This window comes from Battus philenor, unplaced genomic scaffold (genome assembly GCF_028537555.1).
Source record: "Battus philenor isolate CCGP_79_NKW_IND1 unplaced genomic scaffold, ilBatPhil1.0.hap1 SCAF_5, whole genome shotgun sequence".
Lineage (NCBI taxonomy): Eukaryota > Metazoa > Arthropoda > Insecta > Lepidoptera > Papilionidae > Battus > Battus philenor.
In genome coordinates this window covers 16,818,173-16,950,870 of record NW_027181715.1, presented here as the reverse complement: position 1 = coordinate 16,950,870, position 132,698 = coordinate 16,818,173, and the positions used below count along the sequence as shown (strand labels likewise).

The window sequence follows — 132,698 nt, the reverse complement described above, 5'->3', positions numbered from 1 at the left end:
CAATACACTTTAAGGGGAGAAAAAAACCCGTTCTACTGTTGTTTTTAATGTAACAAACCTAGACAGTTTTTATTACATTTATCGTTCAAAAATTTTAATGGTCCTTTCCAGTGTACAAGCACACACTTAGGATATAACACTAAACTGTTATGAAACTAGAGAATCAAACCTTAAGTTTTAATTTAAATTTGTTTCAAAATTTTGATTAATTTATTATTGTGTATTGCAAAGGCGTCGTGAACATTGGCGCAGTTTATGTGTCCGGCAGTGTATTATAACAAATTAAAATTTAATTTGTTATTTGCAAACCTTCGTTTAACTGTACAAACAAAACTTAATGACAACTCTACCTCCACAAAGAATACATTTGTAGTCGTTAAAAACAATCAACAACATCAACATCAGAACGAGCTGGTCACACCAGTGACAAAGAACCGTTTGCATTCATTAATCGGCGAGTGTGCAAAGTTCCCTGATGCTTGTACACAATCACCAGCTAATCACTTGACAAGTTTAAACCTTTGGTGTCGAAACATTTCCACAGATGGCGTTAAGTGAAGTCTGCAACACAACATTGTAACATATATTTTTCGACGCGCGGCGTAACCGTGCATCAAGTAGGGGTCGCAAGCGAGAACCACATTCAACTAAAGTCGAACGATCGAATACGAAGGCGCGCCGGAGTCGTATACGAGCCGAGTTCTGTGTGTCGGGCCGTCTTGTGTACATAATACGCGACTATACTAGACACTCGCTAGCGCTGCAACTCGGTTATACGTTTATTTTGTTCATGTTATCGATTATTAGTAGCAACCTCTTATGAACATCGAGAAGAGAATGCCAGAACAGCTCAATTTGAAATTCGGAACGGATTGTGCTTCCCTATAGCGGCATTCTTCAACTAAAAGCTATGTGGGTTCCGAGCACTTTCTTATCTGAGAAAAGCCCACAATAAACCATGGCGAGGTTTTCTTGAGATCACTTTTACAGTATCCTCAACACAGCGGTAGAGTTTATAGGAAAGCGTTATTATCATTCACACTGCCATACGGTTGCCCCACACACGCGAGCCCGTGCCTCACGCATGCTGATCCGCTGATCATGCGCAAACTCCAGGTCACGCGCAGGGCCAGGGGCTCGCCGCGCGAAATGAAGAGCTGCATGCAGGCTTGGAACTGCCGCGCGTGCGCAGTTGTTACAGAGGGCGTCAGTCCATTATTTTGGCTCCGCGTTAGTTGCGGGCTCAAGCTGCGCCCTGCCCTCTCGCAGCCACGGCATCCGCGAGTGCCGCGTGGGCAGCAGTGTAAGTCAAATTCTTTCTAAAGTCTCTTAATGAGGTTTACGAAAATTATTAAATAAATCTGCTCCGTACTGACTTCGTCGAGTGGATGGCGTGGATGGACGTGAGTTAAAAGAGCGAGACTCCTTTGTGCCTAAAATTACAAAGCCTGACACAAGAAAAGAATTTTAATTTGAATAATTAATTACTTTGTCGAAGTTATTTATTATTCGACAGCACGACTTAATTTCAGTTTCTACCAACTTCCGACACCCGCCTGACGTTCATAAGTGATCACCACACACGGAATACACGAATCAACTACGAAAATTGCAGAAAAATCAATTACGGATAACCACTGCGACTCTGTAGTCCAACTGAGATGTGAGCTTTTAGTTGTAGCTCGGCGCTCAATATGTTTCAATTGAATTGATTGTTATAATGATTGTTTCGATGTTGAGGTGAGAACAGACTTAGTTTTAATTAAGAATAAAGTGTAATCAACAAGAATTGATTGTAAACGAAACTTCCGTGTCCACAAGATCGGAAATTTTTGACGTCAGAACAGTTTTTTTTATTTGTTACCACAATGTAAGGCGTCCGACGGCCTCTGGGCTCCGACCACTTCAAAGGACCGCTGTCCGACTTGCGGCGGTCATTCCGAAGTCGATCATTTGAGAAACGACGCGCAGGACTCGTTGTTAGTTGGACGATCCGACGGATTGGTCGGATGTGGGGGGAGCCCCCCCCCCCACCGCCGGCGACTCTGTTTCCTTCTTACCATTTAAAGTACAAAATATGAAGCTTGGTTTTGAATTGCTGCTCAAAGTCCGAGTTCTATGAACCAACTGACCGATGCAACGTGGGCCCCTGTGGCGGAAACGATATACCGGACATATAAATTATTCGAAGAGGAAGATGTCGAAACCGTGCGTGGCGTCGGAGCACCACTCCCAGGTAAGTAACATAACGGAACATCATACGGCACGACTGCCTCAGGGCGAGGGCCGGCTCCGTCCGTAGGGATTATTGCGCAATTCCATATCCACTTGTCATCATGCGTAGCAGTACGAAGTTTATTAACAACGCGGGGCGCGTTGCGCAACCCGCGCGCCTGCCGGGGCGCGGCGCACGCGGGCCTTGCGTGACGCGGCGCACGGGGCGCGGGGCGCGCGCGGGGGGGAGGGGTGTCACTGAAACAATATGGCGGCTTATCGTCGGCCATCGCGCGTCACGTGGCCGCGCCGCTTTCCGCGGAAAATGTTCAACGAAAAAACAACTGATAAGATCGCGGAGAGGTCGCCCATCAATAACGCGCCGACGTGCCGGTCGCGCCCGCGCTCTCCACGCCGCGCGACTCCGCAGCACAGCACAGTCCCGCACAGTCCCGCAAAGCACAGCACAGCGCACTCCCGCACAGCGCAGCACGGCGGGGCGCCGGCGGCCGGGCCGGCGCGCGCACTGTAATGAGTCGCCGCGGGCGGGCGGCGCGCTGCACTGCGAGTATCTGATAATTAGCAGTATCGGGGATGGTATCGCGATACGGCAGCCGCCGGCGCAGCTCGCCTAGATACTGTATCTAACAGATACGATTATCGAAGCTCTAAGATAACCGGTCTCCCATTAGCGCCTAGTTAAGATAAACGATGACGTCGCGTGGGGTCGCGTGAGGTCGCGTGAGGCCGCGCGGGGTCGCACCGACTCGCGGCCCGCCCGCCGCTGCGCCTCGACTCGGCAGCAGCAACAACTTAATAACTGCTCGTAACAAGAGCGCAGCAGTCGACGCTGTCTTCGCTGACGAACGCATTTTAGCAGGTTCGTCATTTCTACCGGGCATCCGGCGATCCTGCGAACTTAATGAGCGGATCATTGTCAATAGCGGACGCGACACAACCAGGGCTTTGGCACGAGGTTTTACGCGCGCGCCGCATGAAGTGTATTTACCGGATGCCCCGCTGCGCCTGACAGTCCAGGCAACGATGTTCGTGAAGCATCGACCAAGGGAGTACTTGCACATTGAACAGGTGCGTTGGTGTGGTAGGCAAAGCGCGGCGGGGCACGGCGGGTCACGACGGGGCGGGGTGGGGGAGGAGGCATGCGATGCGCGCTGATAAGGTGCGCACACACACGCGGCCGTAATCCCGCGGGCGAGCGCGGCGCTCTGTTTGCGCGGCGTCAGCGGCGCGGGGGGAGGCCCTGGCACTCCGCCGCCGATTTGTCACAGAATGTCAAACGGAAGTACGAGCCGCTCTTACACGCGCGGGAGCAGGCTGGAACGCTTGCACCCGCGTGTGACGCGCGGATTATAGCCTGGTGAATTCGGTCGCCATGCAGGAGAGAGCGGACGGCGCCGAAACACGCGCGTTATATTTTTATCGTTCCATGTCTGCCCACAGCTTCTTATCAGGCCGTTACTCTTGAGAGGCTGTCAGCTGTCAGGCGCTCGCCACGTACGTGATAGTATCGACACACCAGATAGTTTCTAAAACACGAAAGAATCTCTTCTTTCGACTGACAAGCGTCGCGATTAAACCTAAACGCACCACCAGCCGCTAACAGCGGTAGAGGCGCGAGATTGCCCCAGCGCAGCAGGACATAGTTCTTTATTTTAACCAATAGGAAAGGTCAACGGTTAAACAAAATATGTGTGATTAACAATTACGAAGCTACAATTCAATGTATGATCTTTCTAATTAGATGCTCTTATGGTCAGCGCATGCCGCGTCGCAGGCGTGTACTCATGGTGGCGGAAGAACCGTCGTCTTGTATTGTTTATCTGGTACACGACTAGAGAGTGGGCAAGACTGCAAGGCATAAGAAATAGTCTCCGTTCAAATACAGCGAGAACTCTACGACTGGATACTTCGGAGTCGCAGTGTGAACGCAGCGGCCGGTGACAGCAACAGCGCAAGAGCACGTGACCAGGCATTATCCATTCTGAGATATTGCGATGAGGAAAATTCAGTCATGAAATAAAGCGGACAGTTGCAAAGAGGATCAGCGCGCTGATTCATCAGGTGGCGGGCGGAGGGTTGCGGGGCAGCGGGGTGGCGGGGGGCAGCACTGCGCTATCGGTACGTTATCGGGGCGATATCGGCGTCAAGTGGTCGCCGATAACGCGCGGTCCGTGCGGCCTCCGCACCCCGTCCGCGGCGCCCGCCTCACCGCCGAGCAACACATTCGCACTAAGTAACATTATTGCGAGCAGAACCAAAATGGCGGCGTGAGTCAGGCGCGCCGCCGACTCCGCCGACCCCGGGCGCGTCACGCGGCGGACAAATTTGCGCAAGCACTACTGCAAACAGCGGCGTTCTCGCGTTAAACATTAGAATTAATACATATTAGGAAGACCCTTTTCTCTTTCGGTCAAAGCCTGTACAGCCCCGTCAGGCCCCAGGATGTCAGCGATGAATGCGTGTCATCGAATGCCCGCCGAGCTGCCAGCATCTGCTGCTCTTACCATTTCCGTTAATGTTCATGAACACTCTAGCAAGCAGCCTTTGTTTCTTTGTGTCAAAGGTTCGGGGTTCGGGGCTGCGGATAATAAAAACAATTCGTAAACACATCACAAGTACATAAGTTTCTACTTCATTGGCCGCGAGCCGGGGCAGCTTGTCTGCTGCGGCACCGTGCAGGTCTAATCGATTTTAATGTTTCACCTGAAACCTAACTGATCCCGAGCTCCTAAACACATGCTGGTTATTTTTTCTTGGAGCTAGGCTGTACCTTTTTTGAAACATAAGAAATAAGAAATATAAATCGTGGATACGAAAGGCGTTTAAACTTGAGCCCGAAAATGCGGGCCAGAAATCATTGAGCGCTACCACCGCGGTGCAGCGAACTTTTGATGGGCTCGATAACACTGGACCCGATCACAATCGTTGCTATTTCTCTCAAGTATTTGCTACGACAAGTGAATCTCTGTTTACAACAATATTTGCTCGTATTCCTTATCCTAGAGCGACGAATTGGGCGCATGGAGTTGTGTTGGCGTTCGAGAATATCTCGTAGATAAGCTGATAACGAGACACGGCGATAGGGCTGGAGTTCAATAATGTTGTCGGTGAGAACTTTTTCGATCAGGGAATGCACGTTGCCTTGTCACGCCGAAAAGGATTTTCCAAAGGGGCATAAAAGGATGGCTCGACGGATAACAAAGGTGTTGCCTAATGCTTTTAGCAGCGCCACCATGTGTCATCATTTGAACGTGACCAACATTGCGCTGTTTCGCTCATCCATTGCAGCCACCGTCACGTCGCGCCGTCGCCGCGGTACGTGACTGAGCTAATTTGAGACCGAGCAGAGCGGCGTTAGTGTTTATATTATGACATATCTCTCCGTTGTGTTTTATGGCGCCCTTAAGAAACGAAGGAATAATTCTTAACTCTAAAAAATGTTGTCCTGGGTCGTAGGAAATCTAGTAGCGGCGGGTAATACATACGTGGACATGTTTCGAGGCTGCCATGGGAAGCTTGAGATGTACTTCCTTCTTGCTCGCGCATGTCTTCGTCTATGACATTCGCCGCGATTCGGTCTGCTTTCGCGCATTTTGCCGAGCATGACAAGATTAAATGATATACTGTCAATATACTCGTATGTTTTTATACCTCGCACGGATGTCGGACCTTGTTACTTCGCACATAAACTGTAACGTCTTCGTTTACGTTACTTGGATATTAATGACATAATCGCCATTAGAATCGATCCCTCGTGCAAAGGTGCGCAGCGCAGTAGGAGCTGCGAGGGGTTCCACTGCGGGCGCATGGCCTGCAGCGCGGGCGGCGGCGCGTTGTTAGATAACATCTGGGAGCGCGCCGGCGAGTGCGCGCAAGGCTAATTACGCGCCGCCTATCTCCAAATAATCCTCGGAGCAGCTACGGCCGCTATCAGTAACACCGCTATCAGTGTAAACGAATCGCTTTTTGATAACGTTTTGGAATAAAAAAAAAACATTCGAGTGCGGGCTGATCGGCGACGCGTTCAACTTCGCACGAAAATATATTTGGCACCGCACCAGCCAATCTGGCTCGCGTGCGGGGCAAAGAGCGGGAAGTACTCAGCTCAAAGTCCGCTCACGTGTGCTCGGCCGCCGCGTGACACATTATCGGATTCGAGGGCCACCGAGTTCTTAGATCGTCTGGGCGGGCTTCTTATGGAGAGACCTGACTCTCGGGGCCTCGGTTTAGTCGAAACGTACATAGTTAGCTTTGTGGCTTAAGGGTTCCCGGGGGGAGTGAACGAAGCCGATTTAGTCGTTTGTCATCGCCTGGCCAACAACACTACCATTTCGGAAAGCGTTAGCGCTGAGAGAAATAGAGGAAGAAATTTTAGTAACTTTTATATCCAGAATAATCATGGGTTAGCTCCCCCGATGCGATCTACACTCCTCTCCTGCTGCCTGGTATTGATTTGGTGCTAATTTCTTTATAAGCTAACTGCCTTTATATCGTCGCGGCGCCGGGATGGCCGGCAGTGTGTCGGGGCCTCAGAACGGCGAGCCGTTTGAATACCCCTCGAGGGATCGTTCCATAGGTTGCGGTTCCTACAATTAACGATTTGAACCTGCGATGATGATGATGATGGTGATTTGAACCTGCTGCGAACGCCGAGTACATAGTACTTCGCCCTTAAGTTGAAATCATCACCGGGGACATCACCGGGGTATACTTAAGGGCCGAGCAGCACGCCCTGGGTGGAGGGGGTGCCCGGTTGCTGGGTTGTTCTAACGGAGTCGGCAGGCCAGCGCACGGGCTGGTGTCCGCGAGCGGCTATCGCGCTAATTAGAGCGATGATCGATGTCCCGCGTAAGCCGCGCGGATAAGATAGCCGCGCAGCTTATCGCGCCCGCCCGGCGACCGGCAGCCCGTAGGTATGCGCCGCGCACCGGGCACAGTGTACTGCTGGAGGAGCTGGTGCGCCGGGCCCATGCCAGTGCGTGCCCCAGCGCCTCTGCACTCTGTCTTAGCCTTGTCATTGCATCATCTTCTCTCCAGTGACGAAAAATCACGGTTTGCTTGTGGTCGAGGGGGATTCGCGCCCAGCCCATACCTCTTCTTGGTAATGAAGCTGAATACCTTCCTCGGGCGCACGGGCACGGACCTTCATTAATTTTTTATAGGCAACATTGGGAAGCTCTGAACTTTGGTGTCGCTCGTGCGGAGGTCCCTGCTTGGAACGTCTCTAAATACACCTACAGAGCTCCAACTAGACGCCCGGTCGCTGTTCAAATTATTTTTTTCAATTTTATCACCAAATTGCACGGCAGTATTCATGAAATTAGTTGCTTTAAATTAATAACTAGGAGTTTGTTTAAAAGGTTAGATTAGTAAGATGCTGAAAAATAGTTCCAGACAGCTACGATTTCTTCTTCGCGTATAACTTTTGCATGTTTTGCTGAAAGAGGTACCACTACAGCTGTTCCACATTTAATTAGTTCAACAGTTTGAGGCGCTGCTCCGTCGCAGAGAGTCTTATCATCGTCACGGCTATGGCATGGTCAGCTTTAGAAACACAACAGACACTACCAGATTAAACTTTGTCTCGAGTTGTCTTGCGGCCTGATACTCGATGATTGTGATGAAAATAAATCTAGCAGAAAAATATTAGCCACGTGACAGTTGGCAGCGTCGCGCTGGCCGCGTGCGCCGCGTGCGCCGACGCTGCGGCGAGCGCTTCTCGCGGGAATCGTTTCCTTATGAATTATTAAATATTTTCGGGCTTGACTGAACGCAAAGGGAGGATAGCTGAATATGCACACAGAAGGCATTCACAATCGGTCACACATATTGATTTTAAATAATACTGTTCTAGGTAATCGGAATTAGTTAAAATAAATTATTAAATAGTTTTATGGATTTAAAATGAACAAAATGAAGAATTTGTTTGTAGAAAAATATGTAACCTATAATTAATGAATACATTACATTTTACTGGGACGCCGCGTGTAGCGCAGCGGTGTTGTGTAAAATATGTAACGTGACACGTTCGTTGCGGCGACGGCGCGGGCGCGGCACGAAACGCTTGCATTTGTAACGTTTTCTATCAACTCGCTGAATATCTGGACGACCGCGCGGTGGCGGCTTTTGTGCTGGTGTTGTCCTTCAAACATAAAACTTTTGTTTGCAGATTACGTGTCAGTGAGCAAATGGGTGCGGGATCGAATTCGAGTGCCGGTCTGGCGTTAAAATCAGGGAGAAGTCAATAGCCTCCCTGATAGGCGGAAAGGATACTAGGGAAGAATTCCTCTCATACTGCAAGGAAATAATTAAAAAAGTGATACAAAAAAATAAAAATTAAAGAAAATAAGAAAAATTTTAAATAGACAAAAAGAATAAAAAGGGGTTAAATTTAACTCCAAATGTGATATAAAATGTGATAAAAATGTAAACGAAAAGAAATAAAGATAAAATGTAACATGTAATGAGGGAGGACTGAAAGATCACAGCGTAAAAGGGAAAGATAGCAGAAATGTGGCATGAGAGAATAGATTGAAAGAATATGTGAAGAACGAAAGGAGAGAATGGAAATAATAAATAACTATGTAAAAAAATAAATTGTCCGTAAAGTCCCTGTCCCACCAAAGATAGGGGTACGAGAGGCCCCCAGTAGCGGGGCCATAAAAAAAATATGGGTGCGGGAGTTTGAGTGTCAAGTTTCTATTTTATTTTAACATCAACTGCAACAACCACTTCTACCTACAAATATTTTCAACTGAAGCTTCTTGGTGTATTCGATCATTTTTATCAAAAATAATGAATTTGTGGACAACATTAATCTTTTTATTTTCGTTACATATTGTGGTCAATCGTGGTAGAAATTTGTGCAAAACACGTTGTGTTTGTTTGGTAGCGAAGTAGTCCGCGAGGTCAAAGATACATATCGTATGTTTTTGGAATATACTGCTGCCGCAGCAAAAGGGTTGTGTGACATGAAAACATAATCGCACACACAGCATCAGCTTGCCGTGCACCGCAACTCGTAAAAATGACGCGTTGTTCTGTTATTATTAGCGTGTCCTTTCTCTCTAGCACTAACATATGATTTTAAGGTTCCACCCATTAACACCGTAATTTTTCATTGTTTTCAATCAAATTTAAGACTACATGACGGGAAGACGTAATGTACTTGGAAATGAAAAAATAGTGTGATTGTGAAACGGAGCGAATTCACGAAAGCGCGAGCGGCGCAAGCGGTGCGGCGCAGGCGCGCGCGGGGCGGCGGCGGGGCGGCGGGGCGGCGGGACGGCGGGGCGGAGCGCGCTGGTGGGCGGTGCCGGCTCCGCTCCCCTGCGTTTACTAGTTAGTTCCCCCGAGCCGCGAGCGTACGTGCGCGCGCCCGGACCTCCGACACTCTGCGCCGCTCGCGACCGCCGCTCCGACCGCCAGCGGGCTCTGGGGCCGAACTCGGTCCCCTGACCGCGCCGCTCGCCAGCGCGGACTCCGTCGCGGGTCTCTTGGACTTCAGTCGAGAGAGCTGACACTTTCCGAGCACAAAGTTCTTTGCGGATATTTCTTTGAGTTCTAACTAGACAGACAACGTGGTACAAGGTTCCGTGTAGTGGCGTGTAGACCTGACTGTGGTCGTAACAAACTTTAGTCACGAGCGTGGCAGCAGACCCTCGTTGCCAGCGCCGCGGAGACGAGCGCCAAGTGTGTGAGCCAGCACGAGCGCCTGCAATCGGTGAGTGACTCTCCCGGCACGCGGCGCAGCGGCCCAGGGTACGAAAACACAAAATTGCCAATTCGGGACAGATTCAATAATTTCTTTAGCTGCTTGTTTGTGTTTCCATTGTCCATTTTCATTTCAGCTGAGTTCATTCTTGGTCGAGTACAGAACTACACACAGCTACACACAGCTACACACAGGTAACTTTTTCGAACGTTTTGCTTCAGCAGACATTCCTTTAGCTTCAATTGGGGTTCGGGTAAAGAACACGCTCTCCAGCTTCTTTGTCCAATGACTTGTTTTACCCGTTCCTACGGCGGAGCACAAAATGCAAGTTTCTTAATAGCAATAAACGTGTCTTAAACAAAACCGTGGGCCCACGGGGCAGAGTCTCGTTTCGTCGACCACCAGTGGAAGTTGTCCGCGCGTTGGTGCAGGTGTCACCTGCGACTGTGATTATGTTTATTCATGCGGGACAGATTTATTTTGATGTGAATTTCAAAGAGCCTCTGGCGTCGCTGCCCCCTAAACTCTGATCGGCTGTGTCTGAGTCTCTGTAAGTCTCGCCGGAGCCGCCTCCGGGTTTAGGTCTTCCGGTCGCTGAGGTTCCATTCCGTCCTTTATTTCTCGCGGCACTTCATCATTACATTTATAGTTTCTAAGAAAACTGACTCATGTTCATGAGTCCGCTACAGAACAGTTAGATAATTTATTTGTTACTGAAACGAAAACTAAGGGAACCACGGTAAACTTGTTGGCGATGAAGTGTATCCCTGCAGAGCTTCTCTCCGCCTGCGTGGCCGACGTGGTCGGTGGTCTGTAGTGCTTAAGATACGTGTAACTCGGTGATTTCCGTATTTCGTGTGTAGCTGTTGCATTAGACCTGGAATCTAGGACAGTCTCTAGAACAGTCTCGTATTGTTGACTCACAGAGCCAAGTATCTCTAGCGCTATGATACGTCTTACTGCCGGAACATACGACCAGTCCAGTTCATTTGCAGCTCAGACAAATGTTTCGACTTCTCGTGTCGGCTGTTGTGATTGATTAGGATTCGATGCTTGGTCCCTTGCCCGAATTCTTTACAATTGGGAGCTCATGTAGTAGAGTGTTCGCTGCCTAGCCGGACATCGCAACTACGGGGACTGTAGTGGTAAGGGAGTGTACATGAGCACGAACTCGACGGCGAGGCAGATCACTATTTAAGTTGTTCGCCGTCGCAGCGAATGTCGAGCAGTTCCCCGAGCCCGGGGCTCGCGGCGCAAGTGTGCGCGGGTCAGACGCGTCCATGTTCAGCTCTGCGTGTAGCGCGGGCACGCGCCGTCATGTCCAAGCTCTGTGCCGCTGAGTCGCCGCTCGGAATCTCATTCAATATTTAATGTAATCAGGCGTTACCTCACGGAAGTCCATCCTAAGTAAGAAAACGACCAATATTTAGCCGAATGTAATTTGACGGTAGCGGTTGTGTGATTCGCATTGTTTGCCGCATATGCATTTATCAGCGGGCTGGCGGGCGGTGCACTTTATTGCATGACTACCACTGCATGTGCGGAAGTGGCTTAATATTGATCCTTTTCTTATCTCATTAAATTGACTTCTAATTCATGTTCTTGCCCGAGGTCTGTGTTTAGTTTTGTTGAAATATATTCGTGAATCTGGTCCGTTTGTTCTCGCGCGTGCGTCATTTATTTATTAGTTATCCACATTATTTACAATCACTTCTTGTGGGCGACACGAGAGCCAGGAGAGCCCAATTCGACGGGAACTAGAATTAGACTGAACTTCCCTTAGATGGTATCGTTCATCTTAAAGCTACGGTTAGTTCTGAACGCTCCCTAATCAGAAAAGAGTCCGCAACGAATTCAGACGAGTTTTTGTTGTCACTTGTACAAAATCCTTAATACAATAGCGGAGCTATTTATTCCAAACTGTATTATCATTTTAAAAAATCTTACACACTGCAATAGTATCTTTTCACAAGTTTTTTAAAATTAACTTTTAAAATTTGTCATAAAACAATTTGGAAGCATTAGATGAGACTGCACAGTAACAGCGAACACCGTTGCCCACATCGAAGAAATCCATATACAGACTCCAGATACACGGCTACATACTGACCCGAGACAAGTTGCTCCATATCAGCTCAGCATGCTCAAGTCGAACCTAAGTTTCGAACAAAAGTCAACTCTAAAGTTCCGTGCCAAATTTAAAAAATGTATTTTCCGGTACCTAAATAATAATTTCTACCTTCATCGTAAAATTATCAAAAATCATAGATTTTTTACAAAGAAGCTACAAATATTGGGCGACTTTCCTGCGATTTTGCAAATGCAAGCCGCGCGGGGAATTGTAATTACCATAAAACCTTCTATAAATTATCACTAAACTTATACAAAAGATGAATGAAATCGATAAAGTTCACTAGTTATGGCGCGGAAAGGAAACTGATTGTGTTGTATGTATGAAGATAATTAATTTGCGCCAATTGTAAACAATTGCGCGGGAAGGAGATTAAATGCGGCCAAATAAAGTTTAAGTAAAGAATGAATTGACGCGCTTGCGTCTTGCTGCTCGCCGGAGCCGTGCCGAATTGAAAATCATATATAATCACATACAATACTTTATAATTTTACTCAGATGACGCTTCGTCCTTGTATATTTAACTAATTTTTTTCACTGAAACATTTATTTTTTATAAAAATAAAATGCAAATAAACATACGTTTGAGGGTTGTATTCTGCGGTTTCTATATACCAACGGAGCGGCCCAGTCGGACTATTCCGTGCTGGAATGGAAGATGTTTTATTTTTCTATGTGCGTATTATTATCGCTTCCTAATTATTATCATCATTACATGTTAGCCCATAGGCGTCCACTGTAAGGCAAAAGAAAAATCAAGTCCCGCGTCCAACGACAACCTTCGTTATGCTGTCGGTCCGCATTGTGGTCGCAGCCACTACAGCTTTCAAGTTGCACGTAAATATATAAATATTAATTTGTTGAAGTAGCGAAATCGATGCTCGGCCAGTGCTGAGTTGAGTGAAGCTGTGACAGGTCGAAGCATCAACAGCGCAGCACCTTACTGAACATGAATTAATGAATTTTCCTGCGTGGAATAATTAATACAATTACTTATATTACCGTTACATCACTGCAAGGCCTCATCGTCTGCCTCAAACGAGTGTTTTAATAATTCGGACTTATTGCTACGAGGACGAACGACAACCCGTGGTTGATCGACGAAGAGGTGATCACCGGAAAAGTAGAGGAGAAAAGAGTAGTTGAGCGCAGTCGGTTATTATGTGAAACCGCTATCTCATAGCAATGTCTAGTGTTACATAAACTAACAATAGAAAATAATTGCAGTCTAGTAGGTTCGGTTCACTTGGGCGCCTTTAAATACGACAGCTTGGGACCTCTTTCTAGAATCCCGGGGCCCGGGATGCAGTGTCTGCTTCAAACTAGGCAGCCTTGTAATCAGGTGAAAAATCTACGTAACCGCTCAACCGAGACACTCTCGCCTTCTTACTAACGTTCGTGTTTAGGAGGAGCACGCGCGGAGCGCTGCAAGTGCCGCCGACAACGGAAAATCAGTATAGTCCCTGTTAGCCAAAAATTATATTTTTAAGTCACAAATCACACTTAAAATTTTATCTAGAACAAACATCGTCTCACTGAATTTTATTTGTATGGATGTTCACGGTGCCGTGCGCGTGGATGTATTTTAAAGTAAATATTCGTTGAACTCTTATATTTCTAAAACTGTCTGTTTAAACGTCATATCCGTCGGCGATGTTCTGCTACGGTATATTCCAAGCTCGCGAGTTTTTTGGATACATATTGTCGTTTAGTAAGGAGAAAAATATTATTCATAGCAGCCAAACCACGAACGAAGGCAGGTAGAGTGCCCCGCCTACGTGACACTGATAGCTTCAGCGTTTTCAAGTTGGATTGGGAAAAGACCTTAGAAAGAGTGAAAAAACAGTTTTCATTAGTAGATCAGGTCGCCGTGGCCAGGGCAGCGTACGAAACCATTTACTTTAGTTAGTGAATTGCGTAAATAAATGCCCGCGATTACGCAAAAATTTCGACTCAATTCTGCCACCGCTCCGCATTACGAAAAATGTTGCGCAAGTTCAATAATCATCTCAACGTTGCGTCCCCGCGACGACCAAAGGACTGCTCGCAAGTCACACATTTTGTGTACAAAGCGGTCACAGTCGCAGTTCCTGTGGATTTCTGCAATTTAAAATCTTATCAGTGTAAAACATCCCATTTCTCAGTATGCAAGCTTCCCTTGTAAGTATTACCAATGGGTAGGAATGCTCGAGTTCCTCCATAGCTCCACAAAGTGGTCAGTGGAAGGAATAAAAAAGCAGCGCTGCGCTGCAGTAGATACAGAGGAAGGATTGCGATATGCATTAGTTTAGTAACTTGCACAGCTCCGTGTCCCGCGAGCTACTAACAAGGAGCAATACGGCAGCGACACAATATTTGTGCAGCAGAAGTTGGTAGTTCAAGCAGTTTATAAAACTGTTACTAGAGACATTGTTTGGGTTTCTTGAATTTACGTACCAAGGAATATTTACAAATATACACATACATAAGGTTAGCACTAGTAATACAGACGAACATGTGATATTTTTCTCCCCATTACATAAAATTACTAACTTTTGTGGACAGCTGCGTAAAGTTACCGCAAATTCGTCCGACGATAGCGCGGAAAATTATGTACAGAACAACAAGCAAGTTTACACAACACAATTTCGTAAAGCAACCTGACTACAGTTCAAAGGATTTTTTTTAAAATAGTATAGCTTGTGAAAAATTTGCCGAAGTGATTATAAAAACAAACCCGATTGACTTTGTTGCAAGCTTTCTTTCAAATCGCATAACTCTACCTTATTTACATTCTTGTAGTTACATATTTTAAGTTGAAGCGTGTCGTTATTCGACACTTCAGTTTGAGTCTAGTTTCCATCAGACTGCGTACCTTTGGCGCTCTTCTGATGGAGACAAGTGATCGCTATGTACGGTCCTGACTGGATGCTAATACGGATAAGCGAATGTAGACACGTTGCGGGTTTGTGCGCGCTCCGACTGCACGCGAAGGCAGGTGACGTCGCACACCTCTCTTTGATCGGGATGCCGCACAGCGGGTCGAAGGCTGTCCGAACAGCGGTGACCGCCTGCAAGTTCGCGGCGATCGTGTGCCGCATCCGCTTGGACACTCGCCTCGTCGCGGAGCCAGCAAGGCTCGCGGGCGCCCCCCCCCCCCGCGCCCTCCTCGCGCTGCAACGTCGACGATAAATATTTTTAATAATACACACGTTATCGCAAGATGTAGGGCCCGGTGTGGTTATCGCCGGATCAGTGTGCTGAGCAAACACGGCGTCATAAACGAGTGCGCGCGCGCGCCGGCGCGAATTGAGCTCTGTTGCCGCGGCGCATGTCCTCAAACCGCGCGCACGTATCCGGCCAGGCCGCGGAAAGTCGAAAGAAACCGTAACGCAAGCGCGCGAGAGCGCACAATGCGCTGCCTCGCGCCGCCGCGCTGCCTCCGCGAGAACCTCCGCGCCAACAGCCCGACGCGCTGCGGCGCGGCGCGAACCACCAACTCACGGTCGCAGCGACGAAATATAAGGGCCCCGTGAGCTTCGCTCTGTGGTCCCGGCGCAGCCCGGACCCGCAAACAACATCTACGAACTGGTGGTCGGGGCTCGCCGGCTGGATTCTATTAGTAATTAATTTAGATGTGAATAGGTGTTCGACGTGGAGAGACAGGCGACGCGCCGAGTGCCGTGCCGTAGTGCGGGGAGGGCGGAGGACGGGAGGCGCCGGCGCCGGCTGTTGAACCCGTCGCGAGCGCGCCGCTCTTCCGCTCCGGGCGAGCCGCTGTTTGCTCAGCGCAAACACCGCCAACGACCGCGTCCTTCCGACGCTAGTTCTTGAAACCGTGTTATCGTTTCCAAATTTGAAAATTACCTTTGGTCGCAGCGCCGTGATGGAGAACGTGACGTCGCTGACACGCGCGGGAGACGGCGAGCAGGGCGCGGAGGGCGCGGAGGGAGCGGAGGGTGCGCGGCCCGACGAGGCGCTGCAGCTCGTCAAGAGCGAAGAGCGCGCGGGGCCGGAGGGCGCGCCCGCCGGCGAGCCACACTCCGTGATCACGTCGCGCCGCGCGCTGCGCACCATCACCGCGGCGGGGCACATCGCCGACGCCGCCGACCTGCCGCCCGACGACGGCGTCAAGGACGAGCCACCGGAGCCCGCGCTCGATGCCGACCGCCAACTGCACTACGCACCCAAACTCGAGGAGAGCGCAGAGGGCCGCGCAACGCATCACGCCTACGACGAAGAGCGGTTGCGGCTGGCGGAGGCGGAGACCGCGCGCTACCTGGCATTTAAACAGGAACCATACCGCACGCTTGCGTCGCCCGCCCCGCCCGGGGGCGGCGCGCCGCACGACAAGCGCGCGGCACAGCTGGCGCGCGGGGCTGCGCGAAGCGCGTACGGGCGCGGCGCGGCGCTGCGCTACGGCGCGCCGCACCTGTTGCTGGCGACCGACGGCGAGCCGGACGCGCAGCCGCACGACGCCTTCCTGCACAAGGACAAGGGCGAGCAGCTGCAGGTGTACGCGCCCGGCGACGCGGAGGCGCGCCAATACGCCGTGGCGTTGGGCGAGCAGGCGACCACGGCGCTCGAGATGATCCAGAGTACATCGCTCGGCAATCAGCAAGCCGTGGGCGTGGCGTACCAGCCCGTGAAGTACGAGACGCGCGGCGACGCCGATCCGCGCCCTACCACCTACGCAAGCTTGCAGCCCGTCACCTCGGTGCACGGCGGCTACGCGTACGCCGGCCAGAGCCCGCAGTACGCAGCGAGCGGCGCGTACGGCGCGTACGGCGCGCCAGCCAAAGAGCTGCTCACGCTATACGGCGGCGGAGCAGGCGCGGGCACTGGCGGAGGCGGTGCGGGAGGCGCGCGCGGTGACGAGTCGCCCCCGGGGCAGCTGCTGTACCGCAGCGACCCGACGCTGTCGTCATCATCGCTGGGCCCACGCGGCGCGCATGTGCTGTACGGTTCCGTGGTACCGCAGTCGCAGGCCGTATACGAGGCGCCGGCCAGCCCCAACTCGCAGCAGGTGAGGCGCGTTGCCGGCACGCCCGCTGGTGAACGCGACATTTTGGTTCTTAAAAATGAATGATGATGAAACCAACGATTTTGTCTCGACAGGTGACTCTGTACACGCACGGCAACGCGGTGCAGTACAAGGTGGGCGGCGAGCACTACCTGGGGCAGGGCGCGGGTGTGGAGTACGTGCCGGTGTCGGGCTACGAGGGGGGGCTGTTGGTGGAGGGGTACGCGGCTCCCGCGCAGGCCTGGCCGGCGCACAACCTGCTGCCAATCGACGACGGGTTCGATCCTGGTGAGATTTGTGCTCCAGGTTTCACCTGTATTCGCAGCGCGGAGAGCTACCGGGTCAGGTAGTGACATGTGACGTGTGCGCAGGCATGGCGGGCATGGGCGAGGTGAAGGAGTGCGTCAATTGCGCGGCGGCCACCACGCCGCTGTGGCGCCGCGACGGCACCGGCCACTACCTGTGCAACGCGTGCGGCCTCTACACGCGCATCAACGGCGTCAACCGGCCGCCGCTCAAGGGGCAGAAGGCGAAACCTCAGCAGGCGTTGGTAGGGCCGGACACTTACATGCACACACATGCACACACACAGCCGCTGCACCGGCAGACTCTCACGCGGCGCGCTTTGTTGCAGCCCTCGAACGGCAGCCGGCGCGTGGGCGTGAGCTGCGCCAACTGCCGCACGTCCAACACCACGCTGTGGCGCCGCAACAACAACGGCGAGCCCGTGTGCAACGCCTGCGGCCTCTACTACAAGCTGCACAACGTGAGTCGCGAGCGCTGCGGTTATCGGGGAACTCCTCGGCAAACACCGGGCCCGCACAAAAAATCAAAACACGGGGTCTCATCTAATCTCGCGAGATAAACGCGGGCCGCGACCGATAGGAATTATCACCGCGAATATTCATAATGAGATAAATAATCTTTTATCAATTATCTCCTCGCTAGTAGATACGCTTGTTTGAAGGATGATAGGGGGCGCGCACCGAGATTACAAGGGGTTCCCCAATGGTGACGCGAAGTGTCGCGCGTGACGCAGACTGACAAGGCGTGTGCGTGTGTGCAGGTCAATCGGCCGCTCAGCATGAAGAAGGACGGCATCCAGACGCGGAAGCGGAAGCCGAAGAGCATGGGCGGCGGGCACGGCGTTCCGCGCCCCGGCGGAGGACTGGCAGGTGCGTAGCGACGTCTCGTCCTAGCCCCCCTCCTCCCCCACCCGCCCCGCTCCTCCACGCCAGCGCTAACGTGTGTGTGTCCGCAGCGGAGGCACACTCGCACAAGGTGCTGCCGCCGCTGTACGCGGCCGTGGAGGGCGCGGCGGGCCCGCTGCTGCTGCTACCCGCTGCGCGCCACAGCGACGCGTGAGTACCCACGCCCCGGCAGCTCCGCAGCCCCACCGCCCCGCATGCCTCGCACGCCCCGCACGCCCCCTGCATTGCACGCCACCCAAACCACTACTGCTATACTGTTGCCAATTACTCCTCTCGCCTGTATTCTTATCTTAATCGGTTCACTAACCGCTTTTCTTAACACGGGGCTCTTTTTCTCGACTTCTTCTCGCACGGGTATTGGTGTATATACTTTAACCTCTCAAAAACCTTGTCATTATTTTTTTATTCTGCTCCCAAACTCCCTTTGCCATTTGGTATTAACATATTCACCCTATCTGCGGTTGTTGTGCTGAACTTCTTCAGGTACTAATTTTCTCGGCTCCCTCGAGAAGCTTGATACTTGGACTGTTATTTTATTCTACCCAACAAAAGGCCGCTCAGCGCTTAGGTGGCTAAAGCAGGCGCACCATGGAGCGACTGGGCGCCAAGGTTTGGGATTAAACCACATCTTGGGCCGTCACCCTTCATTCCTGTGAAACTGATATGGTTAAAGGATTCGCCGCGCACAGTTTCGTTTCGCCGCTTTGAAGGGCGGTATTGTATCGAGGTAGCGCTTTGACAGTCAGCGCCATCTGCCGGCGGCGCTCCACTCTGCCGAGATAGTTGCAGACGCCGCAGGCTGCATCGGGACCTTTGCTTGCAGGTTATCAGCGCTAGAGCGCCCCGCCCAGCACTACCGCCCGCCTTAAGCGTGACGTCACCGCGCCGCGGAGCCTTGCGAACACATTGCCGAGTCCTCGCATCGGCTGCAGAGAGGCCGAGCTGCGCGCTGGCGGCGCTGTGTGTGTACACTAGTGTTAGCTGATTAAGTAGGAAAGCAAAGAGTCGTCGGCTTCGATTCTTGTCGTGTTGTTTACAAAGTAAAACCAAATAGAACCTATTTATAATGTTAGTTACGACTTGGAGCCAACGGCCCAACCGGGAACAATGCAGCAACCGCGCTGGTGGACTTGTACATAGAAAAGTTATTCATGGCACGGACGCAGGTGCGCGCGGGAGTGCGCGGGGGGAGGGAGCAGCTCCTGCGGACCTCCCCCCGCGCGCCCCCCGCGGCGCCAGCACAACAATAATAATTAAGCTGTGACGAATTTACTATTGTATTTATTTTTTATTTTTTTAATATAATACGGGTGCGTGTGAACGTGTGGATGCTTGTACTGTGTGTGCGCAGTCGGAGCGCACGTGTTTTTGCGACGACATAATCGGATCGGTATCACAAAGTGTATACTTATTTTGTTAATAAAGTTGAATAAAAGTTATTATTACGAATTTTTGTTTATCTTTTGTATTAAAAAACTATTACAACCGGGCTGTTGGTGGGGGGGGGGGGGGGGCAGGCTGCAGCCGCAGGAGCACCCAGTGGGCGGCAGCGAGGCGCGCGCAGGCTTTGAGGGCAGCGACCGCTCCTGGAGCCTACACATTCTTCTCTGCAAGACAGTGAAAAAATCTGACACATACTTGCTAGCAGATAGTATAAACAAATGTATGCCCATCCTGCTAATCAGTTACTTCACCCGCTGGGTGCGATACAGCCAAACAGCGAATTACCACTCTGCTTTACTACAGACTGTTCTGTGCTCCAGTATAAGAGAGAGTACGTGAAGAGTTACCTCATCAACATCTGTAGCATCACGTCAGTGCCTTGACGAATGTGTTCTTAGTCGTCTTGCAACAGTTCACTCGATTGTAGTCACATGTACCAAACCCTACCAGCACTGACCTCTGCTGTTAACACATGAATGTAATAACATATACGCAGAGTGTTTAAGCATTAATGCCATAAATAATGTCCACAAAGGTCGAAGCCCGCAATGCAGTACGTACTGTCCTGTACTTTTATGAAAAGAATTATAACACCCTGATCTCGTGTCCAACAGATTATTTTATTTATTTGTACATCACTTTGAACTTTGCGAACTATCATTACAGCTTAATACGACATTGTTGGTGTTACTGATGAAACAGATTGTTACAGACACGATATTTATGTATGTAACAATATTTTAAAACAATAACAGGATTATTTTTTCTAGACGTATTATGTCTGTTGCCTTAAATATAGTAAATGATACTTTCGATGATATAAAATAGCAAGTGTCAGATAATAATACAAGTAATGTTTGACGAACGACTAAGCCACAATATAAATAAACGTAAATTCGACTCTCTGTGCACACGTTGCGCCATCTTCGAGCTGGTACTAAAACTAATAGTGTAATGAACAGCCGATAGATGGCGGTATTTCAATTAAAGTTTCTTATATTTATAAGTTTAAGATCCAAAGCACTGTGTACGAATCAGCGCCCTCTGTTATAAACTACAATAACTAAGCAATAGAGGGCGCAGAGTTCAATAAATTTATTAGCCGGCATCTAGACGACAGCGACGGAACTTTCTGTTTTTCATGAATAAATATGAGAGGTCGAATATAGAATTGAATTAACAATTCTGCGAGTCTTCTGTATTTTTATAAGTAAATATTACTTGGACTGAGGTTTTAATTTTTGGGAGCAAAGTCCTGTTACCTTCTAATGAATTACAATATATATGTGTTTATGAAAGTAGTGTTTGTTTCTATTTTAGCTCGCGGGTCTTCGACCCGCGAGCCCTGTATCCGACGAAGCTGTGAAAGCCCGCAAGGCTAACAGCAAAAACATCAACAAGGAAAACTGAGTGTTTGTTTCAACGAGAAAACTAAGATGGCGCCATGACGGTTCCTGTGTTATGGTAGTAAAGAAATGAGAAAATTAAAGTTCAACTGCACGCGACGGTAGATGGCGCTGACTCCGCTGATTCTATTTTAGTCGATAAGTGTATCGCGCTAGAACCGGCAACCGGCAGCAACGATTGAGGATAAGCTAAAACGTTAGAAATCTTTTATTGATCGCACAAAATGCTGTACCTGTCGACTATCCTTTCTGGCGACTTGTCTGTTGCTCTACACAGGTGGCAGAACCGGCGAGTTGCCAGTTAATTCAACACTAAAACATTATTTTACATATGTGTATTCTAATCTCTAAGGTTCATGAGAGAGATGACATTAGAGGGTGCAGTTTTCCTGCTGCACAAGAAAAATCACGCATTTGGAGGAATTGATTTTGATCCTTTTATACTGTTAACAACGTCCCAAGGCGTTGGTTGCGATATGGAGGCGAGGACCTAAGTACAGACAAATTTCATTTGTGAATAGCAATATACAGAATACAGAATATAATAGGGCTAGGTCTACATCTCCGGTACGTTTAAAATTTTCTAGCATCCTGACTCAAACGCAATTTTGTCAGGCAACGTGCCCGCGAGTCAGTGTGCGTCCGCGGGTATGCAAGCCTCCTGCAAGTTACGGGGAAGGGCAGCAGTGGACATGTCACGGCTGAAAAGATGATATGATCGTATTTATATCTGGAAACGTCAACGGCACCACATGTTATCGGATATGAGTGAAGGTTTCGCATATATATTCAAAAATTTTCTAGAGCAGTCTTTTGGCAAGTTGCGTTATTGTTGGCAGTTGGCAGCAGAGAGTTCAATTAGTAAAAACAGTCTTTTAGGCGTGTTGAACGCGTTCGCGAATTCTTATTACGCCGCAAACTCTGCGCAATACATCTGCGGCGCGCATGCGGTGGCGCCGTGCTGTTCACCTGGTGAGGTTGGCTACAAGTACTCATTGGTTTGATTGATCTTTATAAGCGAGCAGTCGCAGCATTCTGGGCGCCGGCGGGACACCTGTCAAAAATTAGTCTAATTTAGCAGCCGCCGGCGCGGCTCGGCCCGGCCCGGCCCGCTTTAATAAATCGAGACGCGCGATAAGGCAGGCGCGCCGTCCGCAGCCGCCGGGAGGAGCGCGGCCGGAATGCAGCGCCGCGCCCGCCGGCGCCTCCCGCATTAGCCGCCCGACACCGCGCGAGCATTACCCCGCCCCGCACGCAGCCTTATCGAGGAGACAATTTAGCCGATAGCCGCGCCGGTAATATATCGACGGCCGAGACGCTTTATCGCGCGCGCCCGCCGCCCGCCGCCGCCCGCCCCGGACACAGCGCGACCGCCCTCTGCCAGCGGGACTTACAGTTTAAAAGGGTTAACATTTTATTCATCATCCTCTGAAAACGGTACACAACGAACTATGGACATGCTTTCACAACACAATGACCTCGTTCAGCGAGCGCGATGTCCGGTTCCAGGCGCACCGGCGCGGGCACGCGGGCCCGGCTCGTGAAATGACACGGGGTTATAATCAGACTTTCGGCAACTTAACTCTTCTGTTATTATTCCGCTATCGCAGCAATTCTAATCTACTCAAGCTGTGAACCTGTGAGTCCCAGGCTCTTTGTTTCTTGCTTGTTCCTAACAACCTCGCTTTCGGCCGGTCATGGAACTGATGTGGATCACGAAGTCCTATTTTGTTGATTCAAAGCACTTCGTTTCAGGCTTAACCAGTTCAGTTCAGCTTTGATATTAGGGTTGAGGATTGTGTTACAGGTGACCTCGGTTCGATTCTAGTTTCTATCAGATGTGATCTACCAAACTTGTTTTGTTTATATTATATAAATAAATAAACTTTTGTTGTTCACCAAAAGCGGACCTTGTGCACAAGTACCATAGTTTATGAAGCAATGAGTCGAGAAGTTACTTCTATCCTAATGAGTCGGACTTAATTATTCGCTGTCGTCGCATCGATAGGGAACCCTGTGGTCATGTCCATGAGAATAAAAATAGTCCTGACGGTTTTCCTTTAAACTTCCTTTTTGTTACATTCCCGCATTTAATGTAAAAATTAAATTTCTATCAATTTTTCACTTGCACTAATGTATTGCGTTCTAGTAACCGAGGCAACGCGAGAGAGTAGTCTTCATCAAGCGGACACAACTGTTCATAAAAAATTAAGAATACAGATACTTATTCTCGATGGATGCTGAACTGAACTTAAAAATAAATACATTTAATTAACCTTTTTAGTTAAACGGTTTTTTGATACCCATATTTTGGTGGTTGTGGAAAAATATGTACCTAGTCCGCCATATTGGAACGGCGTCCATCTTGAATTCAAAAATTTTGACATAATCATTGTGTTTTACTAGTGTAGCACTTTCATTTGATACCCATATTGAGGGGGTTAAGGGAAAATATTTAATCCGCCATTTTGTATCGGCGACCATCTTACATTTATAATGTTATTGATTTTATTGTATTGTTTTGTCATCTAAGTTAAATGTGTGTACCAAATTTAAGATCAATCTGACAACGGGAAGGTGCTTAAATTTCAATTTATAATTTTGATCCAAAAAAATTCCGTACGGGTCGAACTAAATAAAACCGTTTAACAAAATAGCTGGTCGGGCGCGTACCAATTGCATGAAGACGTTCGCGCGTAATAAAGCGCTCTGCCCGAATGGAGCTGTGTAGTGTTTGTGGTATTAAATATGGATGATACTTTCAGAATTTGCAGGAATAGTAAATGTGTTTGAAATACTTTAACATTATAAATGCGAAACTAGGACATAATAGGCTTGTTTCTCCATTCCCGCAAAGACTGTCAGCAGTCAAAGGGTGGAGTGTTAGAATAACGTGCAAAAAACGACCCAACATGTGCCAAACCATCAGCAGCAGTTGCCGCGCCCCTCGTGTATTAAAACTCGACCTAAGTAGATAGCGTCCCTGCTAACAACCGTTACCGCGAGCTGCTAGAGAAAATTATTCCAACGAAAAATAAAAACGTTGCTCGAGTATCATCCGTCACTCTACAAATTCTAGTTTTCCTTAGTGGTAGTAGTATTAGCTGAAGAAGTTTTCTTCGTAATCTGATATAAGCAAACGAACGAGTTGAAGTCTGGCCATAGAATTCACCTTCCAATTTAAATGCTAAAATATCACAAGCGACAGCTAAGTCGAGATGTCTCTCGGTGGCCTTTACACTCAGCGCGGACCGTTCGGCAGAGCTGCCCGAAGTCTTTGCGGCTCACCAACATGGCGCCCGCGCCGAGGCCTTTGAAAGCTTAGTTACTGCAAAGCGATCTCGGCCATGCGTCTCCAGCGCTCTGCAATATCGAATATGGTAAAGCTGTATATGACGTGTGGCGAATAGTACTTGTCGATAAAAAAACAAAAACAAAATTAAACGGCACAGTTGTGTGCCAACTGAAGCCGGTCGTCCATACCGCACTCGACGCAAACGATTCTAGACAATCGCAAGACATAAGTGTGTTTAGAAAAATATTCACAACGAATTTAATCAGGAGCGCGATTAGGCAGCCTGTCACGACCGTTTAGTTTTTTGTATACGCATACGCTATTCTTTTATGTTCTGGCATCTAGAATGACCTATGGCATCAAGTTCTCCATAGGCAAGTATTCACTGGATATGTCTTCTTCCGCCGCCAAAGCTGCGCCGCAAGCGGTGTTACCTGTGGAGATATTACCACAGATCGCTATAAAGTCTCCCACATGATTAAAAACTATTTCGTTATCAAATATTTTTAGTAAAATGCTCTCTGCACTTACTAGACGGAGACGGTACGTGGAATCCCATAACGAATGACTGGAAGATGTGTTTTACATAAAAACAAACTCGTAAAAAATCTAACCGCTCTACTGTAGAAAGTCCTTTTGTAATAATAATGCTTGGGCACTTATTGATCAGGAAATGTGCAGGCTACAACCAACCCATCTTATTGGAAATCGTTCGAGAAGGCCCATGCCCAGCAGTGAACGTCCTGTGCTGACCTGATGATGATGTGATGCATTGATCCAACTTCTGTGAAGGATGATCGTAAAACTGATAAAAAAAACTACTCGATTAGGTTTATAGAGGGCTTTTCTCAGATCAGGACTCGTTTGATTTAACCCTCGCAGCTTTAAGCTGAAGGATGTTATAAGGAAGTGCAATTCTATTCTAATATTTGACGAATTAAGCTTTTCTGGCTTTCTTCTGATGACGCGTGAAAATGGCATCTCAGCAATAAATGAACTATGATGAATAAATATATGTAGACGTCTGGCAGCCCGGACCTTCCATAAGTGAGACGGACAGAACCAACGGATGCAGTCGTGGTAACAGCTAACCAGCGCGCCTTACCGCTTGAAGCACGGCGCGGCGACACGGGCTTTACTGGCGCTACTTTGCATTTGCAACTGTGTGACCGTTAATTTTCGGCAAAAAAAATGACAACAGGAGCTCTATTTGGAATAACATAATTGCGTATGTGAGGTGCTGATGTAATGCCAATAAAACCACCAAAAGTCGCAACACACAGACACTTTATTTCATGTGACGCTAGAGGAAGGCGCCTTAGTTGCTGGTTTTGATACCAGCTGATAGATTGAATCAGCGGGCCGGGCGAGCTGTGCCGCTGAGATAGCGCCTGATTAGTTCACAAATAGATCAGCTGTGAGTGCAGCACTGAACAACGACTGCCCGCCGCGCTGCTGTTGCAAGTTGTTAATCGAAGAACATTCCTTTTTCATCAGTTGAACACCTCGTGTTTATACTCCCATGATTTTTTTTATCTACAAATACTAAGCAGCAGTACTCAAACGCGCGAAAATCAAAACGAACTATCAAAAGTTTCAATTGTTCTCAAATTTATATATTCAGACTTTAGGTTAAAGTTTTAGGTTAAATAAGTGTTAATTTTGATACAGTAGATTAAAGTCTAGGTTGGTCGATAATCATCTCCAAGTGCCTTAATTAAAATGAAATTCATCGGTGATGGTCCCCCTGCAATAGTACGTAACAACCGCCTCAATATTGGCTGGGATGTACTGACTGTCTCCAAATCGCCGCTATGTCAACTAAATACGGAGAGTATCAAGTAAACTGCGGCCAGACGCGACAGGAATTACGACAATCGACAAACGATAAGGACAATAGAACATAGGTTTAGTGAACCATGATGAGAGCTTAACAGCTGAGTATCGGAAGAAGACAAAAAATAGAGCACACGTAAGAGCTTATGTTTACGAAACTGTAGCTATTGCGACGTGTGATCTGTTAATGTCTGCTAATCTTCCGCGTGTCTGCGGCATCATTCCACTATCACTATCCACTATCATTAACAGCAATCACTTGAAGTATTGTTGAAGCTATAATCATAGTAAGCGACATCCAAGGCTTAAAGCCACGAGGGATGCAAACGCGACCTAGTCTGCGAAGAGCCCGCGACTATTTTATTTGTGATCTCTTTCACAAACATCCTTGATCCAAATGTTTGAGCATTCATTCCTCTTCTCTATTATCACTAAATATCCTTCTTCACAACAGTATGTTTTTTTAAAGTTTTCTGTAGCGAGACCCGGCACAGCGGCCGAGCTGCAGTACTTTCATCATCATGACCATCATGTTATCGTCAGTCGACACGTGCTCACTGCGGGGTATGCGGCTCTTCAAAAGAACGCGACGGTGACCAGCCTTGCGTTGACTTCTCGCGACCTAGAATTAGTCGACGGTCTACCTAAAGGGAGGCGTACCCGCGCCTGGTCGCCATTCGTAAACCTTCGCACCCCAAACTGCTCTCTGTGTCTGACAAGCAATTCTTCGAGCTACGTTGGTCACCTTTGCTTTTCTACAGATCTCTTTGTCTCTGATTCGATCGCGCAGTGACGACACTTTGACAATAGCACACTTCACTGCTTTAAACCTTTTTATGAAACGCATCCTTAACAACCACGAGACCACTCAAACACATAAGTAAATACCGGCAACACACAGCGGTCAAAGACTTTCGTCTTCGGAAATTGCGATATTTTTCAGCTTGTCGTGTCAAGTTGCATTCAATTACGCCGCCGCCGCAGCTAAAATAATAGAAATCGAAATAATATGAGCTGCGGTTCGCGCCGATACAGCGCTGAGTGTACTGCGTCAATCAGTAGCAATTTATACAATATACATGAAGTGCGCGTCCATTAGAAGGTGAATTCGCGATTTACCAAAAGGAGTCAGTCAGTTCTTTCGCTGTTATTTGCCGCCTCTTACAGCGGACTGATGGGATGGTACTCTCGCAGGGTGCAGAGCGCAAAGAGCCTCTGCGTAGAGCGCAGTGCTTGAGACGTGGGAAACTGCTTTGTTAATTCAATTTTCAACTAATCAGCCGACGACTTGTTCTCCGGAACACAGCGCGGGGAAATCCTGTCGTAAATAGGGACCCGCCCCGGCCGCACTATTAGGAACATAAATTATATTTAACAATGGCGCCTCGCGATGGAGGTTGCTCGGGCCCAGGGTGCGGGTCGCGGGGTGCGTGCGTGCGGGGGTCGCGGGGTCGCGGGGTCGCGTGGCACGCGCTCGTTAGTGCGGCGAGCTGCCCCAATATATCAGCGTGCGCTTGACGTCGGCCTGGTAATGTAATGAGGTTACCGAGTAGAGCGCCCCGAGTAGTTGCAACTCAGTTCGTAGCGTCTCTAGACGCGGCGTAGTGGCGTAGCTTTTGGGCGCTAAACTGACACGCGGACCCGCCATGGGCCCTGGGCTGATCCCTTCCATCTCTCCCTCTTCAAGTACTTACAGAGTAGTGCGGTTCATAACAATGTTGATTCTTGTTTAGGTGGAAAGGCGAGCTACAGGAGGAGTACATCCTAACTCCGACCACATGCCTAAATCAAGTGTGTCAACAACCAAAACGTAACAATTCTCGGTTTCTCAAAATTATTAAGATTAAAAACACTAAATACTTAAGGGGTATATGTAATTGATATCACGGCTCACTTGGTATATCTATTTAACAATCGTGTGAGATTTGGTACATTTCCTGGCCTTCTCAAACAGTAAAATCAAACCCATGTTTATAACAAGTTCAAAGGATGATTTTTTGACCAAGCCAATAATTTGTTCCATAGTCAACCAATCAGACTTATTACAGGTGCTGCTTTGTTACAGTTAATATGTGAAGCATGGCAGGATTCACACAAAGCTCTCGTTAATTTTTGCGATATTTCGAAAGCATTCGGTTGCGTCCATCACTACATGTTGGTACATAAATTACAAAATTAATGTCTTAGCGAGCATCTGTAGCCAGTAAGGGCGTGCTGCAGGTTCAATATTGGGGCCATAATTAATTTTAATATACAAACGCCTCGCCATTCTTGGCCCAAACACTTGCGAGACTGTACTGTTCGCAGACGACACATCCCTTTTTAAACGGTTTTATTTAGTTCGACCCGTACGGAATTTATTTGTTTATTTATTTGGGTCAAAATTAGAAATTGAAATTTAAGCACCTTCCCGTAGTTAGATTAATCTGAAATTTGGTACACACGTTTAATTTAGATGACAATACAATATAATAAAATCAATAATATTATAAATCTAAGATCGCCGCCGATACAAAATGGCGGATTACATATTTTTCCTTAACCCCCTCAATATGGGTATCAAATGAAAGGGCTACACTAGTAAAACACGATGATTATTTCAAAATTTAAAATTCAAGATGGACGCCGTTCCAATATGGCGGACTAGGTACATATTTTTCCACAACCACCACAATATGGGTATCAAATAAAACCGTTTAACCTAAAAGTTTTTTAAATGTATTTATAGTCAATTTAAAAAGGATAACAATTAATTTCGACGTGCACGGTGCTCTTTCGTGAACAGTTGGCGGGAAACTAGATGTATACTATTTTCTTAACTGAATATTAAACGAAACACTACAGAAATATAACTGTTATTGGAGACGTTCTGCACTATGTAGACATCATTTTCCCGGGTGTCGACATCGGTAGTTAAGTTCAATGGAGGCATTACTTTGAGTTTGTTGCGAACAGGCCCAGCGCTGCAGCTTAGCTCGCCGTTGGGAAGATTGAACGTTACTCTGATATTGACACTACTGGGTTATTGTATTTTACTTATTCCCATAGCATTATGCCTTATGAATTAATGCTTGAGGTAGAAGTGCGGGCATTGAGAATATATTTGTTTCGCAAAAGAGAGCCGTTCGATAAACTCAGAGCTTAAGACCGCGGAGAGCTTGAAATAATTTTCAAAGAAATCAATAGTCTTACTGTAACCTCAAAATATTTATTTATTTTATTTATTTATAATTAGTGATTATATATAATAAGTTTACAATAATTATAAAAATTAAAAAAAATTAAAACGTTTATAATTTATTTACAAAGGCACCGTGAACAACTTGCTATACAAAAATTTCCACGGCAAAAAGATCAGGACAGATATTTTTACCATTTGATAAATTCAAAACACGTATTATAAATACATTGACAAAAAGGGTTTACTATCCTATAAGCGAATATTTAAATGAGTAGAATCCGTAGCAGTGACGTCGCCTGATTGGTTTGTTTTCATTTTAGCTGTACCTGCCAGAAAATGTATGTATAAATCAGTATTGGTAAAGTTTTGTCTAAAAGATGTGATGTGAAGTTTTTACTTATTCCTTCTCCACAACTATAACACATTGCGAAGCAGAGTATAGTCAAAAATGTAACAGAGTTAAAAAAAGTAAGCAATTAATAACAGTCGTGTTAAAAATTCCATTGTTACGTATAAATAAATTTTAATTTTATCTTTTACATGGCGTACTATAATTATTTTTGCATTAAAATTAAAAAGAGCAATCAGATTTTGCGCCCAAAAGGCGCTCAGGCTGTGCCGATGCAGAGCGGTCTAGATGACCATCTGCTATGTCTTCAAATCGAAGCTCCACTGTCTACACGTAGCAGCTACCGGCGCCTGAACGCCGCGGGAACAAGGACGAAAAGTTGTACAACAGGGTCCGACATCAGCGGAGTTGCATATGAAGTCATCGACCGCCGCGTGGGACAGATGCGTTGTTATTTGCAGCGAGTGCGGCGCAAACAAAGAAGGGAATTAGAGAGCCTTCGTAGTAAGCGAGCTCTCTGGTCTCGGTGTTGGCGCGCATGCGGCTAACATTGTGCTTCCACAACTTCAGACCGAAAAACGTGAAGAATAAACGGCGCCATCTGATGCATGACGCTTCTTCTCACTCGCGCCCCGACCATCTCGTTGCCCCGTGGCAATCGACACACAGAGATTTAGGGTCGTTCGTTAAAACTAATGGTCTGTTCATCGCAATGTTTCGAATTTCAAATCATTCAGGGCGAAGTCTTGGACAACACGTGTCTTCATAGCGATACATGCTAAAGCTGTAGTCAAGACTAGGCCCTGCACCACAAGAGGTGATCAAAGTCAACTATGAACGACTAAAGGTTTTTATTTATTTAATAAACTGAGTCTATGCGCCGGAACCCACAACAATTACACCGGTATGGTAATGAACAATATGACATTTGTAACAGAAAAAATGTTTTATGAATACGACCTTTTGTCAATAACTTTAGCGGGATACTTGTCATTAAACAATTACCGCGAGCTGCAAGTGCTCTGCGAGTGCTCCGGACGACGGTGCAAAAAAAGCCAGCAGTTTTTTAGATCTTTATCAGTTTATCAACTATTCATTTTAGATTTGTTTATTAAATGATAATCACATGAAACGTTTTTTTATGACGAAAGCCTTGCCGTAAAAGTGACCGACCTTGAGGAGGTGATCACTAATTCTCACCTCTCGTATGAAGTTTTATTACAATTAATGATAACATTCAATATACGGGTCGCATCCTCGGACGCTGTCGCGCACCGTCGCGCCGGGAGGCTTGATAGTTCTGCTGACTACGTCTGCTGCAGCCGCACACAGTGACGTCTGCTGTTATTGCTGCGGCTGAAAACTGAAAATATCTTCGATTATCTTTTCTTTTGATTCTTAAAGGTCTGCTCAAGATGCCTTGCTCTCCTGGGGATGCACAATGTCATGTCGGGTTGAACCCGTTCAAATCCAACTGACACACTGATACTGCACGCACACAATAAGGCACGCGCGACATCTCTGCTGCTCCGCACCACACGAAGTCACTTTATGATGCTGTCGCTACGGATAACAGTTTACATTTATATTGAGTTAAAACTCTAACAGCACATTTAATATGTTTGTGATACGTCCCGCCACATCGCACTTCTGCATTGATACATTTAATTTAACTTATGTATACAAGCATGCCATTGTAGTGCGCCAGGCTATGTACCATATAGCATTTTTACTGACATAGACATCTCTCTTATCATTGACAAATATAACGCTCATCACCTCACCGCGGCATGAGAGAACAGTGCAAAGGCGCTGAGCCTACATCCTTTAGCTTTCAATCTTTGACTACGATGGTTCCCTAGGGAACCTGTTAGTTCAGTGCTATTTACGTTATTTAATTCACACGGGATTTGGATTTGATCTAGCTGATGTGTAGGTGGGCGCTCCATGGAGTGTCGACATGAGAGCTCCGGTAGGATCTAAGACTCACGCTGCCAGTCAATACTTCCTTAGAACTCCGATGTGCTCGTACTCGGGTGTGCTGGGTTTGGCTTTACCGATTGTTACTGCCGGGATATTTGTAGGTGGACGCGTTGTTGAGATGATAATAAATAGATACAATGCCGGCCGCGACACTCGCGACGGTACGTGAGATCAGCTTGCGTTTTTTTGTATTATTAAATAAATTCTTTGTTGTGTTCTTATCGTATATAAATCGATGTTTGTGACAGTGAACTTCAGCAACTGTACTTCAGCAACTCAAAACTCGCATACTTGAGATCTAGAAGAACTAAAGTTCGCGATTATTACGACGCGTTGTACGATCGCTTCCTCCTCTAACCCGTTACATAACATGTTAAACATTTTCCGCGTTTTGTTTTATTTTTTATACTTTTTAATATCTGAACGCAACCTGGGCAGGCCTCGATAAGCGGAATATGATTTGTTTGCCCTTGAAGAAGGCTAACCGAGATCGTGTGGAAGCTTACAAAACGCAGCGCCAAGCAAAATGGTGCAAATTTCGTGATAACACTGCACTATGCTATAACGAGTTTATTCTGCACAATTCCAAAACTAAACCAGGATTTCTATGATCAGTCAAAGCACTGGTAGAACTGATGGTGAATAGGAAAACCGACAGCAAACGTTCGAGAGGTCGTAACCCCAGCAGTTGGTTGGATCAAATCCGCTTGTCATCTGACACCAAACTTCGTGCTTGTGGCTGAGCGATGCTAAAGATAGGAACAGATGGAGAAGATAACTCCTACCTTCAACAATGAGAACATCGAGTGTGGAGGAGGACAATATCTCACCACGATAAACTTACGGTTTGTCGCAAAATATAATATAAATTTAATAATAAAACCAATACGAAGATTATTCATTTCGTTCGTGCTCGTTTCACTTTGGATCATTTGCGACCCATCGATTTTCGAACGAAAAATATAGACAAAGTAAGAAATAAAAGAAAAGACATATTTAATTTAAAAATCAGAGAATTCTGAATGCATATTGATCTAGCAAGAGCCCAATCACATCAGTCAGTCTTTTATAGACGTACAGCGATCTACGCAACTTAAACAGGACTTCAAGACACTGTTTCCCTCCGGGATCCTGAAAATGTTAAGTAAGAAAAGGACCAATATTTAGCCACTGCCGCACATGCAGTGGTAGTCGTGCAACAAAGTGCACCGCCCGCCAGCCCGCTGATAAATGCGTATGCGGCAAACAATGCGAATCACACAACTGCCACCGTCAAATCACTCAACACGTGTTTCACCCCACCACGATGCATCTTCAGGAGTTATGTTAAACCGATTAGTGCCAAACACAAAGTCTCTGTGGGTAAATATTGGTCCTTTTCTTACTTAAGATGGACTTCGGCAAGGTAACGCCTGATTCCATTAAATACCTGAAAATGTTGTCGAAAAAAAAGAGTCATTTATCGCAGCCACTACAATGCTATGAACACTCATTTAGGTCTTCTAGTACTTTAACTTGTTCAAACTCCAGCTGAAGTGAATATAAAACTCTTTTTAAAAATTGGGTTCCCTGGCAGCTGCGAATTTTAAACGTCATTTACTCAGAACTCTAAGAAGATTGCTACTGCAACATGTAGGCAACTTAATGCTTACATATGATTGTATGTAATGTAAAACTCTGCATGTGTATAGGGGACGCTAACAATTTGCAGTAAGTTGTAGCAGTCATCACAAAAGCTAATCGAGGTCCCGAACATCGTAACATCACGTGCAAAGTCTGCAATAAATTTGTGCGAATTAAAGACAGAATAACAATGTACGTGGAAAGAATAACGAATAGTTCTATTTTCGTACTCAAAAATATATCTTTAATTCGTATTATTTTTATCGTAACCAGTTCTAAAAATATTCAGTGTCTCCCACGGAATAAAATCGAGATCATTATTGTTATAATTGCCTCGCCGATGCTTAATTTAAAATATGTATTATACCGTATTTATTATAAGTAGTGTAAAATTCATGTGTATGTTTACGTGTGTATGTTTATGTATGAATGTTTGTATATATGTTTCCATACTATGGTCGTCTGTAATAAATTGTCTCGTGTATAAGACCGCCCATTGTACTGTACTATTACGCAACTATGTATGTATTTTCTAGCGTGTACAATAAAGAATATTAAAACAATGTATACTGTAGATCTTTGCACTGGCCTCCCAAGCCTTTATCGCAAATATCTGAATGGTTACAATTAGTTTGTTTATAAATTGTTTTTTAAGTTTCATAATCTGTAATATATTTCAAAATAAACAATTGTTAGAGTGAGAGTGTGTGCGCATGTGTACGACACTGTGGCGAATAATTGCGCCGAAATCCAGTAACGCGAGCTCGAACTGGCGAGTTTATTACAATAACAAGCTCACATAACACGAGCATCGGAATGTTGTAGGCAGTAGAGTAGGCCGCTAAACGCATTTCGGCTGTTCCCAGTCGAAGTGGCAGTCGGGAGCTTTCCAGCGGGTCGACACGCGGCCCGGGGGTCGCGGGGGGTCGCAGGGGGTCGCGGGTTGTGTAGGGAGAGTTGCAAAACAAATTGGGGGTGGGACGCGAGTAGCCTTTGCGCGGCCATCTTTGAACATTTAAAAAGTTAATACCTACATTTAGAAAACCGAGGTTTGCACAAAAAGTATAAGCAAGCTTGTTATATACATATATAGTATATCGGATATATCTTATACCTTTGTCTAGGCTCCGTACAAACGGCAACTCCTCTGCTAGCAACTGTGTACGCTATTACAATAAATTCCTTTGCCATGTTGCCTTGCAATAAATTTAATAAATTCATTAAACCGGTAGACGAATCCTGCTATAATGATATACTTATGTGATAAAGCACCTCGGAAATGAATTTATAACCTCTGTAATAAGGGTAAGAGTAAAAGTGGTCATAAAAATTCCGACCGGGTTCGTTGTGTCTTTCTTTAATGGAATTGTACTTATTATCTTTTAGTTGAAGGATGCCATACGGTAGTTTAATTTGATTCTAGTTTGTCAACAGGCTTGTTCTAACATACACGCGCCAAGACGTTTGGCCGACGATGCGGTTTATCATCATCGAGCCATGCATTGAAAACGCTGAACAAAAAATTAACGGTGTAGCAGTGGATAGCATGATTAAGAAGTTATACACCAGCTGCAGCTGCTGAAGTTTAATTAATCGATCCAGTGCCACCATTGTCATCACTGTCACTTCAGCTAAAGAGCGTGGTCTGATGGACCTTGATCTCCAGCGGGGACTTCCTGTAAACCAGTTGGATGCATCCTGCATCTAATGTCTTCAGGCGACCTCAACGTGGTGCCGCTGTGCGGTCTGTCCGCGGCGACTTCAACTTCCTGCTCTACTCAGCTCTGCTGATTAACAATACTTCTTACAAACAACTTTGGACACGCTAGTCTCAGAAATTCAATAGTTATTGCTTATATTTTGAGGTAAAAGTTTGAGTTATTAGTGTCGCATTGTTTTATTGGTCGTTGGTTGGTTATTCAGCTGAGGTAAAAAGGAAAGCTTTTCAACACGTCATAGCATTGGGCAGCGACGAAGTAGCCGGCAGTCCGCAGGGGTTCCCAAATGGCCGAAAGCTCGCAGCGATCCCTTTCCATTAAAGTTTTTGTTGCGAACCTTTTTTGGCAACTCCTTATCTCTTGCGCAACCGGCCCGGCGCGTTTCATTAGCGAGCGCTTCCGGCGCGAGTGCCGGACGAGTGAGATCTATCGTCACGTACTGTAACTGCTTAACTTAAATTGCTTAACCGAAATGACGCTGATACCTTTCCGCCGGACCCCTCAGCGAGGAGTTTTTGAGCCTCAAATAATTTATTAAAGCCTGTGAATTGTCGACAAGACTTTTTCTGTTTTTCATTTGTTTTAACAATTGTGGAAAGGCATTTTTTGCAGCTTCTTATTTAAATATTTGTAATGTACTAATATAAGTGGAGACATGTAATTGGTTCTTAGTTTACTAACGTCATTGCTATGCTAAAATGACCCATAGATGTTTGTCTACAACTGCTAGACACGAGCCTTCCTTATACATTATCTTCGCGAGGTTGCTTGCGTTACCAACTTACTTATGATCAAAGTCCTGCGGCGCGTGATCGAGCCTGGCAAGAGAGTTTAGCTAACAAATAAACCAAGTAAGCTTGGTTATTGGTATAAGTCAAGAATTAAAACTAAAAATAATGAAATGTATGAAAAACAACAACAGTTTTCGAAAACAAGGAAACTGTAACACCATTGGTACTCATGCTATTATTTTTCAGTGAATTCCAAAAAATATGAATTGGAACATCCAAGTGGTAGAGTCGTATTTTCTAGTACAAGGCGTCGACGCGCTCAGACCAACGAACAAACAATTATTCGACTATGGCGGTAGAGGAGTCGAATCTATGCGACTTTCATTTAAGTCAAAATTAAGTAAAGTTTTGAGGGGTAGGTGTCAAGATGTTGAAAAAGCTGCGGCTGCGCCTGATAACGCCGTGGAGCAGATCTCACTCACTGCTTGTCACAGTGGGTGCATATGAAACAACCACGCATATTCTGTTATGGAAATTATTTTAATAAATAACTTGGTTTTTTAAAATCTTTATGTCATCTCTCGCATTGTAACTGGTATTTTTTTATTTTATATATCAGTGTTTCATTTGATTTTCTCTCTGTATGAGCGCGAATCAGATAAAATCTCAGCGTAGAACATGTTATTCTTTGCGAAATAATAACGCATAAGAAAAAATGATATATTTGGATCCCTTGTTTAAGTCGTGAACGCGTGGAGTCCTGTCTTGTCTCTGCCGGCTGGCACCCATGCGGCACCCTGATCATTGGGCCGCCCCTGATACTCATGATCAGGAGCGGCCTCTCGCGGGTTTCTGTTTAGACAACATTACGTGACGTCACAGATGAGTAGTCCATAACAGCCTCGATCCTTCATGAAGATTAGATATAATCAAACTGGTACAAAGTGACATACTTTATGCATATATCGTGAAGGTATACCATTCCTTCTCGGTATCTGATTTGGTACGTCAGAAAAACAAATGTTACAAAATTGAACCCAACCGATCTTTACCGGATATCATACTTTTCTGTCAGATATGCTGTTTTAAGCAATCTACAACAAACTTGCATTTTATACGTAAAACGTGAAGATACGTAATAGTTGTGCGTTTTATTGGGCTAAAGGTTTCGCTGTTGACGTATGTGTAGGTAGCTGTGTCTATTTTTCCCAATGCTTTAACCCTTAAATGCACGACTTTTATTTATATACCAGTGTTTAAAAATATACATCTTGCAGATAGGTACACTACAATGCAGAGGAAAATATTTTTATATATGTATAATATTCTCATACTTATTTAATTTTTTTTCCAAACCTTATGTTGCAGCTATACAACTCTATACATTTATTGCTACTTATACCGTCTAAGTGGTATGTTGCAGATTTGCATCATTATGCATTTATTTGTTAAGTATGATCGAGTTTTGGAGACATAACTATAGACATTGTAGTGTGAAATCACAAGTTATCTTTTAGTGGTACAGTCAAGTGTAACGTTTCATTTGGGGTCCATAAAAGAAAACCGTGCCATATTCCTATTAGATGTGACAGTATTCACTGTCGCGGGAAGTCACTGGATTCGAGCAACGAACCGGTCGTCGCAGCGATCTTCGAGCAGACTTCAAATGCCTGCGTGTTGCAGTGAACGTCCATCGCCTGACGTTACGAACAATGTACAAGACAGTTATCAGTTGCAGCCAGCTGATACAATTGTTGTTGAAACGTTTACGTTTCTATAAATTCCGTTATTGCATTACAAAGCCCTAATGGCCATCGCAGCCGCGGGGCGGGCCGCGGACCCCCAATGGAATACATTTTGATTTAATTAAGTGGTCGCCCCGCGCCCGCGCTGCACGCGGCGCCACCAAATCATCCCTAATGATGGCTGCCCGCGATGCCATTTGTCAGGCACCCCTCGCGGAGTGCGTCCCGCTCGCACGCGCGGCCCTCTCGCTCGCACCGGCGCAGGCTCGCTGGCCGCCCAGACCCTCGGCGCTGGAGGAGCCGCGCGCACTGCGCGACATGAGCCCGTGATGCGGGGCGGGCGTTGTATTAGCCTGCCGCAGTCCAATAAAACTCAGTCCAATTGAACAATAATCATTTTGATTTAATTTTTAAACTTCGTTCAATACCTTAATACACAACAAACAAATATTTATTGTTTCGAATAAGCTGCGCGAAGCGCATTCGAATGGTCAAAGCTTTGATGTAACGTACATTCAAATATATTGTAGCGGATAGTATTATATGACATGTCATTACTTTCTCCACAGACTACTGCCGGGTTCTGAATGTTTATTTTATCGAGAAGAACCCGGCAAGACACTCGACAGCTACTCTTTTGAAGCCATTTTTGTGCGACAGACTTTCTACTTGTCGCGTGAAAATCGTCATCGTCCCGCGCAGGCTTGCCACCGATACAATCCTTAAATACAATATTGTATTTACTTATATTTTATTAGCATAAACTTTAATTGTTTTGTTCACAGTAAATGTCTAATTGTTTTAGAGATTTTATTTAATACACAACGACTTATAAAACATTCCTAGTAATAACGAATTACCATTTCTCTTGTATCGCTTTATGTAAACTGTATTTTTGTTTTACATTATAATACGTGTTTCTTGGTATTGACTGATATAAAATGATTGCTCGTTAGGTACTAGATTTATGCTTTACTCTATGTTCATATAAAAAATTGAAGAAATAAGAAAGGAGAGAAAATGATCGTTTTATTTTACCTTTTATCCACATTTTTCTTCTTAAACGGTTTTATTTAGTTCGACCCGTACGGAATTTTTTCGGATCAAAATTATAAATTGAAATTTAAGCACCTTCCCGTTGTCAGATTGATCTGAAATTTGGTACACACGTTTAATTTAGATAACAATACAATATAATAAAATCTATAACATTATAAATCTAAGATAGTCGCCGATACAAAATGGCGGATTACGTATTTTTCCATAACCCCCTCAATATTGGTATTAAATGAAAGGGCTACACTAGTAAAACACGATGATTATGTCAAAATTTAAAATTCAAGATGGACGCCGTTGCAATATGGCGGACTAGGTACATATTTTTTCACAACCACCACAATATGGGTATCAAAAAACCGTTTAACTTAAAAGTTTTTTAAATGTATTTATTTTATCTTACCATAAAATATTCCCACGTGTTATAGCTAATATGTGGCATAAAATTACTTGAAATGGTAAAGACGTTCTCGAAGTCATTATATGATTTCGTTTACTAGGATTAATAAGACGGATTTACGGAGTAACAAGAAAGAAAACGGCGTCCATGTTGAGCCGCCGGCGGACCTGTTCCAACAGTCTTTGTGAGCGTGTTCCCAGATCAGATCAATTTAAGACCATGTTTTGTTATTGCAACGCTTAAGACTTCAGAAATATATAATCTTTATTAAATTAACCAGAATTTTTGTAAACGCTGCATTTCTATATCAACGCTCGTGTTCCGGCGCCGGTGCCCGGTGGCGGGTGCGGCATATAAACAAGGTATACAACGAATATAATATAACATATCCAGCTGATCACTCTGGAAAATATTACATTATAGGCAAATAACTTGAAAACTTTGATTTTCGTATTGATACGTATATTAATTTCAGTTTACTAAGTATTTAATATTAAGTGATACGTTCATCCCTTTAATAATATAATTTTCCAATCTCCCTGTGCTGGCTATATTGTAACGCAAGCGGTCACTCGGAGCCTGCGGTCAATATTATTACTTGAACGCAACACAAGGCTCCCCGGCTAATTACTTTTCGCCCGGTTGACCTTTGTAGCGCACGGGGCGCTGCGGGGCGCTGTGGGGCGCTGCGGGGACATTCCGGCGCTGGGGCGCGAGAGCGCAGGTAGGGCGGACCTCCGAACTAATTACCTTCCCAGAAATGCATCGTTAACGAGCGACCTAAAATGCCCCGCGTGCATTGCCGCTACAATGGACAGGATTAGCAGAGCTATTGTTCTATAAGCGGAACTGGACCACTCGAAATACTTTAACCTTGCCTGAGTAAGAATACAACGACAATTGTAGTCATGGGAATATTTTTAATACAATTCATTTGTAAATACATCGGTATGCTAAGTCGTATACAATTATTCCATTCAATGTGTCAGTTATTGTATCTAAACTCCACATACAAACCCAGGACAATAAAACAAATCATGTCAAATAGACGAAATATGAAGTACGAAAAGCGCTTTCATAAGCAACTGCGGAGCAAGCAGTTATATATAAATATTAAATCCCTTGTGCACGACTTATAAACATAGTTACATATAACAATACATAAGGTACAGATTTAAAATCCAACATACACATGTTACATCCATAATAAACAAAAGTATAGAAGTAAAATATTACAACCGGGTACAGACAGGTCATGAAGCTAGCCTTTAGTAAATGCGTTGAGGTTTATGTCGCAGTTTATTAAGTCGAATGAATTTCATCACTTTCAGAAATATACGTATTTACAATCATTTCTCTTCAGCTCAATAATTGAAATATTACTTATAAATAAAGTGCGGCAACACAAAACTGACATTAAATGTTGTTTCACTCACAACATTTAAAAAATTCACTAAGATTTTTTTTTAAAGTCGATCAAATGAAAATAACAGATTATTAGTTTGTGATAAGAAAAAAATATTCAACGTTTTGTTGTTCTGAAACAATTCTTTTTAAAAATATAGCACTGACCTTTTTCTACCGTCTGTACATCTGAAACTCTATTTAAATGGTTTGTCATAGGTCATCGGTTAATTATTTACAAGAAATGTAACAATTTTTTGAGATTCGGCCAGCTGAAGCCTTCGGCATGGGACTAAATCTTAAAGGCCTCTGTTCCTGTGAAATAAACAATCTTAGAGCTTGAACGGAGGTTCCTGAGGGAGACCACAAACCTAATTACTTAACCCTCGAATAAAATCAAATCCGTAAAAAACTTTCCTATTAATTTATCTACTTTTACGACGAATCGACGAGAGATGTTTCTCTCAACCCCCGGGCTAAGTCATCACGCGGATCATATTTAAACGTAAGCACACGCAAATGACACAGTATCAACACGCTGTAACATTCGTAAGTAAAACTAAATAATTTCTTTATTGAAATAATAGCATTTACCTATAGCAATACGCAAAAGCCTCTGTTGGATTTGAAAAAAGATGTCAAAGAACGATGTTGTGCTAAAGGTACTGCGCGTGAAGGCACAGGGGATGACGAATTTGCCTCCAGGCTATTTGATGTTGACTTAATATGATTTTATGTTATCAGCATCATCGTGGTTTCTGTACAGCCTTGTACTATTCTATAAAGGACTGTGAGAGCGTCCAGCGCCCTTCGACCACCTGAACAAGTTCATCTGTCCACTTTATGATGAACATACTACGCAGCGCTTGCCGATTCGCGGCTACCACTCCAGATCGCCATCTGTTCTGCGCGCTGTGTGGCCTGCTCACTGCCACTACAACCTTCAATAGCTGTAACATTCGTTCGTCTACGAATCCCCTCATTTCTGATTTATCATCAAGATCAAAAGCATATAAAATACATACTAACGCTTTTACTCATCCAAACTTATTGGTGACTCATCTTTACTTCTATAAAAATGTAATACATTCTACGTAGAATAAAGATTTTTTAATTTCAACTTGCATATGTCAGTATATTGTAGTAGTAATATTGTCTAACAAATTGTACCACATTATTTTGAACAATTGTATTTACGAGAACAACGGTAACAAGAGTTTGAAAAGGTCGCTAGGAATTTAGACTTAAACGTGAAAGAATTTTTGCGGAGAAATTCAAAGGCAACATTGCTTTTTATTTATTGGTGTATATTGGTGTATAGTGGTGTAAAACAATAGGTCGCTGATAGGTGCGCCGGCGCGCTCGGTGCACAAAAGGCCGCCGCTATTGTGCGCGCGCGCATTCCGTAGTCGGGCTTAGCTGTAGCTGCTCAAAGGAATAATTACTCCGTTACAACAACAGCGTAATTGTTCTCAAGTATTTCGCAAATTTAATAGAGTAGTTCCACGCGTGGGTGGGCACAGTGGCCTCTGTCGACCGTTTGGCGAGTTTTAGGAAAAAGTCAATAGACTAAAGACAAAAGAATAACAACCTTAATTATTAGCACTCCACTCTACGCCAGGCACTGCCTGTCTTGTGCAGTAAATGATGTACAAATTACATTTATGGCCGGCGTGCAGTGTTAGATAACACTGAATCAACTCGGGTAAAGTGGAGGTATGTACAGAAGAACAAAACCAATTTAAGCAAAATCATACAAGATGTCAAAGAAGTTGATTAAAAATATGATTAAAAAATATGTTTTATAAACAACTACGACACTATTGTCAGTTGATACTTTACATGAAATTCTTGTATAATAATAACAATCTTTGTTTATTTGGTATGTGGTCGTACAGATGTGGCTAAATGCAATAGCTAAAATAATTGTTTCTCAGTAAGCAAACACTGTTGGTTTTTTATTATTTCTATCATTGATAAACGCAGTTTGCGTATTGCAGTTATAAGTTCCTCGGCTTTAAGGTAGATTAGTGCTAAATAATCTTAGCTTCTTAATGATTCTAGATAATTCTATTCTATTCCGCTGTCCGCGAATTTCTTCTGCAGTTCCCTTTTTGAAATTGAATTGTAACATTTGAAGCCCCTTTTGCTCGTTTAAGACTACACGCTATTTTGTAACTGACGAACCCGCTGTACGTTTCAACTTATAGATACCAGATGTGACGCTGAAGAATACGCTGCCAATCGCGTAGACTGCATTCAGCACTTAATTTCGATTTGATTGTGATGGCTCGATTGGTTTCTATGATTAAATTATAATATGCATTACTGGCAGGAAAAGAAGTGGTGTCTGGCGTTTGGCGAAGTCACTTTTAAATTTCGAATCAAAGAATTTAGTGCATACATTAATAATAATAATAAGACGCTTCATAATTAAAATATATCGACTGTCAATAGCTTAATCATAAAAATAAAGAGCATATCAGAAATACATTCAATCAATCAACATTAACATAGCATTGCGAATGCAAAGTAAAATCGACCTTAACATCTTGATATCAAAGATCTTCGATTTTATATGAAGTGCGACGCTACTGAGAGACGACGATGATAATATGAAGGAGTGACTGTAAGCGGTCGCAACTAAAACTCTTGCATTCGCCAAGCGATTTAAAATAATTAGTTCAAACAACATCGAGCTGTCGGCCGCGCGCGCGCCGGCCTCGCGCAGACCGCTCAGAACCATCTCCGCTATCAGCTGTATCTTATCTCGTTATCTTTGATATTATCATAAGCTATATATTACGCTATAAGCGTTTGTATCACAGCAAACAAATACTTGTCGCAATGATTACTTAATATGCCAGTAGACAAGTAAATATTTTATATTACATCACTTATTATGTGTTTAACAAATCTTACTCACGTTCTCTTAGAAATAGATTTGCTTAAAGATCACACAACGAAATAATTCGGAATAAATTCTTAATGTATTCGTATACGGTGGTTGTAGGAGGCAATAGTGAAACCTATGTTTAACCTCGTGAAGAAATTAGATCTGTCAACAGCGAATATCATCTTATAAAACAGTCCTTCCACGCTGCGTTGGTACATTGTACAAGTTTGATCAGGCCAAACACGGTACGAGGGTTGTTAGCCGCGAGCACCATACCCGGGTCCTCTCACCACAGCTCAGTGGACCCGACACCGGCACTGTTGCTATGAAGTATTACCTCTGTATTAGATTAACATATAAAATATTAACAAAAACTACACCAACAATGAACAACAATTCTGTATTCAATGACAAGTTTCTTCCTCTCCCATATGTTATCGAATTCTGATACCAGTGTCAATATAAATAATTATGTTCCATTCATGTACAGATGTTAATAAGGAGTGCGTGAAAAAGGAGGCTCTCTCAGCATCACGACGCAGCTAAGGTGACAACTATTGCAAAGTTTCACAAATCGCCGGCGCATTCCCGTAACGTCTTTCGGAGGGCAGTTCTTAAGAGATCGGCGGCGCGTTATCTGATCGCATAAATATTTATAAACATTTGAGTTGTGCGCGTGCGCAGCGGCGGGCTCGCTCTGACACCTCGGCTTCATAATAACGTTTATTCCTACCGATTGAATTCAAATGAAACTTTTCGGATTATTTGTTATTTACTCATCCGTATTAAAACTTATCGATATATTGTGACACGTTATTGTCCGATCGATTATTTCTTGTAACGGTGCTAATGCTTTCAGAAGTTGTAGTTATGCTATCTACCAAACTGAGCTTCGGTCCTCTCGGCCTTTGAGCTGAAATTTTAAACATATATACGCGACAAGCGGACGAAGGTGAGTTACTGCCCTAGCACATTGGCGAGGAAGGTGATAAACCAAGTGTGTTCACATAAGTACAAAAATTATTTACGATTTACACGATCCTTGCAGAACAGGAGGGACCACATCACCGTTGGCGCCCGAATTCGAGCGCGCAAGAGTGACTTAACATAAAGCAGCGGCCGCGGTGGTCAGTGACACGGTGCGCGGACGCTACACGCGTGACAAGTGACAGCCCAAGCAGAGATCACGAAAGCCTTTGCGCCCTGTACTTCCGTAAAGCGTTCTTTTAATCCACACAAGAGTGAGATTAATAATGATAATGACAGCCTCGGTTTCCAAAAAGCTTTCGAGGTTAATTTAAAGAAGTTTTAGTTTTGTTTGTTTTCTTTTTTGGGAGACTTGTACATCCTGCCTATTAAATGTGTTCGGCGTTCATCCTCCGCACTCGTCTGATGGATCTCAGTAGCTCCACGGGGAGTTTAATAATGGTAAACCTTAAAATGCCCTTCAGCGAATCGCACTGGTATCATCCAGTTTTATATAATACGATGTAATCTTAATAAATCGACAGTCGTGAGAGCGCGTGCCGTTATCTAAACCGCACATTTTAAAGTCATTCCGCACTAAACATGTCCGAATCGGGGCAACTTATGATAATAACAATTTGCGACGGAAATTTGGAGTCAAATCGTTAAGACAGCGTGGCGCGGCGGCTGCAGCACGCGCAGTGCTCCAGCCTGACAAAGGTACCAGGGCACGCAAGCAGCGTGTAATGAGGTATACCCTTACACGCGCTCTTAAGAATAGAAAAATAATGTTCCTAACGAGTTACTGAAGTCCTTCAGAAAGCACAGAGAGTCATATACCAATATAGTATATTTCAATAGACAGGAATCCCACATTACCATATCGTCCTCCTGGAAGCTGAGAAGGAGAAGCGCATTGTTTGAATCTATAAGTAAGTCATTGGTACTATAATGGATTCCGTTCGTATCATCGCATCCGGCGAGCCGTTGTCGGGCAGGATTCCTATAGTTATCATCAACGCAGCGAAATACGTGTGTGCCCTATAGCACTAGGAATAGTTGACAACAATGACAGATGTCAAAACTATTGACATCTGTCAAAAAATTGAACGACTTTGTGCGCCGCATAGTTCACATTGTTTAACTGTGCACGCGCGGCGAGAGGCTCGCGTGATTGGAGCGCGCGCGGCGGGCCGGCCGGCCGGCGGGGCGGCGGGGCAGTGGGACCGGGCAGGGCGGCGGGGCGGAACGACACGCCCACCGCCCCTGGGCGACCCCGCCCGCACTGTGCGCCGGCAGTTCCGTCGCGCGCTCCGCACCGTCCGCACGCAGCCGGTCCCGCGAGCAGTGCAGTGCAGTGTCAGTAGCAGTGTCCCAGTGCGTTCCCGCGGCTGACGGCCGGTGCCGCGATCTCTGTAAGTTTTTGTACACTTATACAGATTCGGGCATAGCTCGCTTCATTTACTATTTCGACGAAAAACGTTATTTCCATCAACCGCTGCACGGTACAGTGAACACCTCGACATCGCACGACCTACGCCCCGCAGTACCGAGAGGTCAGCGTGTAGGTCCCTCAAACTGCCGCCCGTTGTTCACTAACGGCTTGCCGTCGGCTGCGATGACCGTACAATACTGACATACGAAATTAATTTACACACACGAGTTTATAGGTATCTGATGGAACAATAACTTGGAACAGTCCACAGCGCTACCAAACGCTGATAGAGATGTACTCAATAACAGAACATACTCCTCAATCAGTTTCAAAGCCCCGCAAAAGGATGTTCTATCATGTACATATGCTTTACTCTTGGGGTAGTTGCCCGGCGTAGACAGTCCCTTAATATTAATAATGAGGAAGACCTGAAAGAGCTGAAATGTAATAGTGAGTAAGGGTAGGAAGCCGTGAACCGATCTGAACTAAAGACCTCGGTGGGTCATTTCCAGACTACTGGATCATATATTGCCACGCAGAGTGGCTGGCACACGCCGTTGGGTATGTTCTATCATCCCTGGTGATGCTCCAGGGTTGTGGAGCTGCGAGCGCGACGCGGCGCGGCTGCGGTCACATCCGCGTCGCCGGCCGCAGCCCGCGCGACGGGTCGGACGGGCCGGCGGAATTTAATTAAATATATTAGCAATTAATTATTGTAATAAACCTCATTAGTATGTTAGTGAGTCGGCGCGAGGATTAATAATTTCAATAAATCTGCGCATATTTAAAATTTTAGTGCATTCCGGGTCTCTTTTGAGAGGCCCGCTTGACACGCAGCCGCCGCTGACTCATACATCAGCGCTTTGTAATGAAAAATCTGATATTGATTTTGCATTACAAAACGTTGGTATACGCGGCCCGTAGCGCTGAGCAGTTTGGAGTTGCACGAGCGTAAGGCCCGGCTATGGGTGCGAACTCGATGCATGATCACTATTCTAAGACTCAAATAGTTATTTAGTATAATCTATCGCTATAGCACTACTAGGTCTTTAAGGGTAGCCTGGGGTACCTGGGGTCCCTGGACAGTAAAACATTACAGCGCGAGCGACTGTAGCAAGGCTCGTACGGATCAACAGCGGTCGACCAACATCCTAATTAATGCAAATAAATAAAGTTAACAAAGAGAGATATGCACAGACAAGTGTAAATGTTTGTCGAACGACGTCGCTCGGCCAAGTCAATAAGTTCATTAAATGATAAATTCATTTTTCCAATCCCGTTAAATATAATGTAACGATCTCCTGTGGGAGCTGTCGAGCTTACTTCCCGGAGAAAGGTAAACTAAGCGCCTTCAGTGTTTCTACACGATAAACCCGGTAAAGTTAAAAATGACATTAAAAAAGTTCTTAAACAAAAAGTAATAAATAAATAATGGACGTGAATAACTTTAAGTAAAGACATTTGTGAAGGCGATCATAACCGAGTTTACGGTTAAGTTTGTTGCAGCCCTTCGATGCGGGCGAGTTTTGAACCTTCGTAGTGTTTTGTTTAAAGTTGAAGAATTCTAAGTGTTTTGTTTGAAGTTGAAGAATTCTGTTATAGGAAAGCTACTTTAGATATAACTTTAAATAACTGTACTGCAGAAGAAACAAAACGTTAAATAATATAAATAAATTAATAACTCTAGTATTCACCTTTTCAAGTTTTGTTAGGATAAGTCAGTACATTAGCTATCGGATATCCTCGCCAAACTGTCCGGGCCCGTGACAACAATCGTATAGCAACACAGAGGAGCCAGTTCTCATTGTCAATGCGTTACATTCTCTTCGGTTTTTTGTTTTATAACTTTCGCGAATGAGTTTTTTCCGAACCTTTTGCTCCAATATTCTTTTTGTTTTAGATTTTTTTTATCAATAACAATATTTTACACCTTTTTGCGCGCACCTACTTACAATCTAGATGTAAGATATACAACCGAGGCAAGGAACTGTGGGAGTCGTATACACGCTAATTTCCGACTGCCACTTGCGTTTCCCTGTACGACGAATTTGCACGGAGTCATACAACAGAACCCAGATTTTTGTTGGTACCACAATAGATTTGGTGAATGGGCTACTCGATGTACATCATTTAGAAAATTAGCGTGTATAGGACTCCCACAGAACCTTTATTAAATAAGGAAACCATTTAATAGCCTCGCTGTAACGGTTAAGTATTTCTATAATAAAGCATCGAGTGTTGTTTACAAGTTGGTTTGTCAATAAAATAAGTCAATCAAGTTGACGAGCGCATTCGTTACAAGTTATTTAAGGGCGCGACTGTGAGTTTGTTGACGAGGGTGTCGGGGCTGACGCAGGAGGCCGTGCGTCACAGTCGGGCGGCCGTGCTCCCGGCGCGTACCTGTGCCCGGCGCCGCTATTGTCCTCGCTGCGCCTGCGCACAAAGCGGTGACGTCACACATGTCTCCTAGATGAACTCAAACTCGTGATTTTGGCAATGCAGCCCAGACCTCGGTGGACGTGGCACGGCGATCATTACACTCTTTTTTTTGGTTTAGAGGTTCATCCTGCCTAATGGAAACCTCCCCCGCCCTTATTATACTTCTATGCCAACTTTCTCTCTTCAAAACACTTCGCAAATACAAATTCAGGAGCAATTCTGTTGAAGCTTCTATTTGATTCTTCCATCGTTTACTGGACAACCTTTGGTTCTTGGGCTAGTGGAATAAACCACTTTTGAAATCAATATTCTCAACACGGAATTTTTCACATTACGCTATCAAAGCCTTCATTTTTAATTTCTAGAGAACGGAGACATAAGTGCGACGTTGGGTTCATAACATCGTCACCATATTTCTTGCCTTCTTGCCTTCTCTTTTACCGATCACGTTACTTCGTGCAGTAACAGGTGGTATATTAACGACGTTTCAACGCGAGTATTCGTTGTTTTGGAGGGAGTCGACTCGTCTCACAGCTCCACGCCGTCCCTCTCTTTTCGAAACACTTCTGGCGAACAAAACCAGAGGCGATTACATGAGCACAAACTCTTGTTCAGTTCATTCTCTGTCGCTGTTCATTTTTTTTAATTCTCTTTAAGTTATTAGGTATTACGTGGCTTACATTTAGTACACAGTTATATATTATTGTATTTTTATATTATGACAGCACCAACGATTTCATGTCTATATTTTACCGTTAATGAAAATCAGCGCCTTGTGGCCGATTATAGATACATTTGATGTCTTTCACGTGTTAATTTTAAAGTAAGCGAACAGTAAACCATTTTTTATTTTTGTTATTTTAGTTCTATTTATATGCTATGTACATAAACACTTCACATTTTACATCATTTACGCCTTTAGACACACCACGGGTACAACAGTACACTTAGGTTAAAAGTACATTAAAAATTAGCCTGTAAATAATGGTTCTGTTATGTATTCCTTTATAGGTGATACGACATTAAAAATTTACTGTATACTATATTTTAAAAAGAAAGATCAGACCATAATAATAAAGAAATGAAGAGAAAATTGATCGCACATAAGAAGAAACATCTGATTTACTACAAGGCTGTTTGCGTAAAAATACTAAATTATAATTATAATTTTGTTATGGATACAATGAATCATTAAGATGGTTTCGAAACAATATAAGATTTGCTAAAGTTATCGAAAAACTACACATTCTTGAGATACGACAGTGCATCACTACGTTTGTCAAATAACAGGGCGCACGCAGGGAGGCTTTCATGAAGCATCGCAAATGGCGCACGGAACCTGCAGCCCAATAAACTTCGAAAGGTTCCCACAAGAGATTTGGTCATTCAATATTTTATGCATAAATAGCAGATGATGTACTAAGCGACGGCTTTTGAGAAAAGACATTTGAAAGCGATTGAGTGTACAGACTTTTGTGCGAGGTACTCGTGAGTACCAATGCTAGGTTACGCTTCGTATGAACTAAATCCTCGGACACCTGACGCTTTGGCGCGCGTGCCGTCGTGCTACAATACAAAGCTGGGTAAACAGAACCATCGGTACCGAGGTGTAACAAGTTCTACAAGCATCAAAAATAACTTCCTTACGCCCGTGGCCGCGTGAAGCGTCGCAGATCTATGTCCTGCAGGAGTTGAAGAACCATACCGCACATTCAATCCGGTGAGATAGATAGTGCGACGACCCCAACCGAAGTTCTTGAATAAATCCTTGAGCTTAGCTACTATGAATAGTTATAGATGTCGGCTGCTCTGCCATTTCGAAGCTGGTAAAGCTATAAATGTTGAAAAAGTATTTTTCTTGGACAGTAATAAAACTGTATCATATAACTATTATATTTAAAAGTATTGTCGCTCTGTTTGTTTGCAATAGTCTTGTAGGTAGTTATTTAAAACAGCGTATTGCTTAAAACCAAATTGAGCTTTGTGATGACATCGCACAACTTAAAGCCATGTGCGTTCTAAGTGCGCTTTGATTTGAGACGAGCCCACGGCTAAATCAGTCGGTTTTTTATCACTTTTGCAATTCTTTATTCAACAGTTAGAGAGTAGTGAGGAGTGAATCGGTCCGTGGCTTTATTATCACCTAAATTTGATTTTTTAATAAACTTTTTAGATGTATTACACGACGAACATAATGCGCAAGTCAAACTAACCGAATAAACACAAGCACTCCGCGCCATTTTGATTTGTCATCTTTACACAGTCAAACTAAACAACCAAACATAATGTTTCGCTTTTATGTATGTAAAAGTACAAACCGCTGAGGGAAATATCTATCATAGAAATGTAGGTTTCTCGAGGTCGCCAACTACACCGCGATCTTATATGACGGACAAACACACCGTATTGTATTTAATCATACAAGAATAATTTTAAATAACAAAGGAAAACGCGCACGAAATCGAAACGAATGAAATGCAGCGCATTGGGAATGAATTGACGCGTGAGGTTGTTGCTTCATGGCCGCGTCGCTTCGAAGTAAAAAGTTTGTTGTAACGATTTCGTTCTAATTATATTCAGACAAGACTGTACATAACGTGGGTTTTAATATTGTTGTAAATAATAGTATTTTATGACGTGTTTCTTTATTTAGGAAAGAGCATCCAAAAATTACTAATAATTAATTTTATTAATTGTGTTGTGTAAATGTGTATTTGTATAAATTTAAATCTAATATATAAAATTCTCGTGTCACGGTGTTCGAACTTGAACTCCTCTGAAACGGCTTGACTGATTTTTACCAAATTTAATATGCGTATTTAGTAGGTCTGAGAATAGGCTACTATCTATTTTCTATACCCCTAAGTGATAAAGTTTGTTCACACTTAAAATTTTTTTTTTATTTTTTTAACGAAACTTTTTGTTTTTATTTTTTTTATGATACAGCATACAAGAATGCATACAACCATAAATTTTTACCCCTCTACGATCAACCCTTATTTTTTATTTGTAAATTAAAATATAATTTTTTTTTTGCAAAACAACGTTTGCGGGATCAGCTAGTATTCTTTATAAAACTTACGACGGACAACATGTATTGCTGATGTCGAGTTTAGTCTATCACCTGTTCGGTTCATAAAATGCCTCAGACCTGTAAAAAGGGCAAATGGGCAAAATGAACTCTGCATGTCTTTGTGTATATATATTTTAAATTAAATTACACGCATGTATATGTATATGTTTATTAAAACATTCGAATAGCCTGTAAGTACACATTATTCCCGATGTTTCCAATCTTCTGTGAAGTCATTTTTAGTGTAGAGTTACCTTTGACACACAGACCTTTGACCTTATCTTTTAAATCTAAGCATTGTCAGGTTTCCGAACATTATCCGAGATTCAAAGAAATATTTACTAACGCAATAAAATCGAGTCTTTATTTTATCTAGGACTCTTATTGTAGACAATATATGACACTTCCTGGTAATGTTTCGTGGACATAAAAACTATTTTTATGCACGTTGTAATAAACAACAGTAAATAATTTAATTTTTCTAATTGTGTATATCACACCTTGGTTAATAAATCAAAGAAGTCATCTTTTAACTGTAATATATCAAATCTCATTATATGGCAGAGTTGTCTTCTGAACCTTCTTTTGGTATTAAGAAGAGATTAACCAAGTACATCATAAAAACTCCAATTGTTTGATCACAGTACTTTTTATATACGTCTATAAACAATTAAAAACTAAAGAAACAATATATTGATAAGTAAGTACACAGGTTGTAACGTTTCTTCCAAGAAAGTTGCAACAGATATACCACTTAAGTGAACACCGAGAGCCGCCCATAAATGACAAACAAATATTTTTTTACGATCCTTGATCCTTGAAGACGCAACAGGGCGCGGCGCGGGTCGAACTATTGATCCTCGTGTCCGTATATAAAAACTGGCTGACACAGGTACGGGCAGCTCAATTACAATGCAACCACCGCGTCACTTATCCCTATTATTAAGGAAGAATAACATAAAACAAAAACATTTTGTGTTATTCTTATTATCTGGATATAATCTATATCCTCTACGGCTCTTAATATGCAAAGTATTTCTTTCCAAGATAAACCTAAAACCTATTGCTTAGAATATATATTCTTAGAGTATAGTTCTGTACGCAGAATGTCAAAAAAATCCAATACGGTAGAAGCTAGAATCATTTTGAGCTGCCTTCGACGACAGCATTTAACTTAAAACAAAGCTGTGAATTTCGGGTTATGTTTTGTAATCTCTTTCATAACTGTATGTAATCTAGTAGATAGACAATATTTTTATATGGTGAACCAGTCATATTAATTGTATGAAAATGCGAGATATCAGTGATACAAAATGAAGATCTACCGATGTCTTCTTAGCTCCTTCCGTAGTATTAATGTAAACGAAGAAACTCCAACTCGCTTCTGTTTACCACGAACAGGCATGGTCTCTGCGCGTGCCTATTCCGTTTTGATTTTGACCGATTCCAAATCACTTTGTAAGTTGTCTGGCTTCTTATAATTGCATCGTTTGGTTTCTCCAGAGCGTTCCCGGGCCCCAAAGCGCGACCATTGAATGCCCTACTTTGTCAAGTGAGAGTCATATAGCTTCAGAACTAATTCCACTGTTATTGATGTGTACTATATATATATGTTATGTACTATATGATTACCTAGTAATAAATAAACAAAATATAGATCTTTATTTATTCATGCTAAACATTTTCAATGCTCTGTCAGTTTATGACTAGTTAAGCTGTTGTTGTTTACGAGTGAAAACTGCCAAAAAATATCCACGTGATTGCTCGGCCACAGAGATTCGATGGTGAGTAGAGAGCGAGCGCTCGTGTCGACATTTGTCGTCCCAGTGTGACAGAGCGATGACGTCACGCGCGCCCGGCGCCGCCGCCGTGACGTTTCGCACTCGGGCAGCGGCGGCCACCGCGGCCGACATCTCTTGATACTTGCGTCACTCGTCACCAATATTATTACATTTATTCTATGCATAAGAACATGCATACACATAAACATTTCAGAGCGTTGTTTGTGAATATGCAAACAGCTATTCGTGTCCAGTGACCATTGTTAGACTCAATAGTAAAGTTGTTAGTATTATGAGTCCCGGCGTCCTTTAAGCAATAAAAGTAAATATTTGCGAGATAAGCAAGCCGAGCAGTGTGTTAACGTAACAAAGAGTTGGTTTGCAAAAAATTCCGAGGAGCCCCGAGGCGGTGCAAAGTGTTTATTTGTGATGCGGATTAGAGACGTCCATTAGGCAAGTATCGCGGCGGGCCGGGCGCGCTCGGGGGAAAAAAAGTGTGGCGCCTGCGCATTAGGAGCCGGGTTATTTATAGTGGGATTACTGAGTGCGTCTCGCTCGCGCGCGCGGGCCCGCGGCGCCATCTCGCTCGTCCGGCCGCCGTCCGGCCGACGTCCGGACGTCGCTCGCGTGCGTCACGCGGCCGGCGCGTGCCGCTCGCCGGACCCTTTCGCTCCCGAAACCCACCCCGTTGTTTACCCCGCATTGTCTGCCGGGTCCGCCTTTTTATTGCACAAATTTGCCAACTTGATGGATGTCGGGACTCGGCCCGGCGCTATCGATGTCCGTCCACTTAATGCCCGTCACGAAGCTGCTCTATTTTGACAATGGATTGTTTTTTTTTGACGTCGCTTCTAACTTTAACAGTGTTCTGAGCGTGTTCACAGATCGAAGGCACTCCCCTCTGCTATGTCGCTGGATGACTTAGGATTTAATTAATTAATTCTAGAAATGTCCAACAATAATTACATAGATGAATGAACGCAACTAAGTAAAAAAAACCAAACATTTTACTAATATAGTACCTTTGACAGCGATTTTCGCATCAGGCTCGAGGCCTTCAGCGCTGGGATTAAATAGTAAATATAGTAAATATAAGTAAATTGAAATGTTCATTAAGTTTCCATACCGTGTGTTAACACAGGAAAATTTAAATTTTCATTAATGACGTCGTGAATAGAGCTATAGCCGCCAACACTATGGACGCACTTATAATTACGAAGTAATGTACTGTAACTACTTGTAGGTATTTCAAATAATGTAAAATTATTCGGTCATGCCGTGTAAGAGTCCCGCATTTGTCAGTAGGATCGCCAGCGCCCTCACGACATATTGCTGGCTATTCAGACGCACTGCACGGCTAGGACTTACAGGCCTGTCGCGTTGCAAGATAAATAAAAACTTATTTTAACGTATTTCAAAGTGATCTATGGAGACGAAGCACCTGCAACAATTATATACATTTAACCGTAAAATGTACAATGTTAACACGGTCATCGTTTATTTAGCTATACAAGTCTTTTTATGAATTTTCTATTTTTTTTTTATAAAAGACTTATATAAAAGATAAAGGAACTGGTAAACAAATATATTCGCAATTAGTAAAGCCATTCACAAAGTTATGGCACAACCAATGTTAATAGAAATTAATTTTATAAATACATATACACACTCCGAGCGATGACAAAATTATTTCTTCACGCAAATAATAAATCACGCGAACTAGATTGTCTAGAAAAGAAGGCAGACGAAAGCCGCGGCGCATTGCAAGTGTTGGAAAACGATCACTGTTAGGCTCCGATTCCTAAACGTTAACACTAAACTGCGATGCATTACCGTTAAAACTACTCGACTACAATTGTGATTTATACCTGGTAAATACAATACAAAGCATTTCGATACATCTGACAAATATGTACTGTCCAACAGTCTGCAGTCGAACTCCTACCGGCAAATGAATTTGTATTAAAATAATACAATATATTACGGCTAAAAGAATTCATAACCTTAGTGGCTCAAGCATAGGTCATATGAAACATTTTCTCTCTGACGCTGCACCAATCACCTTTATGATTATGGATTTAACTGCACGAACTTGTTACTGTCCGGGATCTTACTTGGAACATTGCACCGGGCTGTGAGTTTTGGACGTAGTCTATGTAATAAATATCTATTTGTATTGGCCAAACATAACTTGAGAATAAACTCTCTGACTTCGTGAAAACTTTCTTTTTTAAAAAAAAACGATATTCAATGCGGCTAATTTCGACAAATAAACTGCAATGTGGTACATTTGCGGCTGAGTTTTTATGGCAACAATCTTGGAAATCCATGTTTTTCAAGCGGCCAATGGTACATTGCTTGCGAGAACTTCTTACTGGCGATTAGTCAACTAGTTTACAGTTAATTAAATAAAAAATGTTTAGATTTGATTGACATAAAAAATACGCACAAAGAAAATTTAACTAACGATGGATGTTATGAATCAAACAGCAGCACAATCAACATTAAGTTTTTTGTTAATTGAATTAATTACTCATTGTCTGTCGAACTAGTATAAATATGTTTGAAATAAATAGTTTTTTTTATTTTTATTTTATGTTTACTATAAAGGTATATGCTGCATATGCAGTACTCGCTGCAGTTGTGACAGCGTACAAAGTGTTTACAAACGAAACCAGCCGCACCTCGGATATCAAGTCAGCAGCGGTCACGTGGAAGAGTCAGCGCGAGTGCGACCAAATGAATTCGTTGACCTTTCGCTAGGAGAGCGACTCGTGCATGACTCACAGCAGGCCGCTTTAATTGCGCCCAAAATTGAATAACAATTAGCAACAGATCGCGGCGGCCGCAGGCGCCTGCAGCCGCGCGGCACCAGCTACACGCCGGCGCGTGCGCGCTGCATCGCACTTGCGAAGCGATAACAGCACACGACCCAGCAGTTCATTCGACCTGCACTCACTCACAGTCATTGAAAGGCAGACCTAAGATCGCCGCGATGTCCGGCCTCGCACTGCCCGCGTTCAACAACTCGCAGCGACCTCGACGCAGCGCGAGTCGTCTAGTCACGTATGACATTTCTAAATTTAAATTTAAAACATCTTCACTCCAGTAGGCATTTCACGCATTTTCGGGTCGTTAATTATTTTAAACAAGGTCAGAGCAGAATAAGCTACGGCTCGGAATGCTGTTCTGGTGAATATAGCTGGAATTCTCCAAAATTAACAAGTCTATTGTAAATATAAATGACAGAAGCGTTACTAGAGATTTTACCGCGACTTATCCCAGCGTTAACACTGTTCCGTAGTATTAGTAATATTAGTCGTAGACATTATTTATATATATTTATTTAGGTACACCAGCAGTGTACATAAATTAAAAGTACTTTAAAATAATATATAGTGTAATAGCAACTAACGCGTCGAGATTCGGTCACGTTTAGGAATATTCAACGTTAATAGGTATTCTTAATTATTATCATTTGAGCCGTAGAACGTCCAGTGCCGTACGTAATCCTCCTTCAAAGGTTGCCAATAAGATCGGTTGGAAGCCTCCCGCAAATCGTTATTCGATGACTTCGACAAGGCCTGTCTACCTCATGGGCGAGCGCCGTGCGAAGCGCTCCCGACAAGTATTTGGTCATTTAATAAGGCGTAATAAGTAATTCAACGACCCGAGCCGTAGTTTCTAATGGCAACTTTAACCTTAGTTATTGTAAAGAGGTCTAATTTAAGTGATTTCCATCTGCAACGCGAAACTCGTTGAAGCTGTAACTGTCAACAGGAAAACTTTAGAAAAACGTCTCTTACTGATTTAGTTTTTGTCCCGCGGCTCTGAGTTAATAATAACGGCCGCGCGTGAACAAGTCAGCGCGTGCAAAGCGACGCGAAGTGCGTAGCGGGCTCGCGCGTTGATGTCTTTTGCACCGCCGACGTCACCGGGGCCCCGCTCGGCCCGCCCGGCACGCTCGTCACACGTTGAGTTATTGCAGCCGGAGAGTAATTGCCGGCGGTATCGCAGGCGGCATGGGGGCGCCCGCATTCCGATCGAGTTCGGCTATGTAGGTGAAAGTGAGATAACCTTCGTCTAATGACGTCATCGCATTTATAATTACAGTCCGTGTAAACTTTAGTTGAAATAGGAAGGTTCAACCGCGCGCAACCGATACCTGGCTGAGACGGATCCGCAGTGTATTTTTACGACACACAACCCGCAGCGGAAATAGTTTGACCGCGAGCAAGCAGCCCCGCGGCGATAGTAGATGCGAGTGAGCGAGATAGAATCCGGAAATGCGATTAATTAGGCCGGACTATCGAGGGGACGATGTGACGTTTCCGTGTACCTGATGACGTCACGCCAAATTAACGCATCGCAGCCTGCAGCGGCAGCGCGGCGGGATCTTTGAAGTGCGCGCGTGGTCTCGTCGAGGTGTTGACGGAGTGCACAGTCCGGCGAGCGCGGCGCTCATTACAATAAAATTACAATTAAGCCGGTCATTAAGTTAAGGCCGCGGAGCGTTCGGCGCTATTATTACAACTTAGCGAGTCGTCACGTATTCGATTAATACCGAAGAAGACAGATTTACTAAAATTATACTTTTTGACTAAATTTTAATTAAGATTCACGAAATTATAATAGCAAAGTGCAAAACGTAGTACCGTTACGCCGCACGGCCGCAGTGGCGGCGGGCGGGCGCGGCCGGCAGCGTGCAGTGGCAACGTTGGCAAGTGTGAACTAACATCGCGCAGGCGCGCGCGCCGCTGCCGCCGCGATCATAATTATTGTTAATTGAGCTATAAATTAGGCAGCGCGGCCGGGGGCAACCGTATGCTACATATTAACAATCACGTCATTACGAGAGGAAAGGCGCTCGCACCTGGCAACAACAGCCTTAGTAAGCGCTCTATATTAAAAGCTCTGCAACGATGAACCTTTGCTCGAAAGAGGAAGCTTTTCATTTATATAAGGTCTACAGAGATCTTATCGATCTACTCGGACGAACTGCGGCGATAGCTCCTGTGTACCGCGACCGCTTGTGAACCAAACACAGAAATTAGTTGAATTAGAAATTAAAATTTAAATACAAAAGTATTAAATTTAAATAACGTTTGACATTAATTACGTAAATTTAAATTAATTATGAATCCGAACTCATAAACGCAGTTGTGTGCGCGGCGCGAGTGCCGGCGGCCACGCATAAGCGTCGCCGAATCTCACACATTCCACGACCCCGATTAAGTTCCATTTTAGGAGCGCGAAACATTCCGGACACCCACTAAAGCCCCCAAATGTGCCCGTTGCCCAATAAAGAAGATAATTAATTAGGCTATCCTTAATATTGCACAAATTTGTGCCGGAATATGCGATTACAATATCGTGGAATGCGTTCTGCTTATCGCAGCGTGTCCTTGTCGGATGCGGCCGCGCGTCCATCCCGACCCCCGCAAACGTCGTCGACGCCCGCTCACCTTCACTTGCGGTAGTTTAATACCAGCAACATCTAAACAGAAAACACTCGATGGATCTGGAAATTGCCGAATTAAACAGGCCACCTCTCCTTTTAGGTTATGCATATATTTTTGTTTTGTTATACGTTTACAGCACCACATACAATCTGGGCAAATGCCATTTGAGAACAGTCGTTACCCCATTATATCAAATTATGCTCCAAGCGTGGAACTATCAGCAAAGCAGTACAGGTTGGTGCCGCGTGGTTGGCGCAGGTGGAGTTATATTGGGAGCACACAGTCCATTAGGGCCGGCCCGGAGCCGGAGCGCGTTGCATTATTCATGCGCGCGGCTAATGTCTCCCCCAGCCCGGCCGCTCTCGGCTCGGTCGCGCGGCTTTATTCTGCATAAATGACGACGACGCGCCGCGCGGCCGTGCGATGCCGTTATGGTTTCTTTTAAATCGATCTCGGTGCGTGTCACCGCGCTGACATAAACCGAGCGGTTTACGGGCGCGCTGCGCACAGTGTGACGCGCCGATAGCGCACCGGCGCATAAACAATTGTGAGTTGTCGCCGCACGAGTGAGGCAGTGCTCGTCGCGGCGAAGGCTGGAGGCTGCGCGTGTGTCGGCCACTCACAGTCACTCAGTTCGTACTTAGACATACAGACAAATTTCTGAACGAGCCGACGTGACGTCCCAGCGGAGGTGTCCGCGCGGCTTATCGCGCGTGGGCGCTGGCGATTTGTTTTCGCCCAGTAATTGATTGTGATCATATCCGCCGCGTTTGTCATCGCGACAGCGACCGCTAATGGCCGCCATTAGTACATTCGATGCTCTCTAATAACGCTTTCCGCCGAAATCCATTGACAAACATTATTACAGCTCTCTCACAACTTTCTTAAAAGCTTCGACGCTAGTACGTCTACTTAGAGGTTTCAACCGCTTTATCTTCTAGCGCTAATGATTGTTAAATTTCCATACCGCATCAAATTGAAATTATACTTTACTAATGTACATCTTAGTTGCTGCAAAAAAGTTTGTCTAATATTCTCACAAGCTCCGAGAGCCATTATGTTCGGTACACTAGAATTGAGCTGAGTTTGTGCCTTCTGGGACACCAGATGGGAATGTTGAGTGACAATCCGAGCCAAGGTCCCATCTCTCTGTGGTCCGATCAAATTGAACAGTTCGGTCTCAATTCAGTGAGTGTTTCCGTGTGCAGCGACGCACCCACTTGTCGTACTAATCAATTAGCGGAGCATCGGTCGCAGCAGAGCGGCCAGACGCGAGCACCCTCCCCCGGCCGCGGCCGCAACAAGTGCCGCCGGCCGCCGGGCGCGTCGCAACCCCGCACTCAAGACACACTTAGACCTTTTCCAATAACTTGCCTCTTGGAATGGGTAACCGTTAGTTTCAAGCGTTCAACTTTAACCCACTCCAATCAATTATTTAAAAACAATTTGTCAGTTTTTTTAAACGAGCAATGCCTTTGTCTTGCAGTGAATGTTTGTTGGCTGACTAGATGATGATAATACAGGGTGATTGTTTATTAAAAAGTTAATATTAGCTTTTACAACTATTTCAAATTACCTGTATGAAGTAATTAATTTAAAATATGTTACAATAATTAATTTTTTCTATTATAATGCGGCAGGTCAATAAAATCTGGGAGAAAAAAACACTCATTAATTTTAATACGTAACATAAACTAAGTTTTAAAAATGCTTTTTTACTGTATGTTATCATTAAATTATTTATTATTTCTGTAAATATTGTTTTTTGGAAATAAATTAACTATGGCACGTGAAAAAAACTTTATGAAACAGCGCTTTTGTTGACGCTGTTATATGCAAAGAATAATATAATACAATGTGTATATATCAACGTTTTCGCTGTGCAACGGTCTCAATCAGACTGAACAGTCTTCGAGTGCAATTGTTTATAATTAGGAGCTCACGTAAGTTAACTTATTTAATATCAACGCGATGCCCTATCTAATGAAGGTACATCTTATGGTTAGATCTCCTCTAATTCAGAAGCGACAGACACAAGAACCATATATGAGTAAATCTCAATAACGGGTCTATTGTTTTGCCAGCGGATATATAACGGATGGCCGCAAGCGGTCGGGCCGCAGGGGCCGGCACAGTCCCCGTCCGTTGCTTATACTCACGCGCTCACCGATCTCCCGTTTATCTTTATTAACGACGCCGGCCATAAATAGTGCTCCGCCGCGCCCGTAAATTATTTGGTGCATTGAGCCGCGCGGGGCGACTTATTTACGAACCTTTTTAATCGCACTAAACGGAGGCATTTACATAATTATCATTTATGGAGAGTGCTTACAAGCGCGCCTTCCGCGCAGCGCCCGCCCGCCGGCGCCCTGCCCGGACCTGTGAGACGGTACGGTACCATCTACACTACCATCGGCAATGGTACTGCACTGCACTCATAGAGTATATACTTTCAATGTATCATGTAAGCTACATTTGTTTGTTTTCTAAGATTATGCATAGCTATTTCCAATATCTTTCATGGACTTATTTTTATATAAAACATATTTTGGAGTCATCTCATTATTTCCTAATATTACTAATAATGAACAACGATTACTTACACAAATACGTTACGTAAACAACTTACTTAGGTTGTAATCTTTTATGGAATACGATATTTTATTTTATTAGATCTTAACACGCCTCTTCTGAATTTTGACTGACGTACAATGTTTGACAGCGCTGGACAAGTGTTTTCATTAAATGTTTGCATGAAAAAAGGCGTTGTTTTTACTACATTCAAAATTATTTAACAATTTTTCTTTTTTAAATCTTTTACCATCGCGTACAATTATATTTAGCTTAGTTCTAACTACGAGTGGAGGCCATCTGAATCTTTTACGTTAAAGTTTTAAACACGACATCTTTGCTGCGGCAGGATGTGCAGCGAGACAGTCGCTGCACCGTAGAACGAACGGGCGAAGTTGAAATCGGTTTCATATTAAGCGCGTTTAACGTTTAATTGTGTCGTCCGCGGCGGCGGTCACAAAGGACGGGTGAACACTAAAGGGGAGGGGGAGGGTGTTGGGATAAGGCGCCGGCGCCTGCGCCTGCGCATCTGCACTCCCGGGCAGTGCGGTGACACACTCGCCGCGAGGGACATGTTGCCCGGTACTTCATAAAGGACGAGAGCTCGGCCTGCGACGCGGCTGTCGTGTCGAGAAAATCGTTATATGACGTTTCTTCGCATTAAAAATCGATTCGTTGGACTCGTTGCGTCTGTTAGGCATTTAGTTTCCTACGACTTTTTGCGTACAGAGTGCAATTAGGCAGGGTAACTGCACTTAACACAGGTTTATTATATAGGTTCACCAGTAGTACACATAAAAGTACATTAAAGTTTCCGTATGAATAATGGTTCTCTTAAGTATTATACAAAAACTCACAATATACTATATTCTAGAAACAAAGATAAACCCTCCAAATCAAAACAAAATCACAAGGTTGTGTATGTAAAAATACTCAATTATAATTCTGTTATGGATACAGTGAACTATTAAAATGATTTGTGAACATTATAAGAGCCGCAAAAGGCGTTTGTTTAAATATTCTGTTATAATAACTATACATTACATTCGTGAGAACTTAATGTATGTCAGATAACGGGGGCCCACGCAGGATATCATGGGGCGTCAATTCAATAATTTTTATGTCAGGTTAACATTTTATTAGATTTTTGCCACAAACACACCATAGATAAATCAAAAAATCTTAAATCCCGCGTGACTAAGTAAAGGCGCTTGAATCGTCGACCAGCTGATGACCTTAAGCATAGCCGTGAAGGTGCAAGGCCATTTGTACTGAACATTGTTCGTCAACAGAAGAACGATAGGAGAGCCCAACTAACAGACGCGTTCTGATCTGCGGACAACTCACAAGAAACTCGAACAATTGCAGATTCACTTCAAAATCACTCGCGCTTCATACGTCCTACTGATTTATATTTAATAAGCTTAGTAAACTTATTGCTGACAGTTTAAAAACACTGCGCGGACCTGTGTAGTAATATCGTTCATAGCTAAGCCTAAATACTGTTCTATAATAAACCTATGTTTTCATCCAATGCCTCGTTTTGAGGCTACTTATCTCATATTTACTATTATTCTTACGCGCAAGGTTTTGTTGTGTATATTCACTGTATGTTTAAGTATTTGCGCGTTCCTAATCTTTTTTGACTTGAATTAATTAAACAATTCAATTGTCTGCCAGTGTTTCAAGCACTATTGCGTAGGAGACATATAGCGACCTGTTTGTACAATGGAATTCCCTCAAGATGATGTTTGATTTATGAGTAGTGAGTTTGCGGAGGTACACGTTGGCGAGTTTTACACAGAAACTAGACAGAGAAGGGCTTCACGGCCAGCGGGCTGCAAATCGGCAGTAAGTCTGTCAACATGTTCATAAATAGATAGGAGACCTCTACTGTTTGAGTAGGGTTTTGTGCCTGTTGAGGTATTAATATTAGTTTATTAAATATTATATACGGCGAATTATCCTTCACCGTGGCGATAGGGTGTCCTGTGGTCTATTGAATTCATTCAAAGTCCAAGTCATATCTCTAAATAAAAAAGATATGTTGTCCGTCCGACGGAGCCAGGAAGAAAAATACATAATGTGCCGTCGCCGAAGATAAAATAGTTTTGATTAAATATCTTATTTACCTTACAAACGGAGTTTGCTAATAAATAATGTGAATTTGAATAATAAAAACCTGTTCACTATGTCGGTTGACGATTCACAAGCGTTTCAATCAATAAAACATATCAATGAGACGTTTTAAAATCAATCAAAATTCGTCGTCCGTCGGTGACACTTTCTCCGACATCCAACAGAATAAAAAAAGCAGTCGCATTAAGGCCATTTATTCGTACTATCGGCTCTAAAAGCGGAGGCGCCAGCGCGGTGTCGCGCGCGGCGGCGGCCCTCAAAGCCCGCCTCGAAAGCCTTTCCGTGTTCCGCGCGGCGCGCCCTTCGCTCCCCGCCCCGCACCGCTGCCGCCACCGCCGCCGCGGCCCCCCTGCGTCCCCCCGCAGCCCTCCGCCGCCCTCACAATTAAATCGATCTGCTGATGAATTCCACTAACGCGCCGCGCCCGCCGCGCCCGCCGCATATCGCACCGCGCCGCCGAGCCGGCCCAGCTCGCAGCCGCGCTGTCATTCCGTAAGCTGAACTGGAAAGTGATGTCAAATGTTAATATAATTACATGTTTGTTGTATTCATTATATTACAAAAACTTACAGCCAAGTTGAACAACAATATGAATACACAAACACGGGAAGTCTATGTTAAGTTTTCACAAATATATATAGGTATACAATATGTTAACTGCTGACTTGAATAGAATAGTTTACAAATGATAAAAGAAAAAATAGATTTGGTTTAGATTTTTTAGAACTATATACAATTCACCAATGAAATATATCTAAGTTTTACATAGAAATATATATATATTTATTCACTTTTTTCTACAGGAGCATCCATAGTGAATCCCATACAAAATACTGGTATATAGGATAACAGATTTTTATTTAACAAACGCACATCAGAGACACGAGCATTTAGACAATTACTATAATTATGAAATACAAGCAATTAAAAATACTGTTGCTTCTATTTATAACATTCGTAATATCATTAAAGGCCGAGAATCATAATTATCATTTGAGCCGTGGGACATCCACGGCTGGACATGGGTCTCACCCATAGATGTACAATAACACCGATCGGAAGGAACTTACGTAAAAAATATATAAATAATACACTCGTTATATACAATAGCAAAAAATTAAATAAAGTAAATTCAAATATCAATCAAACGCGTCAAAACTTCTCGTCCGATTTCGCACAGCGCTGCGCCGAAGATGTCGAAGCAGGCAATCGTTGAGAGCATTCTAACTTGAGGAGAGTTATGCCTTGCGCTGCTGCCGCCAGACTGTGCGTCTATATTTTTTTGAACGGATACAATAAATTACACATTAAATTGTGTTTATTTATTTATTCAAATACACCACATACACACATAGTAGTACATATAAGTTGAAGACACATTGAATGTTACCGTATGTGTTGCTTTATAAGTGACAAAACAGTTAAAATTTACTGAAATACGGAAAGAAAAGCGATCGCACGTAAGATAATCTGGCGTGACTTTAAACACCCTTAGAGTTCTTAACGTGAAAATCTTTCCCCCGGCGCGCAATCTACGTTATTCGCCCAAAGGTTTTTGTGAAAGAACTCATAAGGTTCTAAAGTATAATTAAGCTAGATAAGTGCGTGGCTTTCAACTAATAACTGTAAGTTATTTAAAATCTCTGAGTTTTTATTATCAATATGCTTTAGTTGTGAACAATCGAATAATTATTTTCGCAAATTTAATTACAACCGGTCTACAAATAACTACCAATATTACATATTTAATGGAATCAGGCGTTACCTCGCGGAAGTCCATCTTAAGTAAGAAAAGGACCAATATTTAGCCACTTCCGCACATGCAGTGGTAGTCGTGCAATAAAATGCACCGCCCGCCAGCCCGCTGATAAATGCGTATGCGGCAAACAATGCGAATCACACAACCGCCACCGCCAAATCACTCAACACGTGTTTCACTCCTCCACGGGGCATCTTCAGGAGTTATGTTACACTGATTAGTGCCAAACACAGAGCACTTTGCATAGGCGGAAGTGGCTAAATATTGGTCCTTTTCTTACTTACCAATATTACAATTGTACGGTTTTTTAATGCAATATGGAAAGACATGATTAATACATGAAGAAACAATAATATATTGTTTAAAAATCAATTGATGGCTATCGACCAGGAATCAGGAGTCCGCGAACAAGACGCGGATATACTAATAAATAATGCTGCCACTAACATGCTTTTAATGGCAATATTTTTTTATAAGCAATTTATACACTTTATAGTATCTACGTTGAACCACTTGCCAAATTTAATAGAAACTGTAGTGTAAGTTGGTATAACTATCATTTAATGCAAAATATAACTAAATACCAAATCCACTTTCGTCTAAGAATAGCCCACAACAAACTCAGAGAGGTTTTTTTGTGATCACTTTAAAAAGTATGCCTAATACAGTAGTTGCAAACCTTTCACTGAGTGTATAATGTTTTAAGTAAACTTTTTTTTATGAAATTTGCATTAATAAACTTGTTAAATTATTTGTTTAATAAATAAGAAACATCACAAGGGAGTTCATTGTACAAGTGCGTTACTATTTTTTCGCGTCTTAGTGAAAGATATAACACGTATCTTTATTTGTGTTGTTGACTTTATATACATCGCTATATTGATATATTTATTACTGTTTATGTGAACATAGACAAGGTTCTCATATACATATATAGGTAACAGGCTGAGCATATAAAATTGGTTTCCATTCTTCTCTCGTGCAGGTTCGTACAGGGGTCGCAAAACAAATGGTCGTTATTGATGAGCGGGCGGGCGCGCGGGGCAGCTAATTGCGGGTCGCGGGTCGGGGCGCGGGCCCGGCGCGACACGGCGCGGGAATGCCTTTGTCCCGGCGTCGCCGACCCCTAATGTGTTAATCCACTCCGATCGCCGTGTATCTCGTATCGTCGTAGCGCTCTCCCTCTCGCACACGCGGCGGCGCGCGCACGGCTGAGAGCGACGGCGGCGCCCGCGCTGCGTTATAATAATTGAGTTATGAATGCGCGGGAGGCGCGGCCGGCGCGGCCGCCATTGCGCGGGCGCAGCGATTTAGCGGCATTGCTCTGTTCGTAGCGTTACGTTATTAGCGCTCGCGCGGAGCTCTTCACGGCGTCCGCTATCAAAAGTAATTTCACTGTATGTCAAAACAAGTCCGCGTCGGCCGGGGTAGACAACTATTATGTTTTGTCGGCTGCAAAATTTTAGAATCTCGTCTTTAAGATTGTTGTTTGTTTTGAACGTAAAAATCGTAAAACTTCTCATGTGTGTCCATATAATATTAAATCAACTTTTATGGCGTACACACGCATTTTATAGCAGTGTGTATTAATCAGTTTATGTTGCTACTAGAAAAACTTTTAAGTAAATACTTCGAGTATAAAAAAAATAAGTCAACACACCGGCACAAGCGGGCTGTTCCTCTGGATCTCGCATTTCAAACAACTTAGCGGTTTCTGGTGCATCTGTACACTGTGTAAATAATTTCTAAGAAACTAGCTCGGGAATGAATAAAGGATGCTATGAAAGTGATCATAAAAATCCAATTGAGTTGCTTGTGGACTCTTCTCAGACCAAAATTCGCTTTAAACCCTCGTGTTGAAATAAGTTGTGATTTTCTTGCATTTGTCTCTAGAGGTTCACAAGTGCTTCTAGGCGGATGATAATGTGAATAAATTAACAGACAGAGCTTCGGAGGAAAGGCGGGGTTATAGGAAAGTACTAAATAACTTCAATGTTGGATCTTTAGCGGCAGGAGGGAAAGAGATGCAATATTATATCGTAGTACGTCTCAAGCGTGGCTATAAAACAATCGCTAGAACTGGAAGCGTGCGCTGTCCACAGGCCGTCTACTAAAATACAACGTCAATTGCGATTACAAGTGAAGTCAGGTCAAGTCGAGGTTCTTCAGCGAGACATTGAGTTTTGCTAACTTAAAAAACGTTTTAAACTAAGCGCTTCCTCCTTGCCTCTTCTAACACTTGAAAACGTAACTTGGGCAGCAGTGTAAGCCAGTTCAAAAATAATCTGCACCAAATTTCTTACATAGATTTTCTTTAGGAGCTAAGAGGTAAGGGTTGTCACTAAACCTACTGCAAACACTTTTTTGTAACGTAATGAACTAAAGCGAGCGCATACTTATGTCTTGTTGTCTTATCATATTTGCCTGACCTTTTGATATAACAGAGCACGCTATTTCTGTTAACATATTATTGGGACGTAACAGCGTTTCCGTGCTTTCGCCTCGTGGATGTCGGATCCATTGCACGGTATTAAAAGGAACCCCGTCGTCCCGTGTAGCAAGTTACAAGCGGCCGCCTTGTAACCTATTATTTATATGTTATTAACAACCTAAACAAATTTGAAATGATCCTAGCTGGAAAGCCTTTAATTCTTCCACGGATTATAGAAATATTCCGACGTAATATCGCACACTCCTACCTCCACCGCAAACAGATTTATAACGAATTTATTCCTAGTAATTTTAGTTGAATAGTTTGTATGTGTTCACGTTAGTTATTTGGCCTTTGGGTATATTTGTTTCTCGGGCAACAGCGAGTTCTATCTGCTACACACGTTTCAGCGCTCTTAGAAAAAGGAACAAGTCCGGCTTAGAATATGTCATCATATCCTTTAGTATTTTATACAGTATTTACATGTGTTTATAACAAATTATAAAATAAAACTGACGCGGTTAGTCCATGTGTTAGTTAGAGTTATAGGAAATATGAGAGATTGGCAATGAAAATATTTGGTAAAAGAAACCATAATACTTTTATGTTTTTTTAAGGCATGGAAACCGCGAAGGTTGTCAGCAACGGAAAACACCGAAGTTGAACTAAACGGAACATCTGCAACGATTTATGCATCGCAATTAGGCTACAATAAATGTGTTACCAGTGATCATTTACGAAATTGAAACACGGTCTCTCAATTAAACACTTTCACCCACAGAGCCACGCGGAGGGCTTTGCTCGGGATTTTCCTACGAGTTCGAATCAAGAATGAGGAAATCCGTAGACGGATGAAATCGATACAAACCAGAAAAATAGCGAGTTGAAGCAGCAAGGGGCAGAACAGACAGCTCACACATGACAGATGACTGCTAGGGAATTGAATTTCTGTAGTAGAATATCTTCATACAAGATTAACAGATGAACTTATTAAGATCGACGGAAGATACTGGCTAAGGCTTTTTATCGGTCCCGTTAAAAGTTTACAGGACATGCCTATGCCTATGATTAACCTGCGGCCAGCAGTGAACATCTTACGGTTGAAATAGTGGTGATGATGAGTAAGAACAAGACAAAAATGTCTACACTGTCACTGTCACTGTTGAGCGTTCAACTGGCTCGCGCCCGGTGGAACTGCAAATACCAACGAACGAACGTAACAAGCTGGCAACTTGATTGGCACGCCTGCAACACTTCCGCGTGATGTTGTTTCATATAGACGAGGAGTTATTCCGTATTAATTAACAAAAATATACTTTTAAACGTGTACATTTTTTGGTTTAATTACAATTTTTCTTTTCACAAGATTGTTCGATTTTATTTTAAATGAATATATTAAATAAGTTAATTAAATTTGCCCCTGTAGTGGCACGTATTTAAACAACATACCATTATCATACGAAACAGTTTTATGCACTTTAAGATGACCTTAAAGTAAGGTATATATTTGATGTGAAGTCACAAAAGTTTGATAGGCTATAGGTGGAAAATCTTTAAAGGAATTAACGTATAGCTCTATCCAAACATAAGCTATTGTAAAAATAAAAAGTATTATAGTGGCAACATAGTAACAACAGGTGTTTTTAAAACTCGCATCGCTACATATTAAATTTAATTATTGTTAACTATCTCTCCCTGCAGAGTTGTACTGCCAGAAGTTTTGGCCCGTCGCATTCTACTAGAAGTTTATTTCTTCTAGCTAAATATAATTCAGGGCGATCACTTTATACAAGGCGGTTGATAATTGGGAGCAAAAACTTTAATATTTTGGACTGACAAATGAGCACTTTAAGTTTTTACACCTATTACCAATCATCCTGTATGTCGAATACATCGCCTGCTATGAATGTCTAAAACGTAAATGCAGTGGCAAAGTTATTGTTCGAGATCAGAGCAAAGCTCAGCTTTATGGCAAATGTCTTGATCTGGCGACAGCACAAGGAAGGACTAAATATAAGAGCACGTCATGTAAAATAAAGATGACGCTCTATAGAGACTTCCATGATAGAGTTAACGGTTGATCCAATGTGCGGCTTAAATGAGAGCTCTGACATCGCTTCTGGACATATGCGCGCGGTGTGGTGAGGAAGAGATGGCAGGTGATTATGAAAAAGGCAAATACTCCCACGATTAAAACTCCTCTGGAAAAGATGATGAAGAAAACTCTACTAATTGTAACATGAGCAATGTTATTATTAGTATTATTGCATTATTTCTGCGCACGTGTCGGTATCTCCAACTCATCAGGGTCACGCGCACAATATTTCATACCAGATACATATCAGATTGGTACGCACTTTTTTTTATGTGTACCGTAAGCTCATTACTTGCCTAAGTAAATTCAGTTTCGGGAGACAGGAGCGCTGAAGGTGCTTAGTGTAAACCTCGTTTTAGTGGTAAAAGTGAGTCATCGAGCTTTACATTGAAATAGTTTACATGATCTATTGCACCGAGCCGATGGTGATGATCGGGGAGTGGGCTGGCGCGGTGTCCTGGGCAGAAGACAGTGAGAGGTGCGTGTCCGCTGGCAGCGCGCGGGCGCGAGTGCTTATCAGCGAGCGCTGGGCCGCGCGCCGCCCGGCGCCTCTTAATTGAACGGCTTAACTTTTTATGTAGATGGATTGCCGATATCCATTAACCCGCGGCGCCGGCCGCGCCAGCTCGCCGAGCTTTTTTATGTTATTTTTTCTAAGAGCGCATCGCGTCGGAGTGTCCACCTAATGTGTACACGTTGCTAATAAAAATGCGGCGCTCTTTGAACGCACACGATCCTCCGCCCTCGCGTGCGCACAATGCAGTGCGAGTGTGCCATGAAGTAGTGATCCATTTTTGCCGCCCAGCTTTTTACTTACATAAGAAAGGACCAATATTTAGCCACTTCCGCACATGCAGCGGTAGTCGTGCAACAAAGTGCACCGCCCGCCAGTCGGTTACACCGGTTGAGGGGTGAAACAGGTGTTGAGTAATTTGGCGGTGGCGGTTGTGTGATTCGCATTGTTTTCCGCATACGCATTTATCAGCGGGCTGAATTTTTTCCAAGTCACCGCTTGCCTTGTTATCATTCAAAATTGACGCAGTTGAGCAGAGCGCTGATGCCGTGCCGCCTAAACTTTGTGTTCACTAACCTCGAGGCACCCACTGGAACGTCTGCAGTTACATTGATTTGTTACCGGATCTGGAACCCGCGGGCCTCTTGCCTTTGGGCGGCGTTGTGAACATGCACCTCCTTTGGCCAATGTTGCTATTCTCCTCATTTTTAATCATTAATCCATACAACATAACTAAGATGTATCATTTATGCATTGAAACAATTCGTTTACTCAGTATCGCACTTGTGCAGATTTTCACGGCGCTCAAGTGAACTCTGTAAAGATGGCTTATCACCAGATGGTTACAGCTGTAGTTGATGTTGGCGAGCCGGCAATGCTGAGGCAATACTTTGGGCAAGCCTGAACCAGTGCACGGTAGTTAGGCACAAAGGCTTAAATAAATTCACTATCTCTTGATTATATATTATTAATATAAAAGTAGGAAAGAGTAATCAATGTAACTTTATGAAGATAAATGAGAGAAGAACAAATAAGCAAGCAAAAGACTTATTTTCCTTTCGTCGTCAGAGAAGTTCCCCAATTGGCCTAGCCATCCTGAGTGCGTTGGACTGCGCTCCGTTTCAGTTGTCGTTCTCTGTGCTGTGTGCTATAAAATGATTTATATTATTTATTTAATAACACTTTTTTAAACTATACAAAATAAATAGAGAAAAATAGAAACAATTCATGTAGAGGCACAAGGTGTTATCGCTCCAGGCGATCTCTATCAGGCAACCTTTGAGAGACATGAAGGAGAGGACAGTTTAAGGTGTACGTACATACAAATACATTCATATAAACAAACATACCTATACAAATATTTATATATACATATAAACAGACATATCAAAGTACTTACATTTACATATATACACATATACAGCTATATATGAATATTTACGTAGGAAAGATACTACATAAACACGAGTAATTAAGAGATGCCACACAATATCCTGTTTTAAAGGCAAAGGAAGTACCTTTTTATAATTTCCTCAAACGTTGAAATCGATTTAACGCATCTTATTGGTTTAAATTTAATCCAACATCAAAAATGTAAATTACAATTATTATCATTCAGAATTATTTATCCTCATATCCATTGAGGGTTTACTGTGATGACTTCTATACGGCATGACAAGAACCAACGGCAGCCTGATTTGATGAAAACTACCGCGTGCTGATCTAAGAACAGATCACAACAAACTCAGTAGAGATTTTAATGATCACCTTCATAAATATCATCAACTTGCTTTAATTATCCTTGAAATAATTTAAAAATCTCTTTAGAAAATTGTTTTACTTTTTGTTATATATTGCATGATAATTTAGACGCTTTATACAGGAGTTGATTGTACGAACATACGCAGTTGCCAACAAAGGATTTATTTCATTACCGTAGAAAGGTATAACATGCTTAGATAACATATTAATATGCTTTTATATAAAATATAAATAAGTGTGTGGCGATTGACATATATTAACATATATATACGCCTTGTGTCCCCGGTGTGCGCTTGTTGCATCAGGAATGACATCATAAGTGAAGTCAGTTTTCGGCGTCACTTTATGTCAAATCAAGTTGTTGTTTGTGTCAATGAAGGTCCGCTAAGAATATAAACCATACTTTAACACAATAACTTATGTATGATCACTCGTGTGCGTGATGAAGAATGCTTCAAGATCCAAATCAGACAGGAAGCAGCACCAAACATACGATCGCTACAAACGCCGGTTCGGTCAGGTTTTTCTTTGGAAATAATTTTCACAAACGTTTTTGAATTAAAATGATTTTTTTTACATTAAACAATATGCAAAGTTGTGTTAAAACAGTCGCATCAGCCTGCAATTGCATTGTGCGTAGCATCAAAAGGATATGTATGGCGTACTATACGCCACAAAAGTCGGCGCCCGCGCACGGCGGCAACACAAAGCACGCGCGACATTTGAATTAAATTGGAATCCCGTGTCCCGGCGCTAATGGGCGCTGCCGCTGCGCGCGGCGGTGCGGCGAGCGCTCGCGGCCGTCATCGCGGGGAGGCTGCGCGGCCGCGGCTAATTAACTAAAACGATTAAGTTATCTGCTCCCGAGGACCTTCTCATTGACATCGCGACACGCTGTACAACGTAGACGCGGCCAAAGTGCCGTGTGCAGATCAATTGACGTCCCGCTGGGGCGGCCGGGCCTCGTCCACGTAACGCAGCAAGCGATGCATCGCGCCGTATGTTTTTACGACGCCTAATTAGCGTCTCAGTGTTCTAATTAGAGCGACGCGTGCAGGAGCCGGCCGGCGGCACGGAACGCTTTTAATGCGCCCGTAAACTCAGTCACGTGATAACATCAGCAAGCCGACTGCTTTTCTTAGTTAAGAAGTAGAGGAAGAGAATCTTCTACAGATATCATTAGAGAGACAAATAGTAATGCGGCGCTGTGCCTTCTTCTGTTGTTAAGATCTTCAACGATCCTCTTGCATCGATGTCTCTTAATCCAAAAAATGAGCACATCTAGGGTAGGTAACATCCATTAGGCTGGGCAACTTGCCGAAAGTTGTGCAGATTTGCAGATCTCTCGCTTCATTTAATGTACATCTTAAAATACTTTTTTCTCGCCGAGGATATGATGTGGGAGCTCGTCGTCATCGCTCGACTCTCCACTATGATTTATATAAAAATCTTCTTTGATTTTTTTAATTTGTCATGCCATCGCTCTTTTATCTTGTAAAGTTTATCCATCTCCTGTTGTGAGCAGCCGCACCTATCTCACGTATTTTGCTCTTAACTAGCAATTCATGCTTGATGCATCACGATACATTGGCTTGAAATGTTTTTCCGAATGTTCATCCTATCTGTCCGGAATTTACCGTAGCAGCCCAGGACCGAAAAGAGGTCAACGCGTAGAGAACCCAAACCACTAGCATTTGTTTTGCGATAGCGTAATACCAACATTCTGCCTGAACTAGTCAACAAACACGGTTGAGAAATCACAAATATATTTAAAAAAGAACACTATTCTTAATATTATTGTATCAGTCCACTTTCTGTTATTGGTTCACTGATGATAATAGCTATTGATTTGTTATCTAACTGAGACGTGAAGGGAAAGGTGTAAGATTATGCTGGTCACTGCTTTCTGAAAGAACTAAAATACACCTGAAATAACTGCTTTGGTGGTTTAGTTAGGTTAGGTTTAGTAGAGTAATGAGTAAGAAGTTGTTGTAAATAAACTTGTATATTCACAGAGAAACGTATTACATCCACGTTCCAATGTTTACAAAAAATTTTGTTTATTCTCGAATGGCTTACATACTATGAAATTGTGTACCAGTTGCAACAACTTATGTATGTTTTTGCTTTTGAATGGACAACACGCTTCAATGACATCAAGTAAAAAGCAATTAAAATATTATATATATATATATATATAAATATATAAATATATATATATATATATATATATATATATATATATATATATATATATATATATATTATTTGCCAGTCTTTACAAGTATTACAGTAGAAAAACTATACGATAGAGTCACAATTTGTTAAACGGCCTAGGAGAACAACAACGAATATTAGATCTCCTTTCTATCTGCGGAAGCTGATGGACAAATCGAAACTTGTTTGAATTTGCTAGACTATCTTAATGAATCAGACCAACGAACGTATTTATTCAAATGGACTTACATGCAGTAGTTTAAGTACTTTTTTTATCACACCCCGTATGTATAAAATAATCGCATGAATTTAAGGCACAAAATATTAAAAGTGTGGTAAAAATAGCTTATGCATATGCTTCTCCTGGAAGGGCGGCGTCAACTACCACGCGCATCGTGCACGCCTTGTGTTCATGCTTTTGTGTTCTTCGTAGACGTTCGTAGAGCAGCCGCGATCATAAGAGTCGTCGTACGGCCCTTCCCACAGCCCCGCGACAACTCGCCTTCACCAAGGCTCCTCGCATGCTCAACCATTGACCATCGCTGAACGACCTCTCCACCTCGGGCATTCCACCTTAAAAAAAATTATTCTAAACGTTCATCGTATTCATGGCTACGTCTTTCGCATAACGTGGCTAAAATATTTAAAAATTGTAGGTGTACGATTAACGGGTTGTTTGGCTTATTTTAAAATTCAGTATTGAACTACCTGGAGGTACTTAATCCCCAGCTATTGGAGAATGAAGACGTTATTGCAGGATTTGAACCACGATATCCGCTTAATTGTTCTCCAGCACCGAATTTCGGTTCGCGTTTCAACAACACCAACAATCTTGCGGGGGGAGTGTTCGTCACTTTCGTAACGCAGGGCCGCGCTGCGGCGGGGAGCGCCGCGCCCTAATTAATTACCTTCGACACGGGGAGCTCACAAAAAAACCAACGCAGACCTTGTCGCGCGCTAAGAGCGGCGGCGCCGGGGCTCTCACGGCGGCGGGGCGGGAGCGGGGGCGGGGGCGGCACGCGGGGCGCGGGACGGAGGGCGGCCCAGCGCGCTAATGCAGGCGCCGGCCGATAAGGCGCTGCGCCGGCGCATGGGAAAGTGTCCCCCTAGGGCTGACCGATCGTCGGCCTCCTGAATCGAATCCGAGCGGCGACAGTAATTACATCCCAAATTTATTAATTTACATTTTATTTTTTTATGTATATATATATTAACGTGGAATAGTGGTCGCGGAGATAAGCCGCGCGGGCCCGCAGATGGGCCTGGTCCAGAGCGCCACTTAGGCCGGCCCCGGGGACGGTTCACTGATCTCTAGCGTGTTTGTCGTGTTTTCATCGCGTTCTGGTTGTTCCCAAATGCGATACTGAAATATATTTTTTTAAATAACTATACATAAACACCTAAAAATAATAATTCGCTCTTGCTACTGCGTTAAAAATATTTATAAAAAAAAGTGAGTTTGTTATAAGCTCTTCTGAAATCAAGACGGAATCGTAAAAAAACGTTATGGCTTTGTTTGTAGATTTCATCATAGTAGAGCTCGTATTGATTGTATTTTCTATTAAATTGTACTTTAGAATTCATATGACATACTACGTGTGTATGTCATATGAATTCTAAAGTACAAATCACTATTAATGAACCAAAGTAGATAATAACTTGAATATTTAATGGAATCAGGCGTTACCTCACGGAAGTCCATCCTAAGTAAGAAAAGAACCAATATTTAGCCACATCCGCACATGCAGTGGTAGTCGTGCAATAAAATGCACCGCCCGCTAGCCCGCTGATAAATGCGTATGCGGCAAACAATGCGAATCACACAACCGCCACCGCCAAATTACTTGAACAATAATAACTTGAATTTAAAACATTTAACGCGGCTGATAAAGAATCTCACACAATCTCTGCACTTCGGTGTCGACGGTGTGCACTAACTCGGGAACGCCTTAATAAATAATGTAACGAGGTTCCTAATGGATCCCTCGTGCATAGTTGCTATAAGCCAAACTCCTTCACACTTCCATCCCTACCAGGGTGAAGCTATTACTATGAACGGGCAAAAAGCATTTCTCGAGTTAGAAAAGGACCAATATTTAGCCACTTCCGCACATGCAGTGGTAGTCGTGCAATGAAATGCACCGCCCGCCAGTTATGTTACACCGCAACTCCTGAAGATGCCCCGTGGAGGGGTGAAACACGTGTTGAGTAATTTGGTGGTGGCGGTTGTGTGATTCGGATTGTTTGCCGCATACGCATTTATCAGCGGGCTGGCGGGCGGTGCATTTCATTGCACGACTATCACTGCATGTGCGGAAGTGGCTAAATATTGGTCCTTTTTTTACTTAGGATGGACTTCCGCGAGGTAACGCCTGATTCCATTAAATATTTCTCGAGTTAAAATACATATTGAAGCAGGCAGTTTTAAAATGTCAGCATCGCCGTCGGACGGGATGTCGAAACATCGATATCTGAATAACAAAGTTCTTTCAACGCAGGCTTTTTACAATTTCGTGTAATTGTTTACACGAGAATGTAAAAAGCATAAGCAATTTTTGATGGCTTCGAATGGGCGACCACAACTAAAAAACCTTTGACTAACTGCACTTAATCAAGTGCTTGCGGTGCACGTCAATGTTTGACTTTCGGAACACGAGTCAGTCTTACGTCGTATTGTTGCAGAACTAATGTACGTTGTAATAATAATATATTAAGTAAAGTGTTTTCAAAATTCAAATGACTATGTATTAAAAATAATGTTTGTTTACTGTCTGTTTCTGTAGACTTTGTACCACCAGAAGTTATTAGCGTGCCGCATTTCAATAGAAAAAATAATTTTATGTAAAATATTTTATAACTCACTTTACACAGGTGACTGGAAATAGATGTAAGAGATTTGAAACTTTTAGCTGAACAATTTGTTATTCATTCGTCCCTTTGAATCTTTTACACCTACGAGAAATCATCCTGTGTATATGTATGTTTGTTTATTTATTCCAAAGTATAATCTTTGATATAACGCGGGCCGGGCCGCGGGAGGCGTGGCCGCGCAGCTGCACTGCGCAGGCCATTACGCAGGCCGCTCGTAATGGCTCAGTTGGACTGCCTTATTGAGACCGTCGCGTTATGCTGTTTAAAATGTTCGATGCTCTCCTAAAAGCCTTCGCTAATAGGAAATGTTTACTCGAGGAATGCTGTCCCCGGGCGCGCGCGGTGCCGGCGCGTTATCGCGCGGCGCCTGACAGATACCTGCGCGTCCCGATTATGTATCGCCGGTCTTATTGCCCGGTGTTCTCTTATTAATCTCCGTATCGGAGCCTCCGCATTGTAATGAGGCCTGTCCGGGCGCCGGGCTTTTTGTGGGAACCGCCGGCTCGCCCGAGTCCAGTCTTGTCTCTTATTACATTTTAACCATCTCCTAAAATCTCTCCGGTCTAAACTAATTTGAAATTCTGACGAACTATTCAGTATACCATCTGCGAGTGATACCTCCGTCTAACGTCTCCGAGCATGTTGCAGCGAAGACGACCTCACCTCCGCACCTGAAGCTCTCGCTGCAGTAGGGAGTCTTTTCTGCATAGGCAATAGACTTGTCTCGGCGTGCATTAAAATATTTCGCGAGTTGCATATAAAAATGTACAAATCAACTCGTCCTGATCTAATTTGCTATTAATTTATATATTTTATGGTTATTAACACAAATGTCCCTAATACTGTGGTAGAACAATTCATTCCCAAACTGTATAGCTTATATATTTAAATTACATATATTGCATGATAATTTTAACGCTTTGTTAGAAAGTTTATTTTAATACAGTGAGCAAAAAGTAATATGCATTTGTTTATATAATTTAAATTCTTTATACATTCTTCGAAATTAATTTCATCCGCTTCAAAATAATCCCTTTCCGATAAAACGCACTTTTTTCACTCTTCGAAACAGTCGGAACGGTCTCTTCCGGTATAGCATTCAAAACCATCTTCGATTTAGTTTTTATCTTCTGAATTATACCAAAACGGCGCATCCCACGTTGGGCTTTTGTTTTTGCTGAACAGCCAACTGCGCACGGAGCCAAATAAGGCGAATACAGTGGTTACGGTACGATATGATTCGTATTTTTGGACAAGAAAGTCGGGAAGAACTAATGCAGTATCACATCGACCAATACAGACTTGGCTTGACTTGACAAACGTTGTAGACACTCCTACCAATCTTGGAAAAAATTGACTTGCCTACACAATTTAAAAAGCAGTTGCCCACACAGAATTTTTTAATTTCATGGAGCCTAGAGACAACTATAACAAGCGTGTGCTTATATGTTATCTTACTACCTTTGTATACATCTCTATACATTATTTATTTAATTTGTTATAGAAAACTTCCGGCTCAATTAATAGTTTTTTTTTAAAGAAATAGATAGTTCAATTTCTGTAAAATGATTTATTTCTATTTATGATGCTATAAAAACATATATTTTATGTTCTGTGTATATAAAAGCTGATCCGACAAACATTGTAATGTTTTAGTTATGTACAACACAGACACCTCCAAGAGTTTGTTTGTAATTAGTAATTTTTATGGTTTGTTGTCAATCTCTCGAAGTTTACAGCGAATTTTTAAACGCGTAATTTGAACAGTGATATTCTGTAAAACATTAGTTATTTTGACAAAGGGAACTAGAGATTTATTTCTAATTATTTTGAATATACAAGTGTGTCGTGACTGTCGTCTTTTAAACTGAAGCCGGGCCATGGCACTTAAGCCGTTTCTCCCCGACGCGCGTGAGAAACAGAGCCTGTTACTGCGCCACGCCTCCCGCGTCGGCGACTAACAAGCCTATATCTAACGTGTTCGTAAACCTTTGTATATTCATATGTGTTATATATATGTTGAATGTATTCACGCGATTCAAAATAATGACAAAACAAAACAATGTTCAATTTTGCCTCTTTAAAGAGGAGAAAGTAACTCAATTGTCAGCAAAAAGCTTAAATAACTTTAATTTTCAAAAGATGAAGAAAGATGACAGGCCAATAGTAACAAGTTGTGAGTAGAATGATAGTAAACAAACAAGAATTTTATTTTCAGTTTTATCATCTTATCAATAATTCTGAAGCTTTGGATTTTTGATTAGGGCGTACCTTATATTAATTAACAGCAAAAGTACTAAACGTTTACGACCTTAAAGCGTTTAAATATTTAAACAGAATTAGAATTAATAATGACTTTCTTCTTTCTCACCGCGTAATACCTAGAAAGCCATTAGGGAAATTGTCGAACTTGATACTTTAAAGAAGTTTTAGCAAAGTGCCTTTACGATCAGCCATTTCAAATCCAATGATTATATAAATAATAACCGACTAATGCCATTCATACAAAGACTAATCAAATAAAGTGTCGGAATCAATGTCGGAAGTGGTGGCGCGACGTCGATGTCGGAATGTGTACTTTTAACTGAGGCACAAAATTTACTTTTCCGTCGGTGAAAACAAGCAGCGCTTGATCTTTACACCGAATAAGGGACCACTAGTTATTTTAGTTATACTGGTCTTCATGTCAACGATGTCCACCGCCGGACATAAGCCTTCCTCATAGATTCCCTGCAGCTCCTGCGTCCACCATCTTCAGACAACCTCAACGAGGTCAAATCTGATTATAATGACCTGCAGCGTTGAATGCGTGTTCACTAATATCTCTGATAATATAATTAATGAAGCAATTCATACCCAAGCTTTATTATCACCTGAATATTTGGAGGTCATGTAGCGACCAGGAGCCGCCCCTGTTAGGTAAACGAAGTGGTCGCGTTTTCCGATCACCTTAAACTTAAATAAAGGTGAAAAAGCAAAAGCAAATAAATAAAATAGAACATCACATAGCCAGAGGTTCTTTTCCTGAATGACGTATGGCGTATGTAAATTAAAATATAATGGATGTAATGTCATTTTCGTACGTATGTTTTCGAATTGAATCAGAACTAGCGCGACGGGTGGAGGCGAATGAATTTTAACGCGCGGCCATTTCCTAACTCGTGCACGTTGTATGTAACCCCGTACAAAAAGTTTTAGTGTTTTTGGCTCCAGTTTTAGAGTTGTATATTCTCGGTAATGGAAAGCTTCGCAAAACGCACACAAATAACTGCACGCGATTAGCTCGCGGGTAACTAATTAATTGATCCTCTGTGTTTTGTCAAAATAACTTGAAAAGCCATCTCTTGTTTTTGCATTTATTTAATCCTTTTTATTGTTTGATGAGGATTATCGCTGATGGCTTGCGGGCATTAACAGCTCAGCGGAGATGCCTGCTGCCGCTTAGCCCCGACATTGTTACGGCAACTGAGCTCCTTCTCAGAAGCCTTGGCTCAGGGCGCTGTAGTTATTATTTGACGGAGTAATGAGGTCCGCCTTAATATTAAATGTACACTTTATAGAGAGTGCTAGAACGGACTTCAACTTGTGCTGTCTCAAAGCCACGGCTAGAACGTTTACTATTATACAGGATGATTTTAAATAGGTGTAAAAATTTAAAGCTTTTACATATATTTTCAACCTTTCAACCTTCTTGTATAAAGTGATCACTCTGAATTATGTTATAATGTATTTTTAATATTAGAATACGACAGGCCTATGATTTCTCGAGGTGCAAAGAAATAATAGACAATAATTAATTTTAAAATGTGGCAATCGGAATTTTGAAGACGCTTTTTGTTACTTTATATTTATTATTTTATAGGTAGGGTGTAATAGACATGAATTAACGGCAAATCAACTTTATATTCACCTCTTTAAAACTTCCATCACCGCGTACAAGTGTATTTACCAGCCACGCCGATAAACTTTATACTATCACAAGTTACTGGCCTATCGCATTGTAATTAAAAGAAAAAACTAATGTAACATATTCCAGAGTCGATCATCGTTTGTGATCTTTATATTTGCTGCAAATTTTAGTGCAATTTTCAAAATTCTTGATTCGATTATTTCTCAAGCTACGGCGTGATCAAGAGAAATATGAGTAAGATATGTATAGATTTAATATACTTATTGATTAATAACTACCAACTTGTAGTGATTGTGTGTTTGCACAAATATTAACAACTAAAACACATATTTAAATTCAAATAAATAGGGGACGTCCATAGTGAATTTACAAGGCACCGTGAAAACTGGCCGCACCAAAGATTCGACTGCAAAAAGTCTAATTCATTTGTAATAAACGGAATCAGATTTTTTAAATAAAATTCCACAAAACTTTATAGAAGTAACAAAATACAAAGCGCATATTAAAAGTATATTGACAAAAAAGCCAAACGAATATTTAAATGACAAGAATCCTTGGCAGTGATGTCGCCTGATTATTTTGATTTCATAAGGGCTATATCTGATAAAGTGTATAGGCATAAATCTGTATTTTTAAACTATGAAACAATGTGTTGTTGTTGAGTTTCACCTCAAATATAACACCTTGCGAAGCAGATTAGAGCCAATACTTTAAAAATGAAAAGATAATAAGTTGACCAACTGTAGGGGTGTTTTTAAAGTTCTAATGTTAAATAAATGAATTTTATCTTTAATATCAATCCACGGCGACAAAGTTTTCAACCGAACTCTTGCTTGTGCACTTATTGCACTGCATTGTAGCAAGAGTACCTTCATTCGTTATTACATCGACAATATATCACCCCGTGCAAAAGAAATAGTTATTAATAAAAGATAAATTGCAATCTTCACAAACTTATAACTAAATATGAGCTTATTTATTATACCTTTCCCTAGGTTCTCTGTTTTTGGTTACTTCCTCGAAGGCAAAGGATTACGTACTTAACTTTACTTTAAAAAAATGACATTTCTGTCGAAGTTTCTATCTAAGTAGAAGCTTAACTCAGTGAATTTTCACGTGACGTACACATTATTAATTACTTAAATTGTATAATATAATAACTTGAATAGATGAATAAGCACATAGATTTCTATGTGCAATACTATTTACCTTGTGAAAGTAAACGCTCATGTCTTCTTAAGCCATAAAATAATGTCTAGTATATAATTTTATGGTTTTATAAAAATAATTTCGTGTTGTACCCACACGCAGCGGTGGGAAGGTATTCGGAGACCGGAGCTCGCGGCGGCTTCCTAATGCATTCAATTATTGCTTTGTGCAGCGCGTCGTAAGCCGGCGCAAGCGCTGCCAGTCGACCTCACGCGCACAGATGTCACGCGTAGGAAGAAGAAGGTACAGCGCGCGCCAAATTTCTAGTTCACTTTGTAGTTGTTTCGAGCAGAGATACTGTCAGAGAGACAACGTTTACGTTTTGTTTTTGGTCATAAAATACCACGTGTTTTATTAATATGACAGCTGTAAATTAAATTAAATTAAGTAGGATCATAAAATTGTAACATCTTCATTTACATGTTGATTTTTTACGGCAGACCACTAGTTAAGTTCGTTGAAAGATGTTTAAGAAAAGTCGCTTTCAATCGGCAGAAATAGAAATCTAAAGAGAAGGCCCTACGTCTGAAATGATGAGTGAAGATTTGTGTTTGTGCTTATTGTAATGATTTAACCTTTCAATCAATCAATATTTTGTCAGAGAGTTTTTAGTAATGAACGAATATGTACAATGACTGTACTCTTGGTTGAACACAAGCGTGTACAGTTCGTCGCAGCAGAAAGGCCGTACTTGTCAACATCTGCACGTTTTTCCCGTCAATTTCTAACTCGTGTTAGTGACGACAATCATTTGAAAACCTATTCATTAGTTTCATCTCGCAGCATCATGAGCCCATGCCTTAACGAAGGGAAATATCGGAACCAGAAGACTGCGCTATGATGGTGGCATTTCTTCTGTTATGATGTGACTCGTCTAAGTATTTAGAGTGTACCAGATGTTTGGCCTGCACTGTACACATGTACGAGCAGTGGTGGACCAACGGTAGAGGATTGAGACTTGCAATCGCAGATCGCGGGTTACATTCCCGAAATACATTATAATTCACACTTTTTGCATTAAATATAGAAGTTTGAAACTGCTTACAAAAAGGTTTTTAAGGAACAGACAGCATCGTCCTCTGGGTAATATTACTCTGCGATCGCAAACCCGTCATCCAAGCGTGATTATTATAGTGTAGCCCTAGTAGATATCTTTTGGGGAAGCCAGAGCCTTGCAGAGAACGTCTATCGTCTACGGGTAGAAACAACAGTACACATGTACACGTGTTGTCACATCGCGCGACAGCCTGTCCGCGTGTTTTCTCTCGTCGGACGATTAAGTTAACGAGTGTCGTCGTCGCGCGTCGTTTTTCATTCGGAGCTTTCGTCGGCCTCTCACCGGAGGATTTAATTTGGGGGCGAATGCGCCTACAGCGATGGGCGGGGCGGCGGGAGGTCCGCGCGAGGCTCCGAATAAAAAAAAAGCCCCCGCGGTGTCCGCAGCCAGTGCGCGCGCGCCGGGGCGTGGCGCGGCGCATTTTGCTCCATTTGCGGTGCGATCGGCTCTCACACACCAACTCTACGTATATTATATAATTATCTCGAGCTATAGGTTCAGGCGTACTACCCGAGGGTACGACGGCCTCTTATATTTAGTCGGAAACTCTCTGTTTACAATTTCCGCTGATTGCAAGCAGGGGTCGCTTGTGGTGAGGGCGGGTAACGACTTCATTGTTAATGTCTAACATCCAGGGATCAATTTTGAACTCTACCTTCTTATAGATCACATTAGTCGAGCGGACACTCGCGAGTGATCCGGAAGAATTTCCGGAATCGATGGTGTATTTGATACGTCACTATCGTCTTTGTATTGTATTGGCTGCTATATTCTCTACTGAAATTATTAATGATGATGTCTTTTTTATTACAAACAAAATTTAGGAGTTAGGAGGACAATTCCTCTCCCTACAGTTTATACATATGTACCCGATATTAAAAAGAATATAATTAGTGTAATAAATTTTATAATATATATTACTTTACATTAAAAAGTGTGATTACAATTCTATTAAAGTATAATATTTCAAGTAATAATAAAGCTTGGAAAATTACAGCTTTAGTTACTTATATTTGTAAAAGTAATACAAAAGAGAAAATCCCATCGAATTAAAAAAAAAGATTGGGCTTTACCGGCATTCTTTCCGTATCGCACGCAAGTCATTCATCATTCATTTATTCCTATGTCCCCGAGATGGGGCAGAGGGCATCCACAGTACGTCGCCATCCCGGGGGATTGGTCCGGTTATGTACTGTTTCAGTTTCTTCAATCGTTTAGTTTCGGGTAAGCGAATGATTACCCTCTACACCCCAGCCTGCTGGTGGTGCTGCCACCTGGGAGCCTGTGGGCTATCGCACACAAGTGTTCAGTGTCACTAATCCAATAGATAGTCACTTCTGTTTCATTACAAACACGGGCAGATATTACTACCTCTGCAAAAACTCTAAAATTATTTCTTTGCTTCGGTAACTATTAAAGGTATTATAGAGACCAATATAAAAAACTTAAACTAAAGGCCGAAAAATGAAAGGCCCATGACGTAGATATTAAAATACGAATATAGTCTCTGAAAGGCAGAGAGAAGTATTTCATATTTAATGGAATCAGGCGTTACCTCGCGGAAGTCCATCCTAAGCAAGAAAAGGACCAACATTCAGCCACTTCCGCACATGAAAACACAGAGACTCTGTGTTTGGCATTAATCGGTGTAACGTGACTCCTGAGGATGCCCCGTGGAGGGGTGAAACACGTGTTGAGTAATTAGGCGGTGGCGGTTGTGTGATTCGCATTGTTTGCCGCATACGCATTTCTCAGCGGGCTGGCGGGCGGTGCATTTCATTGCACGCCTACTACTGCATGTGTGGAAGTGGCTGAATATTGGTCCTTTTCTTGCTTAGAAGTATTTCAGCCTGCGCCGGCGCAAGCGAGTCGCACATGAGATGAACTGAACTCCATATTGAACTCTAAAGTGTAGATTAGTACCTCCGTTTTAACCCGTCTATCCGCATTTAGCAATTCGCTAATATAATAATATAATACAGAACAAACAAGGTCTCTGGTCTCGGCGCGGCCACCTGCAGCCGTCACCTCCTCACAAAAGTCCGGACAGCTGCGGACCGCGAGCCGATAAATTAAGTCGTCGCTGCTGCTTCGCCCAATTGTCCGGTTCAAATTTGTTAAAAGCCTCGACTGAACCTATCGACAGCACTTACGGGCATTTGTCACGAAAGTGCAGTTTGGTCGTTCTTTATTTGACAGCTAATGTCAAGAAATAAACAGAATGAAGTAGACTAGTGTTGTAATGGTCCGCTAGCATATTTTAGAAACTAAAAGAAATTATTCAAACCAGCTTGACTACGTGGAACTACCTGAAAGACTGAAACATTGTTGATTACTACTTTCAGGAGAAACCCGGGTTTTGAAAGTGCTTTGCAATGTGTATTTACTACGCACAGTAAATTACTCGATGTTCTAAATTTAAATTTGAAAGTACCTTTATTCGAGTAGGCATTTGTACGAAGTTTTGAATCGTCGGTTATGTTTGACATTGTAAAAATATTATTGTCAGTCTGTGAGTAACATACCATCGGCTCAGAGCTCTGAGAAAAACTCAACGTTACCTTTTCTACATGTTCTCACAGAAAAGTCCTCCAACTAAGTAACAATGGTGTTATAGAGTGCGCGGTAGAAATTATCATCGCCTGAGGTATGCGCGCGGTGAGACGAGAGAGCGGTAGAACTAAGGAGCGGCGACAGCCCAGCGGTAGAGGACTCATACTTACGATCGTAGGTCGCTGGTTCAATATCTGAGATACAATCTTATATAATTCACACTTTGCACATTATTTATGTAGGATTGCTATTGCCCACAAACAAGATTCCAGAGAATGAGCGGCAATGATCTCTGCGCATCATAATACCGCACTACGAATTATGGTAAATCTCCCATAGAAATCTTTGAGGGAGGCCCACGCATTGTTGGCGTCTGTGAACTAAAACTAAAGACAAAAGGGTTGGTTGACTAGAGGCACCTTAGATATTTGTAAACACGCGGTTTGACGTCTGCCTACCTACTCCTCCTGCTCGCGTACTTCAGGAGGTGATCAGCAATTTCGCACAGACTATAGTGTGGAAGTGCCATGTCATGGTATGCCACACTACCCGAATTAAGGCTTTATTCAAAAGAAGGCTTTTCGTGCAATCTATGAATTTTCCTAAACACGGATTCTTAAAAAATAATGTACAGTGATTTTAATAGTACACGTACTTATAAATGTACATAAAAAAATTGGCTATGTGTATACCTATAGTGATATATATTAAATAAAGAATGGCAACATATGAGCTCGATATATTTTTAAGTTTTCTAAAAAGTTAATACCTCTTTTATAAAAACTGTGTATGCTTTTACAATACATTTACTTTCGAATTATCGTGTAGTAAATTTTAAAAGATTATAAGCCTTTTATAGACAAAAAGGGAAGGAATCAATTGCTCTACCAACTCTATTTAAAAATTTGTGCAAGTGTTTATAAAACAACCCATCGGGTCTGTTCCTAGAGTTCTGACTTCTACACAAACAATTTCACTTTGGTTATGTACGAGTATGTTGTATATAAAATATATTTCAATATAAAAATACACCACATACACCAAATACACTAATAAACTCTGTGTTTGGCACTATCAGTGTAACATAACTCCTGAAGATGCCCCGTGGAGGAGTGAAACACGTGTTGAGTGATTTGGCGGTGGCGGTTGTGTGATTCGCATTGTTTGCCGCATACGCATTTATCAGCGGGCTGGCGGGCGGTGCACTTTGTTGCACGACTACCACTGCATGTGCGGAAGTGGCTAAATATTGGTCCTTTTCTTGCTCAGGATGGACTTCCGCGAGGTAACGCCTGATTCCATTAAATATTCACACCAATAAATGTTACGGCAATTCAGAATTTTCAATATAGAATTTTCCCTAGCATATCTTCATCTTGTTTAATTCATCTAATATTATGAATATTGTGTTTCTGCACACGTCTGTTTAGTCTGTTTATGTTTGTTTGTGACTATGCGCAATATAAAATGGATAATTTGTGTCGATGCTTTGTGTTGCGCGGCGGCAACAGAATTAATAAGTTGATTGGTGTCACTTTATCTGCGCGCGGCAGTTATCTATGGGCGCGTAATGAGCGCGCCGGTGGTCTCGATGTGCGCCGATCGCATCGCTCTGTACCCGATACGGAAACGATTGTGAGAAACTAAACCTCGCTAAAGAACGCGTGAAATTAAAAGTCATCAATCATCGCAAACATCATTACGTTATCTCGTAATCGTTTATTGCAATAAACGTTACGCATTGGTTTCCGCGTGTTTTTGCAAATTCCGGACTAATAAGCGTTTTTATTTCCATGTTCTAGTCGTAACAACAAAAAATATACGAGCGCGTTATAGGCGCGCGCGCCCGGCGACTGCGCAGAGGTTAATTTGTAGAGTTCCCATTGTCCGTCCCGCTCGCGGGCGCCGCTCACTATCAACAGTCGCTCGCTAATGGTTCAGCCGATTGCAGATCACTGACGAACGAATTTGGCGCCTAAACGAAGTTTTACGAGCGGCGCCGCCATTTTCTGAGTTATCTAATCGCTCAGCGCCATCTGCCGGCGGGGGGCGCACGCGCTCAGTTTTTTTGCTTTTGCGAGTAATTCGAGGCGTCGCGCGCGCAGATAACGACAGATAACGTCCGTGTTAACTCTGCGCCTTATCTGCGAGCCGGCCGGCGCCCGCGGCGGGGCGTGCGCGGGCGCACCGTGCGCTCTGCTCTGACTGAACACTGACATGCACGCGACTACTCCAATATTTGCACAACGTATGTAACATGACCAAACCGAACGATAGACCAGCAGTGAATGAAATGCAGAACTACAGCTGAAACACACAAACTGCGGCTATAGCATGCATTTGTGGACACACAGCAAGTATATGATAAAAAATAAATGAGCCATTCACTATACCGTGAGTTGGCTCTAGGTGACATTAACAGATCTCTCAGGGACTCGTCCTTAAATCTGTGTGTACATAGTACTCAGGCAAGGAAGAGGCGATGGGAGAGAATGAGAAAGGTTTAACATTGACCCGCGTGACGGCAGCATGCACATGCGACTAGTAAGCCAAATAAATAACTTGCATGGAAATCGGTACACCTCCCACAGAAGCGGAGAGATATACAATAATCCAAAACTTCGTTCGTTCACTTTCGTTCCCGGGTTTCGACAAAAATTTATTTTCGCTGTATTTACCCATAAGAGAAAATTGTGTAAGAAAAATTGTAAAAAATTATAAAACACTGTCGTGCCTCGCAGCTGGGAGAATAAAAAACCGTATCAAACAGCAGCAACCCTCTCCCAACTGTCTGCGTTCAGTAAAAGCGAAAAATAAATATTGTAAAAAAACACTAGCGATACAAATTGGAATTAATAAAAAAAAATCCAAAACTTCACTTTATTATGGGCACAATTACTTGGTGAAATCTTTGTGTTCGAAAAATAACCTTTGCAATAGTTGGATAAATGGTCCCGATAGTATTTGTTTAAAAGAGAGCGACGACTAGAGAGAGAGTAAGAGACAGCTTTATGACAAACTTGTAACACAACACAGTCTCAGAGAATCTTCTTATATTCGTCTAACATCGTAACATCTTAAGATTCAAACGCTCCGGCAGCACAAGCGACATCTCCACCTTTTGGTCGCATTGCATCGCTGTTGCTTCTTTATTTATTCTCTTTCGTCCTCAATAATTTCTGTTTATGAATCGAGTTTCTACAAAATAGTTACGCGATTTTATAGCGCATTTACAACAACGAACGAATATATATAAATATGTTATATCATAGGGTAATTAGTATCGTAATTTCTTTAGCAATAAAATTCTCTTATATGTGTCACAGACAGAGCCTATACACAGAAAGGAGATGTAAGATTTGTAAATTTTAATAGCACAGCATGTAAACACACGCGCGATCCAACCATACATAGATATAGTTTCTAATTATTATCTATTGCAACCAACCACTACACAGAATGATCGTAAGAAGGTGTAAGAGCTGAAAGGGGTGAATGTTTAGCTCATTTTTCAGGAAATGCATTTTATTTTGGCTTTACTTATAACAACTATAGACTAAAGCAATTGTCAATGTTGCTGCTATAGAAAGAGCTGTTAAAATAACAGAACTTAAAACCATTCGTATCTGCTAAAGTTATTTTAACCGCAGCTCTAACTACCGCCCCGTCGGACTTCATACAGTCAAAAGTGTGTATAAAAATATATATACAACAGGTAAATAATAAGTAAAACGTATTTGAGAGCAATTTATTTATTTAAGGTCTAAATTAAGAAAGAACAGCTAATTGCTACAACACTTTTTCTGTTTAATTCACTGCATGTGTTTATAAATAATGCGAACAAATTGTTATTATTTACAGTACATGATATTTAACATCTGATTACATCCTCAAATGCCTTTTTGGTTTTGATTGACAACAATTGTATGACAGCCAGTGATAAGTATTTTTATTTACTCTGTGGTTTGTATCAGAAAAAAAAAATATTTTTAATATTCTCCTTGCAATTTGTATATATTTTTCCGTATAAGCACCTTTCTTGTGCAGTAAAGAAACTATGAATGTAAATATTAGTCAAATTATTTCAACGGATTTCTGAACTTTGCGCTTAGCATCTCTTAAGGGTGTTATTTCTCCCTTTAATGCTGGTATCAGTCACCTGAAACAGTTCAAAACCCCAACATAATCGAATCACATTATGATGTAGCGATAGAGTTCCAATAGAAAGATTATTGCACCGTAATATTGTAATCTTGTAAAACTCGTAAGTCTGTTCCCGGTAACAGCGTCAAATGTTCCAAATTCCTTTGGTTATACAAGACTTATTCTTTATTAATTTCCAGAGCTTATAAAACCATACAAGAATATCTTATTTATTTTTCTCTGCCAAATTATTAGTTATAACTATAAAAGTTTTAAGGGGTGAAAGTATAGTTCATTTGTCAGCAAAAAGCTTTAATCATTTTCCAATCAATTTGTGTAATAAATAAAGTCACAGCCTGTATAAATAAACTGATCAGTCTGAAGTATGTGTCATTGATTTATTTTTGTCGTAATGTGACAAGCGAATAGTGTCTATCAGTACAAAGTTTTCAGGTACAGATATTAAACAATAATTAATTTTAATTCGTACAAATCCGAATTTTACAAACGCCTTTTCTCACTATAACATTAATATCTTATTTATTATTTTTGATAGGGTGTTCGATATATTAATTGACAGCAAATAGGCTATACATTAATTCCTTTGAAACCTTCACGTCTGTAGTTCTCTCTATATGTGTATGAATACGGGTAAACAATAATTAACTTTTATTTTTATTTAATTTCTCTGCGCCCAAATTGTTGTTCGGCTTGTAGGTTGTGCGGGTGCACCCGCATTTCATCGCGACGGATAAACTCGTTCGACCTTAAACTCGTTACAGTAAATTAGCCTTCGGTAGCATCCGCTCGTGTTGGTGCATCAGTTTTTTACAAGATTGAAAAACCTACAAACTTGTCTGAGCAAATGTCTAGGCTTGAGCACTATATAGTCTTGGATTGTCACTCAATCCGCAGTGAGCAAGCCGATTCGAGTGCACAAAATTAGCATAAAGTTGCCGTAATAGAAATAATTGCAATATTGGCAATTGCAATTTGAATATAGCAGAGTGAGTGTGTACTAAGCACTGAACGCTTCTGCATCCCGAACGCTTTGATGCGGTTCCTTGTCGGATACGTGCAGCGCATTAATGTTGGACGATAGAGTTAATTGCAAGTCCAATAGTCAGTCTTTTTTTTTCAAAAGTTTAGTCAGCGTTTCTTGTAGACGGCATAGTAAGGCTTCCACTATGTAGACTAGCAACACATTTAAAGTCGCGGGGAGTTCTTAAAAGGTTATCGAATGTCCTGTAGATTCATCACGATGATGCAAGTGGGTCATACCATCGCATCAGGTTTTCAGGCGCGCGGGTTCACTTTTTTGCTCGTTAAGCGGCTTCGTTTTTACGTAGCGTCGCTGCACTTGTCCGCGGCCGCGGCGCTGAAGGGCCTGCACCTGGGTGCACTTGACGCCACGTGGTGCCAGCCGCCCTGTGGGAACCCACGCGGTCCCGTTATGCGAACCAACCCCCCTCTGACCCCGGCGCTCCGTCCCGCACCGAGAGGTCTCGTCTTCATTGCAAATACCGTTCGAAATTCGAATAATTTTTTACAGCATTCGAGTAGACGCGCTGTTAGTTATTCGAGATTTCGAGCTCATGTAAGGCTCGTCTAGGCCACAGCGGTCAGAAATCATCAGAATCCTATTGGAAATCTATGGTGAGGCCTGTGTCGGACGGTGAACATCCTACGACTGAAATCAAGATGATGATGATGTTGTCTTTGTCTGTTGTGTCTTTTAATCAGTTCTAGAATGTAAGTAGTTGTGTCTGTTTTATATAGATTGTTTCTGTGCTTTGTTACTGTATTCTGCCGGTCGTATGCGCTTGAAACTTCACGCCCCAAATGATTTTCGAGGTAATGTGGAGCAGGAGCAACAAAGTTTTGTGATTATGATTTGTTTCGAAAAATATCATTGTTTTGCGAATTACATTTTAATCAATGACTTTTCGTATCCATAAACATCTTGCAGTAGCTTTGCACGACTGTATGTACAAAAGACGTGACCAGAAATGACATAATCCAGTTTCACGTATAAATATATCGTCGCAACCGCAGACCGGCGCGGCCGCGGCGCAGCACTAGCGGCGCGGCTGCGCGGCGGCGCGGCGCCGGCGCAGACGGTCTCAAGTGGATCTAAAAGCGCCGCGGCGTTGGGCTAGGTCGGGTAACCGATTCCCCCCTTGCCTCACGCCGCCGCCTTCACCCCCTCCGGCGCCCGCGTACTCTGCCCCACTGAACCTCTTAGCATATCTGCTCGAAGGTCACGCCGGCGGCGACCGCTCACCTTGCACCGAACTTCCATTACCATCGCTATCTGTTCTCGACGTTGAGCGATGGCGAAGGGGATCGTGGAAGACGCCCGCGCTCGCTTTCTTCCCACCGCAGGACTGTGTTTCAATTTTAGACTTTACTCTGAGCCAGTAAGTCTTTACTAAAGAATACTATATAATCCTTACCTACGTTCAATACAGAGTGTAAATATACACATATCTACAAAATTACGACAAGGAATTTTGTGGATCTTTTGCCAACTCCACGACATACTTCAGGCGTTTGTGTTTGCGAAATAATATGCATGTCTATGTATAAACGGTGGATTAGCAAGCCAGCACAACGACGTAAGTCCGCGAAACTGCAGTCGGTAGAGTTATGCAATACATTGTCAGCAGAGAAACGTAGTCTTGTGCTTTTGTGGTGAAGACGCGGTGCCGTCGTAAGCGGTATCTGCGGAACATTCCGCGAACATAAGTCGGGGCTTCTTGCAGGCGCTTGTCGCGACAAGGGACACGTATTAAAAAGCGATAACTCCCCCTCCCCCTCCCGGCCCGCGTGCCTCCCGCCCTCGTCCCCGCCCGCCCGCGACCGGGCGGCGCGCATAAGTTTCGGAGCGATCATAAATCGCGCGCCGCTAATGCAGCGCATAAATTTCCGCGGCCCTCGAGTGCGGCCACAGGGCAGCGACGACAGCGCGGCCATTCGCGGACGATAGTACCGCTCTGACCACGCCCTGTGTGTTCCTTACTTATAAATTGCATTTACATTTTCACATTCGTCCGCCAGTCTGCTATATAAATAAATAGTTACAATTGTACTTGCCTTATATTAAGTCTTGCGTCCAATTTAATTGAATTTGTGTCGACGTATTTCGCGATATCTACCTATAACTCCTAACCTTCGTACAGCATTCGCCAAGCAACAACAAATTAACTGAAAAATAGGTTTTACATCGTTAGAATATGAACTAACGGAACTACACAACTAGATATACTGTAATATACAGTAACTAGATGTTACTCTTAGTAAATAAATTAATATGGAGTGTCCTCGTGCATACACACACACACACACAAACACACATTTAAATCTATAAATGTGTTAATTTATGTTTCTGATCCTGAATTGTAAAACACAGGCTTACACTCAGATTTAAAGTCAGGATACTAATATATCTAAAACATTTAAACGATCTAATAAAGACTCCAGACTTGACCAATTTGGTAATGTTTTTTACATATTTTCAAAAGGCACGACAGAAGTCGGCACAAGGATTTTTAGAGAATAAAAATAGAAACATTTCAAACTAAAGAATAAAAAAAACCACACAAAAACATGCCATGTTAGTATGAAAAAAATAATAGTTATTATGTAGCATTATTAAACTTTAAAAGAATAGATATTAATGAGACTCCGTTCTTTATCGCTAAGAAATAAAAGTGTATAAATAACGTATCTCGGATTGCACTTTTTTTTCTTAACTTCTCTAATGGACTACAACAAACCAATACTTTTGATTATACGAAGTAAACAGGCTTATGTATTATATATTAAAATAAAAAATGCAACTGCTATGATTTACTACACTGTGGCGCGGCGTACACGAGTGCCGGCCGCAGCCACAGAGCAGCGACACAGAGCGATTCCGCGCGCCTGCTCACTCCAACTATACCGCAATTACTGCGTGTCCGTTGCGGCATCTCTTAGAATGCTGTGCTGAAGAAGTGGAAGGTTTAACTATCACATGATTTATATTTAATCAGATTATAAGTTTGCATCTCACCCTGTCAAATAAAATGTTGTAGCAGCAAGCCGAGGTTCCGGAAGGAGTCTTCGTAAAACAAGATCTAGAACTTCGTTTGAAGTTAGGCTAAGCGCAATAAGCACCCTGATACTTCCAATCCGCAGATTCTGTAAACGCTAGAAGAATAAACACTGACCTAACGTCAGCCCGGCATGAAGTCCCTTATCACAAAGCGTCAGCCAAAACGCAAGCGCACGGTGATCGCCCAATCCGATCATGAAAATAATAGAAAGAGATCAAGCCTTACTATCAGCCAAGTCAAAGAGTAATTCACATAATAGCCGGGTGCCCTGCGTACAACAGAGCAAGATTTTATTTTAAAAAATTAAATGTAGAAGTAAATAAGACAAAAACACAGGAAGTAATTAACAATAAAGCAAGTATACAAAGATATACAAGATATATTAAGTATATAACAGCATGTGAGCTGAAACATATTAAAGCATTCGGTAATAGAGCCGAGCTGGGTTTCGTCACCTGGTTCTACAACAAATACACTTCTATAATAGTTTATATTTACTATCTGTGGTTATATCTATATGTCCTTGAATATTCACATCAAATGAAGCCTTACTAAGTAAAGTAATAAGGTTTAGGCTAAACGAAAAATTATATAACTCTGGAAGGAAGGCGAAGAAATACGGAAAAGAATGAAAGACGTTGAGAAGAACGAAAGACAAGTGTGGAAATTTTTAAAATTATTTAAAATAATTACAATGTAAATAAACCCTGTGTATGATAGGTTGAACAAAAGGCCCGAATAATAGGGCCATAAAAAAATGAAGTTCAGATTTGAGATGGTAAGCGCTTTCTGCATTCTGCAATCAATAGCAATCCGTGAAAACAAAGTGAAGATGAATGTTTTAATGCTATATCGCAGTAAACGGTACTTAGTGATTGATGTCGGCTTTGATGAAGAAGTGTTCAGTGCGTTGGATTCGAACGCCGCGCCTCACCAAATCGCTAATGACACCGACGCCTTGTCGTCTAAGCTGTCTGATATAGAATAACCAAAATCTCTATCAAAACTTCATTCCACCTATAAAGTTTTATACATACGAGTATGTATGTAGCTGTTAAGTTTAACTTTTTTGCGTGAACAGATTAGTTTCAATTTGATATATTTATATATATATATATATATTACTTCCACGTGAATTACTTAAATATCCTATCAAAAAGACCGTCTGTCGGTATGGACACAATACTAAATTCTTCGATAGTTCAAATGTGCAGAATGTAATCTTAAACAATGTGGTCTTGAAATCTGGAACAGGGGGATGTAAGTTCCGAAAAGGAACTTTGGCACTGTTTCTTGATAAAGTTGATTTACTAATTTATTTACCATACATCATAAATATTACCAATGTTGTACACGCACTGATGGTGTCTGCCGCCAGTGCTGCCACGATCTCGACGACTATTTATGCAAGTCATTCCCAAGCTGTATTATAACTTAAAAAAATCCTTAACAATGTAACAGATCTTTGCAACTTTTTGTTTAATAGCAAATAAAAGATTATTACGTGATAATTAAGTGATATTAGTCGCGAGTGTGTTGCGATACCGTACATAGTTGCCAATCAAACAATTACTTATATTATGAAGCCTAGACAAAGATAACGAGCGTCGTTTTATAACTAGCACTAACCTTATGGCCTGCTATTTGTATTTCTATTTTTTATTTTAATTAATATTTGTATGCACATAAATATATAACAGCTATTAATTATCGCTTCTCGATTTAGACTTCGTAGTCTTTGATCTGTTCAGAGTGCAGTTTTCTATCTTTGATCGTTCAAAGTGCAGTATCTGTTCCTCACAGCGGGACCAGTATATTAAACTGATTTCTGTAAATGTACGGGGCTCGCTCCACTTCTGTCACAAGTCGGCCCGGCGCTGCAGTACCGCCGGAGCGGCCCACGTGAGAGTTTGTTCATAATTTTGTATTTAAAAGTCGTATAATATAAAGAAGGTTATGCTGGGGATTTATTTACCAGATCGAATCAGGTGTGAGGACATCCGTACGGACAAAAGTAACTAACGTCGCCCAGCGGCAGTCGGCAAGCCACTTGGCGCATGGAACAGATGACGGCTGGGAATCAAAGCTTCTGGGAGAACCATGAACGATCTTATTAAGATCGTTAAAAAGCACTGAATGAAAGCGGATTCAAACCTGTCCCAATTATAAATCTATGCGCTGGTAGACTGTTCTGTATTGTATGCCTCACGACTGATCATGATCTGTGATCGAAGTGGGCGAAGAATTTGACCCGTGTCTCGCGTGATGTTAAGCGATGACGAAGTCTAGTACTTGCGTGTCTAGAAGAAACCTATTCACTGTTGCCTTGAAGACTCCTAAGTTGTAATTGTCTGGAAGCAATGACGCCGTCAGGTTGTTTAATTCCTCGTCATTCATTCCTGTTCGCATTGTAAAAGTAGTAGAAAAATGCTTAGTGCGGGTGGAAGGGAATTCAACCGTGTACAGATGTCATGACTATGGTGTTCTGGTGTCCGTGGTAAGCGAGTTAAATTTGAATCTAATTTCTACGAGATCGGGATCTCCTGCTATTATTTTATCCTACGCGTACGTTTCGTTTTTCACGTACAAAAATGATCACTTTAGATGGTCTAAAGACGAAACTATTATGAAGAAATGATTACATTTATCTGCTGCATAAACAGTAGTTTACTTCCAGTTGAGGAGCATGTCATTTGGAGATGAAAATATGAAAAATTAATCTATGATTCCTCTGCCTACCCTGTTTATAGGACCGGCGAGCCGGGGGAGGGGGCGCGCGGGTCGGCGCGGGTCGGTCGGGGTTATAAAGAGTAGGAATTACACGGGTCATAAACAAATAAGTTAACGATCGGACGCGCGTGTAATGCATCGGTTTTTATGTGCGCATGCGCTCGCGGCCGCAGTGCACGACGCCGGTGCGTAAGCTGATTGCTGGTGCATTCATTAGCGTAATAGCAAGTGCGTGGATGGGTTATATTGACGTTCGAAACGGTATACAGACTTCAGAGTGGGCGGCCTTTTATGCAGGCGCAGTCCATGCCCAATAAAGATGCTTCCAAATCATCGCTTAAAGTTTCACCGGAGCGAGCAAAGCGCTTAGTTTATTGTTGTTATTAACGCAGTGTCTCTCAACAACCGATTTTAAACAACCTTTTTTTAGTAACTGTTTACTTCGCGTAGGCATTCACTGTTTCACCGGACACGAGGTGAGGGAGCGCTGAAGCCGTTCAATCTAAAACACATCAAATATCAAACTTGACGATTCGGTATTAGCCGTGGTTGTATTATATGTATATGTTTTAATCTTTCAATGACTAAAAACGTTCAAGACATTTTATTCTGTTGAAGCATTCAGTATTAAAGTTCCCTCAGGAGCTTCAGCTCTGTCCGTTACACTAATCGAATTGGAAGACTATTTGGAAGAACAGACGACGAAAGATTATTCTTTGCCTTTGGAATTTACCGTCTCGGCTCATTTTTATCTGTTCGTTATGTCTTGTAATATTCTTTAATTTCTTCTTGTAATATTGTCCATATTACAAGAAGAAATTGTACAGCTTAACGCGTTGTTCATGCTATATTTATAAGTATAATTATATCTTACGTGGAAATCTATGGGAGAGGCATATGTCCAGCGGTGAACAACCTAAAACCGGTGTGATAATGATAACACTTGGTTTCTTAATCTATTGTTAATTACACAAACCAGATCTCTGTCACGTCTACTTTTATTTCTTTTAATAAGCTTTCCAATTATTGTTACAATAAATTCTAATAGTTAATCATATTTCTTTTCTATATAGTATTGCCTGTGTCTGTGAAGAAAATCTTCTGATTTTCTTCACAGACTTTACTGCATAGAACTAATTCAGGGTAAGCAATTTTAGTTAGATATTTAGGGCAATCTCGAATGATATATACAAATGATACCTTCACAAGCGGCCCACAAGCACACACGGGTGAAGTAGTGTGCAGATATTGTGGAAGCCCGTGTCTCTACGGATTGGAATTATAATGGCCCTGAAGGCACTGAAGGCGCTTAGGGAAGCTCGAAGAAGCTTGATTGCTCTCTAAGGCGCCTCAGATCGTTTGGCTTCAAATATTTTGAACGTGTTCAGTATTTAGGTCTGAATGTTGAAGCCTACGAGGCCGAGTAATATATGTATTTACGTGTCAGTACGCGGCGCGGTCCGGGCGCAACCCGACCCCCCCCCCCCTGCGATATCCCTTAAATCTCCGCCCCATAACTCGCACCCTATTCTGGTTTGGAATAAATCACTATCGTGTGACGTTCACGCCTGCACTAGACAGCCATAGCTAGGTTTCCACGGACTTTTATTAAACGAATATGATGAATATTGTTATTTTTAAATGTGAATAAATAACTAAAAGCATATTTGGTGGATATTGCTTTATCAGTATTAACACTGGTATTAAAATTGCCTCTTAGTTCTGTCGCTCAAAAGAAACTTTTTTTTGAGACTGAAATAAAAAAACCTTTTTTCAAAACTAATTTAGCATTAATGGTATTGAGTAAAATATATTTATTCATATTAATTTACACTTTAGATCACTTACGCGCGTCAAGAGAAAACTGCAACTTTTTGTGACCATGTTCTCAAATACCTTTAATAATTTTCTTTGTTCGTGTCCACGACAGAGCCACTAGCACGCGCTTCTCACCGACCTCAAGCCACATGATAAAGTACCCTCCGTCGCGCCGCTAGCACATAGCTCATTACGGCGCGATTCCTGTCGCCGCGTTATTTATTAGCATGCTATTTATAGCACAGCTATATATTAGCCTGCTATATCTGTCTTCAGCACGTGGCGGAGAAATTTGTTGCTATTAGCGTCGCCGCTAAAACGTTCGATTTATGTGGCTGAAAAAAATGGGACAAGAAATTTGACACCCCCTCCGGTGCCGAGCGGCTTCATTTTTTTACTCCCTAATTCAAATTTTGAACTGTCGCACAGTACGAACCTGTTGAGTAAATTAAAGTAGATGCATCAACACGGAGCGTTGGCTGTGAAGGTCACAAATTTGTGCGTAAAAAATAGCAAGACGTAAATGTGAACTTGACGTTTCTTGGGAACATTTCTCGTACGACTACCAAGCATTAGATGTGTGACAAGTGGGTCGTCTCGTTGGCACTAACTCATGGAGTTGTACCCGTTGAGCTCTTGAAACTTTGGTTTCAAAAGGTTATTTAAACAACAAAAGTGTACCATACTTTATTATCCCTTCTCTTATATCGCAACTCTCATTCCACTCTATTCTAACGTGTATTTATTTCATTTTAAATAAATAAAACGACTTTGTGTTACTATGTGGAATATGACTTGTAATTAAAATATTTTTTTGTACACTCGACAGTGAGAACTCTCACTTATATATATTTCATTATGCCAATAGTTTAACTAACTTCAGAAATACTTTTAGCCAGTACATTTTGATCACAGGTAATATAAGATGCCTTTTTGGATTTACGAAACAATTTGCAAATCTTTTTCTGAAAACCATGACTGTTGCAAATTTAAATTCTTCCGTTTTATTAATATATTTTAAATGTAAAAGTTGTAAACGTGTCGATGGATTATATTCAATTGGATTTTCCATATTCGTCACCAGCGCATTGTTATCAGTGGATAATAGATGTATGTACATAAATAATTACCTTACTGATTACAATATTTTTAATATGACGTTTCAATGTTCTTTAAACAAAAATAATCTTCTTCATATTGTTAATTCTGTTCTATTTCTCTTATTCAAATGGACATTTACACTTTTGAATCGTCGATTATTTTTTTAACAATGTAAAAGCATATGTAGTAGTGTAGTCAGTCCGTGAGTAAGGTATGGCTTAGTATGGTGTTCTGCTGAGAAGTGCCGACCAGAAACTCAATTTAGTTTAATGTATACATCATAACATCAACCTCGCAAATAAGTACACAACTTGCTGATGAGCTGCGGTAGGACAGCGGTAGGGGACTGCGGTCGTAAGATACAGGTTCGATTCCCGAGATACAATCTTGTACTTCACACTGTGCATTAATTACATAGGATTGTCACAGCTCACAGACAAGTTACCAGAGGATGGGCAGCATCGTCCCCTGCGTGCCAAGATACTACTCTGCGATTATGGTTTACCTCCTCCGTATAGATCTTTGTCGTAAACATAAACCTCGCTGTGGGCGTATGCGCTTAAACAACGACGACGAAATAAGTTTACTAATCAAGTGTCATATGATCATAAAAGGCTTTTCGCGTATTTTTAATTTTAAGCGTTCTTTCGCAAAACTATTGGTTCTTCCGTTCGTTATAATTTATTTCAGAGTTCTTAACCAATACAGCTAAATAGTAGAATTAATATTTTCGAGTCATAGGATATCTTCGATATCACTTCAATGGTAAACCTACTATTGACTAACCATCTACTTTCAGCTACATAGTATTTATTACTCAACCATGTATATAAATATATTATAAGTAAATAGTTTTTTTTTATGGCCCCCGCTATTGGGGGCCTCTCGTACCCCTTTTTCTCGTACACCATCTTTGGTGGGACAGGAACTTTACGGGCTATTTATTTTTTCACATAGTTAATTATTATTTCCATTCTCTCCTTTCGTTCTTATATCACTTCACAAATTTTTTCAATCTATTGTTTCATGCCACATTTCTGCTATCTTTCCCTTTTACTCTGTGACCTTTCATTCCTCCCTCATTACATGTTACATTTTATCTTTATTTCTTTTCGTTTACATTTTTATCACTTTTTATATCACATTTTGAGTTACATTTTATCACATTTTTTCTTATTGTCTATTTAAAATTTTTCTTATTTTCTTTAATTTTTATTTTTTTGTATCACTTTTTTAATTATTTCCTTGCAGTATGAGAGGAATTCTTCCCTAGTATCCTTTCCGCCTATCAGGGAGGCTATTGACTCCGAGTAAATAGTTTACATATGTATAAAATTCTTGTCACATGCATGTAGCATATACACAGTGATGAATGTAACAAAAATAGTAGATCTTCGTTTAGCCTTGCCGCTTGCCTTTTATAGGCAAATGCGTACGGTCTAGCTGTTTCCCAAGCTTTTTTATACCGTGCCCTGCTTTAGCCTTTTTAAAATCCTTATGTCCCCTATGTAACATTTCATACTTATTTGGTATACTTTTAACATTGAATTTGACATCAAGTATTGGATTTAAATGGCCCGGAGCGAGAGGGTTAACCTCATGTGCGTGTCTATTTTCGAATTTCCCTCCTTAAAAATCAAATTGCCCCTCCATTGTGGGGCGTGGGCCCACGTTGCGAAGCTGTGAAGGCTTCCCTACTCCCCTATGTACGCTTTAATATTCATAAATATGAACAAGCTTCAACGATTGTTTATTAACTCTATTACAATCAGTTACATCACTTCTCTTTGTTGTGCATATATCGGGTAATCCGTTATCAGAGGCCCGGGCCTTCACCCCCCCCCCCCACGTCTTCCTCCCCGCGTCACGCTCCAACGGGCGTTTCTCAATTCAAAGCAGTCGTGACGACATTACTACTCATCCGCTAAATGAAAATGAACCTTATAACACAAGTGATAGAAGCGGCTGGATGCGCGCGCGCAGGCGTGCCGTATCTGCGCTAATGCGGCGCCTGGTCGCCGTCAGCGCGCCGCGGCCGTGCGTCCTAACCAACGCTTCAGACGCACACGTACGCTGCCAGCGCTGCTCGCGCCGGACGGCCTCAGAGCATCTATTCATTCATTCGTATGATTTCCCACTTTAAATCAGTCATTTGTTATATGTAAACACATGTATACATGTCGATTTATAGACACGTACTACTTCTTTGCACAATATTTTTATATGTTACTAGCTGATCCCGCAAACGTTGTTTTGCAAAAAAAATATTTTTAATTTTCAATTTAAAAATAAGGGTTGATCGTAGAGGGGTGAAAATTTAGGGTTGTATGTATTTTTGTATGTTGTATCATAAAAAAATAAAAACAAAAAATTTCGTCAAAAAAATAAAAAAAAATTTAAGGGTGAACAACTCATTACTTAGGGGTATGAAAAATAGATAGTAGCCGATTCTCAGACCTACTAAATACGCATATAAAAATCGGTCAAGCCGTTTCAGAGGAGTTCAAGTTCGAACACCGTGACACGAGAATTTTATATATTAGATAGAGTTTCTAATATGTTATAGAGTTATCATCATTATTTAGTAATTGGATGTCGTCCACAGCTGGACATAAGTTTTGGATAGTGTGGCCTCTTTGAAACTTTTACATTTATTAGAGGACACCTCACAGACCTCGCGAGGGCTTCCAAGCCAGCGCTGCAGCGCCGCGCGGCCCCGAGCGCGGCTTATCGGCCGCCTAAAACCACGCGTCATTCGTTTATTTTTAACGGAGCCGGCTCGTGTACGGTGTCACGGCGCTCCTCTGATAAGGGAACTAAAAAATGTATTTAGCATAGACGTCGTAAGGTCGTTGACCTATTTTACATGTTCTTCGGCAATAACTACGGAACTATACACGAATCGGCAGAGAGTTTTTGCTTCACATAGCAACGTACAGAACAGGGAACTCTTTGTGAACGAGATCGGTTTCCCGAGGGACCTCGTAAATGATAATTAGTTTTATAAACCGACGTAGTCTGAAACTTGTTCTCGGTTGAAGTTGTTGATGTTAACCCAGAGGCTTCATCGGAACTGAATTCAGAGAGCGGGAGGGTCCGTGAACATAAAGTGGTCTGAAAATCGACTCTCACTAACACAAGTTGTTATTTAAATCTTTAAAGTTACCGCATAACTTGATTCGTAAAAACTTTTGTTTATATCCACAAGCGACAATTTGACTTAAAATATAAAACAAAACAGAGGATTTTTGACATCGTAATCACAAATGGATACATCTGGATCATTTGATTGATCTACAAATCAACATCATATACATTCCAAATATAATTTACAATAATGACTATACAACATGTAGAATTAGGAATTAGAGATATATTATTTTAAATTTAAGTTAATTAAAATGTAAAAATTGGACCCTTGTATACCAATTCTTACATCACCGAGCAGTGGTAGTCTGGCGGTAGAGGACTGAGTTCATCATAAGTCGCGTGTGCGATTCCCGGGATATATTCTTAAATTAAATCAATTCACCGTTGTTCATCATTCAGAACTAACAAACAAACGTACACACATGTGTGAGTGACACGTGCTTACTTTATATATAAATACAGTAAATAAACTTAGATGTATTTACAACAGAATTTTACGAAACCATGAAAATATAATTTGGTCGCAGATCGCTTCTGAAAGTGGACGTCCTGCGACTAACGGTGATGTGTATTCACCATCATCATGTTGATCACCAGGCGTCTGTCGCAGGGCGTCGGCCTTACACAAACATCGTCATGTTATCTGGTTCATGGTCATCCCCGTGACTTTTCACTATGTCATCGGTATACCCACGTCTTCATGATTTGTATTATCTTTGCCGGTTTAATTAGCCATGTGCAAGAGATATGAGTTGGTTCCCGTTGCCGTGGAGTAATTGTGCGCGTGGTTACAGGTAGTGGTGAGGTGACGGGCGATGCGGCGACGCTGAGCGGCGGCGCTGGGCGGCGGCATGTTCGGTGGCGGCGCGGGCGTGGGCGCAGGCGTGGGCGCGGGCGTGGGTACAGGAGCAGGCGTGGGCGCGGGCGGCTACGGCGAGGCGGCCGACGGCTACGGGCTGGGCTACGTGGGCGGCGGCAGGCTGCAGCAGTACGCGCACTTCGCCCCGCACCAGAACGTCTGGCACCACCCCGCCGCACACCACGACACCTACGGTGAGTACTTACAATAACTAGGCCCCTTGAAAATAATTACTGTAACACAAGATAAACCTTACTGCAGTACGTAGCTAGGCACGAATTACCATCATCAGTACTCTTGCTTGTATTTTAACTTTAAATTTTAACTTAATAAACAATAAGGTTCTACTTTCGTTTACATAACCACTCGTTTCTTTTTGTCAGTGGATAGTTTATTGCCTTGGAAAAACAACAAATTATGCAGAGCGTTGAAAAAGCATAGTCTGAACCTCGTTTAGCCCAGCATTCGCCTAGTTGGATTAATACATTGATGTTTATGAGGGATATAAATGCCGCAGAGCTGTTATACCCTTTGGTCAGAAGCTGCATGTATTGACCAAGTACAAAAACACTTTGGATTCAGCTATTAATCAACCATAATATCCCCATCCGAGGGTACTAGAAGTACTTAAAGTATTTTTTTAATTCATAAAACACACTCTTACACTCCCATGTAAATTTTATTGTTTTGTTTTTACTTTTACTCCCTATTATTTTGTCTATGTGTTCACATACCTAATACAACAATGTTCTTACCTGAAAATAGACTTTATTAACAATCAACCGTGTGTTTGTTCATCAATCATTAAAGTAATTATGACAGGAAACTTCGTTACACGACGAACATTCGTCAATGTATGCAAATTTAAATTCAAAATATCTTAACTCAAGTGGTCATTTACATGCGCTTGTGAATCGTCGATTATTTTAACATTATAAGCAGTAAGCTGCCATTGGTTTTTACGCTGATCTGGTATGAGCCGGTCAGAAATTCAACAGTTGCTCTTTCAAATTAAATTTAACTATTTTTGATATGCACATTATAATATTAACCATGTAAATGAGCAAACAAACCAGTTCGGCACATTTCGATCAACTAAAAACTCTTGAATGCTATGAATAAGATTTATTTAATAATATATTTTTAATTTTAGATTTGAAATTAAGAAAAGTAAAATCTAAAATATGTTATGGATCATTATTACATATGATCAATTGAAATTGTGGTTACAAGTTTACTATTATTTCTTGTATTTAACATGTCTTACTAAAATATATTTTTAAGCAAATGTTTATTCCAAATTATTATCATTAGTTTGTTTATTACTTATAAACCCTAGCAAAAGTTTATAGGTACACTAACACATTTACAATATCTTAAGAGTAATTTTAATGTACTTTAGTTTGGATTTTTGGTCTATGAGTATAAGCTTCCAAATTTAAAAGAAGTAATGAAATGAAATTTTCGCCACTCGGACTGCTCCGGGGAATACCCGCCACACATTGTTAACAATAATCGATGTACGATTCGATTGTACGCAAGCCGCAGTACAATGCAAGCATCCACGAGGATAAGGTTGTATACCTATACAAGACAATACATAGGAGGGCCCTGTATCCGTGTATTGCATATATAGTATTTCTATTCTTAACTTTATGAATTGAGAATATACAGGTTGATTGATTGGAGATTTAATAGCTTTAAATAGGCGAGAACGTATCGATTATAAGAAAACAAAAATCTTTAACGTTTTTATGCCTATTTTTTAATTATCCTGTATACAGTGATCACACTAAAATTTGTCGCATTAATTTATTTATTTATTAAAATGCGATAGATCAATAACTTTTGCCAGTAAAAACGCTTTATACTATAATATCATTATATTATTTGTTACTTCTGAAACCATTGATTTATTTCTAATGTCGTAGCATACATTAATTTTAAAAAAGTTGAGTTTCTTCACCCCCTTTAAAACTTCTAAACCTATGTGTATATGGTCCGCCCAACACAATTGTCGATCATTCCACTGAGGCGACTTGCACAGTGTTAGCAAGACAGGACTCCAAGCTGCCGCAATCGAAGTCAAAACAATTGTTATTTCGATCTTGTAATATTGTCCCCCTGCACTAGCTAAGGTCATGTGAAGACCGAGGGTCTGTTGGAGTACTTCTGGCCTCTGTGATATGTAAGGAGGATATATAACTGAAATATAACTGAACATATCACTGGCACTGAAGGGCGTCCCAGATATCTGCGCGTTCGCATTCAAACCGCAGTCGCGTGATGCGTTATCGCTGCGTTATTCCCAGAAAGATATTTCCCTGCAGAAGGATAAACGACTTGTTATTGTCACATCTGTTATGGGGAATTTGGTGCGTGGCCTCTGGCACTAGCGCGCGCCGGCCACGCAGCGACAGCGATATCGTCATTAAAAATATACAAGTTTGACATGTGTGTGGAATTACAGTCGTTTTCTAATTCTGTAACAACAAAGTTACATATCTAACAGAACACTATATACAAAGTGATTGGCTGTGGGTATAAAAACTTTAAAGACATATATATCTTATTCGCTGTCGATTAATATGTGGAATTCCATATCCAAAAACTAATATTTTCAGAAATAATAAATAACTTTATCAAAATTCGAATTAAGACATTAAAATATAGCATTGCTTACTTTACAATGCAAATAGTTTTTTTTTATGACCCTCGCTACGGGGGCCTCTCGTACCCCTATTTATGGTGGGACAAGAACTTTATTGCAATTTAATTTTAACATGATTTTTATTTTCTCTCTCTTCTTTCATATTTTACTTTCTCTTTCGGTCTATTATCTTCTTTCATGCTACATTTCTACTTTCTTACCTTTTTGCTCTGTTCATCTATCATTCTTTCCTCTTTTCTTTTTACTTTTTTTCATTTTACATTTTTATTATACATTTTTACTTATTTTCTATAATACATTATATATCACATTTGAGTTTCATTTTATCACATTCTATCACATTTTTTGTTGTATATTTGGATTTTAATTTTTTCTGTATAACGTTTTTAACTATTTTCTTGCAACAAGCGAGGAATTCTTTCTTAGTTTCTTTTTCGCCTATCAGGGAGGCTATTGTCTCGTCCCTGATTTTTTAATTAAAAAAAAATGCAAATAGTTAAGAGCCTGTGATATTTTTTTTTAAATAATCTATGTCTACATATTTCAACGTAATCATTTTATACACGATTGTTCGAAATTGTTGATTTAAAGGTTTTAGCTAATAAATAAGTTCACATTCACATTTACACCAATTTATAATCATCCCTGTACAATAGTAAACGATCGAGCCGTAGATTTGAGACGGCACAAGCTGAAGTCCTATCTGTCCTAGCTGTGGTTGCGAAAAGTCTCTATGAAGTGGATATTTAAGATTTTGGCAGACTTACTCGATCTAACAATTGATATAGCGCCCTGAACCAAGGATAATCGAGCTTACAATAAGCTTGCAGTAGAAATGTCCAGGCTGTGAGCACTGAGCCCCTCAATCCCGGCTGAGCTGAGAATACCTGCAGCCTTTAATCCTCGATAAACAAAAAAAAAGGATTAAATAAATTCAAACATAGGAGATCATCTCATAGAGTGGATTACGTACAATTAACATTTTCGAGTGAGTTGCCTATTCAGACAAATGCTGAAAGAAGTCGTTAGACGAGTCCAGGTGTTATAAGTAGTGTTATAAGCCTATAACTAATATATGCAATAGATAAATATACATATAGAATAAAGAAAGTGATAAATAAAGAAAAGACTGAAAAAAAAATTATTGAACAATAAAGTCCCTAATCCCAAAAAGTTAGGGGTACGATTAAAAAAAATGATATATATGCAATAGTAAGGTCAAAGCAATAGGACACTTCAGACACTTTAAGTAAGATAAGGACCAATATTTAGCCACTGAGTCTGTGTTTGGCACTAAACTTGGGTGAAACACGTGTTGAGTAATTTGGCGGTGGCGGTTGTGTGATTCGCATTGTTTGCCGCATACGCATTTACCAGCGGGCTGGCGGGCGGTGCATTTTATTGCATGACTACCACTGCATGTGCGGAAGTGGCTAAATATTGGTCCTTTTCTTACTTAGTATGGACTTCCGCGAGGTAACGCCTGATTCCATTAAATACTTCAGACACTTTGTCTTTCATAAAATTTTAGATTTTTTATGAAATTATTTAGGGTTGTATTCCTATATACCTTTTCAATATTTTAAGTAATTAGCTCCCTGAAATAACTGAAACATCCAACGAAAGCTGTTCGTATTAGATGCACTGGTACATCAAATTAAGGATTTCCCGCAAATATTTTGAATTTATGAACAGGAGGAACTTGTCTTTGACATTCTAGAAGTAACTTAATAATGCCAAGAACGAGCAATGCCTCGATAGATAGCTATCCAAAAAGATTGACCTGACTAATGAAAAAATCAAACGTATTTCGGAGTTTTTCCTGTGTTTATCAATGTATCTTATTTTTTTAAAAATTAACTGCGGTTACTTACAATATATTTTAGTGTAGCGCTCAGCGGTTTTTTTTTTTTACTTTTGATTGATAGCAAATGTTTGAAGAGAAAAAATAATTTTTAATTTACCCTTGATTTGCACAGAAAAAGACAATGTGTGTGGCTTTTATAATTTTTCTCGCAATTTTTTTTTATTCACTCTGTAAGAACTTTAACTGTACCTTAATAAAAATAAGTAAAATTTTTTTAGTCGTATTGACTGAGCTGTTATCGAATTTTGCACACAGCAACACATTTAACGAATGGTTTTTCGCTTACTTTTTAATTATTATCATTACTACCTACACGCTATACGCAAAGACCGCCTTGTTATCTTACAGTCCTTTGTAAAAGATCCGGAACGCAGCGCCCAAATGTGCAGAGAAATTTTGGAGCTGCCAATACCGCGGCCCCGTAGTCAACCAACTAGACAGTATGCAGTGATCGATTATAAGTGCACATCGAATCAATCTTTATATATAACATAATAAAGAAAAATCAATAAAAGAACGCAACTAGATATAAATATTGTGGACAAATAAACGAATGGACTAGATCAGCAATGCCGAGGCTTTTGAAGAAGGCACAGGGCGACACATTCTGTTGATACAATTTTGATTACCGCTGAGGCCTTACATCGTGAAACTCGTTACATTTTTTGCATCAATTCTCTAATCTTTCCATATCTCTAAAATACACCAGTGATGAATATAAATAATAAATGCAACGTAATTAGAAATTAAGACTACGGCACTTTCAATGTCGGAATATATTTTAGATCTACTGTAGTGTGATTATATATGTATACATATATATATCTGTTGTGGTTAAATAGGAAATATCAAAACGCATAGTATTCGTAGTAATTATAGTCTACTAAAAACTCCAGATATGTACGTTTTTTTATCTGTTTACTATAATGGGTATATATGGTATATATATATATATATATTATATATATATATATATATACCCACCGACCAATGAAGGTCTGGCACGGTCTTCGTTTTTCACAATATGTGACCATGAGAATGATAGAATCTGGACACCACGCCAAATCTTTGGGAGTCCCGGGGGAAAAGACGGGCGGAGCAGGACTTGTGTTTAAAAAAAACCGCAAAGCACATGACTTGCGGCACACGCAACAGCGGAGGCGCTGAATCAGCCGCGATAAGAGCCGAAGCGCCCGCGACGCGCCGACCTCAGTCCGCGTCGCGACCTCTGACCGGGCGCTCCTCCCGCGACCTCCTGCGACCTCCCGACATCGACATGGACACTGTGCCCCTCCCGGTCTCCTGGCTGCAGAACTTCGCCCTCGCCGCAGGTGACAGCTTCGCGATATCATAAGCTAACATTAGAACAGCTCTGCCTTTGTTCGCTTCCGATAACTAATTACAAGCCCTTATCGGGCCGTCCTCCAGTTTTAGTGACGAGTCGGCTCTGGTGAGCAACGCCGCCGCCGCATCTGTGTCGAGGTCTCCTTGATGTTCCACTTGTCGGTGGTTATATTTATTTGTGATCACTCGCGCACGTCACGCGAAGAGTGCCAGATGGCTCAAAATTGATCAAAATTAGAATCAAACCGAACTCCCCATTCATTCGTTATTTTATCAAATGTTTTCCTCGTATTACCAAATTGAACTTGATAATACATAAGTTAATAACTGTTTTAATAGGCTGTTTTAATAGGCTAGAAGACCAGAATGAGTCACGCCGTTGTTGTGTTATGTGAAGAAGACCGACTGTGTGTTCGACAAGGAACTGCGTGCGCGTGTACCGAACAAGTGTAAATAGTGGAGCGATTACAATAGAGCGATAAAGAAATCGATGTATTTAAAAAGATCGGGCGGATGTTAACGAGTACTCTAGTTAAATTATCGCCCGAATAAAATAAGAAATGGGCGCCGATTGTGACGTCATAGTGACTGGGTCATAGTCTCCTAGATCACCGAGTCATGGAGGAACAAGACACCTTCCAATTTGCCTGCAGCGTCAAAGCAAACAACATGCTTATACGAGTACATCTAAATTCTATTCAACACTCGATGTTTAGATACCTTGTTTATCGTATATTTGAGTAAAAATTTAATTTAACAAAAACCCTACGACATTTTTGAATGATAATACGGTTTGAGAATGAATTGCTTTAGCTTAGTATTAAGGACTCTTGTCATATATCACAAAAAAAAACATTTGAATTTGTTATTGGTTCTCCTAATGCCTGGAATTTAAAGCCATTGTAATTTTATTTTAAAGGAATGTAATCAATTTCTAATTTCTGTAAAATTGGTTGCATTTTCCTCGTGTCCTACTCTTCTTTACGATCGAAGTTTATATTTTACTTCTTTTACAAGAATGACATCACGCGCGCTTGTAAAAAAGTGACAAGGTAGTGCCGGTCCGGAGTCCAACAACACCCTGTCACTCTCTCTAACTCTAATTGTTTCTATATGTACAATGGTGTTCTATTGACTGGTACTACAAAGTATAAATAGTCAAATTTACACCTCAATCGTCCTGGTACCAGACTATACCTGATTCCAGTTTAAAGTTCCTATTACAATGCAGCCGCGTATCAGATGGTAGCTGCGATATATTGGTAACTTTAGATGACAATGTTTCAATCCTGTGTGTTCTGTCGACAGGAAGCGGCAGCGTGGGCGGCGTGAGCGGCGTGGGCGGTGTGGGCGGAGCGCTGTACGGGCAGAACGTGGTGATGGGCTCCTGGTGCGCTCCCTACGACGCACTGCAGCGCCCCCCTGCCTACGGTAAGTTAAGAAGCTTTGCTATTTTCTATTTTTGTTGTTATCAAGTGTGTACACTTTTGGTAAGGTCCTTGCGACTTGCTTGTTTTCTCCGTCTATTATTGAGAAAAAAATATCCCAGGGATTTATATCTGCCTTCAGATCAGTTAGGTTCTGGCCGGCTCTTCTCAGCTGATCATCATTCAGAGCTGTTGGAGGTGTAGTTTGCAGTAACCAGTTTATAATATTAAAAACAATTGACGATTCAAATGTGCGTGAAAATGCGTACTTAAGTAAAGATATTTTGAATTTAGAATTTTTTGTAATGCATTAACTTGCACTAGTTTGTTGAAGACACTTGCATTAGCTTGTTGAAGACTTAACAAAGGCTCAGGCACTACGCGAGTGAGTCACGGGAGTATATGCCGAGTGCGTGACGCAGCGAATTCGGATAACCGCACAAACAAGTGATTCGACCCACAGAGCCGGCTCGCGGCGGCGTCAGCGGCGATGTAATGCAAAGTGCTGCGCATCTTGAAGTATCTTGCGGCATTGTTACTTGAACTAATGCGTCTTCTGTGTCTTGGGCATTAGAGAATGTCGTGCCACATTTTTACCCATTATTTGGTATCTTACTAACTCCGCAGACGTTGCAAATTCAGTCTTATTCAGCCTTGTATTCCCATTTCTCTAGTTCTTGATGATGATAAATTAAACTTAACGTCAATTCAATATAAAAGTTGTTTGTTTCTCGTTGGCATTTATTGGTCTTGGATCAGATCCGGACTTGGCTTACTCCGGGACATTAAGACCGAGGCGTCGAGAAGAAACTTAAGGCGATGCATAGCCGCGTGGTGCGCTGTTCGACAACGCGATGCGTCTTGTAGCCTCGTCGGAAGTTATCGTGTCTTGTTCTTTGCCGTCATCCGAAGACATGTGGCGTTATAAGGCTCCGTGCGTTATGTAGGCGATGGTGCGTCACCGCGGGACATCAATTAATGGATTCGGGTTAACGCTGTCGGCCGGATAGGCGATACGCGTCGCGCGGCGCCACTCGCTCGTCGTTCCTTCCGCGAACTGATAAGCGCCTGTCTACTCAGTAAATGCTGGAGCGACTCGCTACCGACGTTAGCGGCCTATGTAAACTATTACAATTACTATGATCGCATAATTGAATCAGTATATCAATATTAAAACTGTAAGTCCCGCGTTTTTATGAAATATTACCGCACAGCAGGAGTTAGATCAGTTCTGATGTAAGCTTTCTTAGTATTTTTAGATATCTTGAAGAATGTCATCATCATGATCGTTGCCACTGGATATCTGTCATAGATTTCCGACTGTCGAGATAAAAAGTAACCAACTGAAATTTATGTGATGTTCTGATGTAAGTAATAACTAGGCAGTCGCAAGGACCTAAGTTTTTATCCGCCACGAGCCCGGGGCCGCGAGGTCTCATCAAAACACTACCCTCTAGTACCTTCCTGTGTCACGTGTACTTTTATATTTTTCGTTCCCTAGAAAGTTTCTGTGCTTTATTGTGTTGAAGAGCAGATTGTAGATGTTGTACTATCGGAGTTGGTTGCGTCGGAGCGCGCGCGGGGGCGCTGCGGCGAAGCCCCCGCGCGCGCTCTGACCGGCGGCGAGGTGCGCCGGCAGATGGCGTGCTGGAGGCGTACGAGGAGGGCCGCGAGTGCGTCAACTGCGGCGCGAACAACACCCCGCTGTGGCGCCGCGACGCCACCGGCCACTACCTGTGCAACGCGTGCGGCCTCTACCACAAGATCAACGGCGTCAACCGGCCGCTCGTGAAGCCGAGCAAGCGGCTGGTGAGTGTCCGCCCCAGTAACGCTCTGTCTGCGCGCAGGTGCTGACGCGGAGCTGCTCACCCGCTTCTATAAGGACGGCTCCGTGCAGAGATGGATGAGTGTGGAGGGCATGGCCCGGGGCATGAAGAAGGTGAGTCGGTGGCGTGTAGGCTAGTGCATGCTTCCCGCCCGCTTGACCGACGCCCGCACCCCCCACGCACCCCCCCGCAACCCCGCACACTTCCCCACTCCCATACAACGCGACTAACTCTTGTCGGCTCTCGCCGTAGAACTACACGCTACCGCTCCTCACTTTAGCGGCGTCGGGTGCACCGATGGCGACGCGATCGCTCGGTTCACCCGACGCCGTCCTGTTCGATACGAGTCGCGAGACCCGCGCGGGGCGTCCCCGTGCGGGACAGCCACGGGCGCGGGACACACGCCCGCATTATTGTCGTGTGCTTATCGAACAGTTGTGCCGTAGTTAACATGGTGGAGGGCTCTGCATGCGCATTCGCCAACTCCCCGGTGTCTGAAATTATCCTAATGTTCCATAAGGTGGCGACTTGATCGACACAGAAGCGCCAGCCCCGGCGGTCGGACGTACGATAGTGTTAACACATAACAACGATTACCCAAAACTGTGCACCTGCCTTATCGCGGCCGCGGCCGTGGCATCTGATGACGCGGCTAGTTTCGTCACTACCGATAACTTTCTGTTTAAAGCGGTTTTTTCAATTTTCGAAACAGTTTTCGTTGTACATAATTTGATAAATACTTATTTTAACGTACCAAAATCAAGTGAATGAGGTTCGTATGCGAATTCAGCGCGATGGGTTTTATTTTTAATTAATTTTATTTTACGATTTCGCCAATTAAAGTAACCGGTTCCGCCCATTGCGAACACGCCCGCTAAAAAAATAATTTTACAGATGTCCTTATCTCGTGCTCGGAGATTTGAGTGAAGCGAGGGGCGCGGCGGAGGCTGCGCCGGCGCTCTCCGCGCACGCTCACGTAATGAAGAAATAAGCGGGTGCTTTCAATTAGAGTCGAGTGCGTCGATTTATTTCGCATAAAATCGTTGACGGCGCGCCGTATCGCGGTAACGAGCCGATTCTCCGCGGCCTTCATTAGTGCAGCGATCTTATTATATTTTAAAGTTCTCACTATACAACTGTAAAGTCCGGAGCCCGCGCGTGCTTCGACCCGCGCGCTACTCAACTTTAAGAATTTAATCCGCGTCCGCGATAAAGGATTCGCAGCTTTGTCCGGGTTGTAAGACCTAATTAGTGCAATCCACCGGCACGTTCGTCTGTTGCAACGAATGCCTTACCTAATTAGTGTTGTAATTAGTTCTTACTTAACAGCATGTGTGTTCTTATCTTGACGTGCATGTAGAAATCATTCTTGAGTGACAGTTTCAATTTTCTTCACTATTAATAAATTGTGTCTTAAACGATACACAATCTTGTTACACAATATCAGCCGCCCTGTACTTACCTGTCTATACGCTCGACGTTTTTAAAATTTTGTAAAGTTGGAAGGTTTCTTGCGGACAATGATACCGTCATGTGGATACCAATGCGCAGTTTTACCAAAGAGTAGCTTGTAGCCCGACAACAGCAACGGATTAGGTCAAAGTTTAGCCTTTTCATGCACTTTTATATAGGAATACACGCATTTTCACTTAGGCGTCACACCATGGAATGTCTGCCTAAGCAATCAGTCAGCCATCCACTGTGCAATCAATGTGACAAAAACAAGTTAAACTACAGTTCAATTGTATTTAAGTAACATATTTGTGTAAATGGGTACCGTAGTGCTTTAAGTATATTTTCTCGAAGTGTCATCAATATTTCAACCATGGGATGTCCAGTGTTGGACACATATCTCCCATATTAATTTCGAATAAAACCGGTTGGAAGCGGAAGCCTGTGTCCAGTGATCTCCCACGACTTAACAAGGTGATATGTCCAATTTGATTGGACGCTCTAGGCTGTGCTCGCTGGTGCACGATCTTCACTCCAAAATATAAGCTCTGCAGCGGAGCACCTCGTCCACGGGTTATTCAGCCTGTCCACTTTCACTTCGAATTGTCATTTCGTGTTGCTTTCTTTTCTACTACGAATCTCTACATTTAAAGTGTCCTCCCTAAATACAAATTGAATATAATCCAAGCCACGCTGATAAAAACGAATATTTTTGAGAAATTACTTATGTTTTCTCTTGTTGAAGTTTTAAACCTGCTTGTAATCGACTTGGTAAAACTGACTTACCCTTAAACAATCGTACATTGGTATATTAGTTCGTGTCGTAGAATTTCAATCCAAAACTTCAATATTCGGTTTAGTCCACAGACCACTGCAAGGCATAAGCCTCTAGCTAAGATATCTATTGGCAGGCAGGCGGGTTGGCGATCGCAGTGTGGTATTGTGTTACGCAAAAAACCAGAGGACCCGTTCTCTGGTTACTTGTTTGTGCGCAGCGGCAATCCTATGTAATTAATGCACAAAGTGCAAATTATTTACGTAAAACGGTAATCAAACCCAGGACCTGCGAACGCGTCTCAGTCGTCTACCGCTACACTACCGCTGCTCAACTGTAATTTGACAACTCTCTTCAGTATTACGTACAATTAATAAAAAAGTTTTGATCGTCTATTTAACAAAAATGCACTTGCAGCACTACACTAGTTTTGCCCTACACATGTACAAATATAAACACTTGAAATGCTCTCAGATGTAACCTGGATACAAGTGTATTATTAAATGAATCTCACGCACATTCGCTTATGTCGAACACTGATACACGAACACATTCATTAAAAACACTAGAGCTCTAACGCGGCGCGTACATTAGAAGCATTACCACTTTAGTTCTAATTTTAAACACGCTCCACACCGCTCAACGGAACAAAAATGACCACATCTTAAATCTAGCTTGAGTAGTATATGCATGCAGATTTGACCTGAGATGTTGGTAGCGTTCTAATCAGGTGGAATGTCCGAAAGGTCTCGATAAAACAATGGCTGCCTAATTTTTATCAACCTCATTCATATCCCATGATCCAAAGTGGAATATAACTTTAGTACATAGAATTAGTGAGCGATCGTATGTGTAATGAAAATGTCAAAACAGCCCATTTTTATAGAAACTATAATGTTATGAAATTTAGCTTCCCACGTCTGGTCTGAAAAGAGCGCACGATAATCTTTTTATCGGGTTTTTAGGATCATATTAACAGATATATTTAGTGCAGTAGTTTGAGAAATTCATTCATAAGGTCTTTTATCATGAAAAATTCTATACACTGAGATAAGATGTCTTTATAAAATTTTTTTAACATAATGCATGAGTTTTTACGGCAATTTAAGCTAAGCGCACAAATTTGGTGAAACTTCAAATTGCAACAATCATACAGTCCATAACTAAAAAGGCATGTTTTTAGTTGTGTGAGTGTATATGGGGATGTGTGTGTGAGCTGTGGACGCTGTGTGTGCAGTCGGCGGCGCGGCGGCACGGGCAGTGCTGCACCAACTGCGGCTCGCGCAACACCACGCTGTGGCGCCGCAACAACGACGGCGAGCCGGTCTGCAACGCCTGCGGCCTCTACTACAAGCTGCACGGCATCAACAGGCAAGTGCAGCATCACCTCCACCTAGCGCACGTACCATCTCATCACCTTTAAACCTTCGACTTATACGGTATCTGAATATATCGCTTTCAAGTCGTCTTGTATAAATCATATTAAACAACCAATTATGTCGTATAATCATTGACGCTGTACCTACTTCATCGCTCAGAGAACATGTTTATATCCACAGCTCTAGAATAAATAGAATAAAAAGAAGAATTTTTAGAAAAAGAATATCCGTCGAAACAGGCTTAGTTACAAAACCCACCTATCCCAGATTTATCGTCACGTCTGTTTCTGCTATAACGTAAGACATGAAAATTATGTGAACAAAGCCGATCTCCTAGTCTTGTTATATATAAATAAAGATCACTATTTTCCAAAATAAGAAAGGACCAATATCTAGCCACCTCCGCACATGCAGTGGTAGTCGTTTGCCAAACACCGAGTGTTCAGCACTAATCTGTGTAACAACTCCTGAAGATGCCCCGTGGAGGGGTGAAACGCGTGTTGAGTGAATTTACGGTGGCGGTTGTGTAGTTGGCATTGTCTGTCGCATGCGCATTTACGAGCGGGCTGGCGGGCGGTGCACTTTCATGCACGACAACCACTGCATGTGCGGAGGTGGCTAGATATTGGTCCTTTCTTATTTAGGATGGACTTCCGCAATGTAACGCCTGAATCCATTAAACACTATTTTCCAAGCTTTTTTGTCTATTTAAAATTCTTACGCATCCCTATGTAACATATATAATTCTTGTATTAAAGAAAGAGTTATAGTATCGTCAAGTCCTCTTTCAAATCGCCTGCTTTAACATCCAAATTGCCCCCCGTTTGGGGCGTGGGACCAACGTTGGATAACACTGGTATAGATAAAGGGGCGGATAGGAACCCATCTTTGTTACAGCGTGACTAAAAGCTAAGTGTCGAGAAGAGTAATTTCAAGTGCCTCTGCGAAGGATTTGTCTTTTGTCATCTAGCGGCACGTGCCATTGGAACTTATCTTTGTTAAAATTTTGTTTAATAACTATTGTGTTTATATAATATTAAGTTGCGATATTAATGTATCTCAATAGATGTGTACTTATTTTTGGCGACTGAAAAAGAAACCATTTAGCATTAATGTTCTCGTCCAAATGAGGCCTTGATGCGAATAGTGTGTTAAGGAGACGAAATATTATCTCTCAAGGCGGCGACTAACAGCCTAGTTTTTGAAAGGCCTATGTATTTTAAAACCGTTGGTATTACATATATTCAGACGAACATCTCTCTTGTTTCGTTCGTTTGTATATTTTAATAGTATAAGAAATTATTAACAAAAATAGAAAAGAAATGTTTTTGTTTCAATTAGGAAAGCGAGGTTGATTCTGCTACTAATAATAATAAATAATAAGTTAGTAAAAATCCTAAACGTAGGTTAAATTTTTGTAACAAAACGAATTAGAACTTGCAGTGGACATGTTTTCACATGTGGTGGAATTAACAATGTTATAATTTACAGACCTCTGGCGATGAGGAAGGACGGTATTCAGACCAGGAAGAGGAAACCGAAGAAGTCAGGAGGCGGCGCTAAGCCACCGCAGGAGACGGCCAAAAAGGACGATCACAGTTCGCCCGGCGTTGACGGTGAGCAAGCTATACGATTTCCACGATTTTCATGACCTCTTAGACTGGCGTTGAAATCAGAGAGGAGACAATAGCCTCTCTGATAGGCGGCGATGACAAACAGGCGTTCATATCCCTTTGTAAAGAGATCGCCAAAAGGGCGATAGAAAGAAATAAAACAAACAGAGTATAAAAAGATAAATAGATTAAAAACGTAAATAAAAACAAAACTGTGATAGTAATAATTATAGAATAAGTAATAATGTGTAAAAAAAATGTAAAATAAAAATATAAATCAAAAAATGTAAAAAGAAAAAGGGAAGAATGATAGACGAACAGAGCAAAAGGGTAAGAAAGAAGAAATGTGGTATAAAAGAATGGAATGAAAGATCATGTGAAGAATGGAAATTAAAAAAAAAAAAACTAAGTGAAAAAAAAAATTGCCCAAAAAAAGACCCTGTCCCACCACAAGATAGGGGTACAAGAGGCCCCCAATACCGGGGATCATAAAAAAATGACCTCTTAGAAATGAACACGTAGTCTAAGAATTAGAGGACAAAAATTAAAAAAAAAATTACTTCTACACGTTTATTTATTCGGTGTAATGAATGTTCAGGTTACCGCTTACTAATTGCGTGCGATAAGCGCGGAGCGTGTACAAAAGGAGGCAGCTGCGAGCCGCCATGATGGCCTCCTTTACCAATTTAAAGCCGTTTCCAACTTACTTATTTACTTCTCTATTATTTCATTTATTTTTGTCCAAACCAAAATAAGTTTAATCAATGTACCGTACAGTTCGCGGCGAATTTATACTCTACTCTGAAGTTATTTCTAGCAGGGGTAGTGACAATGTTTTATTATCACCATCATGAGAGCCAACAGACACACACTGCCAGATATAAGCCCCTCCCATAAGTCGCCATGATGACCAGACTTCCCGCGACTTTAACTATGTTGTCGATCTACCTAATGGTGGGCATACCGAGTCGTGGGCACCTCTTGAGAACCACTCAAGTGACCATCTATTGCACAAGCTGTATGCCCCATGCACTGCTATTTCAGACGAGCAATTCGAGCTTCATTGATGACTTTGGTTCGTCTACAGCTCAACTCATTTCCGATTAGATCTGACAAGAAAACTCCATGCATAGCCCTAAAATCTTTATTTAATCCCATAACTTATGTTTTATTTCGTTTAGGTATATTTAGCATTGAATGTAATAGTATAAAATAAAAAACGACAGTAACGGTAGTAATCGATAACATCATCATAGATGAACATAGTCTTAACCCATAGATTTTCAATACGACCCGCTCACAGCGGCCTGCATTGGTTTCCGATGACCTTAAAGAGGTAGACGTCGTACGCTGCGTTGGCCGTTTTGTGATCTCCACTCTCCCACGTTTGGGCACCATAATTGTTAACGGGCTTGCTTTCAGCCCACACACTTGCTCATGATAGTGAAAATATATTTGCTTGGAGACCTTGCATAAGGGACTTCATGATTTCAAAACGCTTTTTAATTTCCAACCTTATTTTTAAAACGTAATCTAATTGATTGGTCATCTAAGGTAAAGGCCGTAGTCGGACATCAACTTTGACTACGCCTGACTACACCACTGCATTCAGACATTTACATCCCGCTAATACCTATTAGTTACTATTGCGATTTAACTCGAAGTTCAGAGCTTACTGAAACGATGACGCGTGCTGTACCACGTTTAATCTATTACAGTAGTAAATATTATCGCCTACTCTTTGCAGAGAGCAAGCCCAACGTGCCGGAGGCTTTGCCACTGACGTCCGGAGGCAGCGGCGTGCGACCGCGAAGTGAAGCCAGCGCGACGCCCGGCCCGCACGCACACACGCACGCGCACGCGCACGCGCATGCACATGCTCACGCGCATGCACACGCGCACAGCCAGGCGCAGCAGTACGGGCTGGGCGTGCCGGCGCCCGCCTTCCTCTCCAACCCGTCGCTGTTCAACATCAAGAGCGAGCCCAGCGCGGCGCCGCCATACGACAGCTACGCACACGCCGCGCCGTACCACTCCCAGCAGCACTACCTGCACGCGCTGCAGGTACCTACTCACCACACACATGATCATGTCTAGTGATAGACGCCTAGCGCAAGGCATAAGCCTTGCCCAAAAGATCCCCACCATCGCCGCAAACTGGTCCTGTGCTACCCGCGTCTAGTGACCTCCCGCGACATTATGTCGACGGTTTACCTTGTGGGGGGGGGGGGCTACCCACGCCGCGTCTAACGGCTTGTGGTCTTAACGGCCTTCGGTTGCACGGGTGATGTGCTCCATCGCCATTTCAGACGAGCAATTCTTCGAGCTACGTTGGTGACTTTAGTTCTCCTGCGGATCTTCTCTTTTCTGATTCGATCCCGCAGCTCCGGGTGTAGCTCATATACCCACCCTGGGACTGTCCCAACGAGCTCACATCACGACTCTTTATTGTCTCTCTAATAGTGCACACGAGCGTATAGTGAAATTGTGTACACTGACATTCTTGAACCTTTCCACGAATCGCCATCAGTCATCAGTTGTGGTTTCTTTCATTTTTCCAACAATGAAGTCTACAATTATTTTCTTAACTATTTCAGTACGGACTGGGGAACGGCGACGAGGAGGAAGGCAGCGGCTTCCTGCACCAGCGCAACGTGACGGCGCACGCCAAGCTCATGGCGTCCACGTAGCGGCGTCCTGGACTAAACATCACCACGAGAACCTGAACTTGTCCCATCAAACCACAGACGGTCCAGTAGCGACGGTGAAGAGGCAGACAGAAAGCAATACTTGCTATCACGGCCACCGAGTTTGGATTAAAAACAACTGGACTAAGCAAATCCAGCACCCAATTGGGTTCAAGTCATTATCAGTCGGTGCTTTTAAAGAGAACTGGACACCCAAATGAGTCTAGCGGTCACCTGACAGTGACCGGGTGTACGTAGGGTAGTCGTGACAACGTAGCGACTTGTAATCTTCTAATTATATAAAACCTAGCGGGTAGTTGTAAATATCTAAGTGTATTTTCCGACTGAGTAGGTTGTCACTGTGTACTGTACATGGTATTATTAGTTAGCTGTAATGTTCCTGAACTCCGTGACGACGCTCGTTATCACGGGCCCAATGAGCTTACATACATACATACATTAAAGAGGCCATTGTGTACAAATATATGCATATTTTACCCCGGACCTGAGGTGATTTATATATATTATCTGTACTAATTAGTCGGCTGTATTAAGCAACATTGGGTGATGCATTTTAAAATATAATACTTTTTATAATAAATGTCCATTAAAACTATTAGATTTTAAGTGTGAACAGTATTCAAGAAATTGTTCGTGACATTGTCTATGTAATGCGGGCTCCATGTGTAGACACTCCGGACCCCGCCCCGAGCCGGAGCTGCGCCCACGCGCGGGCTCCAGTCGACAGGCGGCATTTATAATTAGATGTATATAGTAGTACTAATTAAAAAGAACTATATTTCAATAACAATTTATTTGGCGAAGCACGGAAATCACAGCATCTACACTTACATACTTTTATTTAAATAATACTTATTATAGCCTCATATAAAACGGTGCCATCCATCACGCACAAAGCTATTTGTGAGTACAGTGTAGTTATTAATCAACCATTGTAATGAGATATTGGTCCCAATCTATCCATAATGAAATGTGTACAAAATTATGTAGTTATATGAAATATATATATCTAAGCACTTTGAAATTATGTTTTAATGGAGAGTGCGAAGAGGGCATCTCCGGAGAGCCGATAGTAGCACCACTGTTCCCTTTCGGTGAGGTTTTCAGCACCCAATGCACCATAGAAGCTACGAGCCTCATTCCACGCCAGAACATGGAAGTCTAATCTGCAACATCCCATTCTGACTGCCTCCTGAAACATGAAAACAATTATTTTCTTTTAGCATATTCTATCAGGTTTACATTTCCATATTATCCAAATTTACTAGTCAACCTCTCAAAAATACAGGGTGATCAGTTATAGGTAAAAAAAGATTTAGAGGTTAATATAATTCATTTGTCAGTTAAAAGCTTTAACATTTTTACAACTAATTTAACCAATTAACCTGTATATAGTAATCACTGAAATATGCTACAATATTTTTTTACACAAATTTGATAGGACATTAACTGGCAACACAAAATCTGCATGGATAGATAGTAAATTATAATTAATCTTAATGCAGTAATCTGAATTCTGAAAATACTTTTTCTAACAATATATTACATTATTTATTTTGTTTCGAAGCCATGCGATGTTAAGATAGAGTATATCATACATTAATTGACAGAAAATTAGCTATACATTCACCACCTTAAAACTACTATCTACATAGCCAAACACCCTGTATAATGGAGAGTGGGTAGATCAACAAGATAGATGAATCATAATAACAGATCCAACCGAAAATCAGAGGCCTTCACATTAGAATGATTTAAGATTCTCACATACACACACTCTCAAGTTCTGAACATTTGTCCAGAACAGAGTAATGAAAAAAAAAACCTTTTTTGACAGAAACATTTCAAAAAACATGTTTTGGAGCAATGTCATTGTTAAATCAAGAGATGAGTAGAGTTGAGTTCAATAGAAATTAATTAAATTGTGATCCCTTATAACAACATCCTTGAACTTTTAATATAGTTAAAGTTTCAAACACATTCTGATTTAACAAGAGATCAACAACTCATGTTTTATTTCAATTCTATTTCACAAATACAGTTAAAGACTTGCGATAGCAGGTCATGGTTTCAATTCCCAGTATACTATCTTATATAACACACTTTGTGCAATAATTATATGGGATTGTCACTGCTCACAAACGAGTTTCAAAAAGATGGGCAAGTAGTATGCTCTGCATACTACAATACCACATTGGGATCACCAATCCCCCTACCAAGAGTCATGACTATGTTATATCCTACATAGATATCTCTCAGAAAAGGCCCATGTCATGTAGTGAGTATGTCTATGTGCTAAAATGATCACATCACTTAATAAAAAATTACTTTCATTATAGTTGCATTTTTAATAACTTTTTGCTTGATAATTCTAGAGCCTTTCAGGGGGTTTATTCGATACCCATATAGGCCACTGTTAAAAGGAGTTACTAATTTTTTGGGGCCTTTTTAATAGTCTTGGCCATGCTGGAATATTTATCAAAATTTTTGATATTTAGTTTTTAAGAATATCTTGAGACCACATAGGTACCTGACCTATAATGACTCCTATATAAGTATGTTCTTATCTATATGTTAGTCAGATTGGATTTTAAAATTGCAAGTTAAAATCCAAAAAATAAATGAACTGTACAAAACAAAATAAACATAATAAATATCTCACATTTAAATCTAAAATTAAAATATAAAACAATATACAAGATTGATCTAATTCAGTAATTTGATGACACAATCAATTTGACTAATTAACTTAATAACACAAATATGACTTTACCGCTGCAATACTATAGAACAATTTTTTCCCATAGCCGCGCCGTCTGAAATTTTCCCGAACATAAACATCTTCCAACATAAGAGCACGACCTTTCCATGTTGAATATGTTGGGAAATATATTGCATAGCCCACTATAGTGCCTGATGGGGACAACTCAGCTACCTTACATTTGAATGCTGGCGGCTGTCTTTCAAACCCATCACGCTGAAGATCTGCAAATTATTTTTCAAAAAGTGACAATAATTTATATTTACACACATATATGTGATGAAAACCATTTTATATAAGAGGGCTTCTATTCTTTTTATTCTTCTCTTCTGCCATTAGATGCCCAGAGCAATGCTTCTACCAAAGAGTAGATTGCGCAGCAAAACTCCTAGCATAGTTAACACCATTGCTCTGAGCCTTCTTCGGATCCCTATGTCATCACATATATTACATTCAAAGGTATGTAATTATAAAGAGTATGAAATATTTATTGAAACTAACCTTCGACAGTTAACTGAGGACCTTCTACCATGTGTTCATAGTCTGCTAACTCCTACGAACAATATATTTATAAATGTTACGGTAATATGAAATGCAGCTCTGTAAATAATATAATTTAAAAATCTCTAATGTTAGGGGGACCGGAAAGTAATTTCGTTTCTGTCGATACATTTTACAAAAAACAATTTTTTGTTATCGCTCCGACATTGAAAATTTGTATACTAGACAGCAAATGGTTTTTGATAACGACGGTGAATATATTGTTGATTTGTTGATTAGAAATACAAACTTGTTAAGAATGTAGTCGTGTGAATTTAACTTAAGACGATTCGATTAATAGTTTTTATAAAATGCTTAAATACAGTGCAATGTAACATATTTAATTACTGATGTATCCAACTCCCGATCACCTTCTGAAACTTTAGTCGCAAAAGGTAGTTACCTGAATCATATCGGCAACGGTAACCATATCATTAGCGGTCGCATCGCGTATATTTAATTCTTCATCTATTACTTGATTATTCATTTTAATATTTTTGGAAAAAAAAATATTCAATACTTTTAAACTTTATTATACCGGGTGCCTGTTAGCGCGAATGACGACCTTATGTCATTTTCATATCAGTTCCTCCAGCAAGGCAAATGAAATATAATCCGTACGGCCAAAGTAAAAACTATAAATAATTTTCAGTACAAATATTAATCATTACTAATAATCGTTCAAAAACTACTTTTCTCATTTTTAAACTTCAATTATTGCTAATAAAATCTGTAATTACGCTTTCCAGAAATAACAGGAGTTGTGACAATGTCTTATTGAGAACTAACAAATTTTCACAAAAGTGTATAATTATCCATACAAACAAAATTCATTCTCAACTATGGTTATCTGTAATAACTAAAAATTGTAGGACCATACAGAGTATAATCTTCTTAGTATAGCCAACCTTTGGCGAAGGAAAACGTTTTCATGTCATTATTGGTAAACCACTAAGTTATAGTAATTTCTGAAGTAATTGGAAGCAGGTTTAACTGTGTTAAAAATAACATCACAAATAAGGGAAGGAATTAAAGAGAACCAAATGGCTCATAAAATACTTTTATTTGTATTCTATAAAGAATAATCGAACTTGCGTTAGTTAGCATATTTAAACAACATTGTAGTAGTCTCTCAAATCATTTAATTATGTGTTGCTAGCTAGTCTCTTATTTTTATTGCTCTGCACCGAGCTTAAATGCAGAAATTTAGTTACGCGAAGTTGGCCTGCCTTGCGTTCGCTATCAGGGCATCCCCGGTCAGCTGGTAACAAAGGGCGCCGTGAGAATCAGTCATGTTCTGTGCGCCGAGGGCTTCGTAAAATGCCCGCGCCTCGTTCCAGGCCAATACGTGGAAGTCTACTCTTCTGCAGCCAGACGACAGTGCTTCCTGGAAAAAGCGAACTTTTAAATAACATGAAATTATTTTTTGTAATTATCATGAAAATGATTAATTTTTTCTAGCAGTTGTCGTTGTGGAGGTCGTTGTACGATCGTTGTACGATCTTTCTCATAGTCCTCCGGCGTCCTCTCCAAGTGACATGACAGAAAATCAAAGGCGATTCCACGAGAGATTTGATTGGATTGTCATAAACTTGGGCTACCGTTAGACCTTATAATTGATGACTCTAGCCTAAACAACAAAGACTTCTGAAGGCGGTCTATTTTATGTAAAACATAGCTAAAAGTATTTCAAAACTTAAGAGTGTAACGTGTGAGAATATGAAAGTGTAATTCATTCAACTTAAATAATGGAATATTTGCCGCTACCAAAAGGTTATCGAGTGGCGACGAAAAACTGGAAGACGCGGAGTCGGTAGCCATCCAATTAGGTGGTCAACGTCGCGGTAAGTCGCAGGACGCATGCCGCGCATGACCATCATCGTGGTGATCTCTGGGCGAGGCCTCTGCATTGCATTGGGCGTCTCCTGCTTGATATGATGATGATGATATATTTAAACATGATTTCAGGGGAGGTTCATTGTAGTAAAAAGGTGTTATAACTCACTGAAACAATTTTCTGAAACAGCTTCCGTCCTATGCCCCGCCGCCGGTGGGACTTCTTGACATAAAAGTTGTTCACCATCACGGATCTCCCTTCAAACGTGGAGTACGTTGGAAAATACGTTGCGTACCCCACCGGTACTCGCGTCTTAATGTCCTCCGCTATCACGCATCTAAACGCCGGCCACTGAGATTCAAATCCGTCTCGCTGTAGATCTTTAATATACTTTGAAATTAATAAATATTTGTTTATGAATACAGAACCTATGAATTGAGTAGTCCTGTTGCCTAAATGAAATGAAAGACTTAAAGCGTTCGTGCAAGAACGTTTTATATTGCTAGCAACTACAGCCATAATACTTTTTGTTTTACAACAGTCTCGCTGATTTGAATTGAATGAATTCGAATGCTGATTTGAATTCGGACGCCATCTGTAATGTACACCAAGCGCGCTGTTTCTAACGTCTAACACAAAGCAGTTCCCTAACGCGGCTAGCTTTGCTACACGACCTAGGAAGGTCATGGCACATTTTCGGGCAGCTACCACGTCAAGACATTGCCAACGACCAGTTTTCGTTTCTAATGACCTTTGAATTCGAAACCCTAATGAAATAACAGTGGTCACATTATTGACGGCGACCGAATTCAAATCGGCGTTCGAATTTTAAAATGAGCCCGCGGCTTGATTTGAAACAAAAAAATATTGTGGTCATAGTTGCCAGTAATACGAAGCGTCCTTACGTGAACGCTAACGACTGTTTCATTCGGAACGCTATTACGGAATGCTTCTATTAACAAATATTTAATGGAATCAGGCGTTACCTCGCGGAAGTCCATCCTAAGTAAGAAAAGGATCAATATTTAGCCACTTCCGCATATGCAGTGGTAGTCGTGCAATAAAATGCATCGCCCGCCAGCCCGCTGATAAATGCGTATGCGGCAAACAGTGCGAATCACACAACCGCCACCGCCAAATCACTCAACACGTGTTTCACCCCTCCACGGGGCATCTTCAGGAGTCATGTTACATCGATTAGTGCCAAACACAGAGTGAGCTTAGTCCGCTAAAAGCTTATAACAAAGAACTTAATACCATTTATTTGCACGACTACCACTGCATGTGCGGAAGTGGCTAAATATTGGTCCTTTTCTTACTTATCTATTAACAAAGTTACATAGCCATTTATACAGCTGCGGGAATAATTTCTTGTAGTGTTCCCACAGGCGCGCGATTCATGCGTTATAGTTCTGTTGCACTATAGCCGTCACCGAGTACGTCGTCAGTCAAGAAGACACATTCTTTGCTCGAGTGTGACGCCGGTCAGGACTTGCGGGTTATCATTAGAGCAATGAAATATGTAGGGCAGCCACAGGTATAAAAAATACAAGAGATTTGTTCAATTTTTTTATGACAAATGTATATAGAAACAATAAATAAAAAACAGTATGTTTGCTACGATGTTTTTAATGAAGAAACTTACGTTGGTAATGATTAAAAAATAATTAAGTCGGCCAAAATTATTTACCTTTAAATGTCAGCGTGGGACCAGACGACATATTTTGAAAGTCGGCCAGCTCCTGAAATCAATATTATCAAAAAGTGTTCATAAAAATCGAACACATCTTTTCGCGCGTGAAACTTTATAATCAGACAATTTAAAGGCATATTCTTTGCGAAATTTTGAAATGAATGTCGTTATAACGCAGCAAATTTTTATTATACAGTTCACCGCCCTTATTATAAATCAAGTATATTTTATGTTTATTCATTTTATTCCCATAAAGATCATTAACAGAGCTCATTCTTGTACTTCATGAGAAGAAAGCCAGAGCTCAATGCGCGGCATTCACTATGTGATCACTCGAGAAACTTCGAAACAATCGACTGTCAAATAGACGAATATTCTCTCTTCGTTAGTTGCGGCGTCGATCGAGCAGAGAGTGATAAAGTACGAGTATATAGACATTCAAGTGCGGGAGCTACGTGTTGATGGTTAAATATCTAATCTGTGAATTATATGACAAAGAGTGATGAACCAACCTGGACCATGCTGGCCACCGCAGGCATGTCCTCCGCGGTGGCTGCGCGGATGACAAAGTTTTCGCTGCAAGTCTTCATTTTAATTAAAATAAGTCGAGATACAAAGAAATACGGAACACGAACTGCGCGTGTATCGCCGTCGATGCAGATAACGCTAGATTACATATATTCGGCTCGCAATACAAATTCCTTATCAAGAATAAACACTTAGTTAATAATTCAACAGTTATTACTTCCCTGTAGAATTCGTTTTGTCAAAAATGAATAGCTAGTTGCGGTCCAATTGACGAAAAAAAAGCGTATTTAAAATTGTTCACTTAAATTATTTAGTTTACGTAACGTATCATTTAATAATACACTATTTACACTGCAAAACAATAATAATGATGTGAATATATTTTCATTGCTTTTACAATTCCATTCAATGCTTTTATTATCGATAACATTGGTGCTGCCGCTTGAACCTTTAGTTTTTTTGATATTATTCCCGCAGGTGTATACATAGCCTTTGAAAATTACAAGCATTCCATGTGGTACAGATATGCGTTTACTTCACACGTCATTTCAACCCATAACCGTCCACTGCATATGCTAAAAGATATTTATACGGGGATATACCATAATCGCCACGCTTTGTAGGCAGATTGTCGACCGTAGTGTTGTTGTGGTATGCAGAACCCGTGGAATTGCCTTTTGTTCTATTTACGGTAGAAAATCCCTCTCTATTCATAACTTTCTCTACTCCTAGCATATCCTAATGTGCTTTTATTGTTGACAGCTAAATTTTTGACAGCTAAATTTTTGACAGCTAGAGGGAGATAATTAACTCTGGGGTATATAAGTAAATTAACTGTTTTAACTATTTCCCGCGCAATTTTGCATATCTTTCCTAAAAAATCATCGATATGCCATGTAGTAGATGACAAGTTTTTCGCTCAGTAAAACTTTTTGCGTTTAATTTTTATTTATATAGAACAACACATAGTCGAGGGAAATGACAATATTTTTTACATTACAAAATCAAATAAAGTTATCATCGAATATATATTGCAGGAAATGCATTACGTCATCATCAGCGGCGCATCCGACAGGGAAATCCCACGCCGCCAGCGCGTTCTATATTTATGTCGTGCGAAAGAGAGCGCACTACAACACTTCTCGCCTTGTGATTTGCTGACGGTTGATATCGATTGAACATAGTATATAAAGAATTATATTTTTGTGGAATTCCCCTTTTCGATGCGCCGCTGACGATGACGTGTGAAGCTCCCACAGGTATTAGGCGTAATAAGAGTCTATTTTGCCGCGGTTTGACAATTTATAGGCGATAAATATTTAATAAAATTTTGCAAAACCCATCTCTCCTCATTGTAATGAGGTGTTTATGGAATGTGCCAAGAAACAAAGTAGGAGACAATTTCCGTCGAACTTACTAATATTTATTCGGAACCTAAATCGGAACTGCTCTCGGACTTGCCTTCATGATAATAATTTAGTGTTGCAATGGCGAATATTTGCGATGGTCACAATGGGGTTGCCATGTAAAAACTATTATAAATCCTCAACCTAAAATTAAAGATTAAAAAAATTATTACATGATATTCACCAGAAAATTAATTTATTTAATCCATGTTAAACAAATTTATTAAAAGGCGATACACTAATTATTTTATCGTTTATAGTCGAAAAGTTTGACCTCTGTCTCGCCTGATGTTAAACTATTACGAGGTCTACCACAGTACATGCTAGAAGAAACCAATTCACTCTCGTCTTGAAGACTCCTACGTTATAGTTGGCTGGAAACAATAACGTCGATAGGATGTTCCACTCCTTGGCTGTTCGCACTGTAAAAGTATTCGCAAAACGCTTAGTGCGTGCAAAAGGGTTTTCAGATAAGATCTGGCAATACACACTGTCGTGACAGCAGTTGGTATAAATCTAAATATAAAGCTAATAATTTTTGTTTAAAGTTTAATTAATTTGACCCAATGCTGATCTAATCCAAGGTTTCTGATGCCATCCTCGAGTTTAATTACTGTAAATGTTTAAACTAAGCGCTCCCAGCGTTCTTCTAAACTCTTTGAAACTGCATATGACCAAAAAAATCAGTGCTAATGCTTTTATTAAATAGATAATATACGGGATGATTAAACACAAATGTAAAAACTTTGAAGGTGTAGAAGTACAGCTCATGTATCAGCAAAAAGCTTTCAAGCTTCCAATAATCTTTTATAAACACTCGGAATCACCAATTACTTCTGGGGGTACAAAATCTATATATTACAATCCAAATGTTAAACTTTTTAGCCTTTTTAAAACCATTGGTTCATGGGTAGGATGTACAATATGTTTATTGACAGCAAATAAGTTATTACTTTTGAAGCTTTTACATCTGATCATATAGGTCCATTTTTTGTTCCGGGGGGTGAAATCTTCTGGACGAATGCTAGGACAGGGTTACGTGGGATTCCTCGGTACTTTTTTTTTAATGGCCCCTATTAATATAATGGCTATTGGGGGCCTCTCAATTTTTTGGGATTAGGGACTTTATTGTTCAATATTTTTTTTGTCTTTATTTATCACTCTCTTTCACGGTTCACAATATCTTTCATTCTTTACTTTTGTCCTTCATAATATCTTTCGTTTTGCTCTTTTATACCTTCTTTCTTTCCTCGCCTTTCTTCCATCATATTCTTACTCTAAGGTGGTTAGGTACATTTTATTTATTTTTATTCTTTAATTTTATCTTACATTTAGGGATTCCTCGGTACTGAGGAACCACCAGATATCAGACAAAACTAGCAGGTGCCCGTCAGTATTATGCCAAGACACACTCCGGGAGGAAACCCCCCGGCATCCACGGTGTACCGCAGCAACGTGAAGACCACTTCGCTTTGCTGCCTTTCTCGGGTTCGATTTGAATCTTAACTAGAATTAGACTTGAACCCAACTGCCTTTTGGCCGCCACTTATGACAGGTAGGGGATATCTCAGCCTTATTCAAATGAAACCGAAGTATAGATTTATGTCTGACTCTATTTTACGCTGTTAACATGAAATAAAAAGAATATTCTACGACATAATTACTGACTGTCACGCACCTGCATATGGTGGGCGAGATGGACATAAAATAAAACAACAAGTGATTGTCCAATATTGATGTATTAGCTAACAATGTACAAGGAGCACGACATGCGGCTGCCGGCCGCGCGGTACAAAAATATTGTTCTCCGGACACCTTACGCTACGGACTAGCCTACCTATGTACATACGATATTGCAACGGACCCCCGCGACCCGTGGCCCGCACGGCGCGACCCTCGCCGGTGGCAGATCAAACTAAAACTGGTAGCAGAATAATACTAATCTGTTACATCCACCGTAACGCTTTGAAACATATTATTTTAGCCAAAAGATGTCCACAGCTGGACATTGAATCCGCCCATAGATTTAAAACAAGACCTGTTAGAAACGGCCTGCGTCCAGAGTCTTTCGACGAGTTTAACATGGTCGTCAGCTCTAGAACCTTGATACGCGCCATGTGACCAACCCGTTTTACAAAGTTCATGATAAAATATGATTTTTAATAATAAATTCATAAATAAAATACAATTAATAATAGTTGTAACGTCAAACGGGTCCGGCTGTGTTTACACGTGAGAAAAATTTGATTTGATCGTAAAATCGTCGCAGTGTAGGGGTATTCAGCGGACGAATGCCGCGGACATGAGCGCGTCTACCCCGCGGAGCAAGTTGTGTCCTGTGTGAGGTAGTGCGGGGCGGCACGAGGCGGCACGAAGCGGCACGAGGCGGCACGAAGCAGCACGGGCCGTCAGTGGAAGGCGCGCGGTGCGAACTGCGCCCCCCACGCCGACACCGACGCGGACACCGAGCCTGCCGATGCTGCAACGTTCATATATAAACATATTTATTCATATTAATCTCTCACTAAGGATCGCTGGTGGACGCAATGAGAAGAATAAGCCTATAATTGTCTTCAGAAAAGCTAACAAAATCTATCACGGGCCTGAGTGTCGTGGTTACGTTCCAAAAAAACACGACACAAATTGAAACGTAAACATTTAAAAAACAAAAACAATATACCTCCGCCAATAAATAAATTGGAATAATATTTACCTTTTTTGTAACCAGAAACAACACGTTAAAATTTATACAAATTTATTATTCTCTTTTAAAAAAAGCACAACACACTACGTAATTGAAACTGAACTCTTAAAATTAGCAAAGCAAAGTGAAAATAAAACTGTATTAAAATTGCGTTGATTTTTAGTTAGAAAGGGAATCCCCGCGTTTAGATGGCATGGCGCAATTAGAAACAAGTGTTCCCATCTTTCAGAAAAAAAAGAAAATTTCAAAAAATAAATTAAAGACTCGAACCCAAAACAACGCAACCTCGAAAATCTAACGACGCACAGTGAAAATTAGAATTAATTAAGCAGCGACGCAACTTCGAAAAAAACGCAAAACGAAACGACGCAAAGCGAGGTATTGATGTATATATATAATATCAAGTTCCACAAGATATCTTAGACCTAATAATTTTTTGAATTTGAATGAATTATTGAAGGTACGACACTTCCAAACGCTCCATTAGTAGAACCAACAAGTTAAACTGTTTTTTGCGATTATTTTCACAATTTACAATCTATATTCAAACATTACATGGGGGTATAACGTAAAACCGTACAGTTGCTAAGAAGAGTTACACATATACTCGAAGAGGGAGAGATGAGAAAGACTGAATAAAAGAGAGAGAGAAAGACTACATGTA

The 132,698-nt window shown here is 41.8% G+C and overlaps 5 protein-coding genes across 8 annotated transcripts in view; 2 read left to right on the top strand and 3 right to left on the bottom strand.

The window, feature by feature from the left end:
- The first annotated feature begins 9,582 nt into the window (after positions 1–9,582).
- LOC137929480 (transcription factor GATA-4-like) lies at positions 9,583–19,246 on the top strand. Of its 2 annotated transcripts, XM_068772448.1 has the most exons (8): positions 9,583–9,958; positions 15,939–17,085; positions 17,178–17,370; positions 17,454–17,632; positions 17,717–17,848; positions 18,149–18,257; positions 18,344–18,443; positions 19,117–19,246. In XM_068772448.1, exons 2-8 carry the CDS (start codon positions 15,946–15,948, stop codon positions 19,160–19,162), a joined length of 1,899 nt encoding a protein of 632 aa, XP_068628549.1. In that variant the 5' UTR covers positions 9,583–9,958; positions 15,939–15,945; the 3' UTR covers positions 19,163–19,246. The 2 variants fall into 2 exon arrangements, with proteins under 2 accessions (XP_068628549.1, XP_068628550.1); XM_068772449.1 differs by lacking the exon at positions 18,344–18,443 and having other exon boundaries at positions 19,117–19,210.
- A 26,410-nt stretch (positions 19,247–45,656) lies between these two features.
- LOC137929317 (GATA-binding factor A-like) lies at positions 45,657–121,017 on the top strand. 3 transcript variants are annotated; one of them, XM_068772198.1, is made up of 8 exons: positions 45,657–45,740; positions 103,439–103,697; positions 110,694–110,816; positions 112,660–112,751; positions 116,103–116,236; positions 117,736–117,860; positions 119,605–119,921; positions 120,455–121,017. In XM_068772198.1, the coding sequence occupies exons 2-8, from the start codon at positions 103,496–103,498 to the stop codon at positions 120,545–120,547; spliced, it is 1,086 nt and encodes a 361-aa protein (XP_068628299.1). In that variant the 5' UTR covers positions 45,657–45,740; positions 103,439–103,495; the 3' UTR covers positions 120,548–121,017. The 3 variants fall into 3 exon arrangements, with proteins under 3 accessions (XP_068628299.1, XP_068628298.1, XP_068628300.1); XM_068772197.1 differs by lacking the exon at positions 112,660–112,751 and adding an exon at positions 112,452–112,621; XM_068772199.1 differs by lacking the exons at positions 45,657–45,740; positions 103,439–103,697; positions 112,660–112,751 and adding exons at positions 109,317–109,372; positions 112,452–112,621.
- A 333-nt stretch (positions 121,018–121,350) lies between these two features.
- Positions 121,351–124,419, bottom strand: LOC137929318 (thialysine N-epsilon-acetyltransferase-like). Its single transcript, XM_068772200.1, has 4 exons — positions 124,270–124,419; positions 123,828–123,879; positions 123,339–123,550; positions 121,351–121,757 (listed from the first exon to the last, which is right to left on the bottom strand). The coding sequence occupies exons 1-4, from the start codon at positions 124,351–124,353 to the stop codon at positions 121,590–121,592; spliced, it is 516 nt and encodes a 171-aa protein (XP_068628301.1). The 5' UTR covers positions 124,354–124,419; the 3' UTR covers positions 121,351–121,589.
- Positions 124,420–125,034: 615 nt separating this feature from the next.
- LOC137929791 (thialysine N-epsilon-acetyltransferase-like) lies at positions 125,035–128,039 on the bottom strand. The gene is made up of 4 exons (XM_068772896.1): positions 127,909–128,039; positions 127,394–127,445; positions 125,872–126,083; positions 125,035–125,253 (listed from the first exon to the last, which is right to left on the bottom strand). Exons 1-4 carry the CDS (start codon positions 127,984–127,986, stop codon positions 125,077–125,079), a joined length of 519 nt encoding a protein of 172 aa, XP_068628997.1. The 5' UTR covers positions 127,987–128,039; the 3' UTR covers positions 125,035–125,076.
- A 3,011-nt stretch (positions 128,040–131,050) lies between these two features.
- The window catches only part of LOC137929547 (zinc finger protein 726-like), a 13,732-nt gene continuing 12,084 nt past the window's right edge, over positions 131,051–132,698 (bottom strand). Inside the window, exon 10 of the mRNA XM_068772552.1 lies at positions 131,051–131,809. Within this exon, the coding sequence (XP_068628653.1) occupies positions 131,739–131,809 (71 nt within the window). The 3' untranslated portion in view covers positions 131,051–131,738. The remainder of the gene's footprint in view (positions 131,810–132,698) is intronic.

Bases quoted from the DNA above. Each gene is read 5' to 3' on its own strand.
- LOC137929791 (XM_068772896.1), bottom strand. From the start codon at position 127,986: ATGAAGACTTGCAGCGAAAACTTTGTCATCCGCGCAGCCACCGCGGAG. The intron at 126,084-127,393 runs GTAAATAATTTT...AGTATATTAAAG, and splicing joins TCCCACGCTGACATTTAAAG to ATCTACAGCGAGACGGATTT. The intron at 125,254-125,871 runs GTGAGTTATAAC...CGCTTTTTCCAG, and splicing joins TGTTTCAGAAAATTGTTTCA to GAAGCACTGTCGTCTGGCTG.
- LOC137929480 (XM_068772448.1), top strand. From the start codon at position 15,946: ATGGAGAACGTGACGTCGCTGACACGCGCGGGAGACGGCGAGCAGGGC. The intron at 17,371-17,453 runs GTGAGATTTGTG...ACGTGTGCGCAG, and splicing joins CGACGACGGGTTCGATCCTG to GCATGGCGGGCATGGGCGAG. The intron at 17,849-18,148 runs GTGAGTCGCGAG...GCGTGTGTGCAG, and splicing joins TCTACTACAAGCTGCACAAC to GTCAATCGGCCGCTCAGCAT.
- LOC137929318 (XM_068772200.1), bottom strand. From the start codon at position 124,353: ATGAATAATCAAGTAATAGATGAAGAATTAAATATACGCGATGCGACC. The intron at 123,880-124,269 runs GTAACTACCTTT...TATTGTTCGTAG, and splicing joins CCGTTGCCGATATGATTCAG to GAGTTAGCAGACTATGAACA. The intron at 121,758-123,338 runs GTAAAGTCATAT...TTCATGTTTCAG, and splicing joins TGTTCTATAGTATTGCAGCG to GAGGCAGTCAGAATGGGATG.
- LOC137929317 (XM_068772197.1), top strand. From the start codon at position 103,496: ATGTTCGGTGGCGGCGCGGGCGTGGGCGCAGGCGTGGGCGCGGGCGTG. The intron at 116,237-117,735 runs GCAAGTGCAGCA...TATAATTTACAG, and splicing joins AAGCTGCACGGCATCAACAG to ACCTCTGGCGATGAGGAAGG. The intron at 119,922-120,454 runs GTACCTACTCAC...TAACTATTTCAG, and splicing joins ACTACCTGCACGCGCTGCAG to TACGGACTGGGGAACGGCGA.